At 28.5% G+C, this 121,929-nt stretch overlaps 2 protein-coding genes across 3 annotated transcripts; one reads left to right on the top strand and one right to left on the bottom strand.

Annotated features, from left to right (window-relative positions):
- Window positions 1-11,971: 11,971 nt before the first annotated feature.
- skd (mediator complex subunit skuld) lies at window positions 11,972-70,650 on the bottom strand. Its single transcript, XM_043039343.3, has 27 exons — window positions 70,330-70,650; window positions 62,349-62,613; window positions 44,829-44,916; window positions 43,954-44,034; window positions 42,859-43,004; window positions 42,451-42,633; window positions 40,702-41,104; window positions 39,169-39,799; window positions 37,145-37,473; window positions 34,047-34,260; window positions 33,711-33,971; window positions 32,935-33,025; window positions 32,629-32,801; window positions 32,318-32,544; window positions 28,972-29,810; window positions 26,875-27,036; window positions 25,669-25,766; window positions 24,666-24,975; window positions 22,443-22,595; window positions 20,749-20,993; window positions 19,252-19,443; window positions 15,964-16,193; window positions 14,922-15,342; window positions 13,443-13,697; window positions 13,187-13,351; window positions 12,939-13,057; window positions 11,972-12,241 (listed from the first exon to the last, which is right to left on the bottom strand). Exons 1-27 carry the CDS (start codon window positions 70,396-70,398, stop codon window positions 12,109-12,111), a joined length of 6,483 nt encoding a protein of 2,160 aa, XP_042895277.2. The 5' UTR covers window positions 70,399-70,650; the 3' UTR covers window positions 11,972-12,108.
- Window positions 70,651-92,807: 22,157 nt separating this feature from the next.
- LOC107452212 (rRNA methyltransferase 1, mitochondrial) lies at window positions 92,808-119,241 on the top strand. 2 transcript variants are annotated; one of them, XM_087167621.1, is made up of 9 exons: window positions 92,808-93,289; window positions 101,864-102,116; window positions 107,480-107,535; window positions 107,632-107,686; window positions 110,669-110,748; window positions 112,926-113,019; window positions 115,803-115,926; window positions 118,901-119,020; window positions 119,096-119,241. In XM_087167621.1, the coding sequence occupies exons 1-9, from the start codon at window positions 93,015-93,017 to the stop codon at window positions 119,143-119,145; spliced, it is 1,107 nt and encodes a 368-aa protein (XP_087023747.1). In that variant the 5' UTR covers window positions 92,808-93,014; the 3' UTR covers window positions 119,146-119,241. The 2 variants fall into 2 exon arrangements, with proteins under 2 accessions (XP_087023747.1, XP_087023748.1); XM_087167622.1 differs by having other exon boundaries at window positions 92,809-93,289; window positions 101,864-102,117; window positions 107,484-107,535.
- Window positions 119,242-121,929: the final 2,688 nt, after the last annotated feature.

The following is a 121,929-nucleotide window of genomic DNA, read 5'->3' as shown; positions in this document are numbered from 1 at the left end:
AGGCTGCCTTATCGCCACAATCAGCAATTGTGGAATCCTAACCTTTGTGAAAAAACTGGCACACCAAGGACTGTTGCGATACTACTGTTATTTTGTTCTAGTCAATAAATAAAATGTATAATGAACCATTTGAAAAAAGAAGAAAAATTAATTCGCAGCTAAGATAAAGACAATTTTTCACTCTCTCATGAATCGAATAACAATTTAGTAATCGGCAAATCTCGTCGAAAACCGGATAGAAATTAAACATATATTCTGAGAATTGTGTTTTAAAATTAAAACATAATTTGAGTAGTTAAAAATTTAAAATAAAACAAAAATTAATTGTAAATAAAAAGTTTACTTAACTTATTTAAAGTATCTTTATTTGTTGAATTTTAAAAGTTAGCAATAATGTAGTAGATACGAATATAGTAAACGTGACTTTATGCTTAATATTTTCGGTTTTATACATAATTTATTGCTCCTCAGTCCTAGGATTTAAAAAAAAAATTTTTACTTCAAATGAATTAGAAATTTAAACAAAGTAAAACGTGTTAATAATTTCCTTTATGTTTTCTAATTAATATAAGAGGAAATGAATTTGCGTAAGCATGCAGAATGTCCAAGCAAAATGTGCCGAATAGTAGCGACCTCCCTTCCCGGTGCCTCTGATTGAGGGATCAGTATGGTTCTTAACTATGGTGGCTATGAATAGACCTACTACCCCAAAGGTTAAATTAATAATTAATCTTTTGTATTTTAATATTAATATAAAAACCTGTATGACTTAAATAATAAAAATTCATAATTATATATAGCATAATCGTTATTGAATTCAAATTGCAATAGCGACGCTGAAAGTCTCTTAAAAAAAAAAAAGATAGTATGGTTTTCACTTTAAAAAGATTACTCACACTATTGTCAGCTTCCTACTTTCGGAAAAGACGCACCATGCCACCCAACTCAGAAAAAAATTGCCTTTAAAAACTTAAGCACAACGTTTATATTATAGACAAGTCTCACTAAGACCAACAGCAGTGGCTGACCTAGAGTTCTATCCAGAATTTTGGGGGCAATTTTCGGTTACCTACTCACGATATTAATCTTGGCAAAACATTATTGCTTACGAACATAATTAATTTAAACATAAATAATTTTATTTATTTGATATTTTAATAACTGTAATAGTTTAATCTTTAAAATGTAACATAATGTGTACAGCAATGTATATATATACTGTTAGATTAAAATGAAATAGAATATTCTGAATAGAATGCAAGATAGGAACAATTTAAAACTTTTAATTAACTTTGTTAAAGACAAAAGTTATAATTTTTATTAACATATTGATTAAAAGATTGAGTTATTACTTGAATAGTGCAATATTTAATAATTTTTTTCAAAAAATAGTACGACGTTATTACATTTACTAAAAGTACACAACAGAAAAATAAACGTCAATCGAACTCAAAGCTTCCCGGCGAAAAGTATATTACCAAGATGATACGAAATGCTTTCTTGGTACAGTGAAACCTGCCAAGTTGACCACCCTTGTAAGTTGGACACCTGCATAAGTTGACCTCAATTATCAAGAACGGAATTTTTCCTATATAATATAAAGAAGCAAAACCTTTGTAACTTGACCACCTGTCTATCTTGTATGTTGACCACTGAAATAAGTGAATTTTGTCTAAGAGTATTATGAAATTCTATTCTAAAACCCTCATAAGTTGACCAGGAAAAAAAATTCAGAAAATTTTCTGTCATTTTGCAATCTAAGTTAAAATTTCACTTGTTTGGTGAAATAGTATAAAATAGTTAATCTAAACCCTTTTGTGAGTTGACTATCTGGGGAAACTGTAGGGGGTCAGGTTTTGACCATTTCTTTCATTCAAAACATTGGACTGATGTAAAGTCTAAACAACAGCTCCAAACAACAATGAGGGAATATTTTTTATAACAAATAGCTTTGTAAGTGTAGTAATAACAGAATAAATTTCAAATAATTTTGTTCTGTTAAAGTTTTCAAATTACATGTTTTCGTGTTCTGACATTTTAAGAAATTATTTTTATTAAACACTTAACATGCATAACTAACGAAATAATTTTTTTAAGAAAATTAGTTAAATATTAGAATTATATGTTACAAATTGAAGTTCATTCAGGTTTAAACACATTTCTTAAGATATTCATTTGGCTACTTGCTAAATAAAATTTTTAAATGAGGTGATGAAAATTATTTTTAAATATATAGCAACATGATATAGAAGACGAAAAAGTAAACAATGACACAACCCATCTATAAGTTGACCACTAAAACAATGCACCACAAGTGGTCAACTTACACAAGTTTTACTGTATTTCTTTACTTTATTCATAATTTTTAGGTCATTTCTTCAAACTTTTGTTTTGTTAGTCGTAACATGAATTTTTAATGAATTTTGTATATTTTCCATTTTAAGAGTATTTTGCTCAGAATTTTTCTCTATTAATTGCAGTAAATGAAAAATTGCATTTAATTTCCTTTTGAGAACTCCAAATTAAAAACCATTAAATAGCATTATGTAACAAAATTATTGGAAAACATTCTAATCAAATTGCGATTTTAAGAATATCAAAAACATTTGTTAATTCTATGAAATTCTGTTGTTCTTTAAGATAGTAGAGATTGATTAACTTTTATTTATCGATATTTTAAATTATTAGGTATTTATTTGGATATAATTTTATACATGAATTTCAGATTTATTTTAATTATTACTTTATGTATATATACATAAAAAAAGCACTCTCGAAAATTTAAAGGCATTATTTTTGATTTTAATGGAATTTTTAATGATTTTTAGAATTTATATTTTTAAATTTTTTAGAACATCAACATCCTAGCCCTGTTTATTGCCTACGCTGGCCATAGAGATTTAATTAGTATATAAACTCAACCCGAGTTTTTAAATTGTGCTTTCTCATAATTCATTGGCTAACTCTTTATTATAATAAGAGTCAAAAACCACAAAAGGTATTCTACTACCACACTAAGATTCAACCCTAATTATCTGGAAATAACTACTCGCCACATGGCGAGTGAATAAGAAATGTACAGACAAATAAAATAAACAATTGGTAGTTTTTTCCATCTTTTTTTATAAAAAAAAATCCTTTAATGCTAAAAGTAGTATATCAATGCAAAAAGACTCTCGAAAATAGAATTTTCATTAAAATGTCTTATGTCTCCATTCAAAATTTTGATCCTTTAGAACAGGGCTGTCCAACTGCAAAGAGCCCACGGGCCAGAATTCCGGGCACTGATCACCTGGCGGGCCGCAGTTTGAAAAAGTTGAACAATAACCTCTTGTACAATAACAATTAATAGTTGAATTATTAATTATAAAACAATGGAACAGAAGGATTATAAAACAATTTGCTTACATTTTAATGGGAAAACAGAGGCCGGTCAGCCTGAATAAGAAGTTGGCGTGCCGCACAATATGTGTTGGCGTGCCGCATGCCAGTTGGACAGCTCTGCTTTAGAATCTATCAATAAGTGATGCAAGATTCATGCGGCGGAAGGAGAGTTCTTCGACAATTCACATATTTAATTAAATTGTCACACATTTATAATATTTTTATTGTTGAAATAAATTTTTATAACCATAGATTATTTCTAATATGAATTTTTTAATATAATTTTCTGTAAGAGTGCGTTAATTATTATGAAATTAAATTGAAATGAAAAGGACCTCTATAGATATCGGTTATTGACTCGTTAGATTTGAGGAAAAAGTGGCTACTAACTGAAAATTTAAATTTTCAGGTCTATCCCAAATCATGAGCTCTTCTTGTAAGTAGGGTTCATAAATACAAAATAACATAAGTGTTAAAATGTCATGCAACAGTGTGAATAGTAAAAATAAACATAAACCAGTTAAATAGATTTATTATGAACAAAGAAAAACTGATTTGTACATTTGCAGCATTTATCAAACAAAATGATATATCTTTATGTCATCAGTTTTTACTTTTTTTTTTTATTATTTTATTTTTCTAATCAACTGTACAGAAAAGGATGGCGGAAGTTAAAAATGATATCAATGAAAGGTATGAATTCATATATATATAAATGCATCATAAATAAAAACTTTACAAGCAATAAAGAAACTGTACATTAGAGTACTTTTGAGGAAAAGTATTTAAAATAAATTCTTAGCTTACACGTGTGCAATAAAAATCTCATCGATCACAAAACATAAAAAAAAAGTATTTTAAAAAATAAATAAAAGCAAAGAATAAGAAAGCTCATTTATACAAAAGAATTAAAATCTTGGGACATAAATAAACACTGCACCGGATTAAAATCATTTCTTATTAAACAGATGATTATGATTTAAATTTCCTTTTTTTATGTAGATTTTGTAGCATTATTTTCTAAAAGGGTTCTCTTACAAATCACTACAGAGAAAAATATATGATTTATGTATAGACCATCAGAAATTAGAAATAAATAAAATCCAGAAAAATCTAGTAGTAAAATATTAAAAAAATATTCAGTTTTATTGATGAGATCATAACAAAATTTAAAAAGAAAAAATAAATGAAAATAAAATGTTATTTTAAACAAAGAATTAACATTATCTTTACAATGTTCTTCGCGGTCCTTTCTAAGTTGAATGTGCCACAGTGCAAGATGAATGAAAGAAAAATAACTATGTACAAAATCATTCGGAAGCACCTATGACACATGATTCCTCCATTTTAGGCTGAGCAGTAAATCGGTTTCGTTTTTTTTTTTGCATGTTTATGTTCTTAGTTTAAATTATTGCTGCCACAAATCAGCTATAAGCACACGAATTAAGCTCTTTCATATGCCTAATTTTAATAATTGTATTGTGAGCAATTTCAAAAATAATAACTTCCACTGGAATCCCTTTAACTCACTTCTTAAAACGACTTCATTCATAAAACATTGAAATCAAATATTTAAGATATATATATATATTATATAGAATAAATTAAACCAAAAATAAATTAATATCACAATTAAAAGCAAATATAAATATATTCATTTCAGACACACTTTACTAAAGAAATTTGGATTTTATATATATATATATTTTTTTTTAAATCAAAAGTGTCTGTATTAAAGCTTTATAAAATGTAATTATTTAAGTACTGAAGCACTGTGTTTCACAAAATATATTGCAATAAGATACACACATTTTTTTTTTATTAATTGTAGTTCTGTTTTTTAAAAAGCAAATTAAAGTTAAATTAAGTCTTTGAAAATTATAAATAAAGGAAATAAAAATTATTGACTTAAAAAGCAAATTGGAGATTAACATTATTTTAAAAGATTTTTTTCTTTTTTGTATTGCTTCATGCTGCTCAGAAAGAAACATGAAATTTAAAATCACAAAAATAAGTATCAAAGAACAAAAGAAAGATATTTCAAACATATTAGTGGTAATTCACAAAAATAATTCTGAAAATATCAGGATTGTGTGCTAATATAATGAATTTCGACAGCATTTAGTAGACACTATCAGATAAGTATATTCATAAATTAATTCTTCCCATTTTACATAAGTATTTTCTGCAACTTTTATTCTATTATTGCTTTATTAGTGAATTATTGATTTTCACTTGAGATTTTTGTGCATACAAATACCTTTTTCGTTTAAAAAAAAAAAAAATATCACATGAAAGCAAGTACAATAAATTGATACATTTTTACCAATATTTCACATTAGAATTTACACCTTCATATGGTTACAATAAGTATTGTATAAAGTAAATTTAAATAAAACATTACATAATAAGTTCTGTAATTCATAAAAACAATCACAGTAAAAAAATATAAGCTATGTGATTATGCAGAAACAACTGCCTAATTTTCCTTAAAAGGGAATTAATATCTAAAATGTATTGTAAATTTAAAAAAAAAAAAAAAATACCCAAATAACTATAACCGTGAAATAATCTTGTGTAAACATTAATTAAAACAGAATTTCTTGATAGTACCCTATGGTTTATGTTTTTTAAATAAAAGAAATAATGTTTGGGCGCTTTACATGCCAACTATACTAAGAATTGATAATTAGTTTTTTCCAAAAAAATTTCTTTACTTAATAATAACAATGAACTGCACTACAAATATGTGCACTCAAATAGTTAAATTTTTTACAATAATTTACATAGAAAAAATGAAGAAAAAACGTGAAAAGTATTGGTCATCCAGGTTTAACATTCTGTAAAAATTTTAATAATTATTAACATGCTTATTCAATGTACAGTACACTTTTATTGGGCGTAACAAGCTAATTGTAAAAAAAAAAAATCTACAATGGGGAAAAAAACCCATTGGGGATTAAAATAATATTTACATCAATGAGAAAAAGCACTTTTGAATTCGATTTTACCTCACAGATAACTTTCTACCTAATATTGCTTATAACTTGCTAAATAAAGGAAATTAAGTGATGAAATTTTTCTTGTGTTCAAAGTTTTTAAAATAAGCAATAAAAAATTTAAACATTTATCCATTTTTAGGCACTGTGACCCATTTAAACAATTGTATATTAAAGCTTTGAAATTAAAAAAAATTTTTTTAGTTATTAATGAAGACTAGTATACATTGTAACATTAATTTTAAAAAAATTATAAACTCATTCTGTGTATAAGGGGAAAATGTTTTGCCCAAATCTGCAAGTAAATTTCAACTAATCTCTGCATATTGTAGAAGTGAAATTGAGCATTCCTTTAAAACTTAAGTAAACTGCACTTACGAGATATCTTAATTGTTGTTTAACAAAGCACAACATTATTCTTCATACAGATACTGGAAGTGATAAGTTACAAATCTTTTCAGACTCAAACAAATTTCTTATTTAAGTTTACACAAATAAAGATTTTTTTTTCTTTTAATAATATCAGTAATTATGTTAGATGTAATAAATTTAAATAATAAAAAAAAATTTGCCTGAAGAAAAGTGCATATATTTTGCAGTATCAACTTAATAGTTACCGTATATCCTGGTGTACAAGTCAACATTTCAAAATTTTATGAAAATGAGGGGGTTGACTTATACACCGATATTAAAGTCAGACATTCGATGATCGTGAACTATCGATGCATAATAAACAATGAGACAGATAAAAATAACTCTGTATCAATTTAACCCTTTCATAAACTATTTTAAAAATGCTATATACAATTAACTTTGCATTTTCTCTATTTTCTTTATATATCAAGGTTCTTTTTTTTTTTTTCTAAAAAAAAAAAAACTTTCAATTATGTTCGGAAAAAAAAAAGAATAAAAAAAGTTTAGACTATTTATTCAAAAATATTTCAATATTTTTGACTTAAGAAATTAAGTATACTTAATTTTCTCATCTTCAATTTTAAAATTGTTCAAACTTTTTTTTGTGTGTGTGTGTGTGGTTAACTTCTATACTGGGATATACGGCAATTATCAGGCCTATTTTGCGTTAAGTTTGATTAAAAATATAGTATTTTAACACCTTGAATGCCCTTAGTTATTTTAAATAACTTATTTTTAATCAAAAAATTTAATAAAATGTTTACACAATCACATGGCAATAGTACTGCAAAGATCATTTCAGTTATCCTTGCATAATACCCAAATTGTCGTACAAGTAAATTAATAAAATTGCGTAAATCATTTTAAATGTTCAGATAATACAATTCAGCATAATTAAAAAATTGCAAAGCAATAAATATTTAAGGTAAGTGCAAATTTCATTAAGTCTTCATCAAAAATTGGTTTTGAACACTTAAATTTTTATTTATTATGTATTTCTTTCAATTTTAAGACATTTAATTATTTAATAGCTAATTATTATGCATCAGTCGCTTTAAGTTTAATTAAAAAAATAGTATTTAAATGCATAAGGTACTAACTTTTAACATACTGAATACTTTCAGTTAGTTTAAATATCTTATTTTAAATTTAAAAATTTGATACGTTATACAAGCATAAGGCAATAGAACTGCATAGATCATTTTAACTATCCTTGTATAATAACCAAATTGTTATACAAGTAAAGCAATATAATTGCATAAATCATTTTAATTATTCATAAAATACTATTCAGTATAATTAATAAATTGCAATGTACTGAATAAAGGTAAGATGAAATTGTATTAAGTTTTTGACAAAAATTGGTTTTGATAATTTAAATTTTTTTCCCTTCAAATTTTTAGAGTATTAATTATTTAATAGCTATTTATTATGCATTAATCACTTTAAGTTTAATTAAAAAAAAAAAAACAGTATTTAAATGCTTAAAGTACTTACTTTTTAACACCTTGCCTTAGTCATTTTAAATATTTTTTATTTTTAACTTAAAAATTTGGCATTATGTTATATAGTCACAAGGCAATAAAACTGCATAGATCAATTTAATTATCCTTGAACAATACCCCAATACTCCTACACATAATTCAATAAAATTGCATAGATTATTTTGAATATTCATAAAATATAATTCAGCATGATTAAAAAATTGCAATGTAATAAACATCTAAGGTAAGAACAAATTGCATTTAGTGTTCATCAAAAATTGGTTTTCAGATTAAAAAATTTTTTCCTGTCAATTTCTAGATTATCAATTACATAATAGCTCCTTATTATGCATTAGTCACTTTAAATTTTATTAAACAAATAATATTTAAATACTTAAGGTACTTACTTTTAACACCTAGAATGCCCTAGTTATTTTAAATAACTTATTTTTAATTCAAAAATTTGATAATAATGTTATACAATCATACGGCAATAGAACTGCATAGATCATTTTAATTATCATTGTATAACACTTAAATTGTCATACAAGTAAAATTGCATAGTTCATTTTAAACATTCATAAAACACAATTCAGCATTATTAAAAATTGCAATGTAATAAATATTTAAGGTAAAAGCAATTGGATTAAGTTTTCATTAAAAATTGGCTTCGATCATTTAAAAATATTTCTGTTGTTTTTTTGGTCAATTTTTAGAGTACTAATTACTTATTAGCTATTTATTATTCAATAGTTGCTTTGAGTTTTATTAAAAGCAAATATTTAAATACTTAAGTTATTCACTTTTAACACCTTGCCAATAGTTATTTTAAATAACTTATTTTTAATTCAAAAATTCGACATGTTATACAATCATAAGGCAATGAAACTGCATAGATCATTTTAATTATCGTTGTATAATATTCCAATTGTCATACAAGTAAATCAATAAAATTGCATAAATCACTTCGAATATCCATATAATACAGTTCATTATCATTAAAAAATTGAAATATAATAAATATTTAAGGTAGGAGCAAATTGCATTAAGTCTTTGTCAAAAATTGGTTTTGATTATTTAAAATATTGTAAATTTATACAGTATTAATTATTTAATAGCTATTTTAATTACTTAATAGCATTAGTCGTTTTAAGTTTGATTTAAAAAAATAGTATTTAATTCTTTTAACTGTCCAATACCTCAACAAGACATTCTGGAAACAAGTTATTTTTATTTTAGAAATTTTTAAATTCCTTAAATAAAATACATTGATAAGGCATTGGGAAAACAATTAAAATTAAGGACAATTTTAAACACCTTGAATGCCCTTAGTTATTTTGAATAACTTCAATTCAAAAATTTGAATTATATTTTAAAATGCAATCGTAAGTCAATAAAACTGCAAACTTCAATTATCCTTATATGATACAAAAATTATCATACAAAAAAAAATCTATAAAATTGCATAGATTTTTTTTTTTTTAAACATATTCTGTTTTTACGGTGTTTATTACTTAAAAGCTTTTTATTATGCACTTGTTAGTTTACACACTTAAGTTTAATTTTAAAAAATAATATCCCTGATCAATACTACAAAAAGATATTCTGAAAACAAACTATAGTTTTTGATTTAGGAAATTTTTATTTCCTAATATATATTGATAAGTAAATATGGAAATAATTCTATATATATTATGATAATTATATATATATATATATATTGATAAGTAAATATGGAAATAATTCTAAAATTTAAGACCAATTTTATAACACCTTGAATTAATTTGACTCATTTTAAAATGTTATACAATTATTAGTCAATGAAACTGAATAGATCATTTTCAATATTCTTGTATAACAGCCAAATTATCACACAATAAATTGATAAATTTGCATGAATCCTTTTAAATATGTCTAGTTTTAAAGTATTAATTACTTATCATGCATTTGTAGCATGAAGTTTGATTTAAAAAAAAAATAGTTACTCAACTCCTTAAGGTAAATTTTTAAACAGCTTGAATGTCTTAGTTATTCCAAATAACTTTAGTTTTTAATTTAAAAATTTGACTTTTAACTGCACAGATAATTTTAATTATTATTGTAATAATACACAAATTCTCATAAAAATAAGTCATTAAAATTGCATAGATCTTTGTAAATATAGTCTATTACAAACCATTCTCAAGTGTGAATTCAGAAATTTTTCACAATTAGAGGCCTCGCTTTCCTTACAATGATAATTTCATAATAATTAGGTTAAAAATATCAAATAAACAAAAATATTTCACCCAAGAAACAAATATTTTTTACAGCATTAATTATACAACAGCTATTTATTATATCTTCGTTGCTTTAAGTTTGATTTATAAAAAAAATAGCATTTAATTCCTTCTGCTGCTTGATACCTCGATAAGACATTTTAAAATGTTGCACAATATTAAGTCAACAAAACTGCTTAAACCATTTGAATTAACCTTTTAAAATATTCAATTTGTTATACAAATAAGCCAATAAAATTGCATAGATTATTTTAAATATCCACATAACACAGTTCAGCATGATTAAAAAATTGCAATGTAATAAATATTTAAGGTAAAAGTAAATTGCATAAGTCTCCTACAAAAATTGGTTTTGATTTTAAATAGATTATTTTTCGAGGTGAATTCATTTAATTTTTAAACTGTACATTCTAAAATTTATTTGCATAGATTTTTAAAAGGACACTTTAGAACCAACACACTTTGTTAAAATCGTCAGAAAACTACAACACATGCATATTTTGTTTTTTTACATTTAAATTTTTCTAAGACATGAATGTTCACTATACATGTTTTGTTCGCATAACACGAGTGCATAATTTAAAATTCCTTTTGCCAGACTTATTGCTCAGCCAATCCAAAACTATCTTATTCCCCACAATGCTACTTTAAAAACATATGTAAAAATAGGTATGAGTGATAAATAAAGATGTTAAATGATTTTTTTATGCATAGATTTATGCATAGTCTTTTTTACTTTTTAAAGATCTCTTTCGATTTGCTGGCAGTGGGAAACTAATGAAAAGTAGTAAAAATCAAGACTCCAGCATACCTTTGCTAAGATGGCAGTACCATACAATCTCCTATCATTTATTTTAGTTTTGGGCTCCTACAGCTTTCAACAACACAGAAGGACATTTACAAGAGTTTAATACATGATTTGTAAAAAGATTTGTATACTTATGGTAACTGTACATTGCTTTATACAAAATCAACGATCGAGATACGATTGTTCAGAGTTCCGTGGTATTAAACTACGGTTATCTAATAAGTAGCATTATATCTAATTTTGGCGTGGGAGGGCGCCAATCCTTCTGCATGTGACCAGACGCCCTATATATATATATATATTTATTTATATTTATTTTATTTATTATATATACAAAATAAATAGTAATTATACTTTTCATTCGTCACTAACCATTAACAAAAGGTTCTCTCATAACACATTCTCAAACCATAGTTCCACTCAAGTTTTTTATGTATATATATATATTTATGTATAATACGCTACCACAAAAAGGTAGTCCATTTTTATATAATATGTGCATTTTATACATTGCAGAACATTTTCATACCAGAAGGGGGGACTTCTCTCAAAAGTTGGAACTTTACAACCTCTCTATATATATTTATGATACATGGTTCTGGGTACGAAGGAGCTCTGATATGTAGCATGTGCTGCACTCTGAAGACATCACATTATTTTAAATAATTAAAATGACTGTAACTGCCTATAAACATGAATATTTGTTCCCTGTTTCCAAAAGTTTTCTTTAGCTGCATAGTTTATATGAGAGCCTCAACAGCTTGATAAAGTTGCATCAAAACCTGGATGTGCACTGGTAAGCATGACCGACGATCACATGTTGCTGGGTCTAGTGCTAACCAGGATAAAGTGTTGTAGCCTTCAAGAACATACCTGTAACAAGTTTCATTTCAGACAAATTTCAACTTTTTCGAATATAATAAAGGCTTCAAATTTCAAAGATTAAAGAATGTGAACAAATATCAGCATTTGCAATTAATATATATATATATATATATATATATATATATATATATATATATATATATATATAAATAAAATAAAAAAAGGCAAAATTCATAAGTAAAACTGAAAAATAGGATTTTTCACTTTTCCAAAAAATTTTCTCTAATTAAAACAGATTTTTTTTCTTAAGGCCGTTTTTCTCTATTGTTAAATCATAAGAATACACTAACTTTCATAATTTCTATGAAATAATTCACAATTGGCACGATTTAAAATAAAATTATTAGAATAGAATAGGTGATTAAAAATGTTATTATATATGTCTAAGTCAGCATCAATAGGCTGAACTAAAAAGAGAGAAAGAAAAAACATGAGTGTAGTAATTATCTTTCCTTATTGCTGCTATTTCCTACAATTTTGATTTTTTTTTCTATTTAGAGTAGTAATTTTGCACAGCTTTTGCTAGCACAAGTTTTTAAATGACTTACTTATTCCAAGCTAATGAATTTTTTACTATTTTAATGCTTCATTAAACAATGATTAACATACTTTTGGGTCAATTTTAGAAAATAATATATATCACTATCATTTAGAGATTTTAGATTAAACTCAGTTAGCAATATACCTGAGCACATCAGTTGTTAGATTTGAATCAAGAGGATGATAATTTCTTGTGTGAGGATTAGCATGTAGCAAATCATCTGAGCTCTGTTGCACAGAAGGTGAATGGATTAACAAAGCAGACTAAAAATAAAAAAAGAAATCATACATGAATTCAAAGGTTTTTAAAATAATTAAAAAAATGCTGTTTCATTAATAATTTTAATCAATTGCAACAATCAGTAACAAGTTCAATTTTGACACTACTCTTACCTTAAGGAAAACTGGACACACATTCTGTAACTGCGGACAGCTAGACCAAAACCATTTGGGCAAAGGACCAGTTTTAGCAGTAGACACATAATAGCCTAAAGCAAGAGGTTGTTGGAGAAGTTGCAAAGGTTCTTCTATAGTGTCTATGGGCAAATTTCCAGAGCCCTAAAAAAGCAAGGATAAAATAAAAAATCAGAACAATTTTATATTTACTTTTATATTAAGTTGGAATCATTATACATGTTTTTATACTCACCCTATTTGGTCCCCCATGATGAAATGGCGAATGACGTCCACCCAAACCACAACTGGGACTACCAGGCTGTGATATGGAATCCCTACGAGGAGAACCACCAGGACTTTGTGGTGGGCTCTCAGTCCATCGAAAGATATCATTTATATCTGAACCAACGGCAATGTCATCATCATTGAGTGCTTGGAAGATATCATCATCAGCTAATGTTGTGGATAATGGATCTATGTGCTCTTGCTGGAATGTTGCTTGTGATGACTAGGGAATAATTTTAGCACAAATGTAAATACAGTTGCTGATTTATTAAGTCAACTTTTAATATTGAAAAATAATGGGCAAAAGATTGATAAGGGCTGATAACTCAATTTTTGACTTAAAGCAAAACTTTTTTTATTTAAATTGCACAATGAAATACCAGAAGTTAGATTAAAATTACCAACTTCTTTAACCTATTGTATTGCTTTTAATCATTAATCTGTTTTTTCATTGAAGTTCTACGAAACGTCAAATTTAGCTATAAGGAAAAGAGAGAGAAAATTAAAGCTCCTATGTTAAATGGTTTTTTTTTATTTTATTTGTCAGCTCCTTTTTGTTTCAATTAAAAAATTTTTACAAAAAATTTATTTATTTCAAGTTGGATTAATTTGATTTTTTTTTTTTTTTTTTTTTTTGGATTATTTTGAAACTAAAATTACTTTTTTTTCCTCACATTTGCCAATCAAAACTCACATAAAATGTATAAATAGTACTTAATATTATTCTAAAATCAACATTATAGCTCAAACGGATGTCATTCATATTTATAATTTTAAAAAAATACTTTAACTAATTACTAAATAAATACAGTTCTTTTTATTCAAGCTCAACAAACAGACGCAATTTATAAAGAGAGAGCAATTTTTCAAATATCCAATGAAGAGTAGATGAGGAAACACTAAAAAAAATTTTTTAATTAATCTCCACAGAACCAGCTCTTATTCATTAATTATAAAGTACTTTTAGTTAATAATAAATAACTATTAATAATTTAGTTAAATAAACAAAAAATAAATGGGTAAAATCAAATATGTTTAATTAGGAGTAAATTATTTAACATACAGAAAATTATAATTTAAAAATACCACACCCCTTTTATCCACATTTAGTTAACATTATAGTCTATTCTGAATATTGAATTATAATTTATATACAACTCCCATCCACTATTTATCTGTATTTTAATTTTAAATGCATTTTTAAAATTAAAGTCCAAAGAAATATTTACACTAGAAATGTCTTAAACAGTTACAAACATTAATATTTCAAAAATAAATATTTTTTCCTTCTGTATGTAGCATTGCTAAACAGAAGATTTTAAATTTTGTAGGATATGAAAAAAAAGAGGAATATATAAGTAAGCATTTACTAAAATTAAGTATAGAATGCAAGTATTTAAATAAATAAAAAAAACAACTTGTGTTTTAAAAACGCAGTGCAACATACCTGAGTAGTGGCAGATGTAGGGAAGACTAGGATATGTGTACAGGAAGCATCTTCAGGAGTACTGAGAACACATGAGTTACAACTACTACTAAAACGATCATCAGGAGTGAATTGGTCAGCCATTACTCTAAGAGCAGAATCAGGTTCTAAAGACACCAGGCATGCAGAGAGAATTGCAGGCATGTCTGAGGGCCCCAAAACTCCACACTGGTGGCAAAGGTCCCGAAGCTGCCGACTGTAACGGAGTAGTGACTTGCGACTAAGCAGCGTTGCCCAATCTCGAAGTTCTCCGTGACCTAGACGACCCAGTCTACTAACAACAAGTCTCCAAGCATGATAACATTTAGAGAGCACCTGGACAATAAAATCGAGAAGTTTGTGGAGTGCCAGTTTCCTCACAGAAACTTTTTTCCGTCGAGTCCTGAAAGAAATATTCCAGTGTGAGTAAAATCAACGCATAAAATAAATTATACCTCGCAAACATCAAGTTACTTTAGGCTGTTACTGTTAATTGTCAATCTTTGTGACATTCTCATGTATTACACATTATTCTTATGTTTTTAGATGTTATATATAAATCTCCTAAGCCTAAAAAATAATCATGAGATACTAAAAAAAATTTTCAAATACAGTACAGAACCCGTTATCCGGAAATCAGAAAACCAGAACGAAATTCGATAAATTTTTTTCCCTCATAAGATTTTAGGATTTTTCCTTCCTTTTTGAAAGATGTTTACCTTACCATCTTTTTGGAAATAATTATTAGTGTATTACTTCATCGTTTTTTCTTCTTTTTAAGATTATTTCCAAATAATTTTTTTTTAGTTGGGTTTAACAAAAAAAAACTGCTTTTTGTAGCGATTTAGAAAACTGGAAAAATCAGTTATCCGGAATTGGGATGGTCCCGATCGTTCCGGATAATCGGTTCCCTACTACTATTTTAATTTTCTGTATAGTTTTGAATACTAATTATAAAAAGAAATGCACTCAGCAGTCTTTAAAAAAAACAATAATTAAAAAAAAAATAATAATAATAAAGCACCTATTGGGAACTTCAATGTTGATGCAACATGTCTCCAAGACATCACCCTTATCATCAGTACAGCTAGCAACCAACCATTTTTGGTCTTCCGTCAAACAATATGTACAATATAAAATACTGGATTTTTCTCTTCTATCACCAAACATTTCACCCAATTCAGTTTGCTTGTCTTTCTGAGGAGCCAAAGTAAATGCCTTACTAGAGGGTGGGGAGAAGATGGAGTTCCTGGCCTATAAGAAAATACAATTTCACTCAGTTTAATAACCAGCCAAACATGTTTCAAACAGCTAAATATTCTACTCCAAGTTTTTAAAATATGCAAATAAAAAAAGTTTTGCATAGATCATAGGCATAAGAATAAACAATTAACAAAAAAAAAGCCGAAAAAAATTTACTTAGAGAAATTTTGTTTAATGCAATGCACATAATACATAAAAATGAATAATGCCAATTTTCATTATTTTTCTAATTTACATTTATACATTTTCTTTTTCTTTATGACAATAGCATTTCTTGGCAACCATTGCTACATATTTCCACATGGTTTTTAAAATCTCAATGATTAAACAAGACTTTAGAGGGTTCGGCAAATTTCAAATGACATATTGAGTAACAATCACATTTTATTTTGACCTAATCATCCAGCAAAAGATTACACCACAAATCCACAAGGATTGGCAATCGATATTTCCACAGCTATTGTTAGATCTCCACATGGTTTTTAAAACTCCATTATGACGTACCACAAATTCAGAACGCATTTAATTGAGTAATCATTTCTCGACCCAACTCGATCAGTGACTTTTTAACAGTAAATCTATGTGGTTTTGTCTACCATTTTTATCGGTAGTAACTAAAATGGACTTGCATGTTTTTTTACATTGTAAACATAAGTTTGTAAATGATTTTTTGACCAAAAAACCACAAGCTAAGACATTTAATTTAACCGATAAGTTAAACAAGATGTATAACAATTTTGTCACATAATAGTTAAATCAATAAAAAAATGCAATGTTGGTTGAAATCAGTAACTTCCATAATTTTATGCTGTTTGAAATGTGAAAAGATTAGTAAACAAAGTAGGATCAATAAATTTACTTCCGCAACTGGTTTTTTCATATTGAAAACAAAAACAAAGATTATTCAGCCAATCTTTTAAGCAAGATAAAATATATAAGTTAATCTTCTTGAACAATAGTTAAATAAAATCATGTCATGCTAGTTGCATTAATAAATGAGGAAATAGTAAGCTAAGAGAGCTGAAGATAAACATAGTTCTGCAACATAATTTTTTTTCATCATATTATAGCAGGAATCAGATAAAAAATAAAACAAAAATCGGAAGTCTGGTGAAAAGTGGGGGATTCTCATACCTGACAGCTCTAACCTCCGACAGTTTCTAAAATTATTCTTTTAGGAATATGAGCAACAAAGAAAAAAAAACACAATAACAGTTGTAATTAACATTGCTGTAAAAAAAAAAGAAAGAAAGAAATTTGCTTAAAAGCATAACATTAATCGTGAAAGGATTATTAAATTAAATTAAGCTAAGAAACATAATTTTTCAGCTGATCTTTCTCTATCAATAATGGATCAAAGCCAATATGTTCTATTCAACCACTGTGTTAAACAATAGTGAAAAAAAAATTATGAAAAAATATTTTAAAACAATGTGATAGTTAAATTGTGAAAATAAATTAGCAAATAAGGCTGGACCTATAAATGTACTTTTGTAACTGGTTTTTGACGCAAAAAACAAAAACTAAGACACATAATTCAGCCAATCTGTTAATCAAGATATATAACATCCCTGTTGCATAATAGTTAAATACATTTTTAAAATAAATGCCATGTTAGTCAAAATACAAAGTGTCCATCAATTTTATGCTGTTTTACATGTGAAAAGATTAGTAAACAAAGAAGGATCAATAAATTTACTTCGGCAACTGGTCTTTTGCTATTGAAAACAAAAACCAAGATGACTAAATCTGATGTCTTAAACAAGATAATAAATTAAAGTCAATCTTCTTGCACAAACATGTCATGATAGTTAAAATAAATAAATGAGTGAAAATAATAATAAATAAATAATGAAATAATAAATAAATGAGGGTAAACTACAAGAGCTGAAGACATTAACAGAGTTCTGCAACAAGTCTTTTGATACAGAAACAAAAGCTGAAGTGTTTTATTTAGCCAATCTTGTTATTAATAGGTAAATAAAAACATGTAAAAAAAGTCTATCAATTTTGAATTGTTTTAAATGAGAAAGGGTTTGGGTTAGCAAATAAAGCTTGGCCAATAAACATATTTCTGAAACTGACCTTTTGATAAAGAAATGAGCTGTTTTATTTAATCACTCTATAGAACAAGAGAGATAATCAGTGCTCGAAAAACCACCCGTCCTCGGCGGTCAAAATTTCCCCGCGGACTACGAATTTCTCGAATCCGCCGTCCGCGCAGACGGCCCTTTTCCTGTTAATGTTCGCGATACATTTTCAATTTTTGTTGGAATATATCTTAAATTTTAATGGGTGTCATTAACATTTAAGACACATAACATCGTTAAACACCAGAAAACTTCAGCCCTCCTAGCCCAAGCTATTTATAAAGACCTAATGCAGCAAAATGACCCACAATACAGCACATGGTGGAATTGATGTTTTTTCTGTCTGGGAGTACTGCAAAGGTTAAAATAGGCTTTTCAGCAATGAACTTACAAAAAAAAACACATTATGTACTGTTCTTACACAAGAAGCATTAGATGCAATTATGAACATCTACCTAAATGGAAAACCCCCTTCAAATTTCTGTGCAGAAACCTCTAAAAATCATTGGCTTGATTGTGGAACTGGCAAACGTCATATTTGATTCTTTTAAAAAACGCTGTACCCTCGGATAAATTGACATTCCAGATAACTTGACCTTTGTCATTAAATTATTTCATAAAAGAAATACTAGATTACTATTAGTGACTTAGTATTTCATTCATTACTGTATAGTGTAATCCTAGTATTTGTAATCCTTGTAACTACTAATTCATTGTGCAATTTATATAAATGTTAGTAATAAATAAGAGAAAATTATATTTTTATTTATTTAGAAGCTACGGGTTAGTTTCAACGTTGGTTGTTGGACAAGCCGTCCTCGGGGAAGGGTAAAATTTCTGAGTTTTTTCGAGCCCTGGAGATAATATAAATTTTTTTAAAAAAACACTTATAACAGATTGATAACAAATAGTACAAAAATACTGTTCAATTATATTAAAAAATAGTTGAATTGACTAACGTCTCTGCTTTTCATAAACATGTCTTGAGCTGCAGCTGGACCAAATCCTGTGAGGGATTTTGCAATAGTTTGATGCATAAACATCTGATGGCATTGAGAAAATACAGAAAAGGCTAGAGCTTTTAGTTGATCTTTGCGACGTTCATTACTCTCCATGTGACCAAGACTAAGTATTGAATCCAAAGTTATAACCTGGAAAGTAATTTCAAATTATTGTCACATTAAAATCAAAAGAAAAACAGTAAACTTCAGGATTTTTAACTGAATACAAACTGGAACGAATTTCTATTGTAAGGTTTACATAAATTTCCCTGATGTTTATAATTACATTTTAACTTTCAAGAACGAAATTGCATCTCTGTTGCATAAAAGAATTTTCTAATTAAATGGATAAATAATAGAAATAAAAAAAATAGAAATAGTGATTCACAACATTTTTTGAACAACATGCCACAAAAATTAGAAAATACAACAGCAATTAATATAAGTAACATAAAGTTGCAATTGTAAAATATAATGAATTTAGATCATATTTAGTAAAAACAAAGTGCTAAAAAGTGTATGTCTCAAACCATGGTAGTCTCCACAGAAAAACTTATTTTTGTAGCAAAATTATTTATGTTTTTGTCCCTGCAATAAGTTAATGTTACATAATGGAAGCATTTATAGACAATTCAATATTTAATTAAGGCTCCTTTCCTTCTGCAAAATAAAATAAATCATTAAAAAAAACAGTAATAATTTGACTTTTGGGGTGTTGTTTATTCTTGAAAATCCCTGCAGATTGTTTATAATTACAGTCTAGTTTTAGAACATTAGATATCCTGCTTCCGTGTTTAATAATTACATTAATATCTCACACACGCATAACTAATTTTTTACTAAATGCAGATAAAGTAAATAAATAAAGGTGTGAAATGCAACTAAATTTGAACATTTATAACTAAATTTGAACAATTATAAATAAAAGGCAATATGTTTATAATTGCTTTTTTTTTTCTTTTTCTAAAAGAGAAAGAACAGAAAAATAAAAATTTTCTTTCACCTCAAAAATTATATTTTGCTATTAATCAGAAAGCAAATTTTGGTGCAAACGATACTAATACAAAATCAGATTAATAAAATGTAAGTATGATTAGTTTTGGAAAACACAATTCTTTAGCTTCCAATTTTTTTTTCCCTCACCAATTTCATGTGTATTAACTCTTGAAAAATTACATTTAACTGCAGACACTGAGCTCCGGCCAAAAGCAAAACTTGTAAAACAAAATGTTTACAATCAAGTTTAGGTTTGTCATAAGTAAATAAAAGAACAGAGTGATTAGTAAAAAAGTTAAGTTTTTAAAGTCAATAACTTCCTAGCAGAGCAACTTTTTCTTCAAGATTTTTGTGTACAATTTTATGACAATTATTAATAATTAAGGCTGCTCAGGAGGCAAGATCTTTGGCGTGCATATTATATATAAATATATAAATTTTAATAAAAAAGAGTCATACCTGTAAGTGAACATTATTTTTCATAGGTTCAGGCAGAAACTGCAACATGTGAGTATAAGACCTGAGAAGACCAAGACTAGCTAGACGATAAACGTCGGCATCTGCTGAACCATGAGTGAAAGGATCAACAAGATATATAACTACAGTTGGTGTCTGCTGACTATCTTCAGTATCTGCTGATTCAGTAACAGGAGTAGAAGGAACAGAAGGTTGTTCAGTGGCAGCATTAGCATCTACTTTTGAATCTAGTACAATAAATATACATTTTTTATTAGCATTTATAAAAATATAAAGAGAAAAAAAGTTAGAAAAAATAATGTTAAATTAAAAATTAAAAATATTTTCAAGAATTTTTAGGCAAAATTTTCTTGCTAGGGCAACAAATGAATATATAACTTTTACTGTTGAGAATATCACTTTGATTTAATACAAAAGAGACATTTTTATTTCTAGTGATGATGCAGTATCTCTTTTAAGCTGATCAATGCAATGAAATATTTAAATATTTAATATAAATTAAGATTTATTTCACAAGAGTTGTTTTTATTTCTAGCAATGATACAGTATCTTTCTTAAGCATGCCTGCATCACATTTTATTCATTAGTATTCAATCTTTTAGCATTAAAAATTTTGTCACATTCACCTTTACCAATTTTCAAATTGTCTGAGCCCATAAATGTATAGTGATGCAGATCTGCATTGTATTAAACCTCATCTCTTTATGTAAGAACCTTTGCAAGTATTTTTTATTTTTTATTATGTTTAATTTTATTTTATAGTTCAGAACTTTAACTAGAATCTTTGATAGTTTATTTCCTTATCTGAGGCAATTTTTATTGTTGGCATGTACAACTTTATTTTGGCAGGTGCTACAAATTACAATTATATTATAAAAAGTAATTTTGTTAGTTATGTATATAAGAATTTATGCTTTAAAAATTACATAATTGAACAAAGAATTGTTGAATGATAATATAGAACTTTATTTTGGCAGGTGCTTTATTAGTACAACTTTATTTTGGCAGGTGCTACAAATTACAATTATATTATAAAAAGTAATTATGTTAGTTATGTATATAAGAATTTATGCTTTAAAAAATACACTATTAAACGAAGAATTGTTGAATGATAATATAGAAATACAATGTTATTTTTTTTTTAAAAATTTTTAACAAATTATGTGGTTTTTTTTAAATAACCTATTTTGTTTTATCACACTAAGTTAGATGTCATCTTTTCCTTAAGCCTTACAGCTAAATAGGAATATTTCAAAGGAAAACGTTTAATGTATGTTTCTGAAACTTTTTTATAAATAAAAAATTCTAAAATATTAAAAATAAAAAAAAGGAAAAAAAAAAAAAGAAATTTGGATTCTAGAAAGAACCAATTTACAACATTCTAATGGACATAAAAATAAACAGCAATTCATTTATGGAATAAAAACATACATTTTTTTCATTATCACCAAAGTCACAACAATGGTGGATTATTCTAAAAAACATGGACAAAGTATAATTTTTATTTAAAAAATTAAATATGTAATTTAAAAATTTGAGAAAATAATGAAAGTTTTTCTTTCTATTTTTGCTCTTCAATAAAAAATAAAAAAAAAATTTAAAAAAACCTTTTATGTTTCTTTAAAAAAAAAAAAAAAGTTTCTTTAGTGCAGAACAAAGGTTGAAAAAATAAATACCAGCTTCAGGTGGCCTCAATGCTTGATCCTTGTCTGGATTTTCATTTCCTGGTGCTCTTGGGGAAGAAACTGATAAAGGTTTTTCAGGAGGTTTTAAAATAGGTGGGCTATCCAGCAAACTGCTATCAAGTGGTTGCTGAGATAAATGGGGGGCTAAAAAAAATTATTAAAACATTATTAAATAATTCAAATTAAGGAACACTCATTACAGATATTCTTAGAAACAATTTTATTTCAATGTTAAGTACCTAAATGGTTAATATGCTAAGCTCAAATATTTGACAAATTCTAGGCAGCCACAAACACCCAGAAAAAAAGTCTAAATACAGCAATGATAATTTAATTTTTAAAAGTAAGACAAAAATCATTATGCAATAAATAGAAAAGAATTGATTTACAATAAACTTACATTGTGATTTTTCTGAAAAAAATTCTTTTTTATTTAGAAAAATGTTTGACACAGCAAGGTTTTGAGAAAAAAATCTTTGACATAAGAATTCAAATTAATATTAGGTAGATATGTAATGCCAAGGGCAAAAATATTTTTTTGACATAACAAGGCTTTAAAGATATGATATAAAAGTTTGAGATAGCGAAAGTATACTTAAGTTAATAAAGTGAAAAATTGTAACACTTTTTGCAATGTGTTTTGAGTTAGCATTATTTAAGAAGTATCAAGAAACTAATTTAATTCAAATTCATTTTTTATAAGACTTTTAATTTCTTACTGTACATTTTGTTTTTAATTTATACATTTACATAATTTTTATTCAAACTAATAGCGATTAAAGCACACTATAAGGAATTTCAAACATCTTATAAAATGAAACAAGTTAGGCTTTGTCAAGCATGCTTCTTTAATGGAGAATTAAGCACAGGTTAATACTCTATAATAAAAGTACATTTTATCACAGTAGGACCTCGATCAATTGTTTCTCATGAGACCGTTCATTGCGAACGATTCATATAAGAAAATAATTAATGCAGATCAATGTAAGATATTAAGTGTAATATGAAAAGTAAGAAACAGGTAATAAATAGTCTTAAAAATCTTACCAAGCTTAAATCTTTACAAGCTTAGTAAAATACAAAAAAATTTTAATTGAAAAAATTATGAATGTAATGCAAAAATACTTATGCTGCAAACTAAAACACACCTTTAAGTAAAATACTTACTTACTTACTGTAAAATACTTACTTACTTACTGTAAAATACTTACTATTCTTATAATTTTTTGAAAATGCTTTTTTCTTCTCAGAGCAAAAACAAATTTTAGACATTTGTAACAGATTAATGTTCATTTTCTGCACGCTTGCACGAATACAGAATGTGGCTCATTTTTTTTAAGACGCATTCGGTGTCACTTTGCTTTTCTCCAGTTTTTGCAATTGTTTCTTGAACCAACAACAACACACATTTTCACTAACTGATGCATAAACATCAAATGTGCTGTCTGAGGCATTTTACACAAACTGCAACAAATCATTTCTTCTTTTTCTTCTTTTCTGCTTCATATTTAGCATCAAGAGTTACTGTTTCTCTTTTTAAAGCGAAATAGCTTCAACATTTTTGTTAAATATCAGTAGTAAAATTTCTGAATGATAGATGCAAGAATTCGTTAGTTTCAAAAACTATCTAAACTGGCATTATTACCATTGTAATAATAGCATTTGTGACGGTACCGCCAGAACAAGACGATACACACAGGAAAACGAAAGACGCAGGAACAATTGATTGAGGTTCAAGTATATTATTCAGTTGCACCTGCTTTATATTTCATCAAAAGTTTCTTATTTATGCAACATCACATTACAAGATTTATTATCAGCTCATAGTGCTATTAATTAAAATCTAATTGTAATTAATAGGAGTAAATAATAAAGTACCGTTAAACAAACACAATTTGGAGACAAGATTTCATAAAATTAACAAATAGAGATATAGAAATTTAGGAAAAGGAATGTATAATCACCCAATGCATTATCATAGACCATATTGAGTTTAATTTATAAATCTAGGGGAAAATAATACAGCAATTGCATAGTAATTATCAGGGTGGTTTTAAATCTTGTTTGTAAAGCAAAGAAAAAATAATTGCCAAGTAGTTAAAAAGGTTATGAGTAAGTTTAGAATAAGGCAATATAATTATTATTCCTTTTCAGTTTCTATTTCAAGAAGAAAAAATATTGATGTAAAATTTTATAATTTATACTTATACACACCTAAATGATATCGGCAAGCTTGGGCATATAGTTTCAATCTACTAGCGATTGGTCCATCTCCAATAAGATTAAACCAATCATCGATGGGTTCTTCAGCTAGCTTTTTAGCAGTACTTTTACCAACACGCATAATACCATCTCGCAATACTTTTGTAATAGGACAGTGTCTTCCTAATCGACAGAGTTCATATACAGTACTAAGTTCTTTGAAGTACTTTTTAATAGGTGTTAGAACACAGTCATTATCTGGAGCAACAACAACATATGCAATATCTCGACTATTAGTATATGGTTCTAAAAGCAGCTTGTCCTAAAATAGATTACTAAATGTCAGTAAAAGCATAGTATCTTAAATAATGTAGTTTTATATACTATAAAAAAGAAAACTTTACTTTTTACTTTAAAAAAGAAAAAAATTAAGTAGAAATAATTCTTTCTTTCACTAGTTATATGATCTAATTTTTATATTCTTAAGTTCAAAATATTACAAATTATTTAACGTATTTGTTTCTAAACAGCATTAAACATACATCTGATACATTTTACAAAATAATTTTGACACAAAATGCTATTTGCATGCATTATTAACATGCATAAAGCAGTTACGAAAGAGAAAGATTAATTTTATGTTATTTAACACATATTTTGCTAATAAGCTAATTTGAATATTTTCATAATAGCTACTGAGAAAATAACCATGGAAATTTATTATGTTATCATGGAAACTTTACTAAACTAACATGTTTACTTGCTTTAGCTAAATGCAATTATTTTCCTGCAATTTTTTTTTCTTTTAAATAATTATAAGCATTAAAATTTAGTCAATTTAATATTCCTTTAACACATTTATACAGAATGATTTTACCGATGCTATAAAATGAAAATATACAATACGTAACGTTGGAATATTAGATAGTAAATTTTACATAAAAAAAGTCCAAATAGACAGCAACTAAATAACACATTAATTTTAGTTAAATAAAACAATGCTTAAAATTATTACCCAATATCGTAAGGCAAAAGGTGATAGAGCTAACCAATCTTTGTCATATCCTACAAGTAATGAAGGAATTGGTTGAGGTTCACATTGATCTTCAGTACCTAGTTAAAAGAAAAAAATTTAGCATGGATAAAAATTCTAAATGGAGATTAAACGACATATCAGTCTCTTTCTTGCTTTTAAAAGCAATTATATTATTTGAAAATAAACTTTAGAAAAATAGTAAATAGTTGAGTGTTTTGTAAAGGAAATATTTAAAAGGAAATCATCATCAATAAATTTTTATCGAAGAACTTACATTTTGATTCTCGTGATACAACTACTACTAAACATAAAAATGTGGAACAACTAATAAACTGTTCAATTGTTATTCTCCCTCCTTTTAAACTACAGTTCATCAGATTTAATCCTTTTATTTGAGTTTTCAATACTTTAATTAATAACTCTTTTATTCATCAAATACATAAATTGTTTTAAAATTAATTTATTAGAATGTAATTTGTCTTGATTCAGAAGAAATGGAAGAAACTAAATTTAATGTAGCACAGAAAAGTTGACTTTTTCAAATTTACTTTTTTTTTTAAAAAAATAATAACTGTTTTTCTATTCTTTTATTTTAGTTTTATGCAGAATCTTAAAATCTACATAACAGGTGGATTTATTTATTTTTAAATGGGTTTTATGTTATACTTTTATTCCAAAATAAAATCAGCCAACTTTTTCTAGATAAATTATTGTGCTTACATAAGTTTTAGTTTACTGCACACTTTACTTTTTAAAACAACTTCATACAGGGTTATGATTTTGTACAGAAAGAATTACAATTTGTGTTTAATTAATTACTATTAGAAACATCATAAAACTCTTAATATTTCTCTGAACTGGTTAAACTTTTCACATCTTAGTGATTTTAGGTATAAATTTTGTCTTAATACCTGGAATAATGAAAGAAATATAGCATAATGAATCAAATAGCTTGGAAGTGAAAACTATTAATTAAACTAGATTATAATTATAAACTGTTTAAAATAATTGTTTTAATATTTTATATTTCCCTTTTTTAAAAAGACTTTCTTCACTTGGGATGGAAGAAACTAATGTAATTTGCTTTTGAAATATTAGTTTATTTTTTGTGAAAAATATAGTTTCTGATGTGACATATTAGCATGCTTAGTAACGAAGAAAACCAATTAACAGAACAAAATCTACCTCTGCCGGCTAGTCTGTGGAACTGCCTCCACGTCAATGGCCCTAGAACTGGATATGTGACTTCCCACATTCTCTGACGTTTTTGTTGCACTGCATCTTGGAGAACAGGTTGCAGAGATCGTAATAAATGGACAACGTCCAAATTGCTGACTGGCACTTTAGCTAAAATATGATACAAATATTTTTAATCGCCTAAAATTTTTGAACAATAATTATTTGATTTCAGCTTGTCTAGACTTTGGCAAAGCTGGATGTAATAAATTTTAACCCCTCGAGTTAAAAGTTACATGAGTTTTGTGAAAATATAACCAATCTGTAGGACTGGGAAATCACATGTTGTATAACAACCATTTGTACATACATAACAACCATAAAATAGATACACTTTATTCAAAAATGCATAACCTTTTAAATATCAGCAATGTATTTTTATTGGGTGTGATAAAATTCATTTGCAGTGATCTCTCATTTATACTTGCTCCCTTTAATGCGAGTTTCACCCTTATGAGAGAGCTATTCCCGCAGACCTGACAGGGGATGTAGAAAAAAATTTATAACTTTTACTCGCTTATGCGCTATTTTGACAAAAATACCTCCTACTTAAGCACAACACAAAATTTTTGTCACTTCAAAATAAGAGTCTCAAATTTTTCATGTAATAATGAACTAGATGGGCTAAAGGGATTGAAACTTTGAACAGATTAAGTCCAAATCGAGCATGTCAAAAGTAATAGCTCAATATGTGCGATTTAACTTTAGCATGCCATAATAATATTGGAATTTTAAAAACTGTGAGAAAATTAATTGCATTAACTAATAAAACAAAACGAAACAATAAAAAAACAAGGAATTACAGTGGTATAGAGCGTGTTAAAAAGTAATTACTGAAATGTGTGATTCGAAATTTCCATGTTATAATATAAACCATGTACTAATTGTAGCCAAATAAAAAAGGGGGAAAAGATATTACATCGATTAAATAATTCTTTGTTTACAAATTGGAATTAGCAACAAAACTGCTACTCATTAAAACTTTTAAAGAAATGAAAAGGAAAAAAAAACTCAATTTTTTTCTAGCGAACAATCTTTTTAATGTTTTTTGTTTCGGAATTACTTTTCAGATTATCCATTTTATACTTTTGTGTCAGCCTCAATATTTTAGCTGAAGTTCTTATTGATTTTTTTTTTCAGTCCCTGCTTCTCAAAGTTACTATCTCGTAAGCGAGATTTTACAAACATAACGAAATTTCCATTTTTGATTAGATGAAACCCGAGAAATTTTTGTCCGAATATAAATAGCTGATTAGCGGGAGTCTGGGAACGATCTTGATATTCGTAGAAATCTGCAAATTAGAGGAAGAATCACATGCCTGCTACAAGAGCAATATAATATTTATAATCTACAAAATAATTAATGAGTTTTTTTTAGTTTTTTTTGCTATATATATAAACTACAACATATAATAATCATGTTCAAGTTTTTAAAAAAATAATGTGATTGTAAAAAAAAAAGAGGAAAAACTTGTAAAATATAAAAATTAAAAGAACGTGTTTGAAACACAATGACTTAATAATAGTATTTTCTGTATAGCAAATTCATTAACTAAAAATATTTTTATTTAAATGCTGTGGTTTCATGGAGGAGGAAAAGTATCACATTTAATGCTATATAATAAATTACAGCAGGATTTTTATGATTAACAGATAACATATGTATCATATTACTAATAGATGAACAAGTGAGAAATAAAATATTCGAAAAATGCTCAATTATATTTATATAAGGGAATGTTAATAACAAATTTGATTGAAATAAGATTATAGGGCTCTTATACAAAAAATTATACTTTTCTTTTTATTTTCAATGGCTGGGGCACATGAACAAGGCACATGAATAATACAAAATAGAAAATATAAATATTTAAAATCTGGTAATTCATTTGTCATAATCCTGTTGTAACAAAAAAATAATAAAAAAAAGTAGAAATGTTTAGCACTGAGAACGAATTTCATGCCTGAAATAGTTTAACATCCTTTCAGGGAAACACAAAAATTTCAAGAGTAAATATTACACAAGAGTAAAATCCCCAAACTTACCAGCAAAATAAGGCCACTTATGAAGGCAGGAAGACTTCAAGTTTTCATCCATTTTGTTGTTATTCATATTGTCTACAGCTTGCCGGCCTGTGTCTAATGCAAAAAAGCATACTTCACAGCCATCTGATATTTCGAGAGCGTTGTAATGAGTACTAAACCAATCAATATTGCGATATTGTTCGGCTTTATGAAATAATGAAAATGTTGAGTATATATGTGAGCACTGCACTTTTATGAGATCCACAACTGTGTGCGGAACATGGTCCACTTGAGCGCTTGTTTCATCTTCTAAAGTCTGGCCCAACTCTGGTTTTTTAGGCGTTGAGCTTTCTACTAAGGAGAGACTTTTCCGGCACATAAATGTGTCATACCGGTGACCCGTAATATCGAGTTCATCCTCATAGAAAATACCCGAGCGATGACTTTGGTGTCTGTTGATAACTGCACTGAAACCACATGTGCACTTATACTGTGGTTCATCAGTTCCAGATGGTATTAGACTACTTGGCAGATTGATGCCAGCGTCAGCACCTTTAGTGTTCATGTTGCACACACATAATGTACAGCTAGCAAAATTGTGATCTTTAAAGAGATTGAGCATTGAATCTGCTAAAACAAGGTTAACTAACAGACTGTGCGCCTCTGGAATGGAGGAAGCTGTGCCACTGCTGTCCACAGAATTTAAGTGTTTGTTCATGTAAGATGAGGCACTGGATGCTGGGCTTTGCAGTTCATAATTCATTGTTTGTAAAGTTCGTTGATCTAAAGAAGATTCCACGGCAAACATGGGCGGCACAAGTCTTTCACCATCACTTCCTGGGATCATAGGATATTGAGAACTAAATTGGAGAAGAGAAAAGAATTAATACATAATAAAATTTAACTGCATACAATAATTCATAGGCATATCAAAAGTTTAAAGAGCTACAAAAAAACTTAGGTGTTATAAAGGTTCAAGAGCAAAAGGTATATATATATATATATATATATATATATATATGTAGTATCTAAAACACTAGCTTAATAAAATTAAAAGGATCTTTTGAGACTAAACTCAAAAAGAATTATATCTATCTGCAGATAAGTTTATCTGGTCTCTGAGAACATTAAATTTCTCTTTCACATACTTAACTTGGCTCTTCGCGTATACATTTAGTCCCGTTGAATAGCGATGAAATCTTTGTTTGTAAAATGAATCCACCCGCGCAATAAAATCTCAAAGAAACCAAATTCCCATTAAAATCAAGACTATGTTGAGATATTAGTTCATCTCCATCTGGTCTTAAGATCTTCCAGACACCGGCTCTAACATCTGGATTTTATAGATCACATGACATGAAGGAAATTATATGTAACACGTAAAAAAGTGTACACTTATATTTTAGAAATGAAACTGTAAGCATCTATCCAGGAGCTCTGCTCCATGTATATATAATTTGTAAATAGATTCCTTATTCTTAATCTCAATAAAAGCATAGAAAATGCATTATGTTGTCATCCTTATATAAAGGATATTAAAAATAATTAAAACATGACTGCGAAAATTGGAATCAACAAAATAATCATTCATGAATGAAAGCTACGACTAAAGAGTTTACGAGAAAGAACGAGAACAAGCACTACATATATATATATATATATATATATATATATATATATATATATATATATATAGCAATAGAAATATTATAATCCTTTTCTTTCTTTCTTTTTTTTTCCTTTGGCATCTATGTGCTTTAGAAAGAGCAAATTAACAAGCAACAAAATCTAGAGAATCTCATTACATACATATAATTTATGAAGCATTTAAGATTTATAATATAAAAATATTTTATCAACAGCAATATAGAATGCATTCGAGATTCACAGTGGAATTTTTATAATTGTATTGAAAAACTAAATAAATACAATTTAAAACTTGATAATATTTATCAATTTTAAAAGATAAAAACTTTCAAAAAATATGCACTTTTGTAAATAAAAAATACTATTACTATTCTGTCATACTATTACTTTGTCTTTTGATGAATGGACAAAAATATAGTTAAATGGCGGAAGATTTGCTATTATGAACAAAATGTCAGGCAGTTGTCAATCTGTGTTAGAAACTAAGTCTAATGAAAAAATAAAAGGAGAAAACATTTAAGTGATTCACAATTATGAAACCTGTATTTATCTCATGAATGTCTCACAGAGGGAAATATGAAACTTTAAAAGTTACAACTATTTCAAATTTGAAAACTTCGTATATCATAAAACTTAATCTTAAAAAAAATCATCATAAAGCTTAAAAAATAATAAACCCTCAATTTCAAGTAATAAAACCTACTAAAAATTACTTTAATCTATAAAAATTGTTCAAACTTATAATCAGATTTTTTTTTTTTTTTTGTCAATTATATTAAAATGAGGGGGGAAAATCATGAATCCATAAATCAGTTATATCACTATTTATAATATTTTTAACTTATTTTTCTATTTAAATACTTTTTTACAGTTCTAAATAATAAGCAGAAACAAACAGTATAAGAACAATAAATATAAATATATATATAAAAAAAGTGAAATGATTAACAATAATTCATAGACTATATAGTATAACTATTATAAAACTACTATAATAAAACTATTAATTCATGTACTAGTTGTTTTGCAGACAAAACAAAAAATAAAAAAAGAGAAAAAGAATATTTAGTGGTTACTATAGCAAAAATTAGCGTGTATAATACTAGTAACCTTTTTATAATAAAATATTATATGCGTACTAATATTGGAAGTACACAGCCTGCAACAGCACTAATTGCAGCCTTTGAATGGTCATTTCAGGCCCTTAAGCTAAAAAAACTACAACGTAGGCAAAAGAAAATTTTTTGTTTCACAAACTTACTTTTATCTACTTAAAAACAAACTTAAATTGAAAATTTCAAAATATAGACACACTCTAAGTGAAAACAGATCCAAATCTTTCAGAAATAAACAGCAACCAAACTGTTTAAAAACAATTTTTTTCAATTAAATAATTTAAGAAATTTAATAAAAATGAAAGATATTAATTATTTATATTAAGTTTACAAAAAATTATTTTTCTCCAGATAAAAAGTTGAGAGCCAGCTATAATTTAATTTAATTAAAAAAGCTAAAATAAATAAGACTTCAAATGCTTTCAAGTATTATGAAAAATTGCATCAAGGAATAATTAAGTTAGACACTAACATTACTCTATTGCTGCCTCTCAAAACAAATCCCCCCCCTACGGACCTTTTCTGAAAAAAGTTGTGCCCTCCTAACCAATACGATTAGAATGAGCAAAATAATTAAATGCAAAGAGAAGCATAAATATACTAACTTGGAATTCGTCGCAAGTCGATCAGGATGACTAACTTGTGAATTAGACAAAGTTGTGTTGGCAGGAAGAGGAGCAGATGACACAGTGTGCGTCCAAGAAGGTTTGTAAATGTGATCTGATGTTAAGGTAAGTGGTTGCAACTGGCTTGGCAAGGTAGTTAAGGAAGCATATCTTTTAGAACCAATAAACTTGTACTGTACAGGTAGCTTGTAAACAAAAGACCAATCCTAGGCACACAATTCAAACAATTTTAGTTCAAATGTTAAGAAAGGTGCTAAATTCGAATAAGGGAAACAATAAACAAAACCTACTTTGACAGGTTCATAATATGGACTGCATCCACCCTCCAAATAATTCTCAGTACGATCACGGTAACAATCAGTACTGTCTAGTGTTGAAAGGTCGGTTCCACATTGCACACCAGATGGTGATGGAGCAGTGTTAGATGGTGGAGTAGGAAACATGCGGGCAAGTTCATTCACACCTATTGATAAGTTTTAAAAACGTGATGCTTATTGATAAAACAGCATTCAAAATTTGATTAAGAACTATTTTAAAATTTCCCAAAACAAGAAGAAAAAAAACACCAAAAAAGAAATTAGGAAATTTCATCATACCTAAAATTCCAATGCCAGAATTTTTGCACTTTCCAGAATATGGATCTTCAGGTGTTCCGGCTAATTTACAGGATGTTGGGGTTGATGGAGCCTAAATATTATTAATGCGAATATCAATTCATGCAGCAAAAATAATCATTAAATGATACATAATTATTTAACGAGTTTAATGAAAAACACTAATGAAACAAATCAAATTTAATAGATATAACACTTAATGGAGTGAAGGTATTAATAGTTTAAATAATCATGATTTTTATCATTTCAGCAAAAAAATTTTCATTTATAAGTAATTATTTAATTATAACTTGCTTAAATAAACATCTTTATTCATAAATAAGAACAGCAAAAAATTTGTTTTAAACAGGAAGGAAAAAAAAAAGGAAAAATGTATAAGACAAAAAAAGAATAAAATTAAAAAAAATTGCTGGAGGAAGAATGAGAAATTTCACTGAAAACCTTGACAATTTTAAATATCTTGAAAGTTATATTTTAAGTATCTTGCGAAAAATTATCAAAAATAAAGACTAGTAACTTTCACGAGCTACTTAAAAATTCCCCCCAAAAAAAAATCGACATTCTTTTGCAGCATATGAAAAAAACATTTTTTTTTTTTTTTACAAGTTGCTTTGTTATAGTGAATTCAAGACTAAATTCTGATGACTTTTTTTCTAAGTCATTGCAAAATTAACATTATTATAAAATAAGTTCCTTTTAAAATATTTCTAATGTTACCCCCAGAACTACTAAGAATTATTGATGGGACATGTAATTACCAAGTCATCAACACTGTCGATTGAAGAAGTGGTTTCAAATATATTGTCCAGATCTTTTTCAGAAACCTGCAAGTCTTTTTCATTAATGAAATTGGAACCTTGATTGCGAGGAGTCTGTGGTGAAGGTACAGGCTGTTCTCTGTTTGAAGGTGGTTTAATATCTTGGATAGGAGTCAAGGGAGCAGATATGCTCTGAACTGGGGTAAAAGCTTGAGATTCAGGAGTCATCGGCAAACCAGGTTCTTTCTTTAATTCATCCTCCTAAAAATAAACATTGTTTTAATTTTTTCTGTCTAAATCTCAATATTTGATATAAATGAAGAAGCAATTCCTTACTTCCATCTTCAAACGAAAATTAGATGACGGGCTATCTTCATCAAATTCGTCATTAAATTCATATGGATCTTTTTGCTTCATTAATAAATTTTCATCGATTTGCATTGGACTTATTCCATCTCTAGTATTTGAAAAAGAATTAATAGTTTCAGTAATATCCATCAAGTCTGTTATGTGTAGAGGATATTTCCGTCGCTTGCCACCCATGTTTTCCCTAAAAAATTACAAACAATCATATGTCATTAAAAATGTATAACTAAATAAAAGAAATACCATAATTGTAGAAAATTCCTTAAAATAAAGATATTCTCCCCCCCCCCCCAAAAAATTAAAATTGTACTTTAATTATTACAACTTAAAAGTTAATTCTTACTAGTTATTACTAAAAACTTATAATTTAATGGTTGTTAGTCTCATTTTTTAGTGTTCTCCCTCCTTTTTTACATCCTAAAATCTCATTAAAATAAATTAAATTTAAATTCTTACTTAGCTTACACTTAGCAATTTTATAAGATTTTTAACTATCCAACAAACATAATAGCTAATATGTCAATGCCCTTTAAGATTAGCCCTCTTCATGTATTATTCTTTAACAATATTTTTACTTTCTTTATACTTCAGTGAAAAATGTTTCTTTATTGAATGACTCAACACAGATGATGTAACATACAAACATGTGCAGATCACCACCATGTTCTTAACAGCAGTACAAGTTTAACTACAATTTAAAACTTAAGTCAATGCAATGTTATTCTATTTTTAAATTTATTAACACATATATTAACAAAATACAACTTTTCTTGGGTGTTGTGATGACCATTAAAAATGTTTAAGAGAAAATTACTTCATTAGAAATAGAATCAAATCACACAATAGAATCCACATTTGGGGTCTGTTAAGTGATTCGGTAGAGAAATAAAAATGGCATTGACAACTATAATTAGAAACTATGACACAGGCTTCAGGAAGTGCACTCCCCAGAAAAAAAAGAAAATAAATTTATCATTATTTACTTCTTATGAGAATTTAAGAGCTACTAATTTGAGAAATTGATTTAATATTTGACATTATTCATAATACATTACAAATAATAATTACTATGTTTTCTTAATATAAGTAAGCTCAAGTCGAAATATATTAAACGTAAATTCTTCCAAAAGCAAAAATTAACAAAAAATAAAACTTTTCAGTAAATGCTCATTATTGTAATGTTTACTTTTAATTTGTTTCAAAAAGACAATCGTAATAATTTAAGCAATGACTCACAACAATTAGCAAAAAAATTCTCATTATTTCATGATCACTTAGATGGAATATTAGGTCATTCAGAAGTAGGGGTTTTTTTTTGTTGCTTCAAAAAAACAAAAAAAAGCCTTTAGGAATTGTAACTTTTAGCCATAATCACCCTTAACCTATAACAGTTCCTTTATTGTAAACGATAAAATTTCAACATATTTGCTATGTGTAACATAATAAGAAAATGTTTGCACTCCACTTAAGATTCTTCTTTTTTTAAATCGTACTTAATTTTTATAATCAGGGCTCGGGCTAACTATTCACCATCTCACCAAATGTAACAAAATCATAAATTCAGCCAAGCAAATTGTGGTTTGGAGAAATTATAGGAAAACGATTTCATAGCCGATTACAACCACGGAATTTCCAAAAATTCCTATGTACTCCAGACAATTCTCAAATACATTAATTTTACATGCAAAATAACCCTGATAGCTATTTTCCTCCTTTCCCGATTCAAAGGCGTAATATAATTGTATTTCTGCTTCCGGTCGGGGCCCATGAATGCTTGACAGTCTAAGAGCGATGATTTCACTTGGAGCACTTTGCCGCCATATATAGTGCTAAAGTAGAAATAACACTAGATTTTATATCCCAATATTTTACGTCATGCAATCTTATTTTTGCTTCTGTGCCTCATTCGTGAACACTTAATTTTGCTTCAAGCACACAGCAATGCTTCTCAGCTTTTGCTCACTACACTTTACCTACATTCCTGGCGTTGCATAACTTGTGTAGCTAAAAAAAGGTTGACTAATGCCCTTTCAAGCTGTGTGAGTGTGAATTTTGAGTTTTAGAGCTTTTACTTTTTCCCACTCATCTGAAAAATTAATCAATGCATTATGACTTAGAAACTGAAAAAATACAGATGCTTTGTAAGAATTATGCAGCAAAGGAACGGTTTTAACACATTTTAATAAGCCATCCGATCAGTTCGTTACCACGTTTGTGGGCATTTTTACATGGTTTCAGAAAGTTTGATAATTTTAATATGATGTTGTTATGACACTTGAATTCCAGTATGAGTTATCACTTTTTGACAAAAAGAGTCTTGTAAATTCAAGTGATTTTCTGATCGATTTTTGGAAAATACTAAATATTTATCAATTTTTCAGTGATTTCCACATGAATTTTTTTAAAATGCAATATATTTAGTACAATATCCAGAATTCTGAATTTAAATGATTACTTCCTGAAGCGGTGAATATTCCGTCTTAATTTCAGGTCATTTGCTTTTTTTTTTTTTTTTTTTTAGTTATTAATCATTTTTTTCTCCATTTTCACATCATTTCTGAAGAGCCGATATTTTAAATATACTATTACGACCTGCAAATTTCAAATCTGCATATGGCTTATCAATTTTTGCAAAATATGTTTGCATTTTATAAAATAGTTTAAATTTCAAGTATCCATATTTTTTTGGTTTAAGTTCTTTATGGAAAAAAATTAATCATGAAAAATTTCAAAATTTCCCTTTGGTTAAGACTTCTGAAATTGGGCTCATATTTTTTATATTTTGCTATTTTAGTGACTAAAATTTTGAAGTCCTAAGGGCAGGTTCTTTTGATGGTTATATATGAGATATTTTTTACAATTCTCGTATAAGAAGCTATACAACACAAAACACTAAGAAAGGAAAATTAAGAAAAAGCTATAACATTGTTTAGGATTAATTTAACCTACTTCACATAAAAAACACACAAGAAGTTGTAATCAATGGTAAAATGTTAAAATTCAGATTTTTAAAACAAATATTAGTAGGAATCATTATGATTGAATTTCGAATAGTAAATTGCATTTACCAAACAGAACTGTTTAAGAATGAATAGTCATAGAGTAGACCATCCATTACTAGTTCATCCCGAGGATCGTCCCGGCTACACATCACCAAGGCAGGTCTTTTTAACCCTTGCATAGGAAGAGATGATTGTGTTGCAGAGGCAGCAGTCGGTGGAACAGAGGTACTGGCGGTGGTGATAGAAACTGGTGGTTTTGCCTCTTCATTTGAAGTGGCAACAAAATTATTGCTAGAAGTATTATTAGCAGTATTGCTACAGTTTGTTTGAGGGTTAGGAGATTCCACTTCAGTTTTAATATTTTCAACAGGAATAGTTTGAAAAGGAGAAGATACCTACAAATAAAAGAAAATTAGTTCTAAGAACTAGCAGTGTTACACAAATCGTGACCATGAGTAAACCTTTAACTAGTCGTAATAAGACATGGCTGCAATATGTGTCTTTCCTCAGTTTACAATATTGTGGTATGAACTTAATATTCAATGGAGCCTTACAGAAATAACACAAGGAGAAAAAATAGTTGGTATGATTTCAACTTTGTGTTTGCTTAAAAATAGAGATAGCTAATAAAATTTATAAATTTATTTTAATTATGGAATTTTTATATTTATTTCAAACGATTTTGATCACCACTACACCAGACTTAGATAAAATGAAGAACTTTCTGCGAAAACAAAACCTCAATTAAAAAAACTTTCTGCAAGCATTGATTAACTCTCGTAACTAACTAATTTCAATTATTTCTTTGTCATCACATTTTGGTAAAATTTGTTAAAAAATTTGATTTTTTAAAAAATCCTTAATTTTTATAGAACTCTATATTGATTCATACCACAGGAATGAATTTAGTAGAAAACCAGAAAATAGAAATTCAAAAATTTTATTTGCAAAAACGCTTTTTAAATAATTGAAAAAATACCTGAAATTCGAGAAAGAAAAAGTTATGTAAGAAGCATTTATCCACAGAATGTTATCAACATTTTAATAAAAATATCAATTTTATTCATTTATTTAAATTGTGTGAATACGAATCTCAATGTATGAATTTTAAATCACGTGAATGTTTGATTTTAAAATCGCGTGGATACTATTATCCATGTTTGATTTCAAAATTCAGGTGAATACGAATCTTGATGTTTTATTTTAAAATCGCATGAATACAAAAAAAGATATTTAATATAAAACAGTGAAAATATGAAACACAATGCACCATCTTAAATTGTGTAAATAGGTATCCAGATGTGTAATTTGAAATCATATGAATGTAATTTCAAATTACGTTTGCATTGGTAGGAAAAAGAGAAGAAATTAATCCTTTTTTTTCTTGGTAATTTGTAAGACACAAACTTTCTTTGAAGAGGTGGATTTTTTTCTTCTTCTTTAGTAGTAGTAAAAAAATTTCCATGATGGTGACAACTTTTCCACGAACGACGTTCGCAGATATTATACAGGTATGCACTACACATAAATAAATCAATCGAACACACATATATAAGTATACTTACTTATTTATATAGACTATTTTTTATAGACACTATTATATATATTATTGTTTAAGCTAAATATATTTAAGCCATAGCAAATCAATGAAATTTTTATCTTTAAATATATTTTAATTTTCTTTTCACTATCACTTGGAATATTCATCCTCGGAAGTTGGCAAGTCTTAATTACATGAATTATTGCATCAATTTTTTATCAATTATTACATGAGTATTAATTGAAAAAAACATAAGTGCTTCGCAATAATTTTTTTAAAAAAGGTGGCTCTTTTTGCTAATACAATCAATGCTAAAATAGAATTTTAGATAGCTAATGAAAAAAATTTTGTAATATGTATAATGCCAAATGTATCAAATTCTCAATTTTGAATTTTTTGTGGCATTGATTTTATTACTGCACTGCAGTAATGCACTTAAAAAAAAATAGCCTTGAACACTCGCCACTTCTATCAAAAGTATGTGATTCATATAGAAAGTTGTATTAATACAAAATCTGAATCAAATTGTGAAAAAAAGAAAGGGATTTACCAAATCTGTTGAAGTTTTCTCTTTGTTGGTGTTAGGTTCAGGTATGGTTGATGGACTTTGAGTAACTAATGTTTGGTCCTGAGATTCATGAGGAGCTGTCTCCTCTTCCTTTATGGAAGGAGGATGCGGAGACAACGTCGGCATTGCAGGTTCAGTTGATTGAGAGTTCGTACTGTCTGTCAGAGGAGTACCAGGGTGCGGAGATCCCAATAATGAAGGCTGAACAACTGAAGTGTGCAATTGAGGAAGGCCGCTTGGAGTGGAGGAGCGTAAGGACTGGTTAAGTCCTTTAAACTGAAAGTTTGTACAGCCAGTAGCTGGCAGTGAAGTTCCTGACCCAGGAGGCAGGACATACGCAGAAGATGAAGAGTAACTATCAACTTCTGATGAAGAGTCTGAATAAGCACTACGTTTATGGAAAGGTATTGAAGTCCTAAATCGTGTCTGTGCTTTAAGTTTTTCTGTTTTATCCACTTTACGAGTAGTATTAGCAGAACTATTAGTGTTCGAAGCACTATTTGGACTATCGACAGATACAACAGGATTTGCGGTCACAGTTGTACTTGAAGAACTTGTACTTGTAGGTACTTTTATACTGTTCGTGTTTTCTTGCTTCACTGTAGTTTTACACCTAGTAATAAGAATGAAATAAAAATTTAAGAAAATACCAATATAAGAGCAATTAGTTTAGACTATCTCCAGGTACACAATAAAATTTTAATTAATTCAAGGGGAAAATAATTATATTATTTTTTTCAAAAAAGGTTTATCTAATTTGAAGAACTGGTTGTTACAGTTTTAAAACATTTTTCAAGTTACGTCATTTAAAATTTGTGTACTTAAAGAAATTTTAAAATGCTGCAATTTAGACAGCAGATTAACAATAATATAATAATTATAATCAGAAGTGACCATGTCTTATCAACAAGTCAAGATGGCACTTTAAAACATTTATAATTTAAATAAATCCTGAAACCGTTAAATATTACTGAATTACATTACTTGCTTCCGTGCAACATAAACTAATTTAATGATAAAACATGAGAAATGTTTCATACAAAAACACAATAGGAGAGTTTTACAGAGTAAAGTTCATGAAACAAAATGTTCAATGTTGTTTAATCTTTTTTATTTTATTTATTAACTTACTTTTAATACCCAATTTTCTTTGAAATATTTTTATTTCTAAATAACTTACTTTTCATTAATTATTAAAAAAAGAGAAGAAAAAAAAGCAACAATTAATAGTGTCAAGAAAAATCCAATACAGATTAAAAATCAAATAGTAAATAAGAAAAATTGAACAATATTGTTTTAGATGTTAATAATTATTTCATTGCATGCATAGACAGAATTCAAAAAATAAAGAAAGTAATAACTAAAACAATCAAGCATTTCATTTCATCTTAAAAAAATATTAAGATTGATACTCATGTTCAATTTCTGACTTTTAATCCGAATGTGACTGAAAATAAGAACAGCAAAGACGGAGCGATTTCATTAAAAGAAATACAGTTTAACATAGCAGAATACCTTGAGCAATTACACTTGACTAAAGATGAGGGATCACTGAAGTCCCATGCACCAGCTTGATCGCCACTTTCAGCAGTTTGCTGCCTTCTTCCCTGCAGAGTGCTGTCCTGCCACGTTGCTTCTTTAATTTTCCATATGCTAGTGTAGGAGGACCCATGCTCACTGATTATATCACTATTGGAGCCTATTCTGTAATGAGAGTTAACTGAGAGGGAAGGATCACATGGAGATGTAGGGGGTGTAAGTACACCTGTGAATAAGGAAGCCTTTTGTTGGGAAGCACAAAAGGTGGAAGATGTGTTGCTGTTATAAGAAGAAAAATTAGAGTTCTGGCTAATGGCAACATTTTCATCCATTTCAGAAACAACTATGTAACTTGATGGGTAGCGCATTTTAGTACCACCTGGAAAAAAAATATTAGAACATTATTACTCATAATATACAACATGCCACAGCAATTCCAATTTTAAAAAAAGTTTTAACTTTGTGCAGCAATAAAAGGAAAACCTTCAGAAATATCTTTTCAAAATTGCAAATTAAACATAAAATAAGATATTTTTATCAAATTATTTAATAATTTCACTTATCTGTTAGGTGTTTTAAAATGCCATTACTTATTCAACTTTCATTTGGAATCATTTCTCATAAACTTTACAGAAAAACCATTCAACCACCATTTTAAAAATTTAATTACTTAAATGTTAGTTGGATTAAAATCGTTTTGAATAATGTATACAATGATTATCAGGACACATTTCTTTAACAAACTAATTTTTATCATAAACGATTTCAGTTCACAATAAGAAAGTTTTTTTATAAAAGTATTCAAAAAGTCCTGAAGACTTTGGAACTACAAATTAGGCAGTATAAATAATTACAATAATTAATTCATCCAGTAGAACGATAATTTAACGAACTCAATAAAATTTCCATCTTTTTTGGAAAAATTATGGATGGTCCCCAATCCAAAATATTTAACAATACTATAATTACAAAAGATATTAAAAGACTTATGATTGCGAAAAAAGCCAATTTCCCCATATTCACCTGAAATGACTGAAACAAGGTCCCCTATAGTCTATAAGAAAACAAACGAGTTACAAGATTCCTATACTAAAAGTACCTATACATAAACAATACAAATATCAATTTCATAATAAGAAATACATAAAACATTGACAAAATTGCTTTCTGTAAAAAAAAAAATTTTTAAATATTTTAATTATGAAAATAAAGGAAAATACTACATATTTTGCAGCTTTATTTCATTTAAATATAACTGAAAATGCACATTAAATATAACTGCAAATAGGTTAACATGCATTTAATTTTTGTTTAGACTTTTCAACTTGTTAACTTCTCTTTTTGATAATCAGTTCTGTAAACTGCTGCAGTGTTTGAACTAGTACTAAGTTAGAGTAAAGATGAAAAAGAAAAACATTTTAACTAAAAAAGATAATTTATTTGCCCTTTAGGTTAAATAAAAATCAAGAAAGATTGATCGTTAAGTTAATTTTGGACATAATATTGAAATTAACAGTAAGTTTAGAAGTTCTGATAGATGTTAAATATTTCATCTATTTAATAGCTAATTAGACCTAATGTATATAATGGGAGATGCTCTAAATAAAGTAGAATAGACTGTAGTAAGGGGTAAATATTTCTACTAAACAAAATGTTCAACTAAAAATCAATTTGCAAAGCAGACACAAAGAAAATTTGTAAAAGAAAATGAAATTTAAGACTTACAAACTAAAACTTCTACAACAGACATGATATGGTGATCATCATCAGCTAACAAATCTTTTGTATTTCTGGAACGTACAGGGTAAAAATGGTGCCATTCACTTAATATCCTTTGTGTACTTAAATCGGAATCTTTATAGGTTTGTCCAGTCAGTGTGCCTGATATCCCGTAAGGACATAGTATGACTAGAAGAGAAGAAAAGAACTAAAATTCACAAAGCGAATTTATTTAAAAACTCACGTAATTATTTAGTTAACATAAATATAAAAAGTTTTAAGAAATCAATCATATTCGAATGAGCTGATCTAAATTATTTTATAGAATTGAGACATTAAAAAATGAACAATATGTAAAATGAACTAGTAGATTAACATAGTTTTTATATTGCTTGAAATGTGCAAAAGTGTTACCTTTAAGACCATTAGAATTTCCTTGTGCTAAAGATAAATGCTGACGTGTTAGTTCACAAACAGTTATTCGTTGTCTGACGTCTACACTAGCGCAAACAGTACTCTCTCCATGTATAAAAAAATTGAATGCAAAAGAAAGTTGTGGGCTGAAACATCAAAAATAGAAATTAGATTAACAAAATCTCAACAATGTATAAAAATTAACTATTCTTGATACAATTTAAATTTGATTAAAACACATTGGTTTTAAATCAAGATGAAGATCTCACTTAATATTAAATAAGGAGTAGACGCCACTCTTCAGACAAAACTAAATTTTCTGAGATTTCCAAAGTGAAATTTGACAAGTTTTGCAAATTTCATGATAATACTAACAGTTTTAATTGGCTATTTTAAAGTTTACATTGGAATTTATTTATTTTAATTCATATCTAAATAAAGAAAGAAAATTGCAATTAAAATAGCTAATAATAGCTGGATAACTGAAACTGTTTATTATTTTAGTTCTAAAACTTCTATGATATTTAAAAGACAAGGTTTTAGAAAGAATTCAGAATTCCAGAAATATATCACTTAGATTCAAAATAAAAGCTAATTCTTAATTTTTTATCTTCTTAGTGGTCAACAGTAATGTTTTTTTTTTTTTTTTTCCTTTTTCTAAACTTAAAACTGGCAAATTTCAAGTAATAAAGAAATCAGTTCCCCCCATGTTATTCAATGGAATTAATAGCAAGGAAATATCAGTACAATTTCGCCAACAGAGTTTACGTTTGAAGAAGTAATCAATCCATTTATTTTTATTTTATTTTATAACCGGTGTTGAACAGCTGACCCAATTTTGGGTTTACGACTACCAATGTTCAACACCGTAGCCTTGCAATTTTTAACCAATCCAGAAGACAAGGAAACTCCAAGATTAGTTCTAAAGAACTCACCTATCAATGAACAGATTTCACTGGATTTAAAAACATTAAAAACAGTGAAAAAAATTAGATAATTTTTAACAATCATTTAATTTTTCTTTATGTAACAGTGAAGCAAATAGTAACTATAATCAATGACAAATGAGCAAAAATGAGCTAAGTGTAATACTACCTTCTTGTATTCTTGTCAATTCCATCATGAGGCTGAATAAACCATCTTCCAACTCTAGCGAAACCTCTAGATAGTAAACTCCTATGAACAAAACAAAATTATTGAAAATCTCAAACCAGTAAAAGTTTGGAGAAAAAATTCTCTCGCCAATCATAAACCTAAACTAATACAAGATTTATGCATTAATGATTTTTTACTTTTTTATGACAAGTGCAACGGTCTAGATAATATAACCAAATCAACCTTTTCTCTTTTTTTCTTTTTTTAAAGATCTTAAGATTCAAAATAAAATGGTGAAGAAAAATGAGGAATAAAACAAAAGGAGGAAAGGTAAACATGCAAGAAATAAAAAAAATTCAGTTAATTTTATAAAATAGAATGAACAAAATTCACATGACACTAATAACTAAATACAAATTTAAATTGGCTCAAATATTTTCAGTTTAAAATTGACATTAAAATCTTAATTCTTAATAAGTGATTATGAAATTATTTAAATGAATGTCTTGAATATGTTCATAATTTTCTTGAATAATAGAGGTTGACAACTGATAAGCAATTGAAACTTGTGTTCATAAAAAGTAAAAATTAACTATTATTCATTAATTTTAATGATTTTCCTCTTAGAAGAATTTTGCAAAAGTGCAATTAAAAAATATAGTCTAATGATATTTTTTAAATATTTAAGCTATTTTGTCCACATTAAAGTGGAACGATACTTTATAGGAAATAGTACACACAGTTTAAAATTAAAGCTTTGTTTAAAGTACTCAAACTGTGACTTTTTTATTTTACTTGGAATAAAAGCTTTCAAGAGCTCCCTTAATCAAGTTTACTAATTTAAAGCAATTATTTAAGATTTCAAAACTATTTACCGCTCAATTAAGTTGTGCAATGATTTGAAGAGGAGAGTTCTGCATTCATAGGACAATCCACTTTCCCACGATCCTTGCTCAGGATCCGCTAAAAAACATAGGTTCAACATGAATAACAACAAAAAAGTAGTATAACACATTAAGAATTAGTTTATAAACAACAAAAAATGCTAACACTTCACTTTTTATTTAAAAATTTAACAAAAAAATTGCAAAACTTTCATTTTAAACAAATTAAACTTCCTTAAAATATTAAATTATCATCCAGATAGAAAAAGAATTAAAGAACAAGAACATACATTAAATTAAAAGCTACAAATTTTAAACTATTAATACTCCAATTATTATAACCAACAACATCTGTGGAACCAACCCAATCCACGGATAAGGTATGTTAATAATGTTTAACAATTTTTGACTATTAACAGCTTTTGATTAAAGGTTCCATGTGAGGGTTAGTTCACGACAAAGGTTGATTAAGTTCATAACAAAACAAAATTATACTCGTGGCTACATCTTTAAATTTTAATGTGAGAAAGCAATCCACCTGTTTGTTTATAATGTCAGCTGATGTATAAACATATGATTTATCTCCATTTTTAAAAAAATCAATTACTTTTCAACACTTTAATTAAGGTTTCGACGAATTCGTAATGCAGAGTTCCACATTTTTATCGAGCTTCATTTTATCAAAAATTGTTATACAGTGGAGCCTCCATTTATTTAGGAGTGGATTATCTGTTAAAATATAACTGGACTCTTAATAAAAAAAAGAGGAAAACAAATTGCTGATATCTAAGAGGGATACTTAGAAGAATTTTTGGTGTAATATATGAACAAATGGCATACCCTTGAGTTATATAAAAATATAAACAACCAGACATAGTTCATGTTATTAAGGCTAATCGCATTCGATGGCTGGGACACCTTTATAGATCGGAAGACCAAAACCCTTCAAAAAAGGTAACTTTTTTTAAACCAGAAGGTACAAGAAAAAGGGGTCATCCACAGCCTAAGTGGCTGGACGCAGTTGAGAGGGACCTAAAGATAATAGGAATAACTAACTGGAAGGCCATGGCACATAATAGATAAAGATGGCAAAAACTTATTGGGACGGGCTTGGCCTGTCATAGGCTGTAGTGCCCAAGAAGAAGATTATCATTTGTTATTTAATTTTGTCTCATGATACAAAATAATTGTAGAAAACCTCTCATCATTGGGCTTTTTTTTCTTCAAAAAATGGCACAAAAACTACTTACGAAATTACTTTAATTTTTTTAATTTTTTAAGACATTAAAATCAGATTTTTTTTCACACGTGTGCAGTATAGAACTATAATTACTTATATATTGTTAAGTTTTCAACAAATGTTTTTCAAATTTTTAAGAAAAAATTTTTTAATTTATTTTAAATAGCTCTAAAAAATTTGTTTAATTTTATTAAATATTTTTAAAGCTATATAAAAAAACGTAAGTAAGAAAAATACAAAACAATTTTATAAATGTTAAGTGTCATTTAAAGAAACATCTGGGCTCAAAAATTTTGTGAATTGTTTGTCAATGATATTTAACTAAGGAAAACAATGAAAGTAGTATGCCATCCTCCCCACGAACCCAATCAAAATAATTTCTTACAAAATGTTGAACAAAATAATGATACGGAACAAGTCAGTGCTGTATTTAAAATCTAAAATCTGAATTAGTGGTGTGTTAAAAACTTCATCTGCTGCTTATACTGAAAATAATTATTGATAAAATCTGGAATTATCTGGATAGACGTATAGAATTTTTGAACGAAAAAAAAGAGGAGAAAGTTAAAAGAACATAAACCCGATATTACGCTGCATAAATCTATTGAAACAAATTTTTCGCAATTGTAAACGAGACTCCTAGCTTCGGATTGCATAAGTATCGTTTTACATCTCTTAAATAAAGTCAACATTTTAATAGTCGATAATAGTGAGGAAATGCGTGCAGGGCGGGAGGATGAATGCAGCTGCAAATGTCTATCCCCTGTAACAGGTGGTATCAAAGTTGGAAAGCGAACCCGTGAAAATAGTCAAAGCAAAAACGGGTTTTGAAACGCCACCTCATTGCAAATTTTACCATGTCTGTGATGAATAGAAAAACAATGGCTCATTTTAAAAGCTTTAATACAAAATTTAGTTGCCTTTTATGAATTGCTAGTGAGTCTATTTTAATTAGTTCATCGTCGGATCACCCTTAGATTTAAGAGTAAATTTCCTAGATCAACTCAACATTCGTTATAACAGACTTTAGTCAGTTTTGATAAGTCCAGATGATTTGATATTTTCATAAAAAGGAATTTAAGCTACACTGATTTCTTTGACATAAAAAAAAATGAAAGATAAAAAATAAGCACCTTTTTTAATTTGTTGTCTTGTGAGTAAAATGAGAATTTACTGAGTGCAGTTAATATAATTTAAGCGCGTTTCCTTCTTTCACAAATAATCTAATTTATCCGCATTAGATTTTACTCTTTCAACAAATTTGTTTATTTCTGTAACTGGATAAGTTTCGATAGAATATTATTAAAATACAGGTCTGAAAACCTAAGAATATATGAAGGTCTTACTTAAATAATAGTGTAACCAAACTCTTTAAATAAAATAAAAAAGTTAACCTTACTGTTATGTTCATGCAAGAACAAGTTAAAAATCAGAAGGAAAAAAAAATCGGAAAACAATACACTTATTAAACTTTAAGACCCTGAATCTAAAAATGATCAATAGTACAGTTGGACCCCCATTCAGATAAAACCTTCATATTTAATTTTAATATGTATTTGTTTACTGAAGCTATGATCGATATTTTATTTACTCTATTATATCCGTTAAAGGGTTAATTAAAAGGTATCTTTGCAATTTCCAATTGCTATGTGCAAACGATTAGGTAAAAAAGAAGAAAAAAATGATTTAATATTTATTTACTGAAGCTGTGATCGATATTTTATTTACTCGATTATACCCGTTAAATGGTAAATTAAAAGGTATCTTACCAATTTCTAATCGCTATGTGCAAACGATTAGGTAAAAAAGAAGAAAACGATTTAACATTTATTCACTGAAGCTATGATCGATATTTTATTTACTCTATTATATCCGTTAATGGGTAAATTAAAAGACATCTTTGCAATTTCTAATCGCTATGTGCAAACGATTAGGTCAAAAAGAAGAAGAAAAATGATTTTAAAGCGGAAGGAAAAGCTGTGAATATAACCACATTATCGATTTTTTATAGGATGGAAAGATGACCAACATGGGATCTAAAGAAAGAACACTACCATTAGTAACAATGAACCTTGTATAAACTGGGTTTTCTTAATAGAGCTCAACAGAAGTTCCGCGACTCCACAAAATGAAAATAGTACCACGGAGAGAGACACGGGGAGAAGGGGGTAGAGTATTGCGATAGATAACGAAAGCAAGGCCAAGCATCCGATCAATAGGAAAGAGGCTTGGCAAGAGATTGACACTCAGCGCTACACGTATCGTAAAGTAGTGAAACTCCACGCACATTGCGCTTAAGCATATGGTTCGATAGGACAAAAGGAGCTAATAGTCCTACAGACGGGATAGGGGAAAACGTTTAAAATACAATTGAGATTTTCATTTAAGTATGCTTACAGAAATTCATCGGATATTTATTACCGCGTTGAATTAAAAGCTCTTCGAATAAGTTTTTTTTCTTCATTCAAATTAATTAAAAAAAATAACTTATTAGAATTTGATCGCAGAATAAAAAAATAATAAGCGCAACTTTACAAACAATATTTAAAACTTGTCGTCCATGCATATGGTAACACGCTAGAAAAAATTATTGACGAGGGGGAAAAAATGAGAAACTGTTTTTTATAAGATAAAATTAACAAAGATGAATTTTAATGATATTTTTTTAACAAACAAAAGAATTACTTACTCAAAATTATACTCAAACTGTGCAAGTAATTGCTCAATATGAGTAGCTGCAAAACGTTGCTCGCGTAATTTAATTGATAATTCGTTTGTTAGAATAGCAATAACTCCTAATTATTTTGAATAATCATTTCAAATCTCTACATGCGTTAGTTGCAATATTTTTTTTAAACCGAAAATGAAGCTTACTTTTATCAAAATGCCCCGTTTGAAAGCATTAAACTGAAAGAAGAAAAAAAAAATTTTAAATAATTTTTACTTTTGCAATTAATTAAAAATATGAATTACAATATAAATAATGCCAGAGTTCTCCCCAAACGTTTTTCGAAGAGCCGCCATTCCTTATAAACATCGCTTTTTTATTTCATTTTTTCAGGAAAAAGTTTTGTTAACCACCTGTTTTAATGATAGTCCACTTCTGATTTATTTAATTATTGCAATTTATTTAACTTTAATTTCATTGCTTCATTTTAAATCTTAACATTATTTTTTACATCAATATCTTTTTTTTTTTAAATTGCACATTTAATCGGTTATTTTCTCATAATTTTAAGTATAAAAAAACGCTTTAAAATTTTTAATTAATCCTTTTTTTTTCTTATTTAACTTCTTTTTTTAAGAAAATTTATACACAGAGATTGTCTTTTAGTTTGCCTTAAACTATTTTTCAAAATTTTTCTCTTAGTTTGATAATGGGTGAGAATTATTTTATGAAATATACACATAAAATAGTATAATTGGGTAATTTAAAACTTGAGGATCAAATACAGTTATTACATAATATTATATATTGATAAATTTTAGCAATGGTAAGTGTGTGCCCTTTCAAAACTCAAGTGTCCTTTTCTGTGAGGAAGCACCCTGCCTTTTTTTTTTAAATCCTAGGAAAAATTCTGTAATGTTAAAACATGGAGAGATACAAATTATGAATTGTTAAATAATAATTAACTATGATTGGCTGTTATACTGACGACAGAGTGTGGCAAAATAGACGCCATTAGAACTTCCAGCTAATTATAACTTCAGATTCAGATTGCACATTACTTATGAAGGACCACATTGTTTCATTAATAATAAAAGTTTATATATCATTAAAATAAATTATCTTACTGAGAAAAAAAAATTATAAAAATTTAAGTTCGGATTAAAAATATTTTTTCCCTTTTTTTCCAAAAAAAATTAGAAAACAAAATTGCATTTTTACGAATTTTTCAAAAAATTTTATTGATGAAATAAATTTTGTAACTCAGCTGCCAGTAAATTATGATAACATTCTCGATCTATTTCAACCCAAAACGGAGGTTCAGACAACCTCTTATACCCCGCTCACTGGTCAAGGCCATCTTGTGAACTAAGCCTTCAAGTAGACCTTGACTGAAAGGCAGGAAGGCTTCACAATTAAGAGCTTCGATTTGTTTTGCAATTTAGAAATATATTGATTACACGACAATAATTAGAAGATCACCTTTTTAAGAGGGAAACTATGAAGAACTAGCCATTGCAGCGAAAGTTACTAATCAAAACACGTAGACAATTTAAGACCGTATTTAATTCATAATAACTTAACACGGGATATATTATCGGGAAAAAAAAATAGAAGAAAATATTTCCCAGTCTGACATTATATCTCGCTGTTAAGCTTAAGAAATTTTCAAACAAAAACAATATTGAATAAATATTCGAAATATCTTTATTTAAAAAACTAAAGTATTCATTAATAATTATTTAAAGGAGAATAATTAAAAACAATCTTTAAAGAGAATCAGTTAAAATAAGTACAAATATACCATATCCAGACCATATGCCTTGATCTTCTAGAGCAGTGTTTCCCAAAGTGTGGTACGCGTACCCCCAGGGATACGGGAACAGTTTAGTGGGGGTACGCGTTCTAATGCGAAATATCTTGCAACAAACGAAAATTTCATTTAAAAACAAAGCTAGCCATGAAAATTTACGATTGCGTATTTTTCTTTTGGCTAGTTTTGTAGAGTTAACAGTTAATAATTAGTGGTGTCAACAGCTAGTTGTGATTTTTTACTTTTGTGCAATTTTTTTATAGTAAAAAATACATTCATTTTTTTATTAGTGGTACGCAGCGTTACGAAAAATTTAAAAAGGGTACACAAAAGTCATAAGTTTGGGAAACACTGTTCTAGAGCATATTTCCTTGTGGCAACCGCTATACGTGATTGATATGCTCAGAGTTGCTGGTGTCATGGACTTGATTTAGCTTTGGTAACAATTGATGGCTAACACAAATATGCCTCTCAAAATTCTTTAAATAATTTTTGGTTATTTTTATACATATATTATATAAAAACCTAGTTATATTAAATAGGATGCTAAATATATTAAATAAGAAGTTATTTATACATATATAAATTACATTTTCAGATAAAATTATTTATAAAATAAATTTCGGTCAAAAAAGTATACTGCAATCTTATTATGTATATGTAAACAATAATGGGAAGTAATAATACAGAACTTAAACTAATTTGAATTTGAACTAAATTTGAAACTAAATTGAACTAAAATTGAAAGAAATGTTCCATTGAAAAGGATATCCTTAACATAATCACGAAGGCAAACTATGCACAATGAAAAACTGTTCCATTTTTTACACTTTTAAATTAAGTAATAATCGTTTAGAATTTACATTCAATTTGTTTCCACATAACTCAAAAAATTCTGCAACTAAAAACGAAAAAAAAATTATGCAAAAATATTCAAGTTAATTTAAACTGCATGAAGTTTCGTATATGAAAGATAAAAAAATTATTTTGACAAATTTTTTAACAATCAATCAAAAGGGAAACAATTCTTGTAGAACCTTTCAGTCAAAACAATTATTAAATCATTCTTTAAAGTTTTTATTTGTTACTGTGGCAACCACTTAAAACTCCGTCAAACGATTTCCTTAAATTGAAAATGAATCTTTTCTACCATCAAATAAAAATCGGGATATTGCTCAGATTTAGATACAATAAACAACTTTTACAGTAAGTTCTCACTCAGAGGGAGAGGTTTATTTTTTTTAAAAGAAAGTAACCTAGACATGGAATAAATGTATGTCATCTGAAAAAAGCACCTTCCCGCCCCGTTTTAGAATGGTCTAACCACGGCACTCGCTGCTGCCAAGTAGAAGAACTCAAGGGTTGCCAGAAAATCGCAATACACACCGGAACTCGTTCAGGTTCAGGTAGTTAGACAACTCTCACGTGTGCTAGATTAAATAGCCATCCCCCCAAACATTTATTGTTTGCCTACTTCTTTTTATTTATCCCATTCAAATTCTTCAACTTCTCTTTCGCGCTTTTCAACTCCAAAGCATGTGCGAAAAAAAACTATTTGTTTTCAATGATCTTAAAGTTATGTTGTTGTAGCGAAACTATAACATGGCGCATTACGTGAAAGAATTTTTTTCACGCAGTTTTATATTTTAAAAAACCGCTTATATATACACACACAATTAAAAACTTTTCTCGAGAGACAAAACGAATTTTGTAAGGTAGGTTTTCATTTGAAGGGCATATAGTGAAACAATTTTAATAATTTTCTGTCCTTAAAAAAAGAGAAAGTAAATCATTTTTTTTTAATGGCATATTTGAAGAAGGTAACATTGTACTTAGATTTTAAAATCCAAGTTTCAAGGAAAGTACTTTGGCAAAAATGAATAATTTTGTCAAACTATATAAAACTAATATTTTTCAGCTTTTTGGGGCGCTTAAAAAATAAATGAAAGAATAGAATTTATATCGAAAAGATTTTGAAGTATTGAGAAACTATTAGTGAGCACGAGATTCCCGATGCTACTCAATAAACTGTAAGTTTATTTATCTGCTCATTAGATTCGCGCCTTACATCAAATTTTGAATATTTGAAGGAAAATTTTCATTCGAATGGATATCGAAAATGATATACATACACGCTTACAAAATATCTGATATACATACAATACACGTATACAACACGTTATCTTTTTCACGCTTCATTTCGGTTGATTGGTAAAATCAATTTCATTAACTTTGTTTCAGAATTTTTTTCCAATATTTAATAGCTCAATATACATGCATAACTTTCAACGTGGTAAAGTAAAAATCCAATAGATTTTTAATAATATAAAATTCGATAATATAAAGTTCACCCGTAATTAAATAGTAATAAATATTGGATCCATTTGAAATAGTTATAATCAATTTAAAAGTAGGATGTTCCGAATGAAAAATTTAATTTTTTTAATAAAAGACTTCAATTAGATTACTACACTGATGTTCACTGCAATATTTAGCAGTTCATTTTTAAACACTGAAGCTAGGAATTAACCGCGAAAAAATGATTTCGATAGTAATTTTTCCAAACATACAACAACTAGAAAAATACTTCATTAAACCAGAAGAAAGTGGCAAAATCCAGTAGTCTGGTGGAAAATACAAAAAGTTGGCAACTTATGTCTGTAGAATATGAGAAATAGCAGCAAAAAAGAAGAAAAAAAAGAGTTTCAAAATAAAGAAGGAAAATGTGTATTGAAAACACTATTCACGAAGCGACATTGTTGTTGATACTTATTATTATATAAACTAGACGGACTAGAGTTACATCAGTTACGACAAACCTTTTTTGGCTATATAAAAATACTTACGAAATTTTTATTTTTATGACAAAAATTCATTTCAAATAGCTGAAATCGATTTGGAATTGAAGTAGTTCCAGAAAAAAAAATTATATCCCAGATTGCGAATAAAATGAACATGCCTTAATTAAAGAATTAATTACACAATGGCTCATAATTCCAAATCGATTTTTATTTTGTTTACTAAACCACATGATTTTTAAGTTATCTCAATCATATCGCGATTCAATTTCAAAAACCGTGTTTATATTTAATACAAGGGGAAGTTACACTCATTTTTTTTTTAAGAACCTAAATTACCGGAATGAATTGCGCAATTCATCGTGAACAGCACCAAAACAGACAAGTGACCTAAGACCTGATGTTTATGTAACATACATTTTCAAACAACTAATAGGTCGTCTGCAGAAAAAAAAAATATGTGATTTTTTTTCGGTAGGGGGGGAGGGGAATTTGGTTCCCCGCATTTGAAAGTTCATAGTTTATTCTTGGCTCATCTATGCTCATTTTTTCCCTATCATTCAAATTTTGAATTACCGATGTGGCCGTGAGAGAACTTGGTGGAAGGGTTCCTCAACTTCCCCCGTCTCCCATGTGAAGGGTTCCACCAACGGCTTATCCTCAACTTCCCCGTCTCCCATGTTAAGTTATGAAGCTACCCTATTCTAAATACAGATATCAATTTTCTATTCCATTAAGTCAATTGATATTTTGGTACATTTGCTTTTATTTATTAATTTAAATTTATTTTACGACAATTACAAATTTCAGTTTTTAAGGTTATTGAGTATTTTTCAAACCTTAAACTTTACCAAACAAACAATACTATTATAGTTTCGAATTAAAAAATAAATAAAGCTTAAAAACAATTTGGCAAAGTTTCATAAAAACCATTCTAATAAATAAAACGAAACTAAAAATATTCCGAAATATTAAAAAGTGACTTAATAAATGGGGATTCGGTATTCATATAACTCCCAACTGTGAAGCGGAAAGTGGCATCTAACCTTAAGAAAAACCCTCAACAATTTCAGAGTCGTTCTGCATCTTTAGAGCAATAGTTAGGGCCTCTGGATCCCTTTTTCTGAAGCTTTCATTTCGAAAATGAAAAAAATAGGGTGACTATAAATATTAAAGTCCCATTAAAAGAAATCGTATGGGGAATAACAGAGACACGATCGACTAAACAATACTATTATAATTTCGAATTAAAAATAAATAAAGCCATTTGGCAAAGTTTCATAAAAACCATTCTAATAAATAAAACGAAACTAAAAATATTCCAAAATATTGAAAAGTGATTTAATAAATGGAGATTCGGTATTCATATAACTCCCAACTGTGAAGTGGCATCTAACCTAAAATCCTCAACAATTTCCGTCAGTTTCATTCAGTATCTTTAGAGCAATAGTTAGTGCCTCTGGATCCCTTTTTCTGAAGCTTTCATTTCGAAAATGAAAAAAAAAAGGGTGACTATAAATATTAAAGTCCCATTAAAGGAATCATAAGGGGAATAACAGTGACACGATCGACTAAACAATACTAGAATTCGTTTCTATATAATAGTAGCAGCAAGTGGCAGTGAGAGAGAGAGAGAGGTGATATAAAGGTGTAGGTAGGGAGGAGAAACTGCGGTCACCCTACCCAAATGGCTAATCCTGCAGTCTTTTCCAACCTCGTTCCAGTGTGTTGAGAGAGAGAGAGAAGAGGGCCGAAAAAGAGAAGGCGGAAAAGTCAGAGGACTCAATCAATACGCTAGAGAGAGGAAGCGAAGCACTGCAGAGAAAGCGAAGCGAAGCAAGCGCGCCTCCTCTTGATTATTTTTAAACTCCAAAAAGGGGGAAAATTTGAGACAAAGAAGTGGAGCTACAACGTCAACAGGCGCTCCGAATAATTTTTACTTTTTCTTTTCATGTAGACTACAACACCATTTTACACGCTCTGAAGATTACGCAACTTCTTTTCCCCTTTACCTCTTTCGCTCTCGCAATGTGATAACAGTCAAGATAGCATTTAGAATTCTTGCATTTCAGCAGCATCTATATTTTTCCAAAACCAATTAGCGGACAATATCAAGCAATTTCAGACCCAATAATGAGTTCATTCCACAAATTAAAAAAGAAAAAGTTTACACGTAAAATTCAATAAAAAAATTTTTTTTTGCGCTGCCAAATAATAACAGGGCTATTAAGTAAGTGTGGACTTAATAAAAAAAATAATTTATTTAATTGAAAATTAAGCCAAATGCCAATTCAAAATTTCAATTATGATGACCATTTCTGTGAAAAATTTTATAAACCACCTGTTTTTGTAACTCATTTAAGATAACTCTTAATTTTTTCGAATATATGTTTTAAATATGCTGAAAATGCCTTACAACAATATGTTTAAAGATTTTAAATAAAAGTAGGGTACATATTAATTTATACTAATATTTTCTCTAAGTAATGCAAAACTAGAAAATAAATTTATAGCGCATTTTTATTTTAGAATATTAAATATCATTGAAGTATATCGAATTATTATTAGTAAAAATACAGTTCATAAAATTTAAAAAAAAAAAACACACAAATTTTCCTTCTTTTTTTTTAAATAAAAAATATATATATCAGGTTTAAATTCGCTCCTTTGATTCAGTGTATATAACCTCGTTTGGTATATCAAATATTGCGTACCCTTACTTTTGAAACAATAGTGTAACTACTTATATCGCTGAAACAGGGTTTTAGCTGGTATCGCCTTTTTAGGTTTTTACTAGGATTGACTAGAATTTCAATCATTTGATTAAAAAAAAAAAATCCTAATTTAAGCTGAAAATATATTATCTAGTATTAATTTTACATATGCAGACCTGCCAACTTTTAATTCCTTCCATTATCATTTTTCCCAGTGGTATTAAAATAGAATTAAAACTTCAATTTCAAGCAAACAAATACGCTGTTTTTGAAAAAAATTTAGTTGACAACCATGATAGTAACGCATATTAATATATAAGCTTAATTTTTGTAAGAATAGTGGTGATCAAAATCATTTAAAAATTAAATTTATAAAAGAAAAAATAGTATATATTTATTACCACTTTAAATATGAAAATAAAATCTCCCGCAAAATGCGGGAGAGTTGGCAGGTATGCATATGTATATTCTTAAAATAGTAATATTTTTAAGTCTAATTTTATTGAAAATGGAAGTTTCATTCAGACATTAAAGAGGGGTTAGAAAAAGGGAATAAATGCGTATGAATTTCAAATATGCATTAGTTTGCATGTAAAATTATTAGCTGTTTTACAATCAATAAATAAATACATTAATTATCCTCATTTAATTTTATATTTGTTTAAATACAAGTACTTACAAAAACTATTCAATATATATTTAACATTTAACTATGAAATATATACTTAACATTAGAAAGACTAAACTTAGCTGTATACCTAGAAAGTCTGAAGGGGGCATTTTTGTGTGTAAAAAAATAAACATTTAAAGTCTTATAATTTAATAAAAACATATTAAGACTAAATCATACAAATTCCATGGCATTCTATTCGATTTAATTAACGAAAATATTTGATTAAACGGTACCCTTACTTTTCAATTATATGTATAGATTGGTTTCTTACAGGGTTGGATGGTTTAAACCACGGTTATAACCAAATTCTTTTTTTCCTTAAATAAAATCAAAGTCTGTTCTTTCTTTTTAAAAAAAATATATTTTAATAAATAAGTTTTCAATTATATAATCTTTTTTGAATATCACCAAATTAAAAAACAATATATGTTTTCTCACATTTTTTACAATTGTGAGTTTGATTGCAAATCATAAATCTGCAATATTTAAATATTTACGTAGAATTCGAGTTTCCACAAAAATACCTATGTATAATAAATTAATGCAAGCAAATTTAAGATGAAATCATGAGGTTTCGTAAAAATGCTCAAAATTAGATAGAATTCCATATTCTGATAGTTTTTAAAACGAGTTAAATCATGTCATTATTGAAAGAATCAATGTTATTTTTATGTTGCTATTCATCTTATAGTTCTACAGGTCCAGTCAACTCCATTGAGTCCGTATACTTCATGTAAAAAAGATTTTACTGCTTCTGTTCGCACAAGTGAAGCTGAGCACCGTACCGTGCGATAGAAGACGAACTTCGTTCCAATTTCACTTAGTTTCAACTGGGTACAGAGGAATGGCCTTCACGCCTAGAGTGGCCCAACTAGAAGAACCCCCTCACCACTTTGACTTTATTTTTTATATACCAACACTTTTTGTATACCTCTACATTAAATTATATTTATAATATTAGATTCGGTATCTAAAAACTGTTTTAAATAAAGCAAATTAATACTAAAAATCCAAAAGCTTTTTGTAAATAATCATAAATTCTCATATAAGCCCGACTCTTTCGAAGAGTAAAGAAAGTATTCAACATAAATCAAAATTTAACTTATTGCTTTATGAAATTCATTTCGAACGGCAAGGCTTAAGACAGTGAAATTATGCGAAATTCCAAAACGAAAAATGTCAAAAAAATACTTCAACTAAAACCTCAAAGTGCTCTAAGAAAATCCAATAATTCGAGTAGCAAGTCTCTGGCTGATAACGCTCAAGGAGGCAGATAACCTGTCCAAATACAGTCCAAAGGGTCCGAAACAGCCCATCACCCCCTAAATTGTTGTGGCCGCTCACTGTACAGCATAACTTTAGGAGAAAAGCGATTGTATCTTCTGTTTAGCAAAAGGCAAGGGAGGAAACCATGCGAGTCGGTTCAACGGCCCCGGGCGCATCGTCGGGAGGGGCGGGGACAGTATTAAAAAAGGCAGGAGGAAAGAAAGGAGAGGAGGGATTGGAACCTGATTTTTTACAGTGATTTATTTCGGCTATCACTCGGTTCTGTGGAAACCAGGCAATTGTTGAAGGAACGATACAACTTCTGTTTCACAATATTAGGGAAACAATGAGTGCGTTACTTTTAAAAATGATTCATAATAGAAACTGTCTTTACATGGAGTATTATTTGTTATTAAGTAACATTCTAATTAAGAAGAAAATATAACTGCGACTGAAAATATTTAATTTTGATACATCAAAAATGGAATAATTCGTTAAAAAGAATAAAAAAATTCCTTATAAAAATAATTCTAAATAAATAATTCAAAAATGGAATAATTCGTTAAAAAGAATAAAATAATTCCTTATAAAAATAAAATAATTCTAAATAAATAATTCAAAAATGGAATAATTCGTTAAAAAGAATAAAATAATTCCATATAAAAATAATTCTAAATAAATAATTAAAAAATGGAATAATTCGTTAAAAAGAATAAAATAATTCCTTATAAAAATAAAATTCTGAAAACAAAAATTTTATTGAAATTTTTTATCATATAAATTTGTTTGTTCAATGCCTAAAAATTTATAAGTGTCTACAAATATTACGGGCGTTTTTTTTTTTGTTCATTTACTAAAAATAATAATTCCGGAAAAAGTCAACTAATTTTTCAAAAGTCCTAAATTCAAAATGTTTTGTTTTTCTCCCTTAAACATTCGTCTAGGTACATTTCATAAATATTTGTAGCATATAAACATCTGAAAACAATAGCGTTTCCACAAAAAAAAAAATTCTTTAACATAAAGAATTTTGAAACAGCAAAAAACCATTTTCATGAAAAAGATAAAATTCCAAAAACAAACGATTATGTTTTTCAGAAATTTCTTAAATTCCAAAAGCAATTTTTTCAATAACATTTATTTGTTCATCAATCTGCAGCTAATTTCTAATCTTTAAAAAAAATGTAAAATAAAGGAGTGTTTTTTAATTTTTTTACGCAAAATAGAAATGACAGAAATAAGAAGTCACTTTCATTAAAAAGGCACTTCATTAGCTTGAAATTTCAACTGCAAATAAAAGCCTATCCAATATTATAATGAAAATTAAAAATCCAAGAACAGAAAACAATACATGGGAAGAAAGTGAAAGGAAACAAAAACTAAGATAAAGCTTTCATCAACAAATAAAATAAAAAACCTTCCGAGTGAGGCCAGTACACAAACATGAGAGTCTACTACCCTTTTCTGCATAAGCGAATCAAATTAACAACAACAAAATAAAATAGACAGTGGAAGAGAATTTTGGGCTATAATGCGCGCACAGGTGAGTAGAGGATTTCTTGTCCTTCACATTCTACAAGGTCCGTCATCCGCGGGAAAGCAGGTATGAGAGAAAAAGTAGAAAAGGAGGTGCAGGGCCCCCGAACTTCTATTCCGGAAGAGGTGAAAGGTGAAGGGGATATGAGTGCATGGCATAACTAGAGAGGAAATGCCGTTTCATGAAAAATACGCTTTTTTACTTCCAGTAAAAATATACTGTGTGCTCAGTGGCTATATTACGATTTGAAGTTTCACTTTTTAACGTAAATAACTAACGTAATAATGTTAGAAATACACAAACACTAAAATGCAAACCGTTTTAATGCTAATCAATATTACAAAAATAAAAAAACTAGAAATAAATGTGAAATATAACTTTACTTAAAAGTCGCGTATAAGATATCTAGAGATAAAAAGAGCAGGGTGTTTATGTTTAAAATAACGGCAACTTCAGTTGAGAAGAAAAATGATTTAGCTGTTAAATCTTATAAAAACTATTTAAACAAAATTACTTGAACGATTATTAGGTCTAACAGTATAAATGATTTGCAGTAAATATCATAATTTGAAGCTTCTGGTTTCTGCTATAGGAAAAAAATTGTTAAAATAACTAAGGGTATATTTTATTTATTTATTTTTTAAAAAAATGAGGGAGTGGGCAACATTTTTACGAAAAAAGCAAGGACTGTGCATTATCTCTGCAAAAGGCAGGGTAGACTACACTTCTAAAAACAATAAATGATCAATTACAAGTACACTAATTTAAAAATAATTTTAAACATTATTGCACTAATGAACAAATTTACTGGATAAATTTTTTGGCACTAAATAAGTCTTTAAAAAATTATTTTTTTATGAAATATAATAACAAACTGAGTAGTCAGTAAGCTTGGTCATTTTAAGGGTAAATATAGAATTCTTTTTAAATAAAGTAAGCATTAATTAAAATATCTTAATTTTAGAACCACCTTAAAAAAATTCAATATAATAAATAATTTATATTTTAAATTATTAATATAAAGGCATATTAACATAGAAATGCATTTCAAAATGAAGGTTTGTAGTTACATGCTATCCAGTGAATGTGCATTTCCAAGAAATAAGATTTAACTGAATAAATTTTAATGTATTTAAATTTAATTTTGAAAAAACAAACTCTTATAAAACTAGAAAATATTTTATTTTAAAAAATTTGTATGTAAAGCTAGTTACATGAGTAGCATGCACCAAACGACTTGTGCTATTGTTGAAAAAAGGGTGATCGATTGTGGCCTGGGACATCAATCTCCATCAAAAGACTGATGGTTCGCATGAACGTTTTTTCTTCCTTTTTTTGAATTACACAATTTAAGAATAATTGAAAATCTCATTACATAATGCATACAAGCTAGCTCTGTTTGTTACATAAGCATGTCAACAAACAGAGCTAGCCTATTTGGTGATAAAAAAGACTGCATATAACTCTAACTTTATACTATTCATCCATAAGTCAAGGTTTGAACAACCATATCCTTGAAAATAAAATATATACATTAAGTGGCTAAGACTGAAGACTTTATACAGCAGATCTGACTGATGCCATACGATTTTTTCTATGGCAATACTTGAAAAGCTAACGACTTGAAGGGGCAATACATATCTCCATTCCATGTTAGATCAACATTAGCGTTGTTGCAGACTTTTAGGGGGTGCTTAAAAAATTATTGGTGTAAGTAAAATTTAAAATTTTAAGAAGAAAAAAATTTTTTTTAATATCTAGAAGAGAGTAGGATAAGGTGGGGTAAGACTTGTGTGCCTTGATTATGTCTGTTGATGAAATTAGCTCTGTATTTTAGCAAACAAACTGAGTTACACTTTACTAGTTAAGAAGAAAGACCTATCATATTGGCATGTTTATGTTGATTAATTCACAGCATCTGTTTAGGCCTCTGTCTTTACTATGTCAGCTCTCTTAATGCTTTTTTTTTTGTTTTTAAACTAGTCATTATTGGTCATTACAGTTACAAAAATTATTTTAGTCTAGCTTAATATAAGTTAACTAAAGATTTATACATTTACAAGCAATAAATATTTAGTCAAACAATAACACTCTTATGTTAAGTTTCAATAATCTTTGCTCTTGGTGTAAGACCAAGTACCTCTCCTTGATGTGAGACTATGCTGGGCCCACAAAAGTGCAGTGCAGCAGCAGAAGATAACTATACACAAAGCCGAAACAAGGTTTTTATGGGCCCCTGGAATTTATCGGCCTCAAAGCACAAAAAACCTCATTTTCATATTTTGCAGAACTTTTGAAGACCCTTCATTCAAAATCATAACTTTTATATAAAGAAATTCTATCCACTTTTTCTTTAAAAAAAAACTTATTAATAAACACTAAATTTTTTGCAAGAAATGTTGGTCCTGTATACAGCACTCCTGGGACAACTGCACCCCCTCCTTGAGTACAGCCTCAACAACATCACATATAAATTACATACATAATTTTCTTGAATTGTCATATAAAATAAAAATGCCTGCTACTTTTTCAGTGAAATTTTAGTATTTCTAAATTTCCCATAGAGTTAATAAGCATACTTGGTTTATAACCCACTAGTATGGTAATATTGTTACAATCATTTATAAAAAAAAAGTTGTACATTTATGACTTTTCATGAATGATACATTGTATAAACTAAAAAATGAATATTTTGATTAAATCTGACAGTTCGCAAAGGTCGAATTAGCTTCAACAGGCCTCCGAATCTTAGCTACCCGGTTTTACCCTACTTTTCCCAATTTGTGAGCAAAAGTTACTGACCAGTAAGTTCTGTGGTGACCATCCCAGTAAGATCTGGTTCTTCACCATACCAAAACACCCACAGTTCCTTTTTATAGTTAAGTTGGTTAGCATCTTGATTGTGGCGATGTTGTTCTTGACCTTGTGATGCTACTCTCCTCCAAACACAAAGAATGTCAGCAGCTAAACACTTGCTAAAACAAGATAGCACTGGGTCATCTAAAGGCTCGTAACATAATGCACTTTCAGCATAATAACGTCGCCATTTTATTCCACAAAGGTCAGCCTAGAAGAAAAAACTCTCTTTAAAAAATAATAACAATAGGCAGCAATCAAACTAAACATTAAAATTACAAATTTTTTTAATTAATTATTTCATTCATTTTGTTGAATTGTTCTGCTTAAAATATAATTTACAATTTAAATATTAACCAGCAGTAATTAGTAATATTTTTATCTCACTCAAAACTTAAGTGAATGAAACAAACCACCAGTTGATCAATGATATTAAAAAACTGTTGATCAGTGATATTAACCAACAATTGATCAGTGATATTAACCAACAATTGATCAGTGATATTAACCAACAATTGATCAGTGATATTAACCAACAATTGATCAGTGATATTAACCAACAATTGATCAGTGATATTAACCAACAATTAATCAGTGATATTAACCAACAATTGATCAGTGATATAATACCAACATTTAATTTTTCTCTAAAACTTGGATAAAGAAGGTCTCAATGAACAGGACTTTAAAAAATGAACAGATAATTACTATGCCCTAGTTAAGTATAACGCATAGCTTTTAGAAGAAAAAAATGCCTTCCGTTTCAAGAAATTTCTAATCAATAACTACCAACATGCATTATTTCCAGGCTTTGCATTACTTAAATTATGATTAAAGTCGCAATTTAAATTACTCAATTTAAAAAAAATCATTAACTTAAATCAACAGATTATTTTTACAAAAATAACTCATTTAAACCAATTTTTTTAAAAAATTAAATTTAGTCTAAAATAATTCTTAGTAAATTCATTCTTTTAGGTGTGATTTTTTAAAGATTTTATACAGAGAAATAGTGAAAAGAGAATGTACATAAATTATATTTTTAAGTACTCTAAAAATAATAAAATAAATAAAAAAGAAACGCTAAAAGTGGACAATAGTGGCATGAAACTTTTAAATAAAAATTTCACATTAGCTGTAGGTAAAATAATTTATAGCCATTTAGTTTTAAGTTTATTAAAAACAGATGCACCTTTAAAACTTATTTAACATGTAATTAGTATCAGTAATAATAATAAAGGACTATTTCATCCAGAGTAACTTAAAATATTTTTTAGTAATGTTTATCGATTTAAACTAGTTTGCTCTTCATTGGTCATTTAATTGATAAATTTCCATCCAGTCTTTGAAATATTAGAATGTTGAAAAATATAAATATGATTTTGATTATTAACTAATTAAATTAAAAGAATTAAATAATTTTAACAATATTAAGAAAGATTAACTGTTTTAGCTATAACATTATTTTTAAATAATATAAGTGTAACATCACATCTTAACAAAGACTTTGGTTAATGCAAAAAAATTTTTTAAAAAAATCTGATTTAAATCAAATAAATCCATATTATATATATATATATTTAATTATTTTTTTGCCAAACTTGGTTATATAACATTTTCGACTTATTTTTGATATTATATGGCTGTACTAGATACCAAACTAAGCAATCATCTTATCCATCAAATATTCGTTCAAACAATATGTTCATCCAATTCACTTTTTAATAAAATATAATAATTTGTAATAAATATTATTTAAACTTTTACAATATAATAAAAATATAGTAATAAATATATGACATCGAAAAATATATTTAAAAGAACATTATACTGTACATATGTATTTGTAATTAGCCTCGCTTCCTTAACATCGAAAATTTTATGTTTAGAGGAGAGTACTAATTAGACTTTATGTTGTATGTATCATGTTATGTTTACTATCACAAAAAATTTGAAAATGCAACTAATAACTTTTGCTTGTCACCAGAGTTACTAAAACCTTAGACATACCTCTGCCATGGATCTATAAACTAACAGATTTCTGGATCATTGTAAACATTCATTAGTACCAGATAGACAGCATCCGTGAAAGTTATTAAAAGTAAAAGTGTTCAAATTTGGGGGGGGGGACCGAAAAACCATGCAGATTTGTTTTTTATTGGTCATCATTCAGAGTAGCCATAAATATTTAAAAAAAATAGTAATAAAATAAATAACATTTCCCTGATTTTATCGAATTGCCAGCTCAGCAGTAGAATTCCTCCAGCGTAACACTGGGCCTTGCAGTTTATCATTTGCAGATTATTTTCATCTCGGATTAACATTAGCTGATTAGTAAAAAACATTATCACAAGCATTTTAAAATGTATTAAGAAAATAAGCCTAAATCATTACTGAAAAGAGAATTTTAAAAAAATCTAATTTTTAAACTTACTCAATTTACAATTATTTTCAGGTCTTTAATAAAATTTTGCCAACACATGCTAATTTATACACTTTCCCCCCTTTTTTTAAGAAATGCTGGTAACTTGGCGAGAAAATATAATTTTTTCTCAACAGACAGTTCAGGCATTGTTTCCGATGTATTTTTTCAAGCAGAATTGAATGCGACCAATCCAGAGATGATTGAGCTAATACAATTAGTATAGAAGACAAAGATTTTATGTACAAATTTGTACTTATACCAATTTATGAATCTGATATTGCTATTTAAAGAAGTGAGAGTATACATGTACATGAGTCAACGAAACAAATAATTCAAATGTTGTGTTTTCAGATATAAAGTATTTTTGACACGAATTAGTATTTTTTAATTTTTTATACTGAATTGAATGATATATAATTCAAGTAGTTCAGATAAATAGTTTTGCGTCATTTAATTCAGAGCAAACAATTGCTCCAGAAACTAGGAAAGGAGACGGAAAGATATAAATTTATGGGAAAAAAGGAGATGGAAAGATATTAATTTATGGGAAAAAAGGAGATGAAAAGATATTAATTTACCAAACTTCTATGTACTACAAATGTTTAAACTTTTGGTCACCTTCATTAGTTTAAATCAGCTGATTTTAACAACAAAAATTGATTTGAAGCAATTAAGAAAAAAAATTAAAAATTTATGTAACATTTTAAAATGAAACTTATTTTATTTAATCATTTTATTATCATTGTTTCAAAAAAAAATTTTTAAATATACTGTTGGAATTTTAAAAGTATCTTTTAGCAAAATTACATTTCTACTTGGAGTCTAGTGAACTCCAGTACTTTGGAAATGACATTAAAAAAACTTAAAATTCTTTCAATTTTAAGTTTTTTGCAATTAGTGAAAGTTTAGTGCAATTTAGTTTATAAGTTTACATCTGTAAAAAGCAGCTTTTCAATATGGGTTTCTTAAAAAATATGATAGCAATGAAAATCCTAACAATTCTTAGATTGTAAACAAAATTTTTAAAACACTTTAATGCTGATAGAAATTCTATATTTCTCAATCTTAAAAAAAGAATAATAATAATATTCTTATGGCACTGCAAAAACAGCCATGAGTAAAGCGCAAATAACAGCACAAAATTGGACATACTAGCAAAACTTTGGTTCTAATAACAAAATCTTCCTCCATGTTTATGAAACCAAAATTATAGTTATAATATGTCCATTTTCATACCATTATTTGTGCTTTATTCATGTTGATTAGTTTAATTAATATGTAGCACAAAGTATCTCCTATTTATTTACTTTTTAAAAAAAATAATAAAACTGTATATCGATAAACTTGAAGTGCCTTTTCTTATAGTCCATGTTAAGCTATCGTTAATTAAATATAAATATTAGTGCAAGGTTCACATGCTTATTCATAACAATTTATATGGTAATACTAAAAGTGAAAATAAAATAAATAATTAAATTTTACATTTGTTTATTTTAGTTACCTTCGTGGTAGTTAATAATGATATTGGTCAATTACTTAAATTTTTCATTAATTGTATTTAAAATTGAAAATATTTATTAATAATTTTTTAAAAAATAATTTTTTTTTTCAAAATATTAGATTTAACTTTTCAAAAAAATGAATTGAAAAAAATCTGACTTTTATCAACCCTGCACTTAATATATATCTCAATAGTAAACCAGTTACAACCATGCTCTCAATGGCATTTTTTTTTTATCTTGGTCTCTCACAGCAAGAACGCATACCTGCAGTGTTGACATTGGGGGTACACTCTTTGTCATTCATAAATTTATGCATTTTGCAAAAAGTGGTCTAAATATGAGAAACTACAATCTTAAAAAAGTGGTAGTACATATTTGTTTAGACCAAGTGAATTTTTTTTGCTGTTACCATACCAACCACTTTGAAAAATAAATTTATCACATTTAAATCCAGTTATAAACTTTTATACTATTTAATTGCTATGCAAAGCTACCTTGTTTCAGCAAAATTAATCTGAATAAGCCCTTTGAGCTAAAGCTTTTCCTTTTTTAAAAAAAGTAACTGTCTTTTTAAAGGTCTTGACACAAATGGGTTGATAAATGCATTTGATTCAGCGAAATATCATCACAAGTAGATAAAATATATACTCGTATATTTATTTAAGAAATTATTTAAATTAAATAGTTTATTTATTGAATGTTTGAGTAATGAAAGAAAATATACATTTATACTCCTAATTAAGAAACATTTAGTTGCACTAAAACTTTTTGGTAATAGCATAAGGACTAAATTGTAAAAGTCAACCGAAATGTCAAATTGAATTATTTTAAAATAATTAATAACATAACAAATACATCCTTGCTTAAAGTTAATGCTTAAATATTGTTTATAACAAAATTTGAAAAAAATCAATATTAAATAAATTAACTATTGCATGAATTTCAAGATAATTGTCATAAGAGAAGGCAACTACCTTTCAAATAAAGAAAACTACATGACATGTGCTGACATCTAGTTTTAAAAAACTCAACTACTTCCAGTTAGATAATAAATCTGCCTGGTATATATATAAAATAACTATTTTTTAATGCTACACAAGATTACAAAATGTAGTGCAATAGTATATCTTTATAATGCAAACCTTGAAGCGTGAGGTTTTGCATTATTTAGAATTTAATGTTATATAAATCTCGTATCACACATCTTTAAACTTACAAACTACATGTGGCAACAAAATTAATCTGGAACAGATCATAAAATGCTTTAAATAATTTTTTGATACAAACACTAAAAACACAAAAATATGGAGTAAAGTATTAATTATTTACAACAACAAAAAAAATTAGTTTTTCAGAGCATTAGAACTAATTTAACAAATTTATCAATTTTGGTTTGCTTAGCTTTTGAAATTGTACTCTCTTATATAATTTATATATTTAGAAAAATACATTTCCCAAAATATCTTTAAGGACCAGCTTTCCTAAATAATTAAACAAACATAAAAAGTTCATTCTTCTTGCTTAGATACAAAAATTTTCAGCTGCGATTTTCATTATTTACACCCATAAAAGTTAATGTTTATGGTGAATTGCAGTTTATAGAATTACATTGTACAGATCTTCAACTGTATATGGGTTTCTTTATATTTTTATGAGCCATTTTCTAATTGTTACATTCTAAAAACATCATGGTAATGAATAAGAGAAGGCAAAATATCACAATTTTATTTTACTTCAAATTAAAAAAAATTTCTTTGTTTTGTGACTTCAAATTTCAATGATAAGTGAGATATAAAAAAAAAATTAGACAAAAAGACAATCTAACTTTTAAAAGACAAGTTAGATAAAACATTAAGTATGATGTGGCTTAATATGACATTTAGTATGTGTCAAACAAAAGGAAAAGATTTCAAAGATCAGAATCTGAGCTAAATAAAGTAACAAAGACTTAATGACAGTCTGATAGTCGTACAAGAAAATCAAAGTCATAGAAGGGAGCATACTCGAAGCATGTACTTTGTGGCCAGAACTAGACATGCTTAACGTCAAAAAAAAAATATAATCAATACCCTCAAACTATAATCAATACCTTCATATATATATATATGATTTTACTAACATTCTACTCTCTTTAGGAAAAAAACAACTCAAAAAGAGTAAAATTTTATAGAACCAATATAATCGAAATGGGAACATTAACATAAAAAAGCTTTGTCACTTATTTCAACATTGAAAGATGTCTGACAATTAGATATTGTCAATTAGAAAGAAGCCTGACAATTAGATATTAAATCTTTTAAATTAATAGGTACCATACATACTATAATTTTAATTTATATACTATGTTATTTTTATAAAATAACTAAAAATTCAAAATGCTTATTTTTATAATTTATAAAAAAAAGCATTTTTGAATGTGTCACATTCTAGAAATTTCTGTAGTAATTTATAAAATATTTTTTCTATATATAAATACAATTGAAAGTTTATTAATACATAATTTATAAAAATAAACATTTTGAATTTATGTCACTTTCTAGAAATTTCTATAGTAATTTATAATATATTGTTTTGACACCATTCAAACAGTTATTACTTATATCGGATAAGCATTATGAATTGAGTGACTTTTCAAAAAAAATGTCAGTAGATAATTTAAAACATGTTTTTATACAAATTGCAATACTTAAAAACAAAAAATTTTAATATTTTGTTCCAAAATGTGAAGTAAAAATTCTAGAGAAGATTAGATACATCTAAATAAATTGACTCTTATAAATTGAAGTTATAGACATAATTTTATAACTGAAAAGAATGATTAAAAATAAATAACAAAAGATATGTTTGGAGAATTTTAAATTAACTGAATATCCTCAGTGTCTCAAAACTTTAAAGGAATCGTCGAGAATAATTTAGTTAATGTGTAATAGCTACATAATTGAATCACATGAAAATTTTAATGTTTTATAACATATCCATTTAATTAACATGAAATTTAAAAAATATAATGTATCAAAATATTGTTTTTATTTATTATCAAACACATTGTCAGAGCATGCTTTTTGTAATCTTACAATAATAATTGAACAAACATGTTTATCTATTATCAACCTGGGCATCATGCCAAATTGCAATTTAAACTTAAAATCGTAAATTAAAAGGTCATAACGTAAACATTACCTAACAAAGCATATCTTCACTTAATTCGGTGCTTGTCTAATGGATAATTATTTTAATTAATGGAGAAAAACAAAAAATTGAATGGCAGACAAGGGTGCAAAACAACTTTCAAAAACATATTTCAATTTCGAATTTTTAAAAAATATATCATTTTTAGCGATCAGTAATGTTTGAAGCGACCTGTCAAATAAAAATTAAATAGAAAGTGAAAATCACATGTATTGGTTGAACATAAACAAGATCGGCATAAAAAGTGAAGATCTGTTTGCTTATTTTAAATTAAGTAAATAAATCAAATAGAATTTTTAAATGAAATAAAGTTATTAAAACGTCAACCAATGAGTGGCAATGCCCTAAAAAGAGATTCAACTACTCTTCTTACGTTGAGTAATAATATCAGCAAAACAGGTCATCTGTAACAAAATTGTCTAAAGGTGTATAAAAAATATAAACATTGAAATTTTTCGTAAAATGTTTCTAACATATTTGAATGTCAGTTAAATAGTTGTCATTTCTTAAGAATAGCATGGAATGAAAACAAACAAACAAGCATTTAAATGTTGATAGTGTGTTTATAACTAATATTTACATCGTTAATGACTTAGAAGGAAGATAGATGATTTATTACATATCAGTTATTTTTAAGACCCTGCAGTTGTTTAAATGTTGTTATAATTTTTATACTAAAATATTAGCACCGTTAAAAGCGGCAGCTGTATATACTACTATGGTTCGGCGTTTAAAATGCCTACGGCTGTAAAGGTCTTTCGCCCTCTCTTATTCATTAAGCTATGACTACGACAGTATATAGTGTACTTACCAATGCGAAGAAATTAGTATGGCAGTCTTCAAGGCTGGCGCCATTTGTTACAAAATTAGGGTGCGTCATGGTGTCTCCATGATCATTTAAGTCCTATGGACTAAAATCGAACTTTATTAAGTAATTTCTACCGCCATCAGTCCACAAAACTTGGTCTAGGTAAGAAAAATACTTGGAAGATGGCAGTCTCTACTATGGCGGAGTGGAAACAACAAGGCGCTAAGTGACAGCGATTGTGATTGGATAACAGATATCACGTGTCGAAGGTCACTACGTTTTATGTCTGTTCTCAAATTTTTGGTAAATCATGATAATCCAAGCAGATTATATACATTGATGACACTGAATAAGTAGTGTATTATCCCAGGGACACCCCTTTCACTAGATAGGTGATGCAATTTTAAAATGAATTATATTTCTTTTTCAAATTTTTGAATGAAATGAATCAGAGCACATTTGTTACTCGTTAGAATTTATTTAAAGAGAATTATTTTACATAAACGGAACTTATTTTAACAAAAACTTCTTTTATTTCTATGTTGATTAAATATTTTTTTTTCTTAATGTCTTAAGTTTTTTAATGACGTTAAAAATTTCGAGAAATTAATTAAATATTAGTTTCATAAATTAAAATAAATCATTTATACATAAATTAATATCAAACTTGATCAATGATTTTTTTTTTTTTTCCGTTACCGCTGAAAAAAATTACAGTCGGTTCAAGTAATCTTTTAAAAAATTACAAAAAAAACGATTTTATTTCAGTTCTTTCTTTATTTTTTTTAAACTTTTTTGTTCTGTACATTCATTAGAGTTATTTATTAAAATAATTAAACAAAATGCATAGCAAGATATTTAAAAACACAATAATTGTTAATTTTGAACATTAAAATAACAACAAAAAAATATCATTATTGCGACAAGAGCATCAAATATAGCAAAATGATGCAAAAATAAATAAATAAATAAACTGACGACAATCATTGACATTTCAATTGTCTTGAATTTAGATTTCAATTTCTATTTTGAATGTTGTTCTTTTTTCTTTTCTTTTTTTTTTTTTTTTGTATTATTTATTTTTTGTTGATAAACATCCATTTGACTACTAAAACTTAGTGGCATTCAAGTTTATTAATCTATTTTGTCGTATTTATTTTTTTACAGGTATTTTACGAAGAGGAACCTAACTTCACTATAAGTCTTATAAGGGTACCGTAAAACATTATCCAATTTTCCATTTTTATGGATAAATAAAATTTAACGAAGTGATTTAATAAAATGATTCCGATAGCGTTTTAATATAATAATTCCAAGTGATTAAATACTTGCACCAAACTCGAAAGTTAGTGATTCTGGTTTGTTAAGTAACTATTTTAGTGAAGAGCAAAAAGAAAAAAATAGTGTACGTATATTCATGTTTTTCCACTTCATATTAAATGAACTATCTCACCCTCACCCCCTTTTTAATACATAAATAAAATAGTTTTCTTAATCGCCATAAATGACACAATAGCTTAATTAAATTTTTTTTTTTTTTTTTTGTTATTTTTCCCAATTCAATAACTTGAAGCAAATGAAAAAAAAACTATATTTTTTATCCTCTTTTCTTAAACTTTAGCCAAGGAAAACAAAATTGAAATTTAAAAGAAATATTTCTACTTGTTATTTGGTCTGAAGTCACAATTATAGCAGACGCTTTAAATGCGTTCAAGAAAAGGTTTCGATAAATAAAAAGTTAATTACTTCCCTAGATTTTATTAAACTTCTTTTTCTTCTTTTTTACCGCCACGACAGCCCTTTGTGAGCCAAGATCTTCTTTAGTATATTTTATCATTCTGTTATCTTCCTAGCCAAAATGTTCCATCTGTTCACTTTAGTGCGCTTCGTATTCTACATTAATATGGTCAACATATCTTAATGTGGGCATGTTGGTTTAAAATGAAAGATTCTGGATGCAAAGGAGGATCGGTTCATTCGGCAGATGTTGATAAACTATGGACATAGCTTGAACAAAACAAAATGTAAATTATAGACATGCAAAATGTAAATTATAGTCTATAATTTACATTTAACAAAATGTAAATTATAGACATAATTTAAAAAGCGTTTTTTTTTTTAGTTTTTTTTTATTTACGAAAAATTCATTCAAAGTTCCTCAAGATAATGCTGTAGTAGGGGCGGATCCAGAAATTTTTCCTGGGGGGCGTCATAGACTCAGATCCCCCCCCTTTAATTTTTTTCAAAAAACATTTTTTTTTAAATGAAAAAAAAAGAAAAACTGGGGTTTCTAATGCTAGCCTTCTCATTTATTTTTTTCTTAATGAACAATAGATAAATAATTCAAGTATTCAAAATTGTTAAATAATAAATGTAATGCGTTTTTTAGAAACTTCTGTCAATGATTTTTTCAACATCCAAATCAATTTCTCGATGAATGTTTAATAATGCGAGTCCATTTAATCGTTCTTGAATTTTGAGTTGCTCTAAGTCTAAGCCAAGTTTTGAGACGTCGAAGGAACGTTCTGCTGTTGCTGCACTAACTGGAAGAGTTAACTAACTGACTTGGCGCACTTCAACATTATTAATGTTTACAATGAAACTATGACGAATTTCGTTTTGATCTTTTGGATTATGATTCTTGAAACAGTGAAGAACATAATTAGATGGAAAAAAAATCGATTTTTCCGACCTACCTAAGTGCATATGCCCCCTTAAATAATTTTTAAAATATTTTATTTCTTTTGTAAAGTATTAAAAAAATTATTATTTTTATTTTTTTTTTTGGGGGGGGGGGTACACTGGATCCGCCACTGTGTTGTAGACAAGAATATAAAATTTAATTGACTTCAATAAATCATCATCCTCAATGTATCATTGTTAAAAATAAAGCCGAAAAAGTACAAACATTAAGGGTCGAAAATTAATATTTAAGTAAGTATTAAAAGGAAATACGACGAATTAATACTGCGCAAGGCGGGACTGAAAACATCGAACCTGATAGACGAGGGAGACAGTGAAAGGGAACTTGAACTGCTTCTAATTTTCATCAGGCAATCAAAGCAGTTATGATGCTTCTCAATCCTTATTCAACGCTAGAGATTCAGATTCCATACTGATTTTGATAGCATTTTTGTGTCTTCCTCGCTTAAAGATTTTAAAATGTCGGAAGAAAATTCTTGCAATCGTATTTACTAAAGTTGTTGTTCAAAGTTAGTAAATTAACTATTAAGTTATAAAACAAGCTAGAGGCTTTTTGCTTGAAACTCTAGAGCATTACGTACGTTTGGGTCGAACTTGAAAATCAAAATGAATAATTTTAAATAATCTACCTTTATATTGAATTTTAAATAATATAAAGATGTCCAAGTCAGAGGTTGAACTAGATCAATGTTCCTCTATCATTCAATCAATTTCCGTTTGCACTGCTCCTATTGGGCGATTCGTATTCCGATCCTAGTAGAAGCGTAACCCTATTGGTTGTATCAGTTACTGATTCATCATTAATGGATTTCCAATGAGAAGATAGGTAAAGTGACGTCAGCTTAGATACCACTTTGGATAGCTTGGGACCTACTCTAGTTCCGGTTAAAAAGTTTGCAGCTGCTTACTACATGTTATTCTGATAGGCGATGTTTTCAAACGGATAATTTTGTTTTCAATAAAAGAAATAAATTAGATAATTTCTGAGCTCAAATCTGCCGTCTTTCATAAGATATTAATGTTATTAAGTAATTCTGGGGAGTTTGGAGTGAAAATGTGTTTTAGTTATTTTGTTATTTATTATTAAAAAAGGTGACATGGTTGCTAGATTTTGAACAACTCACTCTGTCAACTCACTTGGCAGTCTTGATTTGGCCTCTTTCCATTTGTTTATTTCTGTTTGTTAGTGTTGCAAGCTGTGCACCATCTTACGTTAGTGTTAACACTCTTAGTATTGTAAACACAAGTATTGTTAGCATTGTAAACATTAGTAATAAGTAATCAAATACATTGTTTGCAAGAATCTCAAAACACAATGATGCCAATTGGCTTTAAACTACAACTGAAACAGTAACCCGGAAATTCAGGCAGTCCCGAGCTTGCAGCGTTCCCTAGTGTAGAAAACACCATCCATACGCACATATTTAATTCAAAATAATCTACGCACATGTTACATGGCATCAAAACCACGATTTATTTAAGTTGGCAATAACTATTGAGACAAATCGCAAAGCACATTCCCTGTTTCTATTGGCTGGCAAACTGCAATTGAAAGAATTTAATAGAGAATTTTTTTTTTTTTTTTTTTAATTTTATTGTCTAAGACCCTACAAATTATTTGGAAATGTTTTTAAAATTAAGCGTATAGAAAGAAGCTGACCTAAAACGAAAAAAGTAATCAATTTACATTTTTTGTTTTTATTTTATTTCAATTGGGTACTTGCAACTTGAAAAGAAGAATACTTGATTAGACCCATCCATGTATTTTAAATCAGATTTAATTGGATACCTGATACCTGTAAGCGACGTCATGCGCGGATGTCGAACCTGATTGGATTCTGAATCGACAAATGTTGCAATTTACTCCCGATGAAGTCACTTGCAAGTATCCAATTGCAATTTTTAAGCTACTGTAAAGATTCAGACAAAGTTACAGCCAATTCCACAACTTGGGAATGTCCTATTTTCAAAAACACATAACTCAGTTAAGGAAAAAGAGAAATTGATCTATTCCAATTATTTTTGTCTATTCCAATTATTCACGGTGTCATTTAATCTCCAAAATTTTAGTAACTTTAATTCTTTAAAAAAAAATTACATTAATATGTGGTTGCTACGGATATTAAATTCGTAAAAACCGGTTTTTAATTAAGTTCAATTATAGTTTTAAACGTTGTTAAAATTGGAATAAGCGTCAATGACTATTTTCACAAAAAGTATTAGAACTGCTGCAATTTTTTTCAGAGTTACAGTTTTTTTAAATCTACAAATGCGGCATTCGTATATTTTGGTATTGTCCTTACCCATGGCGTACTAAAATTTTAAATTTGAACTCCAGTACACGTACTCCTACCCCTTACTTTACATGGGCATCGTTGGAGTGGGGGAAGGTGTATTCAGAAAATAATAGAATTGGTTGATTATGTGAACAGAGCTAGCAGCGGAATTGAGGGAGTGTAAGAAAAAGAAATGCTCAAAAAGTTTTTAAAACATTTGAAACACTTAAACGAAATATATTTTTATTTCTACTTGTCACTTTTACCGCAGCGAAAGTACCATTTTGGTGCTTTTAGAGTCTGTATTTTTTTGCTTTAAATTTTAAATTAATTCAAAAATGTACAGATATTAATAATTTTAAATTAGCAACAACTTTTTTATTATTACTAATAAAAAAAAATTTCTCTTCAAATTTGTAACCTCCATGCCTGCTATCTCTCACAATCCTCCGCCACTATTTACGTAGTTCTCATGAGATTGTTGCAAGATCTGAACTCGCTAGCTCATTTTGCCTTCATTTTACTAAATTCCCCGCTTTTATACTTAAAATTCTTTAATGCTTTATTTTAAATGCATTAGAGGTCACACAGCCCTGCTTGCTTTCGCAAACCAACCTCAAGTATTGTTTGTGCAGTCTTTTTCAGATCACTTCGCTGCCTCACTTCCCCTACACGACCCATAGTGGAATGAATTTCATAGTGGAATGAAGCGGCAAAAAAAAAAGATATTGGTGTGGATTGATATTAGTTCATTTCATTTGTGTTTTCAACTTTTATTTTATTTCATAAGCGGCAATGAGCAGCCGTACCAGTTCCGAGTTTACGACTATCAATATTCAACTCCGTAGCAGTGTAATTTTGAACCCAACCCAGAAAACAACGGAACTCCTGAATCAAGCATTGAATAAACTAGTCTTTGTGAAGTGTTTTTTTTATTGAACTAACCTGCCTCCATTACATGGAGAGGAAAACAACGAAACTCTCCCATGGTTAGTCCGACGGCAAGAAGATTCTAACCCATGATCCATCTGCCACTAAAGATATTTTACGTCAGCATTGTGGTTGGTGCGAGCCGGGAGCAGAATTAATATCAATCATCCACCCCTGGGATTCGAACCTGGGTTACCTTATTGGGAGGAGAACGCACTATCTTCAGAGCCACAGCAGCTCTGAATTTAAAACTAGTAAATTTCCTTAAAAGTTTAGCTACTAATATTGCTTATGCGATTGAATTTTATACTTTAAACCAGGACGTGAAATTTCCTTTCTCTAGCACGCCATTGGTGATCGAATATTCAGGATTGGAGAATAAATTCTGTCTAGTTAAATGTTATATTTTGAAACAAACTACCATAACTAAGCCAGGACGTCACAGTAGACTAAAGATAGTATACAGATACTCTTTGAAGACTGTGACATTTTAGAATCTCTATGTATGGATATAATAGAGTTAATATTATTATTATTTTTATTTTGCATGATTCAACTTTTCAGTTTTTGCATTTTTTTATGGTTCTGTTCCCCAAAACTATCATTAGTCTACATCTGTTAACAGTTTAAAAATTGTTCATATATTGTTCAAATATTCGTTCAAATATTCGTATATTGTTCAATTATTCGTGATAACAGAGGCGAGCGAAATTTTTCTATGGCTAGTAGCTTTAGAGCAGAAATTTCACGCCGTGCTTTAAACCGCGAGATTTCGCTTTTACTCTCTAGTGAAATAATAAGTATTTTGTTAGCACGCAGAAGATCACATTAAAAACACATCTACAGAACAATCAAGAGAAAAAATTTAAAAATCTTTATTTATTTACATAAATATTAACAAGTCCACTAATTAAAATTTGTTTTCTTGTTTTATTGATATCGCCATGTTATCTTCCAAATTGGACAAGTCCCGCTGTGGGCTGATCTTTAAGACACGGTTCCCAGCAGATCACCGAAGTCAAGCATCACTGGCTGGGGTCAGTGTGTGGGTGGGTGACCGCTTGGATCAGTCTGCGTAGGGACCGAGGGTGTGCGGTATTGGTCCTCATTAAACTGTTCTACTGTGTGCTCGACTTCGCGTGCAGGTCGTCGGGCTACCAAAGCGGGGGTGCCATCCCCTCTGTAGGGGATCAAAATTGTGATGGCATGTCTTCGGATCTTCCTCAGGGATGTTTCCCAGATCGTCGCCAATAGTCCATTGTGCAACTCTAGTGCGATGTAAATAAACTACGGAACAGAACCAAATTTAACAAAAAAAGTTTTTTTTTTCTAAGCTTTTGGAATTAAAAAATGAATTTCATCAAAAAGAGAGGTAAAACAAACTTTGTAAGATAATACTTCCAAAACTAATTCAACATTTAAAAAAAATGGTCAAGATTTTTCTCTTTTTATCTTCAAATAAAAGAGAAAGTGACTGCAATAAAACGTAGTTTTACAATGATTACTGTCTACCTTACATCAAAAAAACTGAAAAAATCAAATCGAAAAACGGAAAAAACTATTTAAACTTATTCAAAATTTAAAATAAGTTAAACGCGTTGCACATCTTCATCCATAAAAGAACATGGTTGCAAAATATCTTTTATCTGCTGCTAATAATTATCGCTTTACTGAATTACGATGTTAAAAGAATCTTAAGCCTTAATTTAAAATAATCAATTATATTTTCATATCAAAATGCTTCTTAAACATTTCTTTAAAAAATTTATTTTAAAGAATATTAATTTTAGAGGTTTTTTTTTTCAAATATTACATACTATTTTGTAGTTTAAAAGCTGTGAATTAGATTTCAGGAATATTTTTGATTATATAAGGGGTCATTTTTTAATGTATGTGAGTGTGGACTTTTTTTTTTCAAACATTTTATACAATTTTGTATTAATTGAAACGATAAATTAGATTTAAGGAAAATTTTTAATTTTAAAGTTTTTTTTCAATATTTGGAGGGTAGGGGTAATCTAGGGGGATATTTTTCCAGTCAAATTTATTTTATCATAAATTTTTTCCACCCAAGTTTGCTAAGTCTTTTACTTAAAATTTAAATAATAAGAAAAGCAAATTTTTATCGTGAGTAGGTTGGTTGAACTAAAAAGATGAATTTGTTTTGAACAGAGGGAGTAATTTTCATAGCTTTTTCGATGGGGTTACTATTTTGATCATTTTTATAACATCTTTATTATTTCCGAAAAAATGGAGTTTTCAAGTTTTTACGCAGCAAATCTTTATTTCTCCGGACTGCAGTCCTTTCAAAGAAGGTGATAAATTTTGGCTAAACACTTCAATTATGGTAGAATATTTAAATTCCTTAGTACCAGTTTGCAAAGAATCGGAAAGTAACGCCAATATTGATGACGTAAAAGATCTTAAAAGGAAGGAAGAAAAAGTTTGTTCCGAATACAATGAAGAGGGAGAGTTAGAAGCAAAATGGAGAAACCTGTGGATTCTCCAAAGTTTTATATAACCACATCACTTAATAAACCAATTCTCTTGTTTTTCGATTTATGTATTTGTTTATTTATTTATTTATTTGATTTTTTCAATTGCTAGCAACATTAACTGTTACAAATTAATCAGCGGGAAGGACACTATTCGAAGTTAAACTTATGAAATAGTTCCCGTCATGCTTTAGAATTAGTTTTCTCAAAGATGAACGGAAAAAAGCCCTGGAAGAATTGCCCTACAAATAACAAAGGAAATTAAAGCATCAGAAAAAACCACAAGAAAGAAATCGCGCCGTAAAAACTGAGCCTGGATTAATTAAATATTATTATGATTAATTAAATCTTGTTGAATTAAATAAATATTATTTTAAAATCAATCAATATACAAATATTAGTTTGAAGTTAGTGGAACATACTTTTGCACATTTAATATTTTTCAAAACTTATACTTCATATCCTTTTATCAACTTAAAAATCTTTCAAATTCCTATAATTACACGCATTTTGATATTATCATATAAAAATAATTCTTCTTAAACAAGTGATATTTTATTTTTTAAAAAACAGCATATTATGATGAAATGTTTTATCATTTTTGTAAGAAATTTTAACTTATCACAGCAATTTTAAGAATTCCTTTTCTGCACCCTTCAAATTAATACTTGTACAAAATACCTAGTTACATTTGAATAAATGTTTTAACTTTAATTTATAGCTCAGCGCCTGAATCGAATTCTTTGTTGAATTGGCTCGGTTTTGCATTGCGATATTAAAGAAACTTTTTTCTTTTTGTCCCATGATTCGTTTTTAGAGTTGTTCTGAAAACAATGCTTTACAAAACATCGCTACGGTGAATCTCATTGAGATAGAACAGATATAGTTTAAAAAATTGGTGGTTTTTTAAATGAAATCTTTTATATATTTTTGTTGTTTGCTGAAATGGAGGGTGGAATTTTGAAATTTGAGGGGTGATGTAACCATGAGGGGAGGGGGTGTTGAGTGCCCTTGTTAATTCCAAATTCCCACAAGAAGTCCGGACTAAAAACTATATAATTTGCACTGTCAAAAAATGTCACGCAGTCACGCTTTAGTTTGCACTGTAAAAACATTCCAAGTCAAAATACGGATTAAGGCCGGCAGCAGAGACTCCGGGCTTTAAATATTCCAGGCGAAAATATTTAAACCTTAAGTTACGAATAACCCGCATTTTTAAATTGCTGCAAAAATAGGATTAACCGGTAAAATAAGCAGCATTGTTCATTGACAATTGCTACGGTTTCTAGTAAAAGAATGAACACCGTCGATAAAATTAAATTCGGCATCGGTTCGCCAAAATTTCGAGACCAACGGCATGATTATGGTAATATGGTGTGAGGCAGTGTTTCCCAAAGTGTGGTACGCGTACCCCCAGGGGTACAGGAACAGTTTAGTGGGGATACTCGTCCTTATGCGAAATATCTTGCAACAAACGAAATTTTTCAAAATTTATTTGAAAACGAAGCTAGCCATGAAAATTTGCGATTAAGTATTTTTCTATTAGCTATTTTTTGCAGAGTTAACAGTTATGTTAGTGGTTTCAACAGCCAGCTGTGATTTTTAACTTTTGTGCAATCTTTTTATTAGTGGTACACAGCGTTACAAAAAATTTAGAAAGGGTACACAAAAGTCATAAGTTTGGGAAACAGTGGTGTGAGGTAATGAGCAATGCTGTTCACTTTACAGTCCAATCCAGTAATTGTAGCAATGCAAAATTACGGGGGATTCGCAATTACGAACTTAGCCAATAATCTCTGCTTCCGACTTTTATTCGTATTTTCACATGGAAAATGCGATCGCTCGGAAATGAGGTTATGGGAGTAATGAACAAGACGTAGATTTAATGTTCACTAAATTGCAAGAGGATTTCCTCCTTCTTTTTATTAATTCTTAGATTAACTTACTTTATGGTTAAAAGTGCTCTATGTAATAGTCTGTGTCTATGTGTCTGATTTCGTAACCAAAAATATCATCCGCACACTGCACATCCGCTGCTTTGGTTGCCCTACGACTTGCGTACGAAGTCTCATTTTTTAAGGTAGAATAGTTCAACGAGGACCAATACTGCGAATTCTCAGTCCCTGGTCAGGCTGATTAAAGTGGTCACCTACCCGCTCACTGACAGCAGCCAGTGATGTTTGACTGTGTTCTACTGGGAACTACCAGTCCACTGCGTGACTCTTTCTCTTCGAATATTTGACTATAGCGGGATCCATAACTTCGTAATTCATCTGATTTATCTAAACGTTTATTATTGTCGTAATTTACGTTGTACGTAGTTTATTTATTTAGTTTTATGCACAGTTTTGTAAACTTAGTCTTTGTAGAGGATATCTTATCTTTTCCAAAAATTACTTTTTTTTGTCGTATGCCTGTTTAGGCAGAGGGGGTGCGATTGTTCTTGCTTTTCAGTGGCGCCATCTATGGCCAAGAATTCGACTTCTGCCACACCATTCACACAACCACAAACCCGTTTATAGGGTGGGTCACATTCACACTCACAAAGAAGAAAGGACATAGAACACACAGAGAGAGAAAGAAACATCCATGCCTTGCCCGGGATTCGAACCCAGAACCTTTCTGATGCAAGGACAGTTCCCTGCCCCCTTTAAACGACGACGGTCAATTCTTTTTTCTTAAATGTATTTTTTACGAGGCCATTTTAAGTTTATTTCAAATGGTTATTTTAAAGATAGCACCATTTCATAAAACATTTTATTTGCAGGTGGATTAGTGAAAGTTGTATTAGCAATTTGGTGTGTAGCTTATTGGTGAGTTTTTATTGGCGAGGCATTTTAGTAAATGGTCGAGATTCCAGCATAGTACTTTAAATGTACAAAAATGTTTATTAGCATATGAATTGTATTACGGCAGTCAACGACAACAATTTTTTAATTTAAAAACACATTTTTTTTAAACGAAATGGCATACATTGAAAGAAGAATACGTTTAAAATATTATTGAAGTATGTACTATTATAAGAAATAAATAAGATAATATATCTCCAATTGGTATCATAATGTTTACTCATAAAAACAACTTATGAGATACCTTTCCAAATTTATGAATAAATTTAAGAGTTTTGTTATCAGTCTCTTTATCTGTCGCAATTGGTAAACGTTCTTTTAACAAATTAAAAACTATAAAAACCTATTAAGGGTCTACAATGATACAAGGAAAGCTAAATACTTTGGCAATAATTTCTATCGAAAATGAAAAAGCAATTGGTTTTGAAAAGTCTAAAAACTGTTTGCGAAAAAATAATTTTTAATGTTTGCGCTTATATATTTGTATATCATAAAAGGTTATGCTCATTAAAAGTAATTATAATGGATTTCACCTAATCTAAAACTTCATTCTGTTTCAGAAATATATGAATAGCAAATGACAGTCGATATGGTTCTAGAGCCCAACTATCAAGACTTGCATTAGCATACGTGAATGAGAAGGAACATAAGTAATATGAAATAAAAAAACGTAGAATTGGCAACAAAAAATGGAAAAAGTAAAGATTAAAATCAGAACAAGAAAAATTACAGTTGCCGAGAGAGGCAAATCAGGGTAGAATGCATTTCCACGTTCTATGGAAAGGTGGTGAAGAATTCATGTGGTTAACAAGGGAACTAGCATTCATATGAATACAACAAGATTCCAGGGCATCAAGATGAGCTCTTGCTACTGGGGTGGAAATAATTCCTTGTTAACGATATTAGTTCCTCACCTCCTATTCATAGCTCGTGGAAATGCATTTTACCCTGATTTGCCCCTCTCGGCTACTGTGGTTTTTCTTGATCTGTTTTTCATCTTTTTTTTTTCTTTCTCGGCTACTGTGATTTTTCAAGTTTTGTTTTTAACCTTCATTTTTCCATTGTTCGTTGGCGACTTGACGTATTTTATTTCAAATCACTTTTGTTTATTCTCTTTCACACCTGGCAAGTCTTGGAAATGGGCGCCTATTTTTAAAGCGCTTGAAGTAAGTCGACTGTTATTTGCTATTAATATATTTTCAAAACGAATGAAGTTTTTTAATCTGGCCGCTTCAATTTCTTGGGATTATTTCATTATGATAGATATTCACTTGATCGACTTCGCGCGCAGGTCGTCGGGCTACCGAAGTGGGGGTGCCATCCCCTCCGCAGAGGATCAAAATTGTGATGGCATGTCTTCGGATCATCCTCCGGGATGTATCCCAGACCGTCGCCAATAGCCCATTGTGCAGCTCTAGTGCGACGTAAATTAACAACAACAACAACAAGATATTCACTTGAGAATACTTGAGCTGATATTCTCTTTAATTAAACTAACGACTTTCTGTTTTAACCTAGAAATCGTTAATTGTTATTTATCTTCGTCATGTGTTTCTTAAATCAACATTTAGGGTTGATAAAGATCGTATAATTCTTTGGTACAAATATTCTAATTTAAAACATGAAAGGCAATTATATACAGCGTTATGACTACAACACCGAGACTATTCAAGGGGAAGAAATAAGTTTTTATTTTTTTAAATTCAGATTCCCCTATTCCGAAATGGAATTAAGGATGCAGTTTTCAGTATCGCCCGGGGCGTGAAAGCGTCTCTAGTCAGGACTGGAAATGTTTTATAAGACATTATTTTTAGAACACAAAATTAACATTGTAAAAAAGAATCACAGGAAGAAAAAAAAAAAGAATTCCTTTAAGATTGCCATGCAAAACTTAACCTTTCAGCAATAAATTCGATTGAGGACTTTAGGCCATAATTTAATGTAATTAAACAATTATTCAAATGTAACTAGGTATTTTTCAAACGATAATTTATGTACAAGTATTAACTTGAAGTGTGCGGAAGAGAATTCTTAAAGTTTTATATATTTTTTTTAAAAATATATATCTCCATTTGATATTATATTATCATATATTACGTATGAAATAACAGTACTCTTTCCAGATGTAATTTGTGTGATAAGTTGAAAATGTTTACAAAAATGATGAAATATTTCATTAAAATATGTAGTTATTTTTTTTAATATCACTTTCTTAAAGATAAATTTTTTTTCATATGATAATATCAAAATTCCGTCTGTGTAATTATTGGCATTAGAAAATAGTATTAAGTAAAAGTATTAAAAAGCATAAATGCGAAAAATTCTGTCCCACTAACTGCAAGCTAATATTTGTATATTAACTTATTTTAAAATAATATTTATTGAATTCATCTAGATTTAATTAATCAAAATAATATTTATTTAATTCAGGCTCAGTTTCGGAAATGCTATTTTTTTTTACGGTTTTTTCTGATCCTTTATTTTTCTTTGAAGGGCAATCTTAGGCAACGCTTTTTTCCCGTTTATCTCTGAGGAAACTAATTCTAAAGCATGACAGAAACTGTTTTATAAGTTGAACTTCGCCTAGTGTCCTTTCCGCTGATTAGTTTGTAATATTTAATGTTGCTAGCAGTTGACAAAATAAAAAAAATAAAAAATTTTTTAAAAAAATGGAAAAGCAAGATAATTGGTTTATTAAATGAAGTGGTTATAATAAAACTTTTCAAGATCCAAAGTTTTCTCTATTTTGCTTCGAACTCTCCCTCTTTATTGTATTCAGAACAAAACTTTTCCTTCCAACGTCATCAATGTTGTCGTTACTTTCCAAATCTTTGCAAACTGGTACTAAGGAATTTAATTCTTCTACCATAATTGAACTGTTTAACCCGGATTGTATGAAAAATTTATCAATTTCGCCTTCTTTAAAAGGAGGCTCTGTAAAACTGCAGTCCGGAGAAATAAGGATTTGTTGCGTAGAAAGTTACATTTCTTTGAAAACTACATTTTGTTTAATATATAATAGAGATGTTATAAACATGATTAAAACAATAACCCCATCGAAAATGCTTTTAAAAAATACCCGTTTTCTCCAAAAGAAAAAAAAAATCATCCTTTTAGTTCAATCAGTCTACAGGTTATTATATAAATTTTGATTAAAAGATTGAACAAACTAGAGTCGAAAAAAATTGATGATGAAATAAATTTGGCTAGAAAAATATTCCCAATGAAAAAAAAATTTCAAACATTACCACATACCTCCTAAATATCGAAAAATGATCAAACTCAAATCACAATAAATAATCAAGAACGCTCCTTAAATCTAATTTATAGTTTTAAAATTACAAAATAGTATAAAATGCTTGAAAAAGTCCCCCCCCCCCACAAATATTAAAAAATGACCCCTTAAATAATCAAAAACATTTCTGAAATCTTATTTGCTGTTTTAAATATTAAAATTTTTTTTAATTAAAACCTTTTTTGGACGAAAGGGGGAGGGGGTAAAAGTATATTGAGGTTTTTTTTTTCGTTTTAGGTCAGCTTTATAAATAAAATATTATTAAATATTTAAAAAAATACTTTTTTTAAATGCTCGATTAAATTCTTGCAAATACAGTTATTTGGCCAGCCAATGGAAACAAGCTTTGTCCTTTGCGATTTGTGTCAATAGCTGTTGCCAACTTAGTTGCAGTTTTAATGGAGTGAAATACTCGCTGTTTTAATGTCATGTAATATATACGTAGACTATTTAAAATTAACTAAATGCGTATATTATTTAAAATTAAATATATAGATTATTAATAATGAAATATTTACAAATATTTTCTTTTAAATTTAAATATGTACTCAGATTATTTAAAATTGATCATATTTATTTTCAAGTCTGACTCAAATGTACATAGCTTGCGTACATAGCGCCAAGGTACATAGCGCCAAGGTACATAGCGCCAATGTACATAGCGCCAAGGTACATAGTATTCCAGAATTTCATGAAGAAAAAAGAAAGAGTCTTTAGCTTGTTTTATTTCTTAATAGTTAATTTACTAACATTAAAAAAAGTAAAACTTCAGTAAATACAATCACAAGAATTGCGCTTCAATATTTTACAATATTTAAGTGAGGAAGAAATTGAAAAGCTAACTAAATCCATCTGAGATCTCTAGTCTTTAATAAGGATTGAAAAACATCGTAATTAGTTTGATTGCCCGAAGAAATTTAGAAGCATTTCAAATCACCTTTAACTTATTCTTGTTTCCCTCGTCTATCTAAGATGTTTTAATTGCTGCCTTCCTCAGTAATAATTCCTGATATTCCCATATCGTTTTTTTTTTCCTTCTTAAATATTAATTTTTGATCCCTTGTGTTTGTACTTTTAATGGCTTAATCTATGACAAGGATATAACTTCAGACCAACGGCATGAATATAGTAATGTTGTCATTATTACGCAAATGCCGCCTTTACTTCCCTCACAAGGTGGTTCCCATCGATTTGATTCTGGGTGGGTTTCAAGCGACCTCTAAGGATCGAACCCCAGTTCTACACTGTGCCAGCGCAGGACTTTTAACCAGTGTTTTGTAAGCAACCTCCGGGGGTTTCCACACTGATTTTCAAAACATCACTAATTTATAATTTGAGATGTTTTTCTTATTCTTTAATTACAACTCAAAATTTTCCGGCCAGGTGGCCGAGCGGTTAGCGCGCTTGACTGCGAAGCCTATGGCTGCGGGTTCGAATCCCGCTCTGGGCATGGATGTTTCTCTCTCTTGTGTTGTCCTCTGTTGTGTGTGATGTATGAATGTGGCCCACCCTATAAACGGGTTTGTGGTAGTGTGGCGTGGGCAATGTTACTCGCCTCCGTGACTTTGGTTCACAGGTGCCCACTGGGTAACGCGAAATGAGTAACAACTCTGGCATCTCCTAAGGCGAAACGAATAAAGTTCAGTGCCTGCCATTGGAAAAAAATAAATATAAAAAAAACCCTCAAAATTAATGCTCAATTACAAATAATGCTTAAATTTAATAATTATTAGCTTATATTATTATTATAATGCTTAAATTTAAAAATAATTAGTAGTGCTATTTACTTATAGTAAAAAAATGCCCTGATGTAAGAGCAGAATGAAACATAGATAACAAATATGAAAGACGGTGAAGCTCAAGTGCAAAGTCATTTAACAGCCTTACTGTGACAGCTCCGAATCCCAGTATCTATTACTGAGTTTTCAAAAAGTAATTTGAATGTTTAATAAGAGCTTTTGTTTAACAACTTTTTCTAATTTCAGCGTCACATATGCAAATACTTTTGTTGTGTTGAAGTCTTTTCAATAATTTCTTTTGCTAAATGTCTGCCTTTTTTAAGTTAATTTCTGTAGCGTGTGATCAATGTGAATTTGTGAAAATTATTTTCATTTTCTGCCATTGGTTGTACTCAATTCAGTACTTAATAGAAAGAAAACACACACACACACATTGATATTTTTATTGATTACCTTACTAATTAAGATTTTATATTAAGTCACATGAGCGAAGCGAGATTGGTTCACAAATCAAATCATATAATATCGCGTAGCAATCTTTATGTGGTGGGCAGAAAGCAGGTAGCTATAGTAATCATTATTATAACTTAGAAAAATCAAGATTTTATTTGAAGGAAATCGACAGTGATTAAATGACTTTGTTGTAGATTTAAACATCATGCATATACACCGAAGAGCCATTGCAATAATGACCACCCTGCTAATAACATGTAAGACCACCTTTAGCCCTCAAAACTGCTAGCATCCGCCGTGGCATTGATTCCACAAGGTGCTGATAGGTAGTCTGAGGTATCTGGTACCAAGCACTTACCAACTGGTCCTGAAATTCCCTCACATTGCGAGGGGGTAGCGTGGCAGCGCGAATTTGGTTTTCCAAGTAGGACCACAAATGCTCTATTGGATTAAGATCAGGGGAATTTGGGGGCCAAGACATGACATGAAAGTCACTATAATGTTCCTCGACGATTCGACACTTATGGCATGGTGCATTATCCTGTTGGTAAACACCATCCCCCGCAGGAAAAACTGTTGCTATGAATGGGTGAACCTGGTCTGCAACTATGTTCAAGTAGCTTACAGACGTCAGGGATTGCTCTTTGAGGATTATGGGTCCTAATGTGCCCCATGAAAACATTGTTACTGGGCGAGAAACCATGAAAACCTGGACGAGCCCATTGTTATAGATGGAGGGTGGTCATAATGTAATGGCTCTTCTGTGTATAAACGGACTCTGACCATAAAAAGACTCTTGTAATCTACAGTAACTTAAATTTGCGATACTTTACCGTTTAGTGTGAAAAGCGGATGCTATCCGTAAAATTATACGGTAAATGGACTCTAAATATTAAAAACTTTTAGCTGTGTGAAGTTGAAAATTAGTTTCTAAGTGAGAAAGAAAAACAGATTATTTTTTCAAAATCTGTGCAATTATATTTATCTATGCAATTTTAAATGACAAATATAAAATTCTAATGGAATAAGAGATATAAAATTTAAAAATAAGACTTCGTTTCAAAATTCATTAATCAGAAACTATTCGTTCCATTTTATTTATATATTGTATTTTGTCATTTAAATTTTTATGATCATTATTAAATTAAATGATGATAATAATAATCTTAAAAATTTAGTTTTTAGATTAAATCATCTGTGGATAAAAGAGTTTTATGTTAAAAAGAAAAACTTTTTTGATCCGATCAAGTATTTCCAGAGAACCTGAAATGAATAAAAAATTAAATTAAGATTAAGGGGTCCAAACTTTTGCAGCTCTCCTGGTTTAACTATTGGGATCTTACTTTAAAAATTACAGATCCCGATAATTTTAGGGTCAAGAATCTAAATCCGCTGTAAAAAAGTTATTCAGACAAAGTACGTTTACATGTCTGATTTCACAACTTATAACCTGGTTGGTAGAGTGTTGGGCCCATGTCCAAAAGGTCGTGAGTGCAATCCCCGCCGGCCGAAAACTCCCTGTGTAGTAAATGGTGACTGGTGCGAGTTAAATCTATCAGGCCACAAAGTCCTCCATGTTCCCGCAACAAACTATTCCTTTTGAGGTATTGAATTGGAGATTGATCGTTCTTTGATTCAGGCCAAAATTACGATCTGTGGATGAATGAATAGATGTATGAATGAATCCGCACTATAAACGGTCTGTAACGTATGCGTGTGTCAAAAATCAAACTACATACCATAGATGGCGCCACTGGAAAACAAGAAGAAACTCAACACTTTTGCCTTAATGGAATACGACAACAACAACAGAAATTATGAATTATTGCAGCCACATATTCTTTTTTTCCCAAGATAAGAATTACATTTCCTTTTCTTTAAATTTCAAATAAATTTTTGAAGTATTGAAATAGTTTTTTTTATTTTTTTATTATTTTATTTATTTCTTTATTGTAAACGAAGTACTAACTGCATTAAAAAAATTTTAGCAGCTATATACTTTTATGTCAAATAACAAAAATAAAAACAAAATTGATATTTTTCTTAAAAATTCGAATTAGTTTCAAAATTATTTAATTTAAAGCTTTTTTAAGCTTTCTCCAAAGAAGTTCATTTCAATAATCTCAAAAATAACTTTTTCTCTTTTGAAGTCCAATCAGTTAATGAAACATGAATGAGGTAATGAGCAGTTAAATTCATTTAAAAAGTAAAAAAATGGATTATCATAGGGAGTATTGGATAGCTGAATTTTTAAGGATCTCCAATTTACAAGTTTTAAATTAGTGCGTAAGGAACGAATATCAATCCATTCCAGTATCTAAATTTTTTTTATTACTTAATCGGTTATTCGTTCATTGAGGGTCGATTAGGTGAAATGAGCGAAAGATGAGCGAGAGACCCGTGTAGTAAATGGTGACTGATGCACGTTAAATCTGTCGAGTCCCAAAGTCCTCCATGTTCCCGTAACAAATCAATACCTCTGGGAATACTGATCCAGGAGTTTCCTTGTCTTCTGGATTGGTTCAAAATTACAAGCTTACGGAGTTGAACATTAGTAGTCGTAAACCCGAAATCGGGTCGGCTGTTCAACGGCGGTATATAAAATAAAATAAAATGAGCGAGAGAAGCGAACTGAAAAGAGTGAAAAAACCGGGTGGGGTTTATTTCATTTCATCAGACATTTCTTCAACAGAGCTGCGATGGCTATGGGGATAGAGCGTTCGCCTTCCAATGAGGTGAACCGGGTTCGAATCCAAAGCGATGGCTGGTCGAAATGAATCCGCATCCTGATTGCACCGACCACAGTACTGATGTGAAATATCCTCTGTGGTAGACGTATCATGGGTTAGAGTGCTTTTGCTGCCAGGGTAACCGTGGGAGGTTCAGGCGGTCTTCCTCTCAAAGTAACTTAAATGCACTTTAGTTCAATCAAAAAGCTCTCCTCGGAGGCAAATTTCTTTTAATACTTGAGCCAGGAGTTCTCTTGTCTTCTGGATTCGGTTCAAAATTACAAGGCTACGGAGTTAAACATAGTCGTAAAGCCAAAAAATTGGGTCGACTGTTCAGCGACGGTTATAAAATGTAAAAAAAAAATACATTTTTACTGATGACAATTTGTATTTGGCGATAATAGGACAATAAATTCTGCTTCGAGAGGTGACCCAGGTTTGAATCCCAGCTATGCAAATTCAACTCGCAGCTCGCACCGACAGCAATGTTGGTGCAAAATATCCACAGAGGTAGACGGAGCATTGATTAGAATGTCCTTAACGTCCAAATTTGAGAGTTCTATTTTATTAAAAACGTGTTATTTAGCATTACTTTCAGTATTCGGCTAATTACTCCTAATTACGTCTTTTAAAAAACTGAAATGAAGCATTTTAATTTTTCGAACTTTAAAAAACTAAATCAAGCTTTAATTAAAGTGTTGCCTTTAATATATACAGATAAAGTTTTTTTTTTAATGAATAAAGGTTTGAGTAAAGATTTTGATAGAAGTTTGCAACGTTCACTTGGTTTTCTAAAATTAATGAAATATTAATTGAATCTATGAATTCGAAATTCAGTCATCTTCAACAAAACTAATTTTGCAGAAGAGACAAAAATCTGAATAGTTAAGTATCAGCTTGTTATATAGAGTCTTTCTTATTTTTTGATATTAAAGTATGTCTGGTTACCAAATATTCTATTGCAATTGTTCCATAGCATCACTTTTTTTAATTTAAAAATTAATTGGAACTTGGAGATGGCCATTATTCAGACAAAACTTAAAACGAATTCTTTACATTCTTTTTAACAAACGAAAATATTGATAATTTGCCATTTAGAATTGAAATAAAGACTTCATTCAACTCTTAGAAAACATATTTATAGATATTTGTGGAGATTCAGAAAACTTTTGGATTATAACTACAGGTATCTGTTCTGGCCTTTTACAAATTTCTTCATACATAGACTAAAACTCATATGAGTTACATAGCAAAAAGTTTTTGATGCCTGCAATTTTCGTGTGATTTTATGGCACTTTTCCAAAACATGCTTCCTTAACTGGATATGTTGCCACTTTGTGGGTACTTTTTTTGTATAAAGTGAATATTAATTTGCATAAACCATAACTGAGAGCAGCGATGGCTCAGGGGATAGAGCGTTCGCCTTCCAATGAAGTGAACCGGATTCGAATCCCAGTCGATACGAATTCCGCATCCGGCTTGCACCGACCACAGTGCTGACGTGAAATATCCTCAGTGGTAGACGGATTATGGGTTAGAAGTCCCCTTGTCATCAGGCTAACCGTGGGTGGTTCTAGTGGTCTTCCTCTCCATGCAACGCAAATGCAGGTTAGTTCCATCAAAAAGTCCTCCGCGAAGACAAAATTTCACCCAATACTTGATCTAGGAGTTCCCTTGTCTTCTGGATTGAGTTCAAAATTACAAGGCTGCGGAGTTGAACATTAGAAGTCGTAAACCCAATAATTGGGTCGGCTGTTGAATGACGGTTATAATATAAAATAAAACCACAACTGAAAGGAAGCATTTCAACATCACCAGGTGTAATGTTTTTATAAGCAAAATTATTATAATGTGACACCTGAAAATGTTGTTTCTCCTTTCTTGCTTTTCCGTAGGAACATTTTGATAACATATTTTTCTTAAAATGCCGAAGCCATCAGCTTTTTAAATCAAGCATCATGTTATTTGCAGACACTTCCCTTATGATTAGAGTTCATAGTTACTTTTATCCCTCTTTATATATTTTCATAAATCATCTAACGAACCGAACTACCCTCTGAAGAATTATCTAAAGAACTACCCTCTGTGTGATAAAAAGCATCAGCAAAAAACGAACTTAAATTAAACATCTAATTGTTAGCTTTAGCGAACTATTTCATAAGCAACAATGGCAATAATCTGGGGATATATTTCAAAATTTATTCCGAGAACAGATCATCTCCAGGAAAAGGTATGTTTTCGAACTCAATGGAGATAACCTAACCTTAACTATGTAAACTAAACCTAATCTCAATTTTTCGCAATTCCTTTAGCGAGTGGATAGTCATAGGAGGAGGCACGATAATTTATCTCTTGATTTTCAAACCGATAAAATTTTTAAAACTTGAAGCTATATGGAACTCAAAACTGTCTCAAAGATACTGCTTAAATTAGTCAGCGTAGAAATTTCGAAATGTCAATCTTAATGCGAAAAATATGATAAGAGGAGAAAACATCGTAATACATTCCCATACATTTAAGCAAAGAAGGAGAGAAAGGAGAGTTCGGATTATCCTCATGGATATTTCCCAGACCGTCGCCAATAGCCCATTGTGCAGCTCTAGTGCGACGTAAATGAACTACAACAACTCTCCAGATTCGAGAGTTGCGATCGCGAATCTTTTACCAATCAAGGAGATTGGGGCCATTCTCACAACATGTGATTCTCTTGCAACAGAACACTGTCACACTGTTGAGGTAAAATTAGAATCTGATTGGTTGAATATTTTCTCCAGCGAAAAATTCACTAATCGAGTCCTTCCTTTCTCTTCGGAGGTGATTGAATAGCATACAGTGGGAACGATCTCATATCTCAATCGAAATTTTGATTGGTGCAACCTAATCGCATGCACTGATTAAAATACAGTAAGAATAAGCCTTTATCTAAATCTCTGAGGAAACTTTTATCTCTCGGCTAATGCACACTATAATAAAAAAATCTTTTATGATACAGAAATAAAAGCTCGATGTGCTCTAGTAAACAAATAAGCGTGTGTTTGTTTATGAACATTTCAATCTTCCTTTTTTATCATTACTTCTATTTTCACCAATAATTGCTTTTCATATTTATTGTGAAAATATATTTCTTAGAGTTCTGCAAGTGGTGAACAGTAAAGATAGTTTTCTGAATTTTAATAAGAAGATTAAAATTTTCTTCTTAACTAACATTCTTGCAGAATAATGTCTTTGGTTACTTATTGGAATTTTAGGCTGTGTCAGTTTCCTTTTAAACCTTTTTGGGAAATTGCTTTCTCTCGAAGAGTTCACCGAAAGCCTTCAAAGTTTAAAAATGAATTTGCATACAGAAATAATTTTAAAAAAGCTTTTGAAAATATAAATGAAGATTTTTCTAATAGAATAATTTCGTCTGACGTTGTTTTAGGACAGAAAAGAAAGAAGAATAAGAATAAAGTTTCAGAAGATCACTGTGAAAATAATAGAGTTGACTCAAATAGGTTACAGTTCTTAAATTTTCTAATTTTAAAATTTTTATTTCATAATAAAAGTAACTATGAATTGTAAAGGAGGCGGCTACAAATAATAGGATTTTATTCCATTATTGAAATTTTAATAAAACTTAAAATCTTGGCAGATATCCTAAAACATATTACTGAAGTACAAGTTACATTTACTCTATCGTATTTTGCTGATTAGTTTATAAAACAGGGTTCGCCAAGTGGGCCCACTTTGAAAAAACCCGCCCGGGTTTTATTGGGTGGGCCCACCTTGAAAAAACCCACTTGGAACAAAAAGTGGGTTTTTTCAAAAAAAAATTTTTTTTTTACTAAAATTTATTGTTTTGCATTTACTTTTATATAATTATTGTGCAGCATAAATTTGTCAAATAGAGTTACATGATTTATATGATTAAGTTGTTAATATTAGTAAAGTAAAAGAAACTCGAATCTTCATATAATTTTATAGTAGGTACTATTGAAAACTTCAAGTGGGTTTTTTCAAAAAGTAATATTTTAATAATATTAAATCAAATAAAAATTTAAATAATATGGTCTCAAAAGATCAATTTTTCAAATATAGTTGCATGCTTTATATATTAATAAGCAGGTTATTATTATTAATTCATATGTTTAAAAAAATTTTTTAAAAAAAACAATTTTTTTTTACCAAGTGATACATTAACAAATTTAAACAGTTTTATTTTCTGGCATTAAAAAAAAAAGCTAAAACTTTTTATAAGAGAACTTTTTAAAACTATTTATCCAAAAATGAAATCATTTTCCTAGAGTTAATTATTTGAAAACAAATGGGACAAGTAACTGATACTCTTTAAAATTATATGTAGTTTTAATTTCACTTTCTATTAATCTTATTAAAAAAACATGTAAGACCATTAAATATTTATTTCAGTTTTTTATTTAACTTAACTTATTTAACTTTAGTTTTTTTCTGATTATAAATATTTACAGATTATAATTTTATAATAGGTAATATCCATACGTTTAATAAATATAGTAAATAAATGTGTGTGAAAACAAAAAGATTAATAAACTTGTTCCTTTTATATTACTGCATTTATATTTTATAATTCTTGAGTTAAAAAATTATGAAACATAATGTACTTAACAATAAAGAAGATTCAAATATGTATTAGTGATAATGCGTTATTTAAACTTAATATAAAATATATATAACCAGGGTTCCCCAAGTGGTTTTTTTCACAAATTGGTTTTTTTTTTTTTAATTTGGTTCAAAAAGAAGTATCTCCTAATACTATCATTGGACACATGGTTGAAGTTAACAAATATTTTAGAAATGTGCATCAAGCACATGGATGGGCAAATGATAAAAACTGCTTGATGACTAAATGATACTAGGTGGAATTCATATTGTGAGCAGGTAAAAACTTATGCCAATAATTACCATAAATATGAAGAGATTGTTCTTGAACATCAAAATGAATCTAATAATGTGTCAAAAATATTAAATAATGTTGGGCTTTACCAATAAACTATCAATTGGGGGAAAAAAGATATCAATTGTTTCTGAAGCTTTAAAAAAGCTTCAATCAGAAAACATTTCAATTTCAGAAGCTGTTGAAATATGAATTAGCTTACTATCGTGTGATGAATTAGAACCCCATAAACATTTTGTAAAAAAATTCAATCAGGCTGTTCAGCCACATCATTTATTAGAATATGCATCCTGGATCCCGAAACAAGGGGACAATTTTTAAATGATGAACAAGACCAATTAGCAGAAAACTGTCTTTCTAAGCATCATCCAGAATTTCTGCCAGGTGTTATGGCATTCAAAATTTCCGATCCTGAATACTTTCCAAAATCAATGATGCTTGACACTGTTATTCAACAGTTTTCATCAAAAAATAGTGGAAAATTATGGCAAAAAAAAAATTAATAATAAGTAAATAAAATTCCTAGCTTCCACAAAATTTCTGTCAATTCTTTTTTCTTTGCACTCAGCACCAGCATCCTCTGTCTCCATCAAAAAACACTTTTCAACTTTTGGTTTGGTGCAGAGTAAACTTCGAAATAAATTAGGAATAGATAAAGCTACAAAACTCGTAAAAGTGCATCACCATCTAAGAGAGAAATGTAGACACTTTGAATATGTTGTATGATAATAATAATAAAGGAAAAAAATGGACCTTTTTTTTTAAGTTAACTCTTAACATCTGCTGACAATTTTTAACTATTTGGAGAAAGTTTATCACAATTAGAAAACAGTTAAAAATTAAAATATTACTTTTAATATTTTTTAAATATTATTTTTAAGATTTCATTTGAATACAATTTATTTTGTTTCTTTTAATCATGCTTAAAAATATTGAAAGCAAACAAAAAATTTTTTTATTAAGTGATACATTAAACAACAATAAACAAATTTAAAGTTTTATTTTCTGATTTTAAAAAAATAAGCTATAACTTTTTATTTATGCTTTTTTATAATTTTAAGATCAATTTGTTTTTTGAAACTATAAAGTTATAATGTATCTAAAAATGCATATACTTATCTAAATATTTGAAAAAAGGGATAAGTAACTAATACTCTTTATAATTATACATAATTTTAATTTCACTTTCTATTAATCGTATTATAAAAACATGGAAGACCATTAAATATTATTCCAGTTTAATTTTATTACAGGTAAAAGTCAGATGAAATTTTAGTGTTTACTTATAACAACACTATTTAATAAATAAAAATATTTTCACAGTAAAATTTATGAGCACTAAATGAAAAAACCCAATTTTCCCCGGGTTTTTTCAAATAAAACCCAATTTTCCCCGGGTTTTTTCAATAAAACCCAGGCGGGTTGGGTTTTTTCAAAAATCCCCGGGTTTTTTCAAACCCTGTTATAAAATAAAACATTTTTGTTTGAAACTGTTTATTGTACTTGTAATTTCAAATATGGGTTCCTTAAAATGCTCATTTTACATAGTTCCTCCTCCCTATTTTAATAGATATTTTATATTACTTTCTTTGTATATTATCAAAATACAGTGTAACCATTTGATTAATTGTTTCACATCTTTTGTAAACATTAAAATTAGTTGCACTGAAGCATATCTGCCCCTATAAGCTGAGGGGTGATTTCTGATCATTGTCATTTCTAGTTATAAGGACAATCAAAAATAAGTAATAAACATAAAATTTAAATTGTTTTTAGAGATAGTTCCTATTTATATACTGTAATCACCGTAAAATTTATTTTTTGTAATCATGTTTTGTTTTGTTTCTGCAACTATAGACAAACAAAGTTCTGAAGGTATCATTTCTATTTTAGCTGACTTTGCATCAGGGTTCGTGATTTTTTTGATTTTTTTTAAAAAAAATCAAAAGAATCAGATTTTTTTGATTTAAATCGGATTTTTTTGATTTAAATCAGATTTTTTTGATTTTTATTCAAATACACTGTAAAAACTTTAATTTATGATTAAAAAAACTTTAACTGTTTAATCAAATTAAATAAATATTAAAACTATATTATAACAATATTTTAGAAGCTCTAACTTACTAAAATAATTTTCATTATAATACATAGCTTTGAATGCATAGCAACCATTTTGAAATAAATGCATAAGGGAAATTTAAAGACTAGATGAAATAGAGAATTTAAAGGATACTTCAGACTTTCTGTCTAGGTTTTTCTGAGAGGTACCTATTTTGTGAAAATTTAGACATAATTTGTGAAAATTAAAAATTATATTAAAAAATCAACACAAAAATATGGTATAAATATGGATTTATAGTTTCTTATGAGACACAAAATAAAATTTGTAGAAAAAGTCTTTTATTAAATTATTCTACTGCTTTTCCTAGAGTTGAATTTGTGAAGGTACCGCTAAATGGTAGTAAATTGGGCTTGGACAGATCCCTGTATTTTAACTATTAAAACAAAGTTTCAATTAGCAAACCATAATTTTAATTTAAAATTATGATTTTTTTCCTCTTGATTTTTAAAATGACAAAATAAATGTAACAGATTGTGTTTATAAATGTAGTCATTCATCAAAAAATAAATAAATATTTAATCAATATTTTTATTTTAAAATATTCATTTTTAATCCTACATCAAAATAGATAAGCTAAAAAAATATTTAAAACAAATCTGTGTACTCATTGGAAATTGTTTTTCTCACAAAATTTCTTTATAGAAAATCTGATAATGTCAAAGATACTGTAAACATGAGGAAAAAAAATACCAGTTAATAATCCTACTGCTTCAAATAGACTTTGAAAGAATTCGAAAGGGAAGAATAACACTATATCAGGAAAAAAATATCTGAATTCATCAGCCTTTTTTTTCTTCTCTTTTTGGTATATTAGGGTAATTGCTTTTTAACATAACCACAAGCTTTCGAAATATACATTTTCCACCAATAAAATATAATGTAGATTTTAAGAAAAGGTAAAATTTTAATTTAGAAAAGGTAGAATTTTAATTAACATTATTTGAATTTTTTTTTTTTTTTTTTTTTTTTTTTTAAATTCATGTTTAATATTTACTTTCTACAGCTTTGCAAGTCTATATTAAGACAGCATTAAATGTTTACTTTAATCTGTACTTTCAATCTCAAGAATAAAAAGATTTTTAAAAATGTAATTTTAAGTGTGTTGGAATTTAACACACACCCAAGAAAGAAAGTAATTTCATTAACTAAAATTAATTAATGCAGCTATTTAAAAAAAAATTTAAGACTAAGAAAAGAAAATAATAAGAGAATCAATAATTTAAAACACTGTTTTTTAACTTTTAAAATCAATATATATATGTTTTAAAAAATCAGTTGATTTAAATCAATGATTTTTTTAAAAAAATCATTTGATTTAAATCAAGATTTAAATCATGATTTAAATCAAGCTGATTTAAATCAACGAACCCTGCTTTGCATGCAGTTTGATTTGATATTTGCTGATTTTTTAAATTATAATTTCCAAGCTTATCAGATAGCTGAAGTATATAGGAAAAAATTTTTAATTTGAAAAAGGTAATATATGGTAAAAAAGATAATATATGGTAAAAAAGATAATATAAAATCAAAACTTATTGAAGTTATTTCAAGGAACTGAAAATTCAAGTGTTGGAACTATTGCTACTAGACAAGGCCTTATTCAAAAGGGAGGGGAAGACAAGGACAATTATCTCGGGGGCCTGGTCTAAAATCCCACAAAAATGTCAATTTTTTAAAATCAATTTCTTAAAAGAAAATTGGTTATAAAATTCTTTTAGATTTATATAAAAACTACAATTTTGAACATGTCTTCAAAATTTCTACAAAAAATTAAAAAATATATATATTTTGTCTTTTAAGAATTAGCAATAAATTTTGTCCAGATGCCTGTGTTATGACTTTTGAAATGCCCTTTACACACTCTCTGTTAATGAAGTTTAAAAATTCATTAACAGACTTGTGGAAACTGTTTCTTATATCCTGCAGAACATGAGATTGTATTATCTGCCACAGGAATATGAAAAGATGGTAATTTCCTTTAACTCATAATGAATCAAAGGAAAGAAACCCCGGTAATTGTATTTTGTGAATTTTTCTATTCAATCTAATGTTTGATTTGTGAATTACTGTTGTATAAAGTCATTTTAAAAAAGATTAAAAGAACAAAGTGATCAGTAATTACACCAGAAGTGACCCGGAACAATTACCTCGATCACTGAAAATTTAAAATATTTTTAATTTCAAGAAGAAAAAAAAGGTTGCACGTCACTCTTCTCATAAGTTGTCAAACTTTTGACAAAAGTTACATTTCTGCCTTGAGTAGTTTTTTCTCAAAGTGGATATCTGCTTTTTTTGATCAGGAATTACCACTGGTCCCTCTGAAATAAGTATTGCAATGATTCTTCTGCAAATCTGAGCACCATTTATTCGAGGACTTCCACAAATCAATAATTTATATTACAACAAAATTTTCTCGTAGTTCCGCTAATCTAAAATTTAATTTTCAGTACTTAGGTAAAATCTTGTTTAATAAGATATTTATTCCATCAATAACAGTACTTTTTGTTTCTTCTCAAATTCATATTTAAGCACAGTGACTTATTTAAGCAGATTTGTTATAGAAAAATTCAACATTTCACATTTTCAATTACAGTATTTTCAAGAAAAAAGTGAAGATTAAAGTATAATAGAGACCCTCTTAAGAGGACACAATACCCCCGGGGAAAATTTTCATTGTAAATTCTTTTTCACCTCCGTAACTAATTTAAAATTGAAAGTATAGAAAAAATAAGTTCCAACAAACCTAGAGTAAACCATGAAGTTTTAAATACTTGGAAGAAATTTATTAAATATCAAAATGAAAATAAATTATAAGACAATAATTTAGGATTATGCAATAGAGAAGTTCTCTTCCAATAGTTAATTTGCATTTTGATATTTTGAAAGAAAAAAAAAATATATCTGCAACAGAAACTTAATGGCTTAATCTAGGTTCTCCTGAACTCACTTTTTCTTTCTTTCTTTTTTTAAAGAAAAAAAATATAATATTAGTAATGGAGATGAAATTTAATTAGTGTTGAAAAGTTTCTCCTGTGGTGTGGCGTACTCTTAATTGCTGCATTATTATAAAAGTATAAGTTTTTTTGAAAAAGCTAGGTGGTAGCGGTGCGTAGCGTTTGTGCATAGCGTTTGTAAAAAGTACTTAAAGGTGCTTTTAGGGAGATTTCGTTTTTAAAAGCTTTTAAAGGTGCTTTTTTTCAGCTGGCATTTTTAAGAAGTGCTTTTTTTTCACGAATATTTTTTTTCTTCCTTCACTGATATCTGGCGGATCCCCTGCATTTCTCGAAAAATGGGATGTTTGCTACATAATCATTCACATGGACTTAATGTCGTACCCATGTTATGACTTGCGCATGCGCGCACACTCGAAACTGAAACCCGAGTGCTCCAATTCGGATAGAGTCAGATCCTTATTAAATGTTTTTCTTTTTTAATTTATAATTTTATTCTTGTTTATTTTACTTCTAACACTTTTTTGATGTAGGGGATAAGGGTACTTATGTTCAGAGTCAAGTTGAATTCACTTGGTGATGTGGGAAAGTACTGATTGTTGCGATTTACGTCCGTTTCTTTTTGAGTTTTTTTTTTAATGCAAAAAGTGTTAATAAAAAGTTTTTGTTTTTCAATAATATCATTGATTCAATATGAATTTTTTGAGTGCTTGAAAATTTTTGTAAAGTGCTTGAAAAGTTTTTAAAAAGTGCTTATTTTTGATTCAAAGATTTGGCTACGCACCCTGTAGATAGAAACCGAAACAAATTCGTTCTTAATTTTGAAATGATAGATTCAACACTAAAAATTTAAATTTGACTTCTTCACATTGAAAAAAGTGACCATAAAAGAATGATGTTCACTAGAAAAGCTCTTTAAAAAGTGCTATCATAATAAAAACGATGATAAAAAGAAAAGTAAATACAAAAAATCAAAAGAGAAACAGACAAGAAATTGTTCTTAGTTCAGAAATATAACTTTAACATTGAGAATCATAGTATTTTTTGTTACTATTGATCTGTTTTACTATACAAGAAAAAAGTGACATTTAAAGAATAAAGTCTATTAGAAATGCTTCATTAGCATTCTTCGCAATAGTTAAAAAAAAAAAAAAAAAAACTTGAAACAAACCAAAAAGTTCTTAATTTTTAAAATGTAAAGTCTTAAAAAAAAAAGAGATGAAATTGACGTGTCTGAATATTATTAAAAAATGAGCAGTAAAAACTCATGGTTCAGAATAAAGTAATCCAGTTTCGATTCTTCAAATTTGTCTTTTCCATGTGTTTTTCAGAACATAAATTAACAATGTTTAGAACTTAACAAATATGTGTAAAAACTATTTCTAATAACATGTAGTAAAAAATTTGTTTTATTCTTTATTAAATTTCTCCCAAACAAAATTAGTCAAAAAAAAAATTTCTAAATAATATTTCAAATATTCGGTTAAAGGGCTGAGTATTCATTACTTCCCTAATAAAAGTATCGGATTTTCAGTTATTGAGGGAACCCCACGTTTGTGTTTAACCTGAAACCTCTGAGAATCTAGATGTGCTACTGTCTGGGAGTGACATTGTCGTTGCTTGATTAACATTTAGATTTCGTTTTGGTCTGTTAATGCCGTTAATAGTTGCTTTTGCCCCAAATAGAATGTTTTTAATTACCCTCGAGATATTAAATTTATCAATAAAGATAAGATATTGTTTAACTTAAATCCTCAATTTATTTTCAATGCACACAAAATTCTATTTTTCATTGTGAATATTTATTAAAACACCATTCATTAAAACATAAAGCTACATATTTTGGGAAGAATTAGCCTCTTCTTACGAGAGAGTTAAAAATTAATTGATAGAAAATGGTCAGTAGGAATATAATGAAGGAAAAATGGACTTCCCAAATAAGTTTTTTCTTTCTATTTTTTGTGTATAGTGTTTTTTGAAATTTTCATCAATTATGTATTTATTTTTTTCAATTTTTATTGTATTTTTAGTTTTTTTGGCTTTTTTAAACTATTTATTTAAAAAAAAAAATTCTGTTCTTTAGGTTACGAAAAAGCACATCTTTTGAATATAGAGGAGAATTACTCTTTGGTGTACATCCAGTATATTTAGCCTTACTGAAAAATAGAAGAAAGTTCAATCAGTTATTTGTAACAGACAATAAAATTGAAGAAAACAATAATGAATGTGTTTCACATAGAACAGAGATAATAAGGATGGCAAGATCTCTTAAAATAGATATAAAAAATGTTATTTCTAAAGATTTAAGATATCTAGTACCAGGTGCTGTTCACCAAGTAAGCTTCTACTGTTGATTATGTATTTTGATTTGCATGATTTACATTTTGTCTCTACTGATTTTATCTAGATGTATGCCTATGATTTCCTGTTTGAATGAAGCAAAATAATTTTATTTTCCTATTTCTTGCTGTAAAATATACTGTGGAGAGAAAATGGTACAGATATAAATATCACAGCTAGATTTGTATATATAAAAAAGATAATAATACTAAAAATTAGTTACAACTCTGAGAATGTGCAAATTTTACTGCAATATATAGGAGTTTTCAAATATTAAAGATTACAAATTCTTCCAATTAAAAATTCTATGAATCTAACTAATTTGCCATTAGGGCTGTGTCTAGGACAGGGATGGACAAACTACGGCCCGCGGGCAAACTACGGCCCGCCGGAAGGTATTATCCGGCCCGCGGATAGAATTCTAACTTGCCGATCCTTAGCGAATATAAACAAGTTACATTTTACATCCATTATTTTGTCTACTTTGTTTAAAGCTATTTTATCTCTTTCCTTTTTAACAAAGTACTGATGATCTTTTTACTTTCTCTATTGGTGGAATTGATTGAAATAGTTAGCACAGACAGCTTCAATTGGCAAAATTTTGAATGCAGAAGTTCTTTATAGAATAGCCGCAGATTAGCTCCAACTAGCGTTTGTCTTTCTCAAGGATCAGACATATGAAATTTAACATCGGTGAATTGTGCTTCACATGTGGCAGACAGCGCATTTTAAGCTCCAACGAACTGATTTTTCTGCCGGTGCGAGTTCTAACATTATTTATTGAGTATGTAAAGATTGCACATTAGTGTTGCCTCTAGAGATGTTTGAGTTTTGCAAATCATTACTAAAAGCTAGTTTCCGAAATTTAATATCTCATGCCCAGAAAATCAGTGCTATGTTTGCTTCATCTTATATATGTGAACAAGTGTTTTCAACTATGAACCTTAGAAAAAATCATTTCAGAAGTAGACTAACGGAAAACCATTTAACCTGGTTCCTTAAAATAAGCACATCTCACTTCGAACCTCAATATAAGGAGCTTTTAAAAATGAAATAGCAATTTCATTCATCTCATTAAATATTTGAATAAAAACTTGTATATCGTATTTTTATTATTTTTATTTTACAAGTTTTTACTCGGTCCACCAAACTCCCCCCCCCCCCCCCGATTTTTGGCCTTAGACTAAAAAAGTTCGCCCATCCCTGGCAGGGTTCGTTGATTTAAATCAGCTTGATTTAAATCACGATTTAAATCAACTAATTTTTTTTATCTATATTGATTTTAAAAGTTAAGAAACAGTGTTTTTAATTTTTGATACTTTTATTATTTTCTTTTCTTAGTATTAAAATTTAATTTAAATAAATTGCTGCATTAATTAATTTTAGTTAACGAAATTACTTTCTTTCTTGGTGTGTGTTAAATTCCAACATATTTGAAATTACATTTTTAAAAATCTTTTGATTCTTGAGTACAGATTAAAGTAAACATTTAATGCTGTCTTAATAAAGACTTGCATAGCTGCAAAAAGTTATTAATAAACATGAATTTTTTTCAAAAAATAATACAAATAATGTTAATTAAAATTCAACATTTTGAATGAAAAAGCGTGAATTAAAATCTACATCATATTTTATTGGTGGAAAATGTATATTTTTGGAGCTTGAGGTTATATTAAAAATAAATTACCCTAATATGCCAAAAACAGAAAAAGAAAAAAAGGGCTGATGAATTCAGATGTTTTTTTCCCAATATAGTGTCATTCTTCCCTTTCAAATTCTTTCAAAGTCTATTTGATGCAGTAGGGTTATTAACTGGTATTTTTTTCTCATAATATGTTTACAGTATCTTTGACATTATCTGATTTTCTATTAAGAAATTTTGTGAAAAAAAATTCAAATGAGTACATAGATTTTCTAATTTTTTTTTAAGCTTAACTTATCTATTTCGATATAGAATTAAAAATGAATATTTCAGTATAAAAATATATAGATTAAATATTTATTTATTTTTTGATGAATGACTACATTTATAAACACAGTCTGCTACATTTATTTTGTCATTTTAAAAATCAAGAGAAAAAAAAAAGAAATCACAATTTTATATTAAAGTTATGGTTTGCTAACTGAAACTTTGTTTTAATAGATAAAGTAAAGGGGTCTGTCCAAGCCAAATTTACTACCATTTAATGGTACCTTTACAAATTCAACTTTAGGAAAAGTGATAGAATAATCACACAAAATACTTTTTCTTAAAATTTTATTTTTGTGTCTCGTAAGAAGCGATAAATCCATATTTTTACTATATTTGTGTTGATTTTTTAATATAATTTTTAATTTTCACGAAATAGGTACCTCTCAGAAAAACCCAGACAGACCCCTGAAGTATTCTTTAAGTTCTCTATTTCATCTAGTCTTTAAAGTTTAATCATGCATTTGTTTCAAAATGGTTGCTATGCATTCAAAGCCGTGTATTATAATGAAAAATTATTTTAGTTAGAACTTCTAAAATATTGTTACAATACAGTTTTAATAAAGTTAATTTGATTAAACATTTATAATTTTTTTAATCATAGATTAAAGTTCTTACAGTGTATTTGAATAAAAATCAAAAAAATCTGATTTAAATCAAAAAAATCCGATTTAAATCAAAAAAATCTGATTCTTTTGATTTTTTTTTAAAAAATCAAAAAAATCACGAACCCTGATCCCTGGTCTAGGGGGTGGCCAAATGGCTGATCACCTACAGATCCCAAAACTCTCTTTCTTTTATTACGAGTTCATTCAAGTTGATAAAATTTTAAAATTAGAAATGTTTGTGATATTTTACATTATTTAATTTTTTTATGTCTTTACAATTGTAGTTGTAATGATTTAAAAGAGTTATTAAGCTATGGTTATAATAATTTATTTTAATGGTTTTTGACCATAATAGTTTTTTCATGTAATATATTTCTTAGTTTGTAATAATTTACATTAATAATTGTATGACTTTTTGCTTTAAAATGTCAGTGGATTTCATAGCAAAAGTTTGAAAATTCAGTAAAGATGTTTTGATTTGCCCATTGCCGTTAAAACTATAGGCTCCGCCTATCATTCTACACACATTTGATAAATGTTTTTACTAAACATATTTTTCTTTTGTGGACTAATAAAAAATTAAAATCTTCTAACAAGTGCCAATTTAACTAACTTTTAATCAAGAAAAAAAAATTTCCTCTTCATTTTGTTCTCTAAATATAAGAGATAACTAAGGCCCGGATTTTGATGACATTTGCATTTTTGGACATTTTTTGTCCCTTAGAGCATTTTTTGAGATTTATAGGGCATTTTCTTTAAATTTTGGGGCGTATTTTGCTCCTTGAAGCATTTTTTAAATTTTTTGTTAATTTTTTCTAATTTTTATTATTTTTTATAATTTTTTATTATTACACTGGCTTCCAAACAATGAAGAAAATCTCTAGGATATTAAAAGGTGAAGCAACATCTTTTTAAATTGAAGAAGAATTGTCAGTAAGTGTGACCGTCCTTTTCAAGTACGCACCAATAACATCAGTAGACGTTGAAAGAAGCTTCTCCTGGTATAAAAATTTGCTTTCAGACAAGAGACGCTCGTTTACATTTCAAGATATTAAAAAAAAAATTTAATAATCCACTGTAATTCTGATATTTAGTAATATTATGAGATGGAAGTTGTTATATTCATTTAAGTTTCTATACAAAATGAAAATGTTTTGGAGTCAATATATTTTCCTTTTTTTTGTTATTTTAGGATATAAAACATATTTTTCGAACTTTAATGAACGTAGAACAAGTATTACATTGCTTTATATTTTTTGAAGCGACTCATAATAATTTTAAAGAGCAAAACATTGTTTTAGTTCAATATTTTTACTTCTATTTAAGTCATGTCATAAGACATTTTTAGCGCAATTGTCGCATTTTAAGGGCATTTTTTGCACTTTTAGGGGCATTTTTTGCAGTTTGTAAGGGCATTTTTTGCACTTTTTAAGGGCATTAATTGAGATTTTTTAGGTCATCAAAATCCGGGCTCTAGAGATAACTAAGACTTAGTGTAGGAAGTTAATTCAATGACATTTGTGTCAGTACATTGAAAAAACTATTGAGTGGAATAGTCTTCAATTTTATATGGTAGCTGTGAATAAGAAGGACTAGTGAATGTAGAATTTAGTGAGCACAGCTCTCTCCTATTTCACCTACAGAACTAAAGCAAGCCTTGAGCCGAAGCACTTGATGGCTTGATGATTGATAAATTTCTTTCTGTATTATATATTTTTTAATCATAAATTTCTAAAAGGAAAAGGTATTTCTTTTTGTGTTAACATTATAATAAACACTATAGCTTGCACAACGCTGACATGTTGATACCAATATAATAACTGTTTTGAGATCTAGAAATTATTTTCTATGCCAGAATTCAAAACTATTGATGTAACGCGTAGTGATTTGGCCAAGTACCGAATACTTGGCCAAAAAAATCTGCCGAATAGCAACATTTGTTTACAAAATCATAAACAAATATTACTTTTTATATAAGTTTAGTCATTATTGAAACTCACCTACATTATTGGTATTAGGTAAAGGGAAAAAATATAATAGTTATCCATTTGAAATATTTAAATATACTAATAGCTATAAAAAAGACTAATAGCTATATATATATATGTATAAATATAAACTGATTTTGCTCTACTTTTTCAAAGTAAACATTTGAAAAATGCAGGAAAATTAGTAGATTGGAGTAAGAAAATACAGTGCCCAAGCGGTGTACAGGGAAATCAAAAATGTCCTCTTTGCAAAACTGTCATAAGAGGTATACATGCAGTGAGTGACTTGTAGTTCCTTTTACAATAATGTCAATTTTCAAGTCTTTACTGGTAAAATTATTGAGACATTTTCTTTGATTATACTTTTGCAGTACATTTCCAATTTTCTAAATAAAATCAGATAACCGATGGAAACTAGGCGAAAAGAGAATAGGGTTAAGCAAAACTATGAAAATAAAGTTCTAGCAAACTCAGTGTTTGAGTGTAACTTCTCTTAAATGGAAGATGCATGTGTTTTTTAATTTTTCCATTTGTATAATTTTTCCATTTTTTTTTATTCTTATTATTTTGCATAAAATACTTTTTGGGGAATTATTTAGGATCCATATAATGACTCCAAAATAATTCAGTTCCTCTCTTTAAATTATATTTTTAAATCAAATGTTATGCTACATTTGGGGCCATTTCCTAGATAAAAAAAGTTGAACTTATATTCAAGATACAGGAATGCCAAGTGAATACAAATTTTTAATTGTGATTAACACTATTTTTATAATAGAATTCTTCTTTTTATGTTGGGTGTCTGTCTTGATGCTGAACATATACAATTGCTCGAGTGGAAAGAAACTGAGTAAGTTTACCTATGAATGATTTACATAAAGTTTAGTTTAAAATATAAGTATATGTGAAATTTTCTCAATACTGAAATTTATTTTTTTCCCTATAGATCTGAAGTAGCACCTAGTGAATTTCCTGTGTGGCTTGTTTTGGAGGACATTTTGGTTAGTAATTTTTTTGCTTACCCTATCTCATACAAATCTTAGGATAGAAGTTTTGCAATCAAATAATTCTCTATGTAAAATAAGTAATTGGCAAAAAAGATGTCTTGAGGGAAATTTATTTATTTTCGTCAAAAACTTAAGTTCATGATAGGCCTAAATAATGCTTGTTGGCATTTAATTAGATTATGAAATTTTACAAAAGAGCAAAAAGCAGTTATGCTACTTTTCATTCCTATTTTATGATGAATGGCTCTTAAAATATAGGTTCAGATTCTTAAAAATTTTGCATTTTTTAAAACCCTTGTTTGTGTATGTGTATATATTAGGGTACACTGAAACGCCCTGTGTTTCTTAAAATTCCTCAAAAGTTACTTGCCCTTATGTTATTTTTGTCCGAAATGCTAAAAAAAAAGTATTATAATCGAGATTTAATAAAATTTAAATGACATTTAGGTTGTCAACCAGTCGAACAAGTTTATATGTTTATAAAAATAGGAATTCTATTAAAAAAAAGCTTGTAACGAGTAAAATTAAAATAATATATTTTCTGATTAAATATTGAAATTAAAATTTTTTATGATATTTTAAATGAATACAGAGTCTTTAGTCTTCATTTTAAATTTAATTTATACAATTGCACTCTATTTAAGTTTAAATGAATTTTGATGCTTTGTGCTGATTTCTCTGTTTTTTTTGCATTTTGTCTATGTCATCATTGCCTCGTTTGATTCCTTATTTTGCATAGTTATTGACATTTAATGCCTGCAACTTTATAATAGATATGGTATAAGATGCGAAATCCGTTCATTCTGAAACCTCTTCTGCTACAAATATTGAATCAAGTTCTAGTATAGAAAATAAAAACTAAGAATCTGCTCTAGATAAATAAGTAATAAGTGTATCAGCAGTGAGATTTTTTTTTAAAATTTGAGTTTATTAAAAACCATTACATTTCTACTTTACAATTTAAACAAAACGTCTGTTAAATTGATTTTTAAAGCTTTCCATTCCTCTAGTGCAACTGTGTTACTCCAAAGAGAGAGCCGAAAATCGATCCCCTTAGATTACAAAAAACTAATTCTACACTCAGATATGACAGGATGGACAAACTTGTATTTTAAAAGACATCAAAGTAATTGCAGGTCATTACAAGGAGCATTTATGTCAGAATTTCAAGTTATCCACCAAGTTCTGTTGAGGAGAGTGACTAAGCTGGTAAAGTGTCACAGTTTTGTAAACTGTTGTTGTGAATTGATTATATCAATTAGTAGTTGCTGTATCTGTTAATCAAAATTACAAAATTCAATCATGTTTGGCACTTTCTGACTTTATTCACTGACTTTAATTCATATGCTTTCAACTTTGATCAACATGATCAAAACTATTATGAATTGTTTATGAAAGATTTAGTTATACTTGTTACTTAGAAGGCTCAATCTTTAGGCCATCAAAAATAGGAGACTATATGATTCCTCCTATATGCTGACTAAATAAGTGCCAGTCTTAATTTCTTTTGCATGCTGATGCATTCAGCAGAAACCTGGCCAGTATTGGAAGAAATATCAAATGTATCTAGTTTATTTAACATATGCGTGAAATATATAATTAGGAAAATCTAAGTACAGCAAAATGAGGCCATTTTTAACAGAACCTGTCAATATTTTGCATTGTCAGGTGATTTGGTACTGCTGAGTTTAAGCGCGCGAATTTAAACCAAAGCGCAATATGAGAGTGCCCTAAGGACCTACTTTCATGCTCTTCAGAAATTGGCTTACATGTTATAGTTCAATAACAAAGTATATGATAAATACAAGAAATAAAAAATATTATTCTTGAAAAAAAATTCCTGTGAAAGAGTAAAGAAAATTTAAATTAAAAAAAAAAGGAATTTGAAAACAGTGGGATATTGGTTCTTGAAAAAAGGAAAATAGAACCTGAAAGCAGCAAAAAGGCACAATTTATGACACATTTTCTATTACTTATACTCATAAAAAGACATTATGCAGGCTTACTTTCCAATGCACTTTGCAAACTGGGCGTTTGTTCTTGTCTCCACTCTATGAAAATAAATATTGCAAATTTGTGATTTTTTTTTTTTTAACATCTAGTTTCTAAATGTTTATTTTATCTTGTTATAAAAAATAAAATTGAAGCTAATGGTGTTAATACAAATCAGTATTTTCCATAATTTTTGCAGTTATGGGTAAATTATTTATTTTAAAAGATTAACTGATTTTTTTTAATTAAAGAAACTTTATCTGTGAACATTGAACAATGGGCATATCACTTTGACTACTCTTTGAGGATTTTGTTTCTTTTATGGATTTCTTCAAATGAAACCTAGAGGAAAACAAAGGACATTTGCATGTAAGGTAGCTAAATGTGTTTGTATTGAAATTATCATAAATCTTATAGTCTGTTAAACTATGTAAACTTTATAAACTGGTCATTTGCCAGACTCTGTTTTCTCTACAACTCATTTGTCCTAAAAATTCATTTGTTTCACTGGTACATTTTCACAATAGTGTGGACGTGTTTTGTCTTCTTCTGTGTAAGAAAAATCAGTTGTTATGGATGATATATACATCTACTGTCTGACGCAAAAGTAAAAGGTTATTGTTGGTTTGTTGTTTTTGGGGAGATTTATTTTCATAAATATTTTTTGATCGATCATTATACTAGTTTCTTTTTATTTTTTTACCTTATCATTTATATAATATTGTTTACATTTTTTATAAGATTTATTTATCTTTATTATATTGTTTACATTCATTACTTAATTTATATTCACTACATTATTTGTATTTATCATAATATTAGTATTTTTATTAAGGTAATGGTTATTTTGATCAAATATATTTGCCAATCTGTTGTTGAGCAAATGCACTAATGACAAATAGGTAAATAGCATCAAGCAACTGAGCATTGGGCAGGGGTACTAGAGCTACTATGCATCTTTATTAAGTGTTTTACTTTTTCTAGGATCCAATGAATGTAGGTGCTATTATCAGATCTGCATATTACTTTGGTGTAAAGAAGATTTTTACTGTCAGAGGAAATAGGTATGTTTATATTATTTTGTTAAGCATTATTCTTTTTGTGAAGTTTGTGAAAGAGCAACAACTATGATTTTTCAGTAGACATTACTTTGAATTTATGTAGGTCTCTAAAATTCTGATATTTTTTATGACACATTAACTTTCATTTCCACTATGAGTAACACTGTTTTTGATCTGCTTTATTCTCACAATTTCTTCATAAATCCATGTTGTTTTGTCAGTCACTTTTTTGCCAGTTATTTCTATAGATTCCCACATAGTTTTTGAAACTCTTATTTTTAAAAAAAGAAAATGGAATTATATATGACGTGTAAAATTGAAAAATAGGTGAAAACACAAATTTTTAGATTTTGACTGTTTGTCACTTTGTTCACAGTTTTTGTAGTATAAAGAGGGCTTTATTCTTAATCTGTCTAATATTCAGTATTCTTGAAAACTTGTAAAATTCACTAAGTATATTTATCCTGAAGCAGGTTGTATATTTTTCATTAGCTTTCAGATAATCATTGAGGATGAATCCAAGATCCTTTTTAGTAGATCATTAGTGTAGCTCTAGTGCTATGTTAACAATCATACCAAATATTCTTAATTAAATGTTGTCTTCATTTTAAACCCTATAAATTTTCCTTAATTGAAGCATGTAATTAATCTGCATTTATGTTATTAAATAAATATTTAAGTGGTTTTTACTTCTATGTACATTACGGTTTTTCTTATTGTATGTTATAATTTATTTTAAAATAAAATTTTGTACATTATATCTATACTTATATGATAAAAATATTACTCTTTCCCCCTATGTTTTAAATTTTTTTCTCCGAAAAATCTGTTTTTAAATAAGAAGGCTATTTTTGAAGTCTATGTCTGAAGTCGATGATGCTAACCACACCCCATTACTTTTTCTTCCTTTCTCTAATTTAATGCGTTCCTGATGATGGGGATGAAAACGATAAATTGGTGCAAAAAATATCAGACAACTGATCGAGAATTTGAAAACATGTAAACTTTGAAACATATGCAGTTGTAAACCATAAAGAAAATTTACAAACAATAGTAAGCATTGAGAAAAATATTTTTATAATTGTGTCTAAAAACAAAAAATATTTAAAGATGACACATTTTTTCTAGTACTTCATATCGTAAATGTTAATTTATGACAAATAATCTTACATTTTTTTTACCTCATTTCTACGTTATACTTTTTTTTAATGCTATTCCGACAGAAAAAGTAAAATCGGGATTCCACTGTATTTCTAATTTGACTGTTTTAGTTATTTATTGTAATCGGCATTAAATGGGGGACCCATTCTTGGGTTCAAGATTATCAATATTTAAGTCAGTAGTCTTCAAAATTTTGAATGAAAGAACTAGCCTTCATTTGTGTTACACGGAAAGCAGAAAAACTTCCTTTTTATCCTGACGGCAGGGGAATTCCAACCCATGATCCTTCTACCACTGAGGATACTTTACATCAGCACTGTGGTTGTTGCAAGCCAGGAGCAGAATTCATGTTGACCAGAAATCGCTGCGCTTGATCCTGGGTCATCTCATTGGGAGGCAAGCACTCTATCTGAGTCATTGCAGTTCTAAGGTGACTGTAAAATAATTTAGGGCCTAGAATATTGATGCTCATATTAAAAGTACCATAACTGACATCAACTTGTTCATTGTTTATGCAAACTTTTGCATAAACTCCTAATATAGATGGATGCTGTAACTTGAAATATATGTGGAACGATCTATGTGACTATGTTTAGTGATTGATCTTCGGCATTGATCTTCTTCTTTCTGTTGACATAAAATTAATTTTAAGTTGACAGTTTTTGGGAATGAAATTTAAATGTAAATCAAAAGAGATCCTTAGAGATTCATTTTCATAAGGGTCCCTTAAAAATAATCTTAAATGGTCCCTCGATATGTTTTGTTGGGACCCTTATAAACATTAGTGATCACCGTGAATGTTGCTTACCCCATTATTGAGCTTAGGATTAATTTTAACATGCATAATGCTTTTTCTCCTGGTACCAGTCTATGTATATTGAAGGAATTCATAAAAGTGCAATATTAAAGTTTCATAATAAGAGAAAAGCCATTGGAAAAAAAATTTACAGTAGAAATATATTGTGAAATATATTAGTTACTAAGATCATAATTTATTAATAACAACTATTTTTTGGCAGTTGCAAAATGTCTCCAACTGTCAGTAAAGCTAGCTCTGGAGCTTTGGAAATTATGGATATTTATCAAATTGAAAATCTTGAATATTTTATCAAGGTAATTTAAAATGTTCTTACTTTTTAGTGTTTTTTATTGTTTAAATAATAAGACTAAAACACAGACTTAGATATATATTTTAAACTACTTAGATTTAGATATCACAGAAATATTTTTGAATGTATTGATATTCTGATAAACTGTTAAAGTCTTAGAGAAAGATAAAAATATATTAAGAAGTTTGATATAAATACATAATTTTAGAAGTAGCTACAGATAAATGAATATAATTTTCCTACTAGCATAGATACTCAAGTTAGACATATGATACCGAGTAGCATCTTTCAGTCGGTTTTAATTATTAGGTTTACTTTCCCTTACACCTTCCTATCATTTGAAAGGAAATGTGGTTAATACTTTCTTGAAAGTAAACCTCCCAGGATTCAAAGAAGAAAAAAAAAGCAATGCATACCTGTAAGTCATGAGAACCTATGGAATAGATTATTCACATCAGCTATCAAGTGTCTGAATAAATGTTTTATTTATATGAACACCTCAAAGATTATACTTCTGTTCTCTTTTTTATCCCAGCTGTGTTAAATACAGTCTTCAAATTGATAAGAAAAATTAACGAAATTTTTAATGAGGAAGAAGCATTGAGAGCATTTAAGATGTCATTTCAACTCCAGGGGTCTCATAACTTTTGTGGTCCAGATGAAAAGATCAAAAGATGCCACTGTCCAAATAATTTCAGGAGAGTAGTATCATTTTCTCTCCTTTCTTTACTAAGATAAGGCAAGGTGATGTAGGAGAAAGAGTGAGTTGTTCAGTAGTAAAATAGCTTAACAATACTTTCAGTTATGGATAATGCAAAAAATTTACATGCTTTAAAAATGGTGAAAAGTTGCATTTTTTCCCTTGCAATTTAAAGCAGAAATAGTTTTTTTTTTTTTTTTTTTTCAAATTTAGAAAAAGTAGTGTGGTTTAAAGAGAGAAAATAACGTTTCATGACCAAAATGACTGTCCGCTACGGATACGGAAGTGTCCACTTTGCGGAGAATGTACATAATGGTTTATTCATAGAATATTCCCAGGGAATTACAAATATATGTCCTAATTGAGAGGCGCCCGTTTTGCAGGAGTATCCATAACAGGAGATTTCACTGTATATATATATATATATATATATATATATATATATATATATATATATATATATATAATAAATAAATACAAGAAAACACTAAGAAAGTTAAGAAAAACAATAAGTATCATTTATTGCACTTAAGCTGCAAGTAAACAGCACTCATTAGATAAGTTCAAAATGAAGAATAAAACAAAGAAAAATTATAGACATATGAAAAAAAGGGGTTGGGAAATAATAAGTAAAAAAATAACAACATATTATTTAAAAAAAAAAATGAATTTTTTTAAAAAACCGGAAAAAAAAGATATAATCTTTTCTTCAGCCCACACGATTATATCCGCAAAACAGAGTGCTTTCTGATATTGTATCAATAAAGCCAAAGCAAAATATATTAATACAATAGTGTGAGGAGCACTCAAAATTTTTTTTTATAAAATAACATAAAAATAGATCATAAAAAGTAAAAATAACATGTAAAAACAGATAATAAAATAAAATAAAAAGAAAAAACATTAAAAAGGGGGGACTATAAAGCGAGTAGCAAAATCATAACAACTTACATGGACTGATATTTTTCAAAAATGATTTAAAAATGTTTTCGCAGAAAGATTGCCAGATTACAAAATATGAAAACAAAAGTTGAAAGCAAAAGCGCAAATTGAGTGTAACAAGAGGGTTTTAAAGTGTCGTTCTTACTGCACTGCTGAAGTGATTTGTTATTCTGAGTTTTGATTTGTTAGTTACCAAGGTTGGTCCCGAAATGGATGTGCGCAAGGTAATATTATACTGGATAATTTTAAAAATTGATCATAAATAGTTTTAGAAGATAGATGTTTATTTAAGAAAAAATATAAAATAGAGAAGAGAAACATAAATTGCCTGCTTTGCAAATAATTTTAGCCGCGGATTTGCACGATATGGATTAGCACATAGAAAAATTATTTAAATTATCAAAGAAAGAATTTTAATAGATAATTTTAACACGGATTTGCCCGAAATGGATTTGCACATGGAAAAATTAACAAAGAAAAAATTTTAGCAGATAATTTTAACCACGGATTTGCCCGAAATGGATTTGCACATTTTTTTTCCGGCTTTTTTTCCGGTTTTTTAATTAAAATTTCATTTTTTTTTTTTTTTTTTTTTAAATAATATGTTGTTTGTTATTTTTTTACTTATTATTTCCCACCCCCTTTTTTTCATATGTCTATAATTTTTCTTTGTTTTATTCTTCATTTTGAACTTATACATATATATATATATATATATATAGAGAGAGAGAGAGAGATAGTGAAGAACAATGGAAATTTGAAACTCAGAAAGCTTCAGATCGATGGATACCAGCTTGCCTGGGAATTAAAGACGATCTGTGTACAATGCTGAACATATTGCTACAATCATGCCATTGGTCACAAAATTGTGAAGCTTTTATTTCCCTGACTCATAACAGGCTCTAGCGTGATTGTTTTGCATAAAAAAAAATCTTCCTGATCTTTATTGAGAATTGAAAGTGTATTATTGTATGTATGTATTGAAAATGTATTGATCACACAAATTTTTTTGTTTCATATAACATTTCCTGTAAAATGCTTGATTCATTTAATGTTTCAACTGTTATGTTTTCTACAGTTGTATTTATTATATGTATTTATTCATTTTATCAGTATACAATCTTAACTACTTTTTTTTCTTTTAGGTTATGATATCTCAGAATTGGAATATAGTTTCTACAAAGACTTACAATAATAATGGAACAGGATGTGAAAAATTAGTAAATGTTTTAGACTTTAAACTTAGAGAGCCTACAATTCTAGTTCTAGGCATGTGAACCTATAATATTTCATATTTTAATAAATTATTTTCAAAACAAACTTCAAAATAAAGAGAAATTTTTTGTTCATTTTGATTTATACTTGTTTTAGTATCAACATGGCTGTATTTTTTATAATTATTTTACTTTTGCCCAAAATATTTTTTTCTACTTTATTAAAAAATAACATTTTGCACTTAATCTTTTTATCATAAAAAAATTTACAATGAAGCAAATAATGTGAGAAACTTTTAGGGGAGTCGAGACATATCATCAGGATTAAAATTATAGGATTACAATGTTGTCATTCGGCCAGGAGCGTTTCCTTATTATGCTGTGTTCAAAACCACATGAAAAAACAGTTCATAATTGGGGCACGCTCTAAGTGGCATTTGATGACATTATCGGGCATGTGTTCCGTACGAATAATCTGATATGAAATTTATTGGATATTATTGTGTTCTTTTTTTATTGTTTATACACCAAAGAGCCATTACATTATGATCACCCTGCTAATAACATGTAGGACTACCTTTAGCCGTCAAAACTGCTAGCACCTGCCGTGGCATTGATTCCACAAGGTGCTGATAGGTAGTCTGAGGTATCTGGTACCAAGCGCTCACCAACTGGTCCTGCAATTCCCTCACATTGCGAGGGGGTAGCGTGGCAGCACGAATTTAGTTTTTCAAGTAGGACTACAAATGCTCTATTGGATTAAGGTCAGGTGAATTTGGGGGCCAAGAGATGACTTGAAAGTCACTGGAATGTTCCTCCAACCAATCCATGACGATTCGACCCTTATGACATGGTGCATTATCCTGTTGGTAAACACCATCCCCCGCAGGAAAAACTGTTGCCATGAATGGGTGAACCTGGTCTGCAACTATGTTCAAGTAGCTTACAGACGTCAGGGATTGTTCTATGAGGATTATGGTTGTCAATATGCCCCATGAAAACATTGCTCCTGGGCGAGAAACCATGAAAACCTGGGCAAGCCCATTGTTATAGATGGAGGGTGGTCATAATGTAATGGCTCTTCGGTGTATATTGTTATTCACCTAAACATAGGTTAGCTAGAAGATCAAAAAATAATAGTACTCATTCAGCAGTATCCTTTTTATGTGTTTCTTTTTCAATTGTTACATTTAAGTATTCTGTTTTCAATTTATGTATTTTATGTTTTGTCTGTACATTTCATGATATTTACTGATTATAGTTAATGCTTGACAAAAGGAGAAGCATTTCTATTGGGAATGTCCTCCTGGAATTTTTCGAAGTTAGTGAATCCAATTTTAAGCCAAGCTTTTCATCCCCCCTTTAGCTTTTAAAAATTTTTCACATTTTTTTCGCTTATGTTTGGAAATATACAATATGTTTTGATTTTTATATTTCATCATTCTTTTATTATTCAGTTCAAAGGATTTTCAAACTAACATTTAAAAAATTGTTCAAACTTTTTATTATTGTTACAAAATAGTGGAGAGCAAAGATTTTTGTTTGACTAGTACCTTTACAGCTGAACTGAAATTTCATGTCCTGGTCTAAGACTAGTAGGGCAAACTCGAAGGGAGAAACTGAAAGTTTTGTGATATAAAACAACATTTTTTCATCAGAATAAAAAATAAAAACATGTAAAATAAAAAAAAACTACATGAATGCATTTTAATAACAATTCATATAAATTTGTGTACAGCTAATTAACTAACAACATTTTTATTGAAATTCTGCCTAATTGGGTGAAAACTTTGAAATGAAAGTTCATAATAATAATTTACAGCAAGTTTTTTAAATTTTCACTAACTACCCAACAGATCAGAAAATAAACCATTTCTAAAGCGAATTTGAAACTTCCAAACATAAAAACAGCCAGTTATGATGACATACATCAACAGAAAAATTATTAATTCATTATATAAAAAAAGTGCAGCTTGGTACTTTCATTAAATTTTATTTATTTTTTATTTTATTCAAATTTCATGCGAATAAATGTTATGCCATAGTAAGTGATAAATAAAATTCATTAGAGTAGTTTTTTTATTGAATAAATCAGTATTGCAATTTGTATTTACTAAATTTATATTTTCTATTTCTAATATTTAATTTTTGTAATTTCATTCCTAATTTTCTGTAACTTTACAATTCGAACTAAAAGTGATGCAAGAATCTTTTAATCATCTTTTGAATTTGTTTTAATAATGTTTGAAACATCCAAATTTCTATTTGTGAATGCCTAATTTAAGTGCTGAACAGAAGTTCAATTTTTAAAGTATGTGATTAGGATTTTTGATAAACAATCTATTTATATATTTTCTATATTAGCATAACATGTGCCTTTATTGTTAATCAAAATATGACATTTTATTTAAATAATTCTACAACTGCGTAAACATTATTGACTATACTATATTTCTATTTAGAGTTTAATGAACATACATTTGTTTTTTAAACTAGCAATAAAAACATGTTATTAGATCACTAAATAAATATGTCATCCATATCCTGTCTACATAATATTAAAAAAAAAGTAACAATGGTAAAAATCATTTTGTGAAGTTGCATTTAAATAATTTTAATATTTTAATGGAATTCTAGAATGTGACTTCAAATAAAGAAAACAACGGCTTGGTTCTGGAGTGAAGTATGTGGCGTCATAATAAGGGTTGTCATTTTAAGTGTAAAAAATGAACGCAGGAAGTGCCCAACCTTATCTGTCTACTAACCTTAACCCCTAACCACATTCTTTATCAATTTATGGATTTAAGGTTTTATTTAACTAATTAATATACGTTTTTAAAGGGTAAGAAGGAAAATTTTCAGCTGTGAAATTATTTTACAACATCCTTAAAAATGTGACAAAAATTCCAAAAATTATTTTTAAAAAAATTCAAAACAATTCAAGTAATAAAGAAAAAGAAGAAAGAAAATAAATCTCATACTTGTTTTTACTTTTTAAAAGTTATTTATAAAAATTTGAATGATTGCAGGCAATGAAGGAAGAGGAGTTTCACCTATCATCCAAGGACTATGCAATACTTTTATTTCAATTTACCCCTCTCACACTTTGCATAAAGGCATTGACTCCCTGAATGTTTCAGTGGCAACAGGTATGTTGTTTTTTATTTTTGAAGAAATTTATTCATTGCTGCTTTAATGTGTACATCTCTTATTTTTTTTTTCAGGTGTAATTCTTCACTGTCTTTTTAAATCTTGGAAGAATCAGCTAGAATAAAATTTTGTTTTCTTTTAATATTTCATTCTCACTTTGTTACAATTTCTCACACTTGTTATAGTTTAATAAAAAAAAATATTTATAATATATTGTAAACTTTGTTTTGATATTTGTTTATTCATTTTATGGTTCTAAATTCATATTTTGTACATAATTTTGAAAGAAGAAAAAAAAAAAAAAAGATTTTAAAAGTTTTATTTTATTTTAATTACGTCCATCATTTGCTCTCTCGAGCATGAGAAGTCTTGCAGTCCAATGTAACAAAGAAATATCTCCAGGGGAAGAGAACATCTTGAAACTAGAAGAATTGCGGGCCTCCTGGAGGTCAGAGCAGTTCTGTAGATGCCCGCCATTCATATGGGCCCTATTTGTACAGTTAGGAGAGTCAGAAAGACTCTCTAATGCACCTGTAAGTAATCGTACCCTGTCAACAATTGGAAATATGAAGCACCGATAGCTCTAGGGAGATTTTTCGGAAGACAGGATGTCAGAAGACTCTCCAGAAACTTGCTCTCTTTTGGAAGAAACCCGGAGACTTCAAAGCTTTAGTTTCACAATTTGTTTATCATTTCTCAAATTTGTCGGCGACACAGGGAGCTCCAACAGAGATGCCTCTTTGGCAAGGTTATCAGCCTTTTCATTGCCCCATAAGCCACAATGGCTGGGGATCCATTGGAGAGTTATCTCCTTTCCACTAGACAGAAGAGCATTAATAATGTTTTTACAATTGAATTCAATGGCTGTAGGAAGTAGAACATATTTTGAAACAGTGTGAATTGCGGCCTGGCAGTCGATGAGGAGGACAAATCTATTTTCAGGTCTTTCTAATACCTTTTGGAGAGCCAGGTATTTTGCGAACATTTATCCATCGAAATTGTCACAGTTTGAATTGAGTGGCTTTTTGAGTTGGAAAAATCTGGAGAAAACACCTGAGCCTGTTCGCCTAGAAGCTCTCTCAGCAGAGCCATCGGTGTAGATGTGGAGCCACTCATCGCTGGGGTATCTCTCGTTGATGGTGGCAATGGCAGCAGCTTTAAGTTCTGCTTGAAGGGAAACTCCCTTCCGGATGGGAAGCACAAGGTCAAGAGCTGGAGCTGCGTATCTCATCATTCCCGGAAAAACTGATGGTCTAAAAAAGACCATCAGATTTTAAAGTGGTCAGATTCACATTTTAAAAAGTGTATGTAAATATTTTATTAAAAAAACATAATAAAGTATGAATATAAATAATAATGTGAAGAAAAAAAATCTTAAATAAATTGAACATTAAAAGAAACTTTTTAGTTATCTAAAAACTCATTCATTTACAAAATAAAATCAAAAGATTCATTCTCAATTCTTTTTTTTTTTTTTTAAAAAAAGGCTTTTGAAAGTTTCTAGAACAGCAGTTCTTAACATGCATACATAGCAGGTTGATTAAAAGTACATAAAATAGCAGTGACATAGCAAGCAACAAAAAATTTATATTCTTTCCACGAAATCTAGAAGAAGAAAAAAAATTATTTTAAACAATTTAATATTTAGTTCGAAATAACATTTAATGATTTATTATTCTTCTGCATAAATAATAAGCAAAAAATGAAAATGTTACTTTATTAGGTTGGGAGAAATAGCATTTAATAACTTTTAAAACTAAGGTTTTTCTTTCAAAAATTTTAATCAATAAACTTATGTGCTTACTAATCTTAAGTAGGTAATTTGTTGTACATTTGTCTGCTTATAGATTTTTTTAAATTTACATTTATTATTGTTTTAAGTGATGGATTTGGATAATTTTGAAAAACAGTCTTATAGTTAATCTTTCGGAAACAACAACATAAAAATTTAAAATTGTCTTGGCATAATTTTGTCAGAACAAATCTGTTGAAATTCTAGAATAACCTGTGTTTATCTCTTTCATTCTGATTGGGCAATAACTATGCATTTTACATGTTCAAAGTGATATAACGATGTTGAATGAATATCAAATATTTAAGTGTGAAAATCAAATAAAGATGATTTAAAACATATTTTGACTTATCAATTTTGAACTAATTAATAGACAGTTAAACTTAAATCATTTTCAGAATGTCTTAGAATAGCTGATGTGAAATATCGGGTTTTTACTTCTTAATTTCTAGCGTGTCAATGTTCCACATAAATATTCTTGCCTACTATTTCTTTAATGCTAAATTATTTTATTCAAGTACCATTAGTGGAAATTAAGAACTTTCAACCGAAATTAATTACTTTTAAGTGCCCTTGATTTTCAAAATAATTAAGGAGATATTGAGGGCTTTTATGGACTGTGAGAACCCTATTTTATATCTCTTACATGCTGATTAAGCAACAACTTCGTATGTTAAATGTTAATTTATTTGTGAAAATTGAATAAAAATAATTTAATGTATATTTAGCTTTATCTTTTTTTGTTTATTCTCCCAATGTCGAGTTTGATTCTGAGAAAAGAGAAATGAAGTGTGAAAAAATTATAAAACTCTTCTGTTATTTAAACTTTAAGATATGATGTAATTGAGAAGTTTTTACGAAAATATATTTTTTTTAAAAAATGCAACTTTCCTCTTTTTTGTTTGAAAAATAATCTTTGATTGTTTGGAATGGAAATAGTTAAAAATTTTGAGTCAGAAGACTAAGGACTGATTTTAAATATATTGAAATCCTAAAAAATTACATGATATTTTATTTATTTGTGTGTTAAAAAAATTAAATTCCATAAACCAATGTATTTTGATTCAGCTATCTAATTCAATACAAATATTTTTTATTGAAACATAAAATCTTAAA

Source organism: Parasteatoda tepidariorum, chromosome 7 (genome assembly GCF_982258835.1).
Source record: "Parasteatoda tepidariorum strain Cologne lab strain chromosome 7, Ptep-v5.0, whole genome shotgun sequence".
Classification (NCBI taxonomy): Eukaryota; Metazoa; Arthropoda; class Arachnida; order Araneae; family Theridiidae; genus Parasteatoda; species Parasteatoda tepidariorum.
This window is presented reverse-complemented; position numbering and strand designations above follow the sequence as displayed.

Coding starts and splice junctions, on each gene's coding strand:
- LOC107452212 (XM_087167621.1), top strand. CDS start 93,015: ATGTCTTTGGTTACTTATTGGAATTTTAGGCTGTGTCAGTTTCCTTTT. Junction 107,687..110,668: donor TTGTTTTGGAGGACATTTTG/GTTAGTAATTTT, acceptor TACTTTTTCTAG/GATCCAATGAATGTAGGTGC. Junction 110,749..112,925: donor TTTACTGTCAGAGGAAATAG/GTATGTTTATAT, acceptor ATTTTTTGGCAG/TTGCAAAATGTCTCCAACTG.
- skd (XM_043039343.3), bottom strand. CDS start 70,398: ATGACGCACCCTAATTTTGTAACAAATGGCGCCAGCCTTGAAGACTGC. Junction 37,474..39,168: donor AGAAAACTTCAACAGATTTG/GTAAATCCCTTT, acceptor TTTTATTTGTAG/GTATCTTCTCCTTTTCAAAC. Junction 12,242..12,938: donor CTAACAACTGATGTGCTCAG/GTATATTGCTAA, acceptor AACTTGTTACAG/GTATGTTCTTGAAGGCTACA.